This window comes from Onychostruthus taczanowskii, unplaced genomic scaffold (assembly GCF_017590055.1).
Source record: "Onychostruthus taczanowskii isolate IOZ18803 unplaced genomic scaffold, ASM1759005v1 scaffold4, whole genome shotgun sequence".
In the NCBI taxonomy this organism is placed as follows: Eukaryota; Metazoa; Chordata; class Aves; order Passeriformes; family Passeridae; genus Onychostruthus; species Onychostruthus taczanowskii.
The window spans coordinates 17,633,945-17,778,123 of NW_024501459.1; the positions used below are offsets into that span (position 1 = coordinate 17,633,945).

At 37.8% G+C, this 144,179-nt stretch overlaps 2 protein-coding genes across 3 annotated transcripts; both read left to right on the plus strand.

The window, feature by feature from the left end:
- Nucleotides 1–6,652: 6,652 nt before the first annotated feature.
- Nucleotides 6,653–17,104, plus strand: OTUD6B (OTU deubiquitinase 6B). Of its 2 annotated transcripts, none has more exons than XM_041412891.1 (7): nucleotides 6,653–6,826; nucleotides 9,315–9,469; nucleotides 10,544–10,639; nucleotides 12,035–12,347; nucleotides 13,833–13,894; nucleotides 14,496–14,602; nucleotides 15,098–17,104. In XM_041412891.1, the coding sequence occupies exons 1-7, from the start codon at nucleotides 6,736–6,738 to the stop codon at nucleotides 15,180–15,182; spliced, it is 909 nt and encodes a 302-aa protein (XP_041268825.1). In that variant the 5' UTR covers nucleotides 6,653–6,735; the 3' UTR covers nucleotides 15,183–17,104. The 2 variants fall into 2 exon arrangements, with proteins under 2 accessions (XP_041268825.1, XP_041268826.1); XM_041412892.1 differs by lacking the exon at nucleotides 6,653–6,826 and adding an exon at nucleotides 6,888–7,058.
- A 24,308-nt stretch (nucleotides 17,105–41,412) lies between these two features.
- On the plus strand, nucleotides 41,413–105,243 carry SLC26A7 (solute carrier family 26 member 7). Its single transcript, XM_041412867.1, has 18 exons — nucleotides 41,413–41,602; nucleotides 54,704–54,814; nucleotides 58,487–58,659; nucleotides 66,270–66,434; nucleotides 73,926–74,078; nucleotides 75,465–75,547; nucleotides 76,311–76,458; nucleotides 78,461–78,574; nucleotides 81,854–81,931; nucleotides 83,407–83,502; nucleotides 90,278–90,384; nucleotides 92,494–92,560; nucleotides 96,244–96,360; nucleotides 98,026–98,074; nucleotides 100,590–100,690; nucleotides 102,969–103,023; nucleotides 103,113–103,216; nucleotides 105,208–105,243. The coding sequence occupies exons 1-18, from the start codon at nucleotides 41,413–41,415 to the stop codon at nucleotides 105,241–105,243; spliced, it is 1,947 nt and encodes a 648-aa protein (XP_041268801.1).
- Nucleotides 105,244–144,179: the final 38,936 nt, after the last annotated feature.

The following is a 144,179-nucleotide window of genomic DNA, read 5'->3' on the forward strand; positions in this document are numbered from 1 at the left end:
AGTCAGTAAATGCTGCTTGCATGAAGTCTGTAACTTAGATCTGAGCTAACACATATCCATAGGAAGTATTTCAGTCTTGATTAAAGACCTGTGTGACAACAAACCTATCAGATCCTAGATAAAGTGCTTCACAGTTGGTTACCTCAGATTTCAGGTTTTTTTTTTTTTTTTTTTTTTCCTCCTTTCAACTTGCAACCATTATGTTTCATTATGACTTTATCTGTTAAACCACCCTTTCTACTCAGGAACCAGATAAGCTGAGCTTCCATGCAGGAAGGCTCAAGCTAGGTGCTGTAAGACTATCAGAGAGGAAAACCAGAATATGTGGAAGGGAAAATGCTGATGAGCTGGCAGATAAGAGACCCCTGAGGAATGAGGGATCCTGGTGCAAGCAGGCAAGGAGCAGGCAGGAACAGGGAATGCCCCTGGAGCAGGGGCAGGCACAGGCAGGGAGAGAAGGTGGAACACATGCTGCCCTGGCAGTCCCACAGAGACGTCTTGACTGCAGGTCCCCTAATGGCAGTTTCCCCAAATTCAGGCGCTTTTTCCTTTTATAAGAGGATTTCTGATCAACCAGCTGCCTTTGGTCTCCACCCCCTAGGCTATACTCACACTTGGCGATACCGGAGAGAGTCATTTTCTCGGGTCTCAGCAAATGCCTCCTGCTGCTGCTTGGTTGATCCTCTCTAGCTCAGCTGCTGCTTCCCTTTGATAGGCTCAAAGCAGACATCTCCATGACTTGTGATGTGTTTTTCTTCAAGCAGTAATTTGGTATCAGTTAGTTTATAATGCTGGCTCCTCTGTTTTCAGTATTTTCAAGGCCTTTGCTGTTATCCCACATTAAACTCCAGTTCGCAACAGCCGTCTTGGCACAAAGCTTCAGTTCCCAGGACAGGCTCTCACCACGGGCTGATAACAAGCACAGAAGGCCAGAACTGGGGCATTGATCCTGTGGGCTGCTGCTAACGATGGACGTGCTCTTCTTAATAGCTTTCATTTATTCCATTTATTTCATGGCAGCAGAGGAAACTCACCATTAGCTGGCTGTGCAGCGTGACATGCCCAGCATTTATGGTGCTGCTCTTCTCAAACATGTACTCCTTCATACTTAGTGTGCATTAAAATCTCCACTCCTGTGTCAGTTTGAGTTCAGTTATATTAAGTGTTGCTCAAATGAGGCTAGCTTTAATCAACTCAGGACTGTCCATTTGGTGACTTGAATTATTTATTTGGTTGTTGGTATTTATTCTATATTCTTTTGGGTTACTCCTCAAGATATGGGAGAAGCCTGGACTAAAACCACTGCTCACTGCAGAGACTTCACTGGATCCCTGTAGTGACTAACCTTTGACTGGGGATAGTTCAGCTGCAGGGAAGGAACCTCAGCTATCTTTTTTTTTTTCCTGAAAGATTTAAGGCTGTAGTCTCCTAAAACAGAAGAGAGCTCAGCGTGCTTGAATGAGAGACAGAGTGTGTCATATGTCTGAACATCTAATTACAGTGTGTTGTATGGTAAAACAAGGATTTTTTTTAACTTTGCTGTAATTTCTAACATTCTGAAAAAAAACCCTGGAAATTTAGAAGGTTATATGTTAAAGAAACTCTCCCATCTGACCATTCTGATGGCAATCTGGGAGTCCCACTTGCACCACTCCAAATTTTAATTCTGGGACAGAAGCCCCTTTGCAGCAAGTAAATCCAGTGACGTAACAGGTTTGATTCCCTACACAGCCCACACTCAGAGCGAAGTTCCCTTCATCAGCTTGACCCCAGGTTTCCCACAGCAGAGTCCCAGATGTCCTGTACCTTTTAAGTAATTTAATTGTGATGCAGAAACTTAGAGAGCCTCTGGGGAAGAATCCCCAATGAAAAGATCACTGGGTTTTTATACCCTCACAGTCTGTGCATCTGTGCTTCAAGCACCTCTTGATCCAATGGTGATTTTAGTCTGGGGTCTTCTCGTTGTTCACTGGGTCCTGCAAAGTCTCTGTGTGACTGACCATCCCTGCCTGGCTGGTGCTGCAGGTCCACGTGCCCTTTGTCAGGCAAAAGGTTAGTGCTCCTTCATGGCTCCTTGCTTGTGGTTCCAGCCATCCAGAGCACACTGAGCACATCACAGACCAAGCAATCTGAGCTGGGTGTATTGCTCAACAGTCCTCCTCCTAATGTACTGAAAGGAAAAAGAAAAAAATTCTCGAGGCATTTAACCACTGCCTTTACATGCAGGATTATTGCAAGTAACAAACGTAACAAAATTAAGGCTACCAAGATTACCACAGGGCAGAATACAAATTCATAGATTCTTGTGCACAAATACTCAAATGATTAAAATACAAAATCACCAAGGATTCTCAGAAGTCTTTTACTTATCAACTGATTGATCACCCACTCTTTGTCTGATGTGAGAATTGTGTATCCAGTTTTCCCTACCTAAAACTTAAACAGCAAAAACTTGAAACAGTGAAATAAGGACGGAGCAGAAAAGTACATGGCCTTCTCATTTTGGTGCTAACTTAGATTTTCTAGAGACTACCTTAATTAAAACTTCATCTTCAGGCTATATATTATACACCTGTATTTCAGATGGCATGTGCTGAATATCCTGTGTCAACAGTACAGTTTGAGGGCAAACAAAGGTTGACTTCCTTCATCTACTGGGATGCTGAAAAAGCCAGCTGTTAAATTATTTACAATAAAATAGCCATCTTTAAGTGGTATTTGCAAAAGTATAGTCAAGGGGCCTGGCACCACTGGGTGAGGGGTCACTGCATGTTGGTTAATCACCTACAAATCCCTCACAAGCACTCAGGGTCTCCATCTAACCTATTCTGGTTTACCCAGAACTCTGATAATACAGCTTTCAATATTTCTAGTATCTTCTGTTCATTCTTGAAGCTCTCAGTAATCACATCCAGTGCCATTATTGAATCCATTCCTTTTGGTGACACATGCAATTCTGCATCTAAGGCCTGTAGAAGGTCACTCCCTAACAAGCACACTGAGGAATCTTCTTCTAATACAAATCTTCCCAGCACACCCTTATGTCCTATCATTGCTAATACAGGTTTACTTAAATTTTTCCCTGCCCAGTGGTTCCATGTATGCATACTTTGTCTGTTATTGACTCTCTCAGGGCAAAGTTTAAGAGGGATAATGTGGCTCCTGTATCTACCAGAACTTCAACAATGACACCCAATCCCTACATACTATGTGTCCCTGTTGATCTGGGTGTTCTTCACAAATTGTATATTTCTAATTGTATGGCTTCCTCAAATTCAGTAGAATTGCTGGCCTCTAGTCATTGTGACAATCTAGCCTTGCATAATTACTCCCCCACTTAGTTGGAAAGGCCATTCTCTTTGCCTATGTCCTAAATTTCCACAATAGTAACATTCCATTTCCACATTCCTTTTCTGTCTCTTTCTGCTTTCTGGTTTAGGTCCACTAATTGTATTTCGTCTTCCTCTCTTCCATTTTCTCCCCTGGAGATTTCCTGTCATAGCAACAGCCACCAGATTTTCCACTTTCTCCAATTTCCCTTTTCTCCTCTACTTGCTTTGCCCTCTGTTTTTTCTTTCTCCCATCACACATGAATACTGCAACACATGAATTGTCTGCAGTTTTACTCCCTGCCACCCTGGCATATGCTCCTTAAATTACTTTTGGCTGTCTGCTGCTGCCTGACCGACAAAGACACAAATTGCAAGTGTACCATTGAAGTTTTATGAAGCCATTGCCCCATATTCTAACAGAACCTGTTGGAGGCAGCCCCAAAAATCTCTAGGATTGCTGTCCATTCTCTGTTGTTAACTCCCCGTGTGTGGAGACACGAGGCTTGACTCTATTTCAGAAGGCTGATTTATTATCTTATTATATATATTATATTAAAATACTACATTAAAACTATACTAAAAGGACAGAGAGAAAAGATGATCAGAAGGCTACAAAGAACAAGAATAGAATAGAATAACAAAATCTTGTGACTCTCAGAGTCCGATGCAGCTGCATCTGTGACTGGCTCTTAATTAGAAACAACCAACCTGCACCAATCACAGATGCACCCGTTGCATTCCACAGCAGCAGATAGTTATTGTTTACATTTCTTTCCTGAAGCCCTCAGCTCCTCAGGGAGGGGAAAAATCCTAGCAGAGGATTTTTCATAAAATATCATAGTGACAATTCTCTGTCTGCATTCCATTATTTTAGTCCAATTAACCTTTCATTCCCCATGATCATATTGCTTCAACCAGGTTTTGAACTCCTGTGTGACATGCAGGCCTGTCCTCTGTGGTACTATCATTCCAATTCGGGTCATTCATTGGCCAGGGGCTCCTGTTTCCTTCTGTCTGCAGTGCCAGTTCTGCTTTGCTATTAATTACTTTTTCCCTTTCACCTGGCCAGAGCAGTTCTTTCAAACACACCTGCATGTCCCCTGAGCTTGGCTCATGTCCATTACATATATTACAGCTGAGCACATTTCTTGCTACCTTCCCTCAGCTTTGGCATCTCACTTCCCTATAATGCCAAATCACTCGGACTCCACACTCCGGCTGTTTGGTAAACACTTGGAGTAGCCCCACAGGAGAAAAGTTAGATGGTGTTGAAGGAGCATCTAAAGGACAGGGCGGTGCCATGGCAGAAAGAGCGCCTGCATTCCTGCTTTGGAGATGAATCCCGCGATCCGGCAGGGCGGTGCTGATGCAGGCAGAACGCCAGGGTTCCTGCTTTGAGGCTCAGCCCCTGCCAGTGTCACCGTCGGTTCGGCTTCCCTCTGCTGACTTCTCCGTGCAGAGGGAGAAGCTGTTCCAAGCATAACAATAATCCATGTGATCTAGGAATCCATTTTCCAGACATTGCCGCAGGAAAGTTAATTTGTGTAGGTCAAAAAGTGCCTTGTGATGGCCATTGTTCTGCCTTTGAGCTACCACTACAGGTTACAGCCTGCTCTTCGAATAACAGCAGAGTGTTATTAAAGGTTGACATGCTGTTAACCTTTGAGTGATTTAATCGTGGTCCCACTGGGGGCCTCTGGGGAAGGACCTTCCCAAAAAACACCACTGGAGTTTTATTCCCGCACTTCTCACAGCTCTTGGTCCAGTGGTGGGTTTTGGTCTGGGGTCTCCTCATCCCGCAGAGCCTTGCGGTGACCAGCCACCCCTGGCTGGTGTTGCCTGTCCCCAAAGGGCCCTTGCCCACTCACAGCTCCTTGCCTGTGTCCCCAGCCACTTTCCCAACCAAGCCACACCAAGATATCGGCAAGGGGTGTTTTTCAAACGGTGAACACCGGTATTCTATTTTTAAATATACAGTATATTCAAGAATATGTACTAAATGTAATAATACTCATACATAGATACATATATATACACATATATGCCATGTATAAACTGATACAGAGCATGTATATGTTAGTTAAACCAATTCCAACACAGAATTGTCCCTTTTCTGGATTAGCAGAATATTTACAAGGCTACCCTAGTACTTTCCAGTGTTATAATGTTTTCCTAGCTAAAAGCCAATTGTCCTCTTTCTCTTTTCCTAGCAGATCTGTGATGTCTTTTATTCTAATAAGATGTGAATAGCAGGTAGAAGTAAAAGGAAATTATATTTTCAGATGTGGACATATGAATCTGAAAATCATTTACATTTCAACATAATTCTAAGGGGGATCTAAAAAATAAGTGGTTCTATACAGCAAAGAGATTGATATATCATGTTATGATTCTGTTTTAGACTTGTGTACTTTTTTCACACTTGACACTGTACTTCATAGAATCTCAGGATTGTCTAGGTTGGGAAAGATGGATATGATGTCCAACTGTTAACCCAGCACTGCCAAGTCCAGCACCAAATCATGTCTCTAAGAAACATATTTACTGGTTTTTAAATATCTCCAGGGTGGTATTCTTGTGAACATTCTGTTCATAAAAATGTAAAATGAGTAACAGCAGTGCCATTAAGAGTCAAGGACAGATGCAGTTCCATTACCAGTTTTTGATCAGTTTCAGTAATTTTAAGCACCATTAAAATATTTTTATAGGCTCTATTTTGTTCATATCAACTGAATGTTCCAGTGTTGGTGCCTGCACTGAACAGAAAAGCATCTCACTACGTGACAATTTGTAGTTCTCAATTTGAGGTGCTGATTTGACCCCAAAGGCGAAGTCTGGCTTTTTACTGTAACAAAGATGTTTCATTTTCTGAGTTGTAATTTCACAATGATGAGGAGACATGAGCACCGCAACTTAGAAAATCGTGAGCCTTTCTAGTGGTTTTGAGCTGCATGAGAAAAACTAGCACACTGTGTATTTTGCACAGAAATGAACAGGTTAAAGATTTTTTTTTTTTTCCCTTAATGTGACAAATTGCGTAAAACCCCTAACCGATTCCCTTCTCTGTTTAACAGGATCTACCTCTAGTTGAACTAAACCTATGGCTTTTTCCCAGTGCAGACTTGTCCACGGGAGTCCTTTACCGGGACATCACGGCAGGAGCGAGTACGCCGCAGAGATGAGCGGACAGAAACGCTCACAGCCCCTGAACAAACCAAGCACTTCCTTTCCATTCCACGTGCCGAGCCCAGGTTCCCGAGCCCAGGCGCGGACGCCGAGCCGCTCCAGCCCCTCTCGCCGCGGCTGAGGCGGCGCCGGGCGGGGCGGTGCCGACGGAAGCGCGGCGAGCTCCCGCCTCCCGCCGGGGTCGGGGGTCAGCCGCGCCCGCTGGCTGCGGGCGCCCATGGAGGGCTCGGAGGACGAGGAGCTGGGGCCCGAGGGGCCGCTGCAGCAGCTGCTGAAGAGGCAGCGCAAGGAGAAACGGGAGCTCCAGGGTGAGGGGCGCCCCGCCCGGCGCAGGGCGGGCGAGGAGAAGGCTGGGGAGCGGCGGCGGGAACACGCGGGGCCGGCTGGGCTCGGCGTCCCCTCTCCGCCTTCCCTCGCAGGAAGCCCCGCTCGGCAGCGCGAGTAGCTCGGAGGGGCGGGAGGGACGGCGGCGGCTGTGGAGAAGGAGGGAGCAGCCCTGACAGTGCCCTCGCAGGGGGACGAGGACGCGGTAGCGAAGCGGTGCGTGCGGGCAGCGGTGTGGCAGCCGGGCTGCGCTGCCGGGAGCAGCGCTGGGCGTGCGGGCGGCCTGCGGAGCTCGCCATGCCCTGGCCTGGGGAGCCGACGATGCGCGGGAGCCATCGCGTTTATGCTGGCCACTTAATGCTGGGCCATCGGCGTGATGGTCGCGGTTTGGTACTTCGGTTTCAAGGTGAAGAAGGTGTGGGTTTTTTAGATTGAAAAGCCTGCATAGGGGCTCTTCCTGCCCAGACTGTTACAGTGCAGTTGATCTGAACTGAATTTTCCTGTCCTGTCCCGCCATAATAAAGTATCTGTAGTAAAAGACCTGAATGGTCTTGGAGTGCTTCAGTGTGAACTTGTAGCACTTTGTGTCGTTTGACCTACCCTATTACAATATATTAGTATATAGAGGTCTGATAGATGGATTCTGTTGAATTTCATAGTTGTTATAACATTTTTGTTAAGCCTTTCTCATTGCTAGTATATTGATACGACCTGTTCCTTGTTTGGCTTTTTTTTTGGGTATGTAATGAAATAGGCCCATTTGCAACCTTTTATCAGAGGGTTAAAGAAGGAAGGAGTCAGGTTGCACATTGTCACTAAATCTTTAGGAACTGACTGTTTTGAGAGGCCTGTTCCTCCCTCAGATTTGGTTGAAATTGAAGAGGCGTAGGAATCAAGCATTGTCATGAATAGCTGGCGTGCATGGCACCTTCATTGGGAGTGGCTGAGGAGCAGAAGGTTTTTACACCTAGAGAAAGTGATAATGGTAGTTCTTCACTACCAAATGGTGGGAGGGGTATATACAAGGCAGAGTCCCTTTCTTCCCGGTTGGGAGAGGCAGGTTACTTATAGGTACATGTTTGCCTGCTAGTAAAATACATTCATGGTATGTGCATTGATAACTGTTTACCGGAGAACAAAACTTTTGTGAGAATTAACACTAGGTTCATCTCAGTCTCTGAAGATCTAACACCTTCTCCGGCTGATGGTACTTGTCTCCACACCTCCCTCCCCACTTTCCACTACCCATACTCTCTCCTGTGTATTTGTGTGTGCCTTTTATGTTCTGGATTCCTTTCTCCTCTATTATGTTAATTTTAATGAACAAAGGTGCTTTTCTGTCATACTGAGCTTATTCATGTGTGGGGCTGAATGCTTAACATAAATCTTTCAGTATCTGCATTCCTTCTGCCTCCCTTTGAAGAGTTTCATTATCATTGCCATCATCTTCAGCTCAATTGGGTCAGTCAAGGATGAAGGACAGGAAAATGTACAGGTGATGAATAGCAAGCAGGGTGTTAAATAATTGCTGCTGTAACTCTAAAACAGTGAATACAGAAGTGACAGAGATAGTGGGAGTGTTAATTTAGGAACACATGAGAAGAGAGGACTGTGGGGGAATGTGGTTGTAGTTTCTACTATGTAATGGATGGAGCCAGACTCATCCAAGTATAGAGAATGGATTAGAGACACAGGCTGAAGGGCAACAAGAAAAATATTCGTGGGAAGAATAAGGGAAAATATTTTCATAACAAGAATCATTAAATATTGGGAAAAAAGTTTCCCAGAAGGGTTGCAGAATTTCCATCCCTGGAGACTGCACAGTCACCTGAACTAATTTTAGGTGCATCTGAATTAGCATAACCTGATGCAGCTTTGAATTCAGCCCCACTTTGAGCAGGAGGTAGAACTTGGTAACCACTCGACACCATTTCTATCCAAACTATTTTGTGATTTTAGAAATGAAGTATTGACTTACAGCCTAGAAATACTTAGGGGCTTTAATCAAGGTAAGGTGTTTTTGTTTTGGAATGCCCATTTTGCTTTTAGAAACTTTGTCTTAAGGATGGGTAGACTCAGTTTTTAATTTTAGTCTCTGCTTGTGTGATTAAAAAATTACACATCTTTCCTGTAAGATTTGATATTTTGATGCCCACATAATCTTTCTCAAGGCAACAGGCCAAAGTCTGCTGCATTGATGAAGTTTACATGTATTTTTATCAGTAACCTGGCATAAGTTTTTTTCAGAGAAAGAAAGAAAGAAAGAAAAGAAAAGGCAGTTTGCTTCTTTTAAGAAAAAATATAGCTGTTTGGAAAATATGAGAATTTGAACCGGCAGTCTCACAGCTAAACTATTATACTGATTTGTTGATGTTTGTAATTAGTTTTTCTGTGTGACTTGCAGTCATTTTCTGCAACGATCATAGAGTATATATTAAGAAATAATGTTTTATTACACTACTTCTCCAACAGCAAAAATTCAAGGCATGAAAAATGCTGTTCCCAAGAATGATAAGAAGAGACGAAAACAGCTGGCAGATGAAGTTGCCAAACTAGAGGCAGAACTTGAACAGAAGCACAAGGAGGAATTGAAGCAGCTGAAGGAAGCTTCACCTGAGCAGAATAAGGTAGGTGCCCTAACTTCAGCTGAAGTCATACAGGTACAATTTGTGTTAGGGCTTTTTTAACTTTTAAAAATTATTAAATAATACTTCAAAGTAGTTATCCTATTCTTCACAGTATTAGTAATTCTTTTCAATTTAGGAAAGCTTTAGCTGTTACAGTAAATGGGCAGTGCTAGAAGGGGCATGTAACAGTGGGGGATTTTTGTTGTTGAGCTCTTTTGAAAGAGTGGCTTGGTTGCTTAAAGAATCACTGTAAAAGATATTTCAAAAGCAGGTTTAATATAAATTTGCAAAAGCATGACAAAATTCGATGGCAAGATTTACTCTGGTACTGAATCCATGGATGAGGCATACAAGAAAAATCATTACACAAGCTGTAACAGAAATTAAATGTAGAGTAGGGGGAAAGGTACACCACCACAAGTAGTATTTTGTGTTGCTTTTAAGGCTACATGGGTAAATCAGTTATGTTAGAGAATTATTTTTTTAAGGTGCTGTTATATTGCCACTCTGGTTATCTTATGTAGACTGTTCAAGTATTGATAACCTTCAGCAGGTGTTTGACTCATCCAGTGTGTTTTGTCTTGCAATTTTGTCAACAGTGTGACTGATATTTTTGTATAGCTCATACAGTTACTGGGTTAGGTTTGTCATTTTTCTTGAGAAGTTTCAACTCTATCTTTTTCAACTGCTGGTTATGCTTTGATATAGAGGATGGACCCTTCTGCTCTAATTTTCACAGAACTTGGTAATGGCTGTTTGGATACCTCATATGCTGGCACGGTGAGGAAAGCTTTTTCCTTTCAGCCAGTAAAGAGTGTTCACCAGTATGTTAGAGAACATACAGCTTAAATTTGAGATGCACATGACTGTTGGGACTACAGAAAAGTAACAAAATGCAAGACAGTAGTTTGAGATGTGACATGCTTTGATGGCTTCTGTGCTATACATAGATCTTTGTGGTTAAACTTCATAAAAATACCCTGGAAGAGAACTTGAAATTGTTTCAGAATATGCATATTTTTATTATTGTTTATATTAAAAAGAACATTTGACTTTTTTTTTTTTTCCTTTTAGACAGATTCTATAGCTGATGGGGTTGCAAATATAGAGCTTGAAGGAGTGGAACAGCAGATTCAGCATCATCGAATATCAAAAGCACAGAAGAGGCGGGTATGACTTCATGTTAAACATTTTGCCAATAACTGATTATCTTCAGCTAAACTTAACTGTAATAGCCAAAGGTAAACAATTTTGCTGGGGACATTACCTGGGTAATTCTGTATTGATGCTGTACCTGCTGAGTGCCTTGAAAATCTGTTAAACTGCTGCCTAGAGATATGTAAGAATTTTATAAATAATTGTACTTTTGTACCCTCAGCCATGAGCCAGGTATCAGAATAGGTCAGGAAATGGGAGCCATAAAAAAGAAATCATGTAAAGCAAATTATTTTTAAAAGACTTCCACTAAAAATATTATTAAAGAAGTAAAGTAATTGAATTAAAATACTATGTGGAAATTAAGCAACTAGTAGTACTTTACACATTTAATGAAAGAACATCAATACTGAAGAAATTGTGTAAAATATTGAGTTGTTAAACATTACCTAGTGTCCTGTTCTGCTAGGCTTAGATCTGGTTAAACATCACATGTTGTGATGGATTAACATTCTCGTTGTACCTGCATGAATATTGGGTCATGGCCAGGGGAACACTGCTTTATTGCATATTGCATCCCCTGTTACATGATCGCTACGAACATGTTAAAAGGATGTTTATAATTCATGGCACCATGTCTAGGCAAACCAGGAACTCCGGTCTAGTTTTCCCATATTCTTAGTGCCTAAACCAGTCTGGTCTTGATTTCTGGTGAATTTTAAGCATCAAAATGGAAAGATCATTCTTCGTACTGCTTCCTTTTTTATTTGCTTATTTACTTAGATTTTTGTTCCCTTGTTAACATCAGTGTGAATGTTTACGAGGCGTTCTAGGAAAGTAATTTTTTTTTTGTATTATTACATCCCTACTAATATTCTCTACATGCATTCTTATCCATCCTTTAGGTTAGGAGCAGTTTTTTATGATGTAGAGTACCTGTCCTGAGGGAGTTTCAGTTTCATGGCATGAGCTCCATTATGCAGTCATGTACTTAATTGGTAGATCTCACACTTCTTATGAAAGAGCGATATTTTCTGATGTTTAATTAGAATTCCCATACTTGAGTGTTGAAACAGTTGATCCTGAAGAAAGCACTATGATTAATAGACTTTATATGAGTGTTGTAAAGTGTTATTTTGCATGCGGATATAATTAAGATTTCTCTTGTCAGGTAATTTTGGGTGTGGTTAACTGTGGAGGCAGTTAAGATATACTGGTCTCTTAGAATTTGCTAAAGTTTGTGTTTAGGAGGTCCCCAAGATCAGTCTGAATCAGGTAGTACTGATTCAGACAAATATTTTATAGAATGTACTGAGAAAACATTGGAAGAGTTAGAAGCAATCCAGGAACTGTACAGGCTTATTCCAAATTTTAACAGTTGATGTAATTTTTCTGTGTTTTTAATCTAAGGATAAAAAAGCTGCTTTGGAGAAAGAAAGAGAAGAAAGAATAGCTGAAGCTGAGATACAAAATTTAACGGGTGCTAGACATCTTGAAAGTCAGAAACTTGCCTGCCTATTAGCAGCAAGGCACTTAGAGATTAAACAAATCCCTTCAGATGGCCATTGCATGTACAGAGCTATTGAAGATCAGCTCAAGGATCACCAAAATTCCTGGACTGTTGCAACTCTGAGGAACCAAACAGCAAAGTATATGCAAAGTCACTGTGATGACTTCTTGCCTTTTCTTACAAACCCTAATACCGGAGATATGTATAGCAGAGGTAAGACTTGCAGCATGTGAGATTTTAAAACCTATTGTAACTGTTTCTGATAAATCTCAGTCTCAGTTACAGCTTAATTGGGAGTTTTGTGGTGTTTGTAACTTTGTTACTTTATTGTGTTCTGTGGAACACAAAATGATGATCTGCTATGAAACTTGGTACACCTGAATCTCAAGTTAAATATATATTTTTAAATTAATCTAGGAAATATTATTTGCCTTTGGGAAAAAAAAACCCAACAAAACAGCACTTGCTGGTTACTAGATGATGTGAACTCATTCTGGGATGTGATTTGTTATTATAAAAAGCTTGTCTAGCAGGTTGGGATGATTTTCTTGTCAAGTTTTATATTGGTGTTTTCAATACAGGAAAGCTGTTAAAAATGGGTATGAAATCAAATCTAGTTTAAAATAGTTTGAATGGATGCATTTTCTTATTCTAGCTTATTTTTTCACTGCCAAGTGTTTTGGGACCTTTTTTTTTAAAGTATTCTAAACTAAAAAATAAAAAGAGCTTTAGCGTGAAGCAACGGTGTAGGCTGACTAACAGTGGCATTTGTGTACCTCTTATTTGAGCAATACGTGATTTATTCATTATGCCTGGAACACTACAAAAATGACTGCATAAATTTCATTAACTTATGAACTATGTTTGTTTAATAGGCATTGCTGTGGATTTCATGTGGTCACTGAGTGCTGTCTTTCCCATGCTGACAGATTTTTGTCACAGGTTAAATGTGTCCCAGGAGAATACTGAATAAAATACTGCACAGCAACAAGGAATTCTGCTTTTCTGTTATAAAGGAAATGAATGATAAGTCATTCTGAGCAGTCTTCAGAAAATCTGAAGAGTCTTCTTTCTTAAAATCTGTTTGTAAGGTTCAAAAGCTTGAGGGTTTGTAATTTACAAACTTTAAACTTGGTTTCTGTAGAACATGATCTGAAAAGATTAGCAGAGGAGCTATTGAGAATAAACACTTCATAGTTTAAAAACAAGGCAGCTAATCTGGAAATTTAAAAAAACCCTAGCCAACTGTTTACCTACATGCAGTTGCAAGATTTTTAAAACATATCTGACACCTGGCTAATGTAAGAACTAGATATGCTACTCACTGTCACATTCTTTTCTAAAGTTTCTAAACAGCCTCTGAAACTTAACATGAAGGAAACTGTATGCAATTTCATGTGTGTTGTTACCTGTTCTCTGAATAAAAAAATTAAAATATTAGCTATACATCTTCTTATACTCTTTTTTTTTATCTCTCTCTTCAGTCTGAAATTTTCTTTTCAAAACAGAATGAGTTTGGGGATTTTTTGACAACTGTTTTTCTCTGCTTTTCTTCAGTGAACATACATATTTTCCTTTACAATGTGTTTGTACTTTTCTGGCTCTAGTTTGCATAATCAGTGCTTTTCCAATCAGTGCTTTTCCTTGCTTGTTCTCAACCAAGACAAGTACTAAAAGTTGTCTTTTCTTTCCCTGCAGAGGAATTTGAGAAATACTGTGATGATATAGCAAATACAGCTGCATGGGGAGGTCAGCTGGAAGTAAGTATTGTATTGATAATTTTTATTTGTGAAATTCTGAAGTGTGTGAATATACTTCAAAAAAAAGGGCTTCTTTAGAAAGAGTACCTGAAGACATAAGGGAACATAGTCATAAATAGCTTATTAAGAACTTTTTCTTGTGGTTATAGGTTGTTTTCCCACCAGCTTTTCTGATGGTGCACCACTGTTCTGATGTATTTGACAACGTGTGATTTAGTGAATTCATTTGGTATAAATATCATTAGAAAGACTGACACTATGAGTGGGAAGGTATTGTTACGTTGTTGTCATGTAAATGAGAACTTGAGCTTCAAAAAATACTTATTTGTTTTAGTTTGTCTTATTTTTTATGAAAGAACAGTTAGCAAATTAATGAAACTAGCCCAATGTTGTATCCTCTAAACAATGATTAGTTTAAGGCAATCTGTTTTCAATTAAAGTTTTAAAAGTTAAAATAATTTCGCTTATTTTAATAAAGCTTATTTTCTGAACATATTTCTAATGTTATGCTTGAACCACCTGCTAAAATTAAATGTCTAGTCTTCCTGTCTCCTACCTCCATTGTCTTTAATCCTGTTACTAAATTGTTTTTGTCTTAAAGCTAAGGGCTTTGTCACACATTTTACAAACACCTATTGAAGTAGTGCAGATGGATTCTCCTCCCATTATTGTTGGTGAAGAATATTCAGGCAAACCAATAACACTTGTGTAAGTATGTAATTTTATCACTTAAATTTAGTGCACTTATTTCTGTAACAGAAGCCTCAGCTTTGATTCTCATCTGCTCTATTATTTTCTGTTACTCATCTGATGTTGAAACACTGCTTGAGTAATGGTTGTGCAGGTCAGAAACTGTTTGTGATTGACACACTTACTGGAGAAATTGTCATTAGACAGTGTCTGATGTATATCAGGCTCTGATTTAGAAAATGCTGCAAGGTCATTTTACCTGGTAAATAGTTACAAAAGAATAATGACATTGATACAAGATGGAGAAAACTTTTTTCCTTCTTCAGGGTATTTGTCAAACTGGAAGTCACTAGAATTAAAAATTGTCTTTATTAATACTCTTCTGTGTCATGATCCTATATATTTTTGTTACTAAAACTTAGCTTTATTTCAATTGTCTTCAGTGCTGTTACTGTTTGGCATGATGCATACTTTTTGTTAAACTGAACACTATTTCTGTAACTATTTTTTTAGGTATATGAGGCATGCCTATGGATTAGGAGAACATTACAATTCTGTGAAAGTTCTAACAGACACTGCTACAGAGAACAGCAGCTAGCATACAAAAGTTGTACATTCACATGGATAACAGTTGCATCGTGATGTGTTGGGCTCCAGGAAATTCCCAGTAAAACTGGAAAGTAAATGGCATAGATTATAAATTAAAAAAAAAAACAACAAGCAAACAAAAAACAACAACAAAATAAAAGGCCTGCAAGGTTTGAGTATAAATCAGACATGGCTGTTGATTTATAACAAAACCAAACAACAATATTTTGAACTTACTGGTATTAATTATGTTTGGAAGATCTTCTGTAAAATGGTGGCTGTGTACATCAGGTTTTTTTTCAATAGAGCTTCCTCCAAATGCTGCAGAGAAAATATCAAGTAGTAAAAATTTGTTTTGATTAATCTTCATTTCTGCTGGAGATTTAAGGTTACCTGAAGATCCCTGTTCCATTATCTCTGTCAGATCTTCACGATAATGGAAGAGTTCAGGCATTTGAAATAACTGATTGTATTTTGCTCATGGAATATTATCTACAGTGTTTCTTTAGTCCTATCAGGATCTAATTTTAACAGTGTAGTATTGATTCCCTTCTTTATTTTGGCAGAGGGCTCTTTTTGGAGTTGACAGTAGGAATTCAACTCTTGTGCATTGTTATTTATGACTGTACATTATACTGTCAGTGCAAGTTAACTGCACTGTTCATTCTCCATAGTCTTTCAGCTGTGCATTTCGGTGAATCCAAAATCTTAGAGCTCCTCAGTGTCCTCACTTGAGGTATTGAAACTCATCTGAACTTATTTCTGGATCTGCTGATCTAAGCACTTTGTCATCTGAAGTGTGATGTTTTATAATGCTTTAAACAGCTGGTTGCACACAGCTGTAGAAATAATCACCTTGGGGTTTGTCAGTAACTAAAGGTGATCTGGGAAAGAATTAACTTTATTTTAATTGCTTCTTATGGTGCACAGACTTGAAAGGTTTTAATATGGCTTGACTTTTTACATTAGAAATGTAGATTGTTGTCTGTAAATGTGACTTCAAAATTAGGAACATATTGAAACCAAAATTTGAATGCAAATGTTTTTTAACAAGAGAAGTTATTTTAATTTTCTTTTAAGCCTTTATCAATAAAAGAATTGTCTGTATTTTACTGCTGCTGAGTTGGTTTGGAGAAAAGTGGTTCATGAAGAGATAAAACAGCTTTGCCCTGGTTTGAAGATTATGACCTAACAGTATGTATCTTGTAGTCCTTCAATAAAGCTAGCCTGCAGAATGTAAGTCTGCAACTTAGAAACATGCAACTCAGAAAAATCTGTTCTTACTTAAGAGGGAGATAAGTGATCACTTTAGGGGTCAGATTATGTCTGATTGAAAGCATTTTGAGAGAGAAGAGGTAAAAAAATACCAGATAATTACAGCAGGAGTATTTGGACAAGCAGTTCTTTGGGCTGATGCCTGCCAGGAAGACAAAAGTATTAACCAGATCAGGAAATTCTACATTCTTACTTATCTGTTATAGTATAACAGATATAGCTGGTTTATATACCAAACCATCTGGCTTACTGTAAAATTTGGTTTACTACCTTGATTGTATTAAATGATGGTTTTAATTTCAAACAAAAAATAGGATACAACAGCATGGAAAAATATTTCTATTCATAATGCCATTACAAATTTCACTAAAAATAGTAAGTACTCTTCTCTGCATTGCTTAGAATTGATGTGATGTAAAATGTACATGCTGCATTTTATAGATACACAGTTCTTTGGTTTATTTGGGTTTCAGTTTTGTTTGATTAACTAAGAGAGAAAGATGCCAGAATTGGGGAATACCTGTACCAAGAGTTTGTCATGTTGAAGATGTTTACAGTTTGTATAAAGTAAAATAATTTAATATAGTGAGTGAAAGATCCTTGCTCATGCTGTATGGGACTTGCCAAAAAATAATAAATTGGTTTATTTGTGGCAAATCTTGTTGGGGTCAGTTTTATTTTGTATTCAAATAGTTCACTTATTTCCTAGTATGAATAAACTTACCCGTTTAAGTTTTAGGATCCTACTGTAATATGAATTCTAAAACAACTGACTGTATTCAGGCAGACAGAGCTTCATTCCATATGAAATTAAGTTGTTTCTGAACAAAATTTATCATTTGCGTTTTAACAGTTAAACTTGAGCTCTTCTGAAAAACTGTGTTTGAAAATACTGTTGAACTTCCCCATGCTTAAAAGGATGAAGTGAAACTGAGAAGGGGGTCTTCTCGCAATTAATCTTTTAACTTCTTTGTCAGATTACATTTTTCTCTGCAGAATAACACTGTTTACTTTGAGTGTGTTTCTGTAGCTTTCCTGGCTTTTATCTGTGATTCACTTTCTTCAGGCACTATTTCTTTTAAGGACTGTTGGGTATTTCTTGCAAGATTGAGATTAGTTGCCAACAGGAATGCCCACATGAACAGGAGGGAAGCTGACTAGTGGTCTGCAATAAATTGTGTACAATATTTAGACAGGGAAGAACATATTTGTTGTTGAAAACAGTGATTACATGTGGCTCTTAGCGCTTGTCCTTGTCCCCTTCACTTACTCTGCACCAGTCTCTGCTCTCCTGTGCAGTTGTGTGGGCTGCAGGCAGCCCCAGAAAGGGGATGGGAGATGGGTGGCAGCCAGAGGGAGTGCAGACCTGTCATATTTATTTAAACAGTAAATGAATTAATGTAATAATTTATTATTTAGATAGTAAATTAGTTCAGGGAATTTTTTTTAAAGAAAGAAATTATATAAAATGCAATGAAGGAGTGAAGTCCCTTGTGCACTTTTGTACAGTTATCATAACTTCTCGTGTTTATGTATATTAAAATATTGCACAAAGCTAAAATGTAACTTTTTTCTTTTGAGGGTGGCAGAGCAGTGGGACAGGCTCCCAGAGAGGTCGTGGAGTCTCCCTCTCTGGGACATTCAAAACCCACCTGGTTCCTGTGTAACCTCTGGGTTGGCCCTGCCTTGGCAGGGTGGTTGGACTGGATAATCTCCAGAAGTCTCTTCCAACTCTCGTGATTCTGTGTTTCTGTAAGACACAGTGAAGAGGGAATTTGTTTCACAACCACTTGCTTTGAGGCAAAATTGTCAGTAGGAACACTTTTTGCCTCCTCTTCATGCTCTGTTATTTTTAACAGGCAATTGAACAGAGGCTGTGATAGGTTCCAGGGAAAAAAAAACCAACCAAACACTGCTGTAATTTTGGGTGTATGCAGAACATATCCCCTCTGCTCCTGTGACTCCAGGAGTAAGATGTGCTGGCAGCACTGTGACTGGGTACGTCTTCTGCTTGTGGGATGGTGGCTGCCCCTTGGCTGAGTTGTGCTTGAGTGTAAAGTGAATTACAAGAGTGAGAATTCCTGGAGCTAAATGCACGGGTAGAGTCTGTGGGGTCGGGAGGGGCACTCCCTCTGGCACTTTGGGCTGTGCATTTTGCCCAGTTCCTCCCCCAGCAGCACTGATGGCCTTGCAGCTTGTGTTTTCAGTGATGGGGGAGTGAGGACAGGCAGTGTCCCTTTCGTGGGCAGTGCACACACGTGGAGCTGTGCTCGGGGCAGTCCTGCTCTGACCCTGCAGAGGTGTGCTGCATTAGGGACATCTGCAGGGGTGCAGCTGCATTCCTGCCAAAGGAGCCAGTGATGAAGGTCCTGGAGATGGCCTGAAAGCTTTGGGGAGAGTGGACATCAGAATGTCCCATCTGCATCATCTAGGTACTTTGGGCTGTCATCTGCCATGGAATTGTTGCAAGTACAACTTTCTGTTTTTAGCCCTTGAAGCGCAGCCTGCCTCCCACTGTCTTCCAGCAGATCTCCTGGGGTGTATTTATAAATGATGTATTTATTTATGCCTCTGTTTATTAATCTATAAGAAGTTAAGCAGACTTAAAAATAGGATCTGAAACACAGAAGGCATTTTCTGTACTTTCCTTGGCTCCAGTGAGAATGCTAACCCACCAAGTCCTTTGTTTTGAGCAACTAATAAAAGCAACAGATGGTTGCTTTTATTGATTGATCACTAGAGGCATATGATAGATGTACTTTTGAATACAACTAAAATCCTTAGCAATTGCCTCTATGTTAGAAACAGTTATAGCATAAAAAGAATTATTCATGCACAAAAATATTTGGTAAAATTCAGAATAAACTGATGTGGTCTCTGTGTTGAAGATTAAATACATCAAGGTGTTAATTGAAAAGCTTTATACTATTTACAAGTTAGAAAAATTGGAGTGCGTAAATAGTAAGCAGAGTGCATAATAGTAAGCAGATTAAAAAATATTCCCAGGAGCTGTATTTTCTGCAAAGGCTCCCTGAACTTCATCAGTTCTGCAAATATTTTGTCATGACATATGAAGGTGTTAGATACATTAAGAATCGGACGTGCTGTGTTTGTCCAGAAATGAAAACCTTCCAGATGTGAGTAATGTTGTTTTATTTTTTATTGCTCTTTTTTTTCCTTTCTTTTGAAGGATAGTATTATGAAAGTATTTGAGCAAGATCTCTTCTTTGAAATCATTATGTAAATCATGAAGATGCACATTGGCAACTGCATTCTGGAAGGTACATTGATATTCTTTTGAGAAAGCTAAGGATGTGGAGATTTTAAACTGATAATTCTTCCACACACATATATATATACACACATATATCCTCTAAAATCAACATATGAATAAAACTTCAACAGTATAAATATGCAATAGTTTGTCATTAAATTCTAATAAGGCTCCACTGAGTGGGGAGTGAGGGACGTCTAATGAGGAACCATTTTTCTTTTAGCTGTTTGCAGAATTCTGGAGCACAAAACAAAAAGAAACAGAAGAGGGAAACTAGTTGTGAACTGGGGATGCCTGCATGAAATGTACAAAGTTATTCAGTGTTGAGGAATATTCTGGGTGCTGGTGGCTGGGTGTGCTGCACATTGTGCCCTGGCTGGGGGGAAGTGGCTGGAGCCCCAGGCAAACAGCTGTGAGTGTCCTTTTACACTGCAGTGCTTTTCAACAGCTACACCATATTTATCAGCAGCCTCCAACATTCAGAGTTTGGTGAGCTCCTTGTGAGATTGTTCTGTATGTTCACTGGCGGCTACATTGTATCTTCTTCACTGGTTGCTGGACCTGCAGATTGCATCAACGGATTTTGAAAACTTGATTTAGATCTCTGCTATATTTATCCAGTATTAGACACACTGTGCTTAATGTTGCTGATTCCATTGTAGTGCTTGCTGTCTGCTTGATCTGCTGCTTGTGTGTGTTATCCATCTCCTTCTGAACGTTTTATCACAACTTTTGCAAACAACTGAAGAATTAGAGTCAACTTGGAGATTTTTGAGAAAAAATACAGGGGGCAAGGAGCTGGAGAATGTAATGCAAGAATGCTTTTAATCCAAGTTGAAAAACTGCTGTTCAGCAAAAAACAATGAAGATACTATTAAGGAAAATTATTCTCCTGTTCTTCCAAACCTTTACATTTTAGATTGTACATTTTAGTTGTGACAATCAAGTGAAAATTTTATTTGTTTTAGATAGAGAAGAAGGTGGATGTCGCACCTCTGATAGAATCTCCAAAACCTGAGTACGTGCTGTCACTTGTAGAAGAACCTTAGCTTTCCATGTCTTAACAAGTGATATTCCCCCTGTTGTGGAAGGACACATTACAAAAACTATGATAAGAGTCTTTTTCAAGTTAGACCATTTGGGAATTCTGTTATTTTTCATGAAACATTTTTGATGCTGTCATAATTATCCACATAATCGCTATGTCCTACCTATGCCTGGCTGAGAGCCTTCTGTGTGCGATTGTTGCCACAGACATCACTGGAAATAAAAAGAAATGTAGAATAGCTTGTGTGGATACAGACTCCTCAGAAAGGACAGGCTGGGAAGGTGAGGAGGAGAGGGATAGCTTAGTGCTCCACTGAGGGACCAGTGATGGGGTCTGTTCATAGCTCATGGGTCAGGATCAGAGAGGGGTGGCCTAAGTGGGTTTGTAGAGGGTCCCTGTTACACACCAACAAACATATTTAATATTTTTACTAAGTTTGCTTAACAAAAATATTAAATATGTTTAATAGTGTGGCATACGTTTAGTAGTGTGGGCATTTTGCACAGTTTGAGCTCCCTGCTCAACTCCAATGCCTTAATCTAAAAATAAGGCAAAGCAGACTAAATATGAAAATTTTGGCTTCGTAAGTTCATTGATAATGAAATGTCAGTAAATCCTGTGTCTGAAATTCTGTATCATTTCTCTGCAAGACTTCTTTATGCATTTGAAGAAGAGCACACAAGACAGGTTATTTGTACAACATAAGAAACCAAGTCTCAGTAGAGGATTTCTGCTAGTCTCACTTCATGCAATATATGGTACACATCACAATGATGTATGTACCATTGAAGTTTGACTGATGCACAGACTAGGCTATTATTATTTTCACAGAATGGCCTTTCCAAAACTCATTTAAAATGTTACATGAGTATTGAGATAGTCTTTATAAATTTCAAATGCGACTGCAACAGTTTGCAGTCAGAAAACATAAAAATACAGTTTTCCTTTGCCCCATCCCTGTGTTCAACACCAGGCTCAATGGAGCTCTGAGCAACCTGGTCTGGTGCAAGGTGTCCCTGCCTGTGGCAGGGGGGTTGGAACAAAGTAAACTTTAAGGTCCCTTCCAACCCAAACCATTCTATGATTCCATGATCATTTCAAGGACTGAAATCAAATACGCATTTTAATAAGGGGTGAAAAAAATCCGATCCTGTACTGCTCACTGTAAAAATAGATGAGAACTACTGACTATTACATTAGAATCTAAGTAAACAGGCCAAGAAGAGAATGGACTGGTAAAGGTATAAAGCTTAATTTTTGTGTATTAAAGCACTGTACATGTTAATTGTATAGTGTTCAGAGTAAACTCTCAGTAAATTTTAATTGAAGAGCCTTAAAAATTATAAAAGTAACTTCACTTCTAAATTTTGTACATCGTGCATCTCACAAACATTTCCTTTTGAAGTATTGAAGTGAGGGAATAGATAATCCATAACTATACTGAGTAACTGAAATTATATTTTAAATTTTGGAACTAAGATTCTGCATGTCGTTCATGTGCACATGGACATACAAAAAATACATGGACATAAAACATACGTTCTACATAGTTGGTACTTCAGTTCATTTTCTAAAGTAACGGCACAGTTAAACAAATTTCTGATGTCAGGGCTGAATGTTTCATTGGCACACAGTGCACATGACATTCTGTTCATTCAGTTAATGGCTTCAAGGATAGTTTAACCAAGTATTACTGGCACACAATGCACATGACATTATCTTTATTCAATTAATGACTTCAAGGATGGTTTAACCAAGTATTTGAAGAACTATACACCAAGATTAAAGATATGTATTGAGTAACTTTTAATCTCTTAAATATAGTCACCTGTTTTTTTAATAGCGTAAATCAAAAAGAAAGGTGTTGGATGTCGGGTGGGAATATGGGTCTCAAAGCTGGGAAAACATAGTTGAGGAAATTATTAGTGGCCTCAATAACATGTTTTAAAACTGAGCAAGTACCTTCCAACAGTTAGTTTATAAAATATCAAATTTGATCACGATTTTCTAAATGCAGTGTAAACCAAATGAGTAAATATGAAGCATGATTTTCAAAGAATATTTTAGTTTTAAAGGGATCTCTGGTAGTCTCCAGACTGACATCCAGCTCACAGCAGCACTAGTTTCAGATAGAGCAAATTATTCTGTCTTTTGTTTTATGAACATCATCTTGTATGTGGAAGAAGGGGAGGGAAGGCAACTGAGAACTCCATAGACACAGTCAGAAGAGAAACGCATGTTCTGTGTTTGCTTCAGGCTGCAGGTCCCTTGTTTCTGTGTCCATGCCAGTCAACGGGGCCACCTCAGAAATTTTTTATCTGAAGGCTTCCCCAGTTTGAGCTGTTTCTCAGTTTCTTCAGGCTGTCTCCTAGGTCATAGTGAAGGAGATAATTTGCTTGGGGTTTTCTAGTCGCATGGATTGATAGAGCCAGCTGACAAAATAGAACAGCTTTGAAGATATTTCTGCTTATTCAGCCTATTTATAATACTGGTGTGTTGTATTCAGTAGAATTAACTCACCTTATTCCTTTAGACAAGTCTCTCATTCCATCCTTTTTGTTAACTCTGCCTTTCTTATATGAGCTATCATGCTTAGTGCTTTTCAGATAAATCATTTTATTGGAAAATAGCTGAAGAGTTACAGACACTCTAATCTCCTCCTGCTAGGGACTGTTTGAAGAATTGGTTATCAGTTGTTTCTTGAGACTCCCGGAGTTCTCAGCCGTGTACCCTGGTGGTTGTGAGCACATTCTTTGGCAAAGAAATCTGCTTACCATGTTTGGGCAGATGGGGAGAAACTCACCCTTCATTTTCTGCTTGAATTTCAGTTTGTCATTTTTGGTTTGCAATTTTCCATTTCCAATGATCTTTTTTCATGATCACACCTCCCTCTCGTTTAGCAGCAGCTCCACATCTCATTAAAGCAGTTTCTATTTCTTGCACCTCTTTAATAACAGTGTTACAATACTGAAGTGGACACTACTAATGAACTTTGTCACACAGCATTAGCTATCCCTCTCAGCAGATGCCTTGAACTTTTATAATTCTCCCTGAGCCTTTCTACATCATGGAACCAGTCCCAATGAGCATGGAGTGTTTCTGACACACTTTGTTATGTGGCACCAAATACTTTGCTAGTTGGATGTAAACTACACAAGTTATTACACAGAAATTGCTCATTTCGTAGGCCTTTCACCTCTTTCGAAAAGATTTTATCTCAGAGTAGGTAATCATTTCTTTGCATGTGCAATTCTTGCTCTGACTGCCAGTAAGAGTTCCACCCATACAATGATTTTTTTCAAAATCTGGATTTCATCCATGAGTGTCTGGTCTCAGGCCAGGGAGTTAATATCAAATAGTTTGCAGCAGAAACTCTCTGTAGTAACTCATAGAGTACGTAATGAAAAGAGTGACTTGGAAATGGAATGTCCTAAATTCTTTGGCCATCTCCCTCAGCCATCCAGTTCTCAAGACACATTTGGATTTTTATTTACTTTCTGAAGTGCTGATAGCCCTAATTTTTCCCAAGATCCTCTTAAAGTTATAGAGTTTTGGGAGTAAAAGATTTGTGTGTTGGATGATGAACTTTCAACCCTATATGAAATGACGTAATGCTCTTGAAAGAGACTGAGGTGGATATGCCTCATTCCAAATGTGGGTGACTTAAAGGGTCCCATTATGGAAAAATAAATGGAGCTTCATACTCATAATTACTTTAGCTGACATGTTTAGCTGAGCAGCAATAAAACATACATCATCTTAATATATATTGTTAATCTTGCCAATGATTTATACCATGCAAGCTGAAGTTACCTCACCCAGTTAGACAGAATGAAGTCAGTGAAAAGCAGCTAAGGATAATTAAGCTAGACAAAGTGGCAAGCAGCTTTTTCACTGCTTAATATATGCTATTGTGAATTATTTAAATACCAAAAGACAGCATGAAATTCCTTTCTTTTAACCATAATTGGTTCTGCTGTGGATGTGTTCAAATGAAAAAGATATTTCAGATATTTCATAACAGTAAATAAACATGATTTTATTTAATTTGGAAAACTGTATTAGAATATGCAGATTTTAGGCTAAGATCTCCAGCCTTGACATTCTTCTGATAAAAATCATGGATGCAAAGCAACAAACAAGAGAACTTTGCAGTTTGGGGAGTCTGTCTAGATACACTTCTGCTTGGGAGAGAACATTTTTCTTTAGGTGTGTTTCTTGCAGTCTTTTCTAATCTGAGAGAAGTCAGCCTGGTGATGACAGGAACTGGGGATCTTTGTAATAAGAGAAAATAAAATTGTGTACTCCTCTACCTTTTCTCCTTTTCTGTTTAAGATGATTATTCTTTAAATAAAACATGCAGAATTTATACTTCTTGGGATATTTTCAAGCACTTTAGCATAAAAGGAGATAATTATATTTTATTGTCTAACAATACTTCCTTTTCAATTTGGCCCTCAGTGCAGTTTTTGTGGCATCATTGTGCAAAATGGCTTGTAAGGTTCATATACTTTTTAAGTGATCCATAATGAAAATCAGATGAACAATTTCATAAAAAAAAAACAAAAAACAAACAAAAAAAAAAAAAAAAAAAACCAAAAAAAAAAAAAAAACAAAAAAAAAAAAACAAAACCAAAAACAAACAAACAAAAAAAAACAAAAAAAAAACCAAAAAAAAAAAAAAAAAAAAAAGAAAAACAAGTAGTAGTTCAAAACTATGATTTAGAGAAAAAGAAAACACATATGTTTTTAAATCTTTTGTCATTGTTTTTTTATCATTTTGTAACAACTTGGAGCAATACTTGGTCCAAGATTTCAAAAAGAACATGGTTGGCTCTTTAGTCATGGTTAGGCAGTCGCTTAAGGCCACCATCACTTATGTTCTGTATGCCAGTGAACACAGGAAAAAACAAATTTCTTCAAGGCACAGGCCTGATTTAATAACCTGGTTTCTTAAACCAGCTGGTTTCTTAAAGTTTCTGGTTACTCCTAGCTTTTGTTTATGACTGAGTTCTAAAGGACATGCTCCTATGCAAGCCTAATCTTTATGATGTGTTATGAATTAAATTTCTATGCTGTCAATGGAACACAGGTGCATCTTTGTGCTTGTTATACAGGCCACCAATTTGCTGTGATAGGTAAGGCCATAGAGGTTAAAAACTTTGTCTGCAACATCATTTGTCTGATGAATTGTACAACAGGAAAGAGAATTGCATTACGCAAGGATGTGGGATAAGAAACTGAGATGGAATTGCAAATCTCTAGGAAGCGTTTGGATGCACAGTTTCCAGAGAAACAGGAAATCCTGAACCTGTTCAGCATGAACATAAATATCTATGGAAGTAAATTAATTTTAAAGTGGCCAAAGTATTTGGATTTTAAAAGTGTTACTTTTCGGGTTTTGGATGATCTTAGAGAAGAAGACTTACAGAACTATTCTTTGAATTATTGAATTGATTTGATTGGTTTCTTATACAGCTGCTTAACTAAAGGCTTTATTCTAGTTTATAATTTATAGTTTTATAAAGCATTTTAAAGACGTCAAATATGAATGCATTTTGGGTCCCAGTGTAGGCAATGGAAAGAAAGATTGAGGATGGTCAACACCTCGGAAACCCAAATCTCTTTTAAGAGCCATTTGAATGTGGAGCTATTCCCAGCCAACAGTAATATCTGGCTTTCACAACAGCTTAAATAACTTCCCAGATGGATGTTGCTTATCTTCCTATTTCCGTAGGCAGGGCTGACATTGTGAAAAAAGAGTGAGAAGCTTGAGGATCTGTTTACAGCATCTGTATAGTGCTTAACTTGTTCTTACTGGCAAGTTATCCATTTCATGGAGCTTGAGAGTCATGGAATTGTCATGGTTGGAAGGGATCTCCTGAGATCGTCCAGCATAACCCCCTGCTCAGGCAATTCAAATCTCTTGGCACGTATCCTGGTTCTGGCCCAGAGCAGCGGGAGGCAGAATGGCCAAGACCATAATGTTACTCAATACCAACTTATGTCATTACCAGGGGTGGGGGAAAGGATTCTCTCTTGTTTCCAAGATGAAGGACATTCTTTTCCAACAGGAAAAATCATGGTGTGGTGGGGAAGACTCAGGTGGCATTTGTTGTGTTTTTCTGTGTAAATAGCTTCTTTATTTATACCTTTTGTTATTAATATTGTTGTTGTTACTGTTTGTTTTCTTATCTCTTTGCTGCTTCCGGTAAATTGTTCTTATCATAACCTGTGATTTTCACCTTTTATGCTTCCAATTCCCAGCTCCATCCCTGGAGCAGAAAGAGGGAAGGGAAGGAGGGAAGGGGTGAGCAATCAAGCGGTATCTGGTTTGGGAGAGTCCTGCTGGGGGCACTGAAGTGGAGAGTACCATTCCTAAACCACAACAGTATGTTAGCTGTGGATAGGAATCACATCTGGTTTTTGAAGATGTTACACTGAGTGTTGAATAGAGACTAACATGAACAGTGTCTTGAATCCTGAAGGAGACATTTTAAAGTTTCTGAAGCAAGCTGAGGGCAGTTTGTCCAGCTCAGGTGGGCAACGTTTGTACAGGATGGAAGTGAAGGTATGTATAAGCATTTAAGAGTGCAGCATGAGGATTTTTAGGGGCTTGTGGGGATGGAAAAACTTTTGGGATAGCACTGAAGGGCTGAGTATGCAGAAAAAGGCAGAACTGATGTAACCTTATCCATACTGACTTTTGGCTCTGGTTTTTGAAGTGCAACCTCCTCCAAACTTTGCTCAGTTTGCAGTCCAAAAGATGCCGGGAGTAAGGGAAAATGAAGCAGTGTGGACACTGAAGGGTCTGATGCACTAGTTCATTTTCTGGCCCCCAGTTACTTATCAGCGTGGATGTTTTCTATGAAGTTCAGTCCTAGTTAGAATATTATTTATACTGCAGTATAAATAATAAATAAATAATAAATTAATTTCTTCTTCCTAAATTAAAAATAATTTAAGATGACTTTTTGATTTCAGAAAACTTATGTTTTCTTCAGCAACTTACTGTCCGCTCCTCGCTCAGGGTTGCATATGACATGATAGATAACAAAGGCGCTGTTCTAAAGATCTCTACATTTAAATATTAATCTTGAAGACAAAATTTGAGTGTAAATTGTGCCCTTGGAACCCTTTGTGCCCTTGAAGCCATTTAGAAAGAACCAACACTATACAGAATGTTTGGCAGAAAAAGAATTCAGCGGTATAGATTTGTGGAAAGTTATTTTGAAACATTGGTATTATACTGATGTTTCTTCAGAAAAAATGTGCAGCACCTCTCATTTTCAGAAGAAAATGAAAGCCGAACTGTGCACCTGCTAGTACAGAGACAATGCTGTGCTCCTACCCACTGTAGTCATGGATTGGATGTTGCTGCTGTGCCATAGAGCAAGCAGGGAATGCACTCACTAGATCAATCAGATTGCTCTCTTTGGTATTGTTTACAATAATTGTTAATTACTTTCCTAGGATAGTACCTCATTTGCGGTCAAAATAAAATGTACACCAGATGGAGAGAAAATGAATTCCAAAGCAGTAATCTATTCATATACATAATTATTCCTTGGAACTTTAATGGTGGTGGTTTTGGCTGTTTAAACTCCAGCAACAGATAGATCAAACAGATGACATTGCTTAAACATTATTCAGGATTTTATTAGATAAACTATAAACAATTGATAAATGATTGCTTTTTGACTGGCTTCTTTTGTGTGTTTTAATTTGGTATTGTGATTAACAATTTTTCATTTAGAGACTTTGAGTTAAAATTTCAAAGTTGCAGAAAATATTTGGATGTGCTTAAAGTCTTATTTCTAATACATTCCAACATTTTTGCTGTAAGTCCTGCCTTTCCTTAGTTTTGAAATTGGCTTTTAAAATGTGATGTATGGATGTCTTGATTTAGAAACCAATACATTCTTAAAAATGAAGATAAAATACTAGGTTTGGAATGTTTGTAGATTTTGTGTTTGTTTTTTTTTCTGGAAGAACTTTAAACTTAAAGATTCTCTTAGTCCTCATGGAAAATAGTAAGAAAGCATGAATTACTTTATCTTTAGAAATGATATATTTATATTCTGCCCATGTTTTTATTCCTGTGGGTTATTTAATTTGGAATCAAGATTATTGTTACTTTCTTTTATGCTAAGAATCTGATCATTCATGTCATTTCTCTCTCCCCTAAAATTAGAGGGTTTTGTTATTTCGCACCCTCTTGAAAGAATCATGTTGTTACGAAGACAAAACTGATTCAGGAAACATATTCCTAAGTATGTAATTAGTAAGTAATTTCAATGGAAATCTCAGTGTGCTTGAATTTAAGGATGTGCTTAGTAAGCTTCTTCAACTGATCCAAATTTACTTATTTTGAAACAATTCTAGCAATGTCTATTACTTCTATGGTAAGTAACTTTAAGAATAAGTATGTCAAAGTTCCATAAAGTAGTGCAAATTTTTTTCCCTCTGTGGATATTTTTTTGTGCTTAGAATAAAGGACTGCTGGAATGCAAACATTTCTGGAGACTTTTGGCTCTGTGGTGGAGCCTGTGGGGATTTTGGGCTTGATCTTTTTGCTTTGAACAATGAAACTGGCTGAGAGATGAACTTTTATACCACTGTACAAACTGTGAGGGGTATCTTGGCTGTGCTCTAAATATTCTGTCACCTTCCTGAATCGGAACATTTCAGTAAGAGGGTGTTCAAAGAACACTTAATTCTATTTTTGTTTTTGGTTTTTATGTAGAATAAAAATGTAAAATGACAAAATAAATTCATATCTCTGTCCCATTAAGATGTCATTAAGAAGGCTGTAGTAGGTGCCCAAATACATGGAGGTGACAAAACCGACAAAACCAGAGCTGGTCAGGGGACTTTATTTGTGCTTTGCCTTTAAGGGTCTTTAGAAATCAGCATTTTATGTGCAATCAGATTGTACTCCCAAATAAAGATCAGACTATTTTCATAACTTTCTAAAAATATAACATTAAACGTGACATAAAAGACAATTATTTAAAATATGTAAAGAGATCCCATGAAGGTTTTCATTTTGACATTCAGCTAATTTATGTAATGTATATGATGTTTTTTTGTTGGGTATGGGATAAATCAAAATCCATCTATGAAAAGGAGAAAAGCATATTACTGAAGCTTATACAATGCTATCACAGAGCAAATATTCACATGGGCACTGGCACAATGTCTTGGCTGTGGAAGAAGACATCCACACATACAGGTTAAACATTTAGAAACTTTGGGAAAGTAAATGCACATAGATAATTCTGCAGAACACTAAAAGTTATCTGCAATTTATGTAGAAAAATTGTTCTGTCCAGGTTTTATTGTTAAATGTACACATTCTAATTTATGCTGAAATATTTGTTCTGTTTTCTTTTTCAAAAGCAGTTTCATTGCAGTATGAAGTTTCACAGTGTTTCCTGTTTGATATTATATGGACATTGGTTTAAGTTGTTGACTTTTTAAATAACACAATTTACAAATACATGTAGAAATTAATAAGGCGACATCAAAGTGTTATACTGGCAGATGGAGTAAGTCCTTGGTGGCAGACAGGGGCCTCATTTATCAGCCACTGGGATCTAGCATGGCTTGAGGCAGCAGAAGGACAAAGAAGAGCTGGAAAATGCAATCATGGTGCAGCTGTCTGAAGTGTGCGCTGTCTCTGAGAGCTGCCCAAACCTTTGGGCTCCAGTGTAGGTTCTCATCACTCCTTTGTAGTTCTTTCCAGTTGTGTAAAGGATGGTTGCCGCTTCTCTTTCCCCGGCTAGATGATGACAAGGGAGGGGGGGCGGCAGGTTCCCCCTGGAGCTCCGTTGAATCCCAGTTGTCAATTGTTTCAGCGCAATATAAAACACAGGCAGCGCACACAGGTCCCAGTGAAACTTTATTTGATGGCAAACTTCTCCTTTTTTCCTCTTCTGGGCCCCGTTCAAGGGGCGAACAAAGACTTATATGTGGGGGAAGGTCAGGGGAAGGCACAACTTTCAACAAATCAGGAGAGTTGGGAGTAAAAAACCTAGGCGGGGAATAACAGTAGTGAACCAATAAACTTCCAAGGGAGGAAAAATGGTTTCAATAAATGGGTAGAGTTTGGAGAAATAGATACTAGAAACTAGCTGACGAAATAACTGGGAAAAGGTGGAGACAAAAGGAAAAACAGCACCAAGGAAAACTACTAAGTCACAAATCAAACCATAAACCTACTGATAAAACAAAAAGCACGATACAACAGATGGTCATGAGATATCTCACTGCTTTATCTTCTCATGAGCTGCTGAGTAACATTTCTTTCTTCCGTTTATAGATGGACAGAGAGTGTCTGAAATGTAAGAGAGGATCATGCACAGAGCTCCTCTGCCCATGGACACCAAAATTATAGTTGTATGTGACAAAGTTGTGTCAGTACAGACAGGTGAAATTAGTCTTGTTTCTCATTCAAAATGCATCAGTGAGCATGCCAGATTTCTCTGAAGTCTGGAAAGGCCCAAAAAGTCTCTCTGAGTTAATCAAAGTTTCTCCCTCTTATTCTGGTAACTAAGTTTCCTGTAGAAATTGTCTTGAGGTGTGTTTGAAAGCAAGTTGTTTGGTTTTTTTAATTACTGTGTCTTGGAGGAAAGATACAGTGAAATGCTACTGCAATTTGATCTTGGCAAAATTAATAATAAAGTAATTATAGATTGAAACAACAAATCTATGCTATATATGCCTTATTTTATGCACTGTTCTGCCCAATGTCTAACTTACAAATATTGCACATTTCTGAGTGAATGATTCATTTGAGGGAAGTAATTCTAAACTGGGAAAGTGTGAAACTGATCAGTGTTTAAGAAACCCCCAGTGAATAATTGCATCAGTGCATTTGAGCACATGGGGACAGGTTTTAACAGGGTGGAAGGGAAATGCTTGTATGGAATATGGGAGTCAGAACAGAGAAATCTTGCATAAGAGGAGGAAAATTATTTGTAAACCAGTGTAAGAGAAGACAAAGGCAACACAAGAGCTAAAATGTTTAAATTTTAGAAGTAGCAATGTAAAAGGAAACACGAGGGGGAAGTAAAAAAAATGGTTTGTCATTTGCAAAGATCAGGAACTAAACTAAAGCAACTGCTAAGCACCTGACTCAGCAAACTATCCAGCCATATGCTCAAGTGCATTTTTACTTAACAAAGCACTCCACAGTCAATTAAGCAATCACTGGGGTCAGGAGGAATCTTTCCATAACAGCTATGAGAATTTAGTCTCTTACATTTTATTCCTTTTTAATTTAGTAACATGTAGGTTTTGAGTTCCCATTGTTTATGGGATTAGACAAAATGAGTTTGAGACAACAAAGACTTTTATAGTTTCTATATAAAATTTTAAATGCATGTATGATGAAAAGCACTCTCTTTCTGTTTAGTTTACAAAAAATATTCGAAAAAGTTGCATCAATCGATGGGTTTCTGTTTTGGAAATATGTCTTAAAAATACAGGGTTTGAAACATGTAGCAGAGAAAACTGACATGAAATTACCTCAGTTGTCTGTACTCCCTCTCCATGACAAGGAAGAGTGGTAACTTTATAAGATTTGGAGTTATTTAGGACAAATATTGATTATTTGGGAAAGTGTAGAGTTCTGCACCATTTGTTCAGTAGCAGTGGTGCATTTCTCTTGCCCTGATGAGCATCCCTGCTCCCTCGGACAGCCCAGAATGGTCTGTGACAGCCCTCTTTGTCAGCTGTCCTCCACCCTCTAGTTGGTGCCATATTCATATTCCTAGGAAAAGCAAGACATACTGTGTTGTGTAATGTAGATAACTGCCTTAGAGACCCAGAAAAGTGCTCATGTTCAAAACCTTGAGATATTTACTGATATCTCTCTGATTTATTTATATCTAATTTACTATTATCTACTACTAAATTGTCTAAACTAAGTAACAGCTGATAACTAAGAAAGCACAAAACTACTGCCTTTTCTTCATCAATGAGGTCATTAGCAATCACATCAGAAGAGGAAAAGAATATATCCCAATTAGGCAGAACTATAAAGACAGAATGCATTGTTCAAAGTCACCTAGAAGCTGTAAATATGATTAGGACAAATTGTCCAAATCATAGAGTCAAGTACATGCAAGCATGATCATACATGGAATTACTTTTTAAAATAATCAATTGTATAAAATAGTACCTGGTTGCATAAATGAACAAGTAGCAGAATTTGGTTGGCTTTTCTTCTCAATTCTGTAATATTATGCAAATTAAAATGGACTGTGGTTTGGGATTTGGGGACTATGGAGCTGTGTAATGGGCATTTTGAATAAAATATATGGACTAATCTATAAGGCATATATCATTGAGCAATCTTTTGGTTTGTTTGTTTTGGGTTTTTTTAGTACATTTTAATGGATTCTTAAGCACCTGGCATGTGAGTCATGGTGTTCTCAGCTATCCAGCACCAGTGTACAAGTGGGTTGTTTTTGTTCCTACACTTTAGAAGAAATTACTGAAGGGGCAGCAACATTCCTGATTTCAGGGCACTTGGCAAGTATACTGGGAGATTTAGTTTGAATTATTTGTATACTTTTGAAATTTAGAATTATTATATTTTTATAATCTATGGTTGCATGTATGGGAAAGTTTAAAATACATTCTTTCAAACTGAAGTATTTTGTGTGTGTCTAGTCACTAAGTCCCAGGCAAGGATGAGAATTTTTATTGAAGTAAGCAAGATAGTTCAGTGCAGCTGTTTGTTGTGTGACTTTTCTGAGGTTACTGTCTTTTAGTAGTGAAATAATTTAGAAAATTAATGTTCTTATGTCTCTGTGTATCTTTCATACTTATTTCTGGAACTAATAAAAGCTGATGTTACAATTCAGATTATTATTAGTACAGATCTTTTTGTCTACTCTTTAATTCGGCAGCAATGGATTTCCTCTATACTCACTCATGATTATGAAGTCAGTGTGGCTAACAACAACTTTGGGGAGAAAAATCATTAAAATCTCAAGTTTGAAGAGTAACTTCTTTTTTTTTTTTATTCAGTATCCACTGTGTATTCTTCATTTGAAAGTTTCTGTTAAGTGTGCAGACTACAAGGTAGTGGTTTCAGATATTTTTTCAGGTTTTCAAGGTTCTCAGGTTTTTTCAAGGTTTTCAGATATTTTAAAATACAATGAGGTAAGAAAAGACTGCGTGGATATGTTAATGATTTTAGATTATTTATTTTCAAGATCTGTTTTAGCTTTCTCACAGGCTGCATGGAATTTGCTCAGCTGTTATCCTGGAATTCTGTCAGTTTGCTGTCTCTTGGGACAGGAAGATATTAGCTACTTAAATACTAAATTTTAATTATTACACTTCAAAGGCTTTCCTTTCTAAATGGCTGTACTTTCTGTCATACGTTGTAAAATCTATTACCACTGTGATTTATATTATGACAGCCTACAGATCTGGATTAATATGCTGATTTATAAATACACTGTTAACTTAGTTTCCTCAGTGAGGTAATTAAGTATCTGTTTCAGCTGGATGAAATTAATTTAACGAGTGAAGTATATGGACGCTCTAAAATTGCAGGTTTTTCTGATTAATGCTTTCACTGGCTGATGTGTCAGTCTAAAATACTTAACAATATCACACTTTGTGGTAAAAGAGGGTAGAAATGAGGCACTTAGAGGTTTTTGTACAGGGAGAGGAGTGTGATAAGTTATTTTACCACGTGATGCAAAAGAAGATTTCATCTGCTGAAGTGTCTGGAGGCAAGGTATTTCTGATTACTCAGATAGTGATATCCTTTCTCTTTAGATTGCCAGAATAAAAAACTTACTATTGAAGAAAGGTTATGTATTTTGAGATAATCTGTGATTTAATATTCATTCCCCTGTCATAAGATGATGTAACCCTCAGTAGAGAGGAATGCAGTGAGGGGGTTAAGCACAAGAACTGTTTGTCCCTCCTGAGCAAGGTCCTGAGCAACTTGATCTGGCTTTGAAGTTATCCATTCTTTGAGGAAGTGTTTGGATGAGATGGCCTTCAGATGTTCCACCCCTCTTAAATTATTCTATGCTTCTAAAGTTATCTGGAGATAAAGTCCTTCAGGAATGCTTGTTTCATGATACTACTTCCCAAGTCGTTCTCTCGTGAGACAATCCATAACAAGTGAGCACCTAAATGTTCTGTGGTTGATGACATTGTGTTCATTCAAGTAAACGGTAACTTGGTGGGTCGCACTTCTTGAACATAGGTACATTTTAGACCTATCTGCTGTTTGTCTAACTCGTAAGACTGTTGCACATGAATTCCAGGGAAAACAGAACCCTGTCATGGGTGGTGTTAAGGAAATGCTCCTGACCACCCAGAAGTCACTCAAACAGTCACAGTCCCACCACCCGAGCTGGGACCAAGGCCCCTTCACAGAAGGAGGCCCCAGCAACCCCATGAGTGCCCTGCACAGTGTGTGATTCCCTACACGCTCCACACTCACATACTCCAACCAGGTTTTCTAACTGGCTCAAGCCCAGGTTTCCCATATTTGTCTTAGACCTCTGTATCCTTAAAATAATTTAATCATGGTGCAACAGAAGAATAACATCTTGTGCCAAGAAGTGGAGCCTGAATAAAGGACTCCCTGAGGCTTTTATAACCTTACCTAAAATGTGCAATTGTTTGGGGTCTTCCTGTGGCTTCACCGGCTCCTGCCGTGTCTCAGTGTCAGGTCACCAGGCTGGTGCCACAGGTCCCCTGCCCTTTGGAGTTCATGGCCTCTTGCCATGGGCTACTGCCTCCAAGAGCTCAGTTTGCACCCGGAGCTGCCTGCATTAACTGTATTCTTCATCAGGAGCTCAGGTTTGGCCCTCCCAGCTGCACCTGTGCCCCAGGGTCCCACAGCCTCTGCTGGGCCAGGTCTCAGCACCATCACTTATAGATTAGGTCTCAGACATGAGAGTGGATATTCTTCAAGATGTGCTTAAAGGCTCAGTATGCGCTGCTTTGAAATGTAAGGATGCCCAGAGTGAGCAGAAGCTTTGATTCTCTGGAGGTCAAGGCTGGAACTGAAACCAGTGAAGATCTGCTTCTGTGGCGTGGTTCCATTCCACAGGCTGCTGATCACCCACCAGTCAATAAGATATGCAAGAAAAGGGGTCACTTGAATTTTTTGGTTGCCGAAGTTGAAAAGTTCTCCTTTATTTGTGTGGCTTTTAGGCTGGCTTATGCACTCAATAATCAGAAAATCTGGTTTACTGTCTCTGTTGTAACATTTGGTTAAGTGAAATAATAGGAAGAAACCAATGCCTATGATTTAAATATTTTTTCAAACTGCATTTTTGATGTTGAAACCTTAAACAGCATTTCTCTTCCACAGACAAATCTGTGTCAAGGGGAAGGGGTTACCACAAAATATTTCTGTTAAATGCCACTGTCTGTGTACAAAAATTTATGTATTTTGGCTATCAAGACGTTTTCTCTAATGTAAGAGTTCTTAAATCTGTTTCTAGTCCATTCTGTGACGCTTAACCTAGTTTAATAAGAAAAAAATAAGGTCTCTTACTAATTTGAAGGTAACCTTCAAACAGCTGCTAGAAACAACCTTAAAAGGAAATGAAAAATTACATTTTTATAGATATTTTCCATAAGAAGTGGACACTACTGTGTTACTTATTGTCATTTTAGATATGCTAAAATTGTCTAATATAACTTGCTAATAATTTATTTTTTAAAAATTTCATTAGCACGTGTATGGCAGTTTATTAGCACACAGCTGTAAGGATCTCATCAGGAACAGAGTTTAAGAGGATGGTTGCACTGTGACTTTTTTTTTTGCCTATTCTACACTCTCTTCACCATTCATTAGATGTGCTCAGAGCAGACTGATCTTGAGCATAAGGAGCTCTCATGGTTCAGTACCTCGCTAATCAATCAGGTGACCTCCTGCCTTAAATTTCTGACCAGTGAACACATTGAAAATTTAGAGTAAACCTTTTTTTGATGCTACAGATAGCTGATTTTTAATTAACTCTGTTAATAAACGATATAGTTAGTATTGTCCAGTTCAAAACCCATCATGTCACGGCACAGCGTCAGATGGGAACAGCGCTCCTGCATCCTGCAATAGCCAAAGGGAAATCCCAGGCGAAGCCACTCGATGTCAGTGTTGCTTCACCGAGTTTTTCCCAGCACAGCATCCTTAAAAGAGCTGAAAAGTCCATTTTACAGAGAAGATGTTTAAGCAGAGCTCAAGCTTTTTGAGCCATGTCTGGCTTCTGAATTGCCTCGGTGTTACTGTCCCCATAGTCTCGTAAATCATCTGTAGGATGAGGGGATGAAGATTATAGATTTATGTGTTTTGTGAAGGGTGAGAATAATATCTTTGTCAGTTTAGGCCCACATTCAAGTAATTAGTGACTGAAATCAGTGCTTTTGAAGTTAATTATTACTGAAAATGCAATGCATCCAAGTGTGGGAGATAAATTGGCAAGCTTTGGAGTTTGTGGATTTTGTCTGGCTTTGATACAGCAGAATTTCAGAGGGGGAAGTTATTTAAATATCAGTAATAAATGATTTGCATGCTTACACATATGCTTCTTCTCTGCCTAGTGTTGTGGTTTAACCCAGGTTTGTGTAATACATGTGGTTGATAACCTACTTTTTTACAAATTCTTAAAATTCAGGAATGCTGTTTAGAACAGTGTGGATTTCTGTCACTGTTTTTGTGTTGTTGCATTTGTCAGCCCTCTGTTTTAATTCTAGTAGCTCGTATTATATTCCCATGTGCTATGTTCTGCAATATATGAACTGCATAATTTGGTCTCTCTAAATTAGTCCTATCATCCTCTTTTTAAAATTTGACTTTCATTCCTATCCAGTTGTGCTTTGTCAAAATACTTTGAATTTTTCATAGGAAAAATTTGTCTAGGAATTGTAGCCATATTTGCCAAAGCTTTATGTGACCAAGATTTTTGCCTGTCTTATTTTCCTAAGTCTTTCATTTAATATCATCTAAATTCTTTAGCCATACTTATTTGACAGAAACAGAGCAGTACCAAAACTGAGTTCATAAAAATGTTTTGTCAAGATAGAGGACAAGGATGAAGAGCAATTAGTTTCTGCACAAAACAAAAAGGTGAGGAAAGCTCAATCATTATGTATTCATTGTATATTAAGATCTAAATCTTAAGATCTAATATGTTTTTGCCAGTGGCCAGCCAGAAAGATGTGTGTAGTTTTGGATTAATGATAGCACACACTTCCCTTTAGCCAGTGATGGTGAAAGGGAGAACTTCAGGAGGTAAGTTGGGTGCTCTGGATGTTCTTGAGGGGAAAAAATTATGCACAGCAGCAGGAGCACAGGTTTAGTTTATCCACACTGGTTTAATGCTGGATGTTTGCAGATATTTAGTTCCTTCCTGAGAAAACTTACAAAGAGCAAGTCACGCTGCAGAATCACAGTGGTTGAGGTTGGAAGGGAGCACAGAGGGTCATCTCTTCCAACCCCCTGCCCCAGCAGGGCCGTCCCAGGGCACACGGCACACTTCACAGTTTATATGAAGTCTAAAAGCAGATCTCATGTAAGAATCCAAAGATTTCCTACAAAATCTGCTTCCATATGAGGTGAGGTTTAGGGCTTCTCTGTCAGAGTTTGCCACTAATTTGTCCTTTTGAGGTCTAAGTTGGAGTAAAGTTTTTTTTTTTTTTTTTTTTTTTTTTTTTTTTTTTTGTTAATCCCTTGAGTCCAGAACTAGAGAATCAAACCCCCTTTCTTCACATATCCACTGTGTATGTAAACTTCCCATGTATGTAAATGTTAGAGGAGCTGATGAAAATACAGACAGTCTCCACAGAGGTTACCCCATCTATTTTTGGAACCTGTTGCAAACCAGGTTTTAAAAGCCCACCACAGCTGATCTATGATGCAATAAATATCTCCTTCTATATACTACTTGTAGTCTAATTTTTGACTTATGGTAATTATCTTTTTAGCTTTGTACATAAAAATTCTGCTAGAATTATATTTTTATGCATTTCCAGAACAACTATGTAATCACTTGAAGATAGCTTTTACTTATATGAGATTATCAAAAAAGCTAACTATGAAGCATCTAATATTACAAAAGCATATGTGAATACATTGACTTAAATGTATAAAACTGAAGGTTTCTCATGCTTATTCTTTAGTGTTCCAGAAAAAGAATTTTATTCACTTGTTTCAGAGCAAGAGAGGGTCTCACAGTCCTGATAGTTCAGGTATATCATGATACAATTCAACCTATGAAAAGCCTGCATAATATGGGAGTGTATAGACTAAAGATTTACAACAGCTGATGGGAAAAAGTTTAAACATTGTGTGTGTGATACAACGTGTTTCCACTAGGATACTGGAGTGCTCTAGGAAAGCGGAGGGGATTTTATGTTTCTTTAAGATTCAAAGGTTGTAATATTTTGTAGTGAGGCTATACTTGTGAGTATAGTATATTTTGTAGTGAGGTTAGCTTGTTATACATATCCATCAGTTATGTTAGCTTGTTATATGTACATCAGTTTTCCCTTAAAAATGTTGATTTCTCTGCAGGTTTGTAACTGAAATGTTGCTTTGTGTCATAGGTAACTAGGAGTATTTATTAATTTCAGAGTAACAATGAAGAATGTATTTCAATAGTGGTGGCATTATCAACTTCAGATTTATGGATAATGCAGTTTTTTACTTATAAAAAATAATTGTTGGGGTAAAACAAAGTTTCCACAACAGGTGTAGGATGTTTGCACTCATGCATGCACACACTTACAGAGAGATACCATCCTTTGTTGGTGGTGGGGGACAAAACTCTCCTGATGATGGAAATCCTAGGTGTCCAGATACTAATCTGGTATTGAGGAAAACTTGCCCAGTTTAACTGACTCTGCAATTAGGAGGTGGGAAAATCTCAATTACAGACTTTGTGAAACATGTCAGCATTTTGGTGCAAGAACTTTGAGGAATGGAGAGTATGTTCTTGTGTGTTTAGCAATGGTTCTTTGGTTTCCCACTGCAAGCTTTTTTGCTCCTTTCAGAATATTCAGAGCTTCTAGCAAACTATGATTAAAAAAAAAAAAAGGCTAGGCTCTTTTACACAAGTACCTATATCTGGGGATGTTTTTGCACATGCATATTTATGTGTAGAAATGTATTTTGATTTTTATTTAATGGTAAATTCTGTTATAGTTAGAGGTACCGAGCATGTCATCAAAACTAAGCAGCACCTGACTGCTGAGTAGCTCTCACTGTAGCTGTGAGGATTCCTGTCCACTTCTGACTATTGAAAGAAGGAAAAGATTTGTGTTGTGAAAACTTAACAGACATAAATGCCTCAGTTATGGAGCACTTGAACTGCACTTTCAAGTTAAAAAAAAACCCAAAGAAAACAAGAAAGAATTGATGTTCAGAGGTTTATTCTAATGAACAGAAGTAAGATTACCTGTCTTTAAAAAGTGTATGTTGTTAATGGCTGGGCAGGGCAGAGAATAAGTATGCCAGGAATAGTTATACGTAAGGGTCTGTCTTATGTTAAGAAATTCTTTCTTTCTCTTCCTTTTTTTTTTTATCTTTGCAATCCTATGGGGCACAGTTCTGGACATCAACTGAATGTCACTCCGTCGAATGGACTGATACAGAAAACTTAGAGGAAAGCTTACTGTGTCCTTGCTCCATATCAGTCAAGGCATTTAAATGCCTGAACATTTAAAGCTCTTCTATGTCCTTATCACTTTGTGTCTGAGCACTTTGTATGTACACAAGGTGCATGATATTATTGCAAGAACAAACGTTACTGGGTGAACTGTCTGTGCTGGGAGAGCCTTTGTTGAATGGACAGCCAAGAGCAGAAAGGACTAGCTTTGAACAAGAACGATTGTCACAAGAATTTTTGGCACTGCCCATGTGAAGCCGATACCTTGCAGTCCCTCGCTGCACTTGGAGCTTGTTACTCTGGAGTTTGAGGTTTCAGCCTACAGAGAGATTCTGTGTATGTTTCTGGTAGGACTTATTGCTACCTGATGTTCTGCATTTGCTACATAAATAAGCTTTTTGTGTCATTTAGAAGACAAAATGCTGATGGAGTAAGACAAGTCTTCTAGCACGAGCTTTACTGAGGTCTTAATGCCTTCCGCCTGCGGCCAGAAAAGCTCCCCCAGGAGAGACAGGCTGCTCTCCCAGGCTTGGCAGGGAGATGCCTGCTCTGCTGGGCACTTCTTGCTCAGATTAGCATAGCCCAGCCTATATCACACACACACCCAGTAATACCTCATTTTGCCACTGGAATGAGGCCAAAAGCACAAGCATTGCAGGGATATAAAGCGGGAAGTTACTGGAAAGAATCACAAACTAACGTGAGACTAGACCAAATCTTTGCAAACAGCAGAAAATGTGATCTTTGCCGTAGACAGTTCTTGCATTTAATGTAGCTGTTTATATGATTGAAGCACTTAATAAGTGTTTTCGTTGAGTATAGTTACAGAACAGCTGCAGAAATCTAAGTGCTTCTGTTCATTTTTTTTTCTTTGTAGTTTGGAACTGAAAAATCTCAGAAGAAAACTGGACACTGACAGAGATCAGGGTGACTCCTCAACTGTGCACTCTCCTGACAGAGGCACTGCTTTTGTGGGGTAGGAATGATGACAGGGGCAAAAAGGAAAAGAAGTACAGTCTGGAGGAAGATCCAGGCTGTTCGCTTTGAAGATATCAAAGCCTGGTGTATGAGAAGGCTGCCTATCTTGAAATGGGTGCCTGTCTACAACTGGAAGGAAAATTTGGCTCCTGATACTGTTTCTGGGATGATGCTAGCTATCCAACAGGTGACTCAAGGTACAGTTAACTCATTTCAAATTAATATTTTAAGTTTGTCTGGTCATATCTGATGTTGATTGAATCTAAACAAAAATTAAAGGAAAAAGATATAGTCTTAACTCATTTATAGGGCGGATGTGCAAATGTGGATAGAAATGCATTGTGATATTGTAGCTAATTTATGTAGAACTTTACTATTTATCCTTTGACAAACTTTCAAACATTTAATATGGAAGGTGAGAGAGCAGTAACTCTAATCATACAGGATATGGTTATATACAATGTTTTATCAATTCAATGACCACCTTTTTCTCTATTTCACATGGAAAACAAAATATAACTCAATGATAACTGCACTATAAAATATGCTGTTCTGGAATAAACATGTGCATGATACTATTATATGTAAAATTCCAAAACACAGCAGGAAGAGTTCGCAACTTTCTGTGCCTAAAGAGTGTTCCTGGCAGAGATATTATCCAGGGAGAGGATCTGTGGCATCCATAGCTTGTGTGCTGATTTAATGCAGTATTGCATTACCTACCACACCTCTTTTCAAGCAGCAATACAAAGTAGGGGTGGAGCTAGACTCCATTTTACAGCTAAAAAAAAAAAAAAAAAAAAAAAAAAAAAAAAAAAGAAAAAAAAAAAAAGGAAGAAAACAAAGGCAGGAAAAAGAAGAAGCTTCCCAAACCCTGCACAATGACCTGCAGAAACTTTAAGTTCCAGTCATCTTGTTTAGTAAAGTGATTGCTACAAGGAAATAAACACTTTTGTCAGTTTTTGATGTGTCTTTGATAGTGTCACCTTCTTATGACAATCTCTTATATTTGGCTCAGACAAATCACAGCTTCTTATCTCAGATGGACTTTAACTCCTTCCTTCACGTGAATGACATCTATTGTTTCCTAACAGTCTTCCATATTAAGTGTGCTTAAGTATCATTCATGTTGTTGAACACTCCTTAAATTGAATTATGCTGGAACTTGAAACAACTGATTTGTATAAGTATTTGTGCTTTTAAAGTAATTAGGAACATCTGCATTGGCATGATTTAACTTTAGGAACCTTAATACTGTAACTCTGCAAAGTATCTAATTTCCCTGGTATGTGTGTATACAACAATTGTAATTAAAATGCTGCTAATAACAGTATGTTGAAATTCATCAAAAATGCTATGTTAAACAGCATTTCTGCAGTGCTGGTAGTTTTAGCCAGGACTTTAATGTTTGACTCTTGTACCAAGAAGTTGTTTACTGTAACAGATAAATCTATGAAGACCCAGTGAAGACAGAAAATACAGGTTTTCTGGTTTATTTATGAGTACTCTAGAAACAATTTTATCTGTATTTTATGCTGTTTAAAAAGAAATACTTTGAAACTCCTGATCTGTTTTTATTTTCTCTGCTTGCTGCTTCTCAAGATTTTGGAATTATTTTAAGGGATGAAATAGGAAGATAGTTAGAGACAAAAGGATTTTATCATGTTTGTGGTGCTTTAATTTGAATGCAAATATACGCTCTTTCTCTAGTGTTGTAAGCATTCTGGTTATCAGAACTATCCTAATATTTTCACAGGAAGACTTATGGATGAAAAGAAGTTCCAGTTGTTATGTAGCACAAATCAAAAAAACCCAAATTTTGGGAGGTCTTATTGTGACTCTTTTCTTTCACTCACAAGATAAACCAACAAATTCTGTAATGCAATGCAAGGCAGAAATTCTAATAATAGTAGGAAAAAAAGGGTAATTGGTGATAATTTACTTGTTCAGCATAGTGTCAACCTCAGCAACAGGTTTCAACAAATCTGAGTATAAGGAAATAAACCTGAGTAATGGAAGTATTTGGAAAAATGTACAGTTGTATTCATATGCAACAGTTTTCTGAATGATGAAAGCTGCAAACTCCAGCGTGGAGAGCAGTCCAGTAGCTTGAGAATAATTAAGAAAAGCCTTCCAAATGAGCTGTGTTTTTCACTATTTCCTTCTGTGGGATTTTTTACTCTTCTGATATTGATCATATTCAGACTATTCAGGCTGGCAACTGCTCTGATCTGGTGTAATGTGTTTGTGTTCTCACTTGTAATCTAAATACTGGATTAAATTGATTTCTCTTTGTATTGTAAGGAAGATGAAAGTCACTGTCCTTACTGTGTCATAGTGAAAGCAACAAAACTGGTCTGGGGAAGGGGAGACTGAGGGGTGTAGCAAGATGGAAAGTAAAGGCATGGGATTATCACAATGTGCTGCTGGGCACTTGTGATGAAAGAGTCGTTGCTGAAACCAAGCAGTCATTCTGAAAATGTTCTACAGTTCTTTCATTGCCTGCTGACAATAATAAATAAATATTAATTCAGGAGGCCCAAAATTCAATGCTCTTTACCTATTGAGACAATACTTGTATTTTCTCTGTATGTATCCCCTAGTTTTAGAGTCCTTTATCTACTTGTACAGAATATGGAGAAAGAAATGTCAAAGATAATTATGTTTCTAAAAATTTTATGAAAATATCTCATACGAAAAAGACCCTACAAGTTCTAACGAAAAAAAAAAAAAAACAAAAAAAACCAAACAAACAAACAAAAAAAACCCAAACAAACCCCAAAAAACCAAAACAAACAAACAAACAAAAAAAAAACCCCAAAAAACCAAACCTTTTCAAATACACCAGTTGGCACAAACATCCAGCTGGACTTGCACAGTCTCAGACTGCGAAGTCAGCCAGCCACAAGTCAAAACCAGTAAAGGAAATCAGACTTCATCAGCTATTTAATATTAGTTCCAAGTGTAATTTAATAATGCTGACATAGAATCCTTATTCTTACTTTGATACCTAAGGTTGAAAAAATAATCTTTGAATCTAAAATGAACATCATGAAGCAGGCTTGAAGTTTGCTATATACTGTAATAGGAATACTATACTTGAAGTTTGCTATATACTGTAATAGTCTCAAAAAACTTCTCAAAACTCTGTTGTTGATAGACTAGAGCAAAATGTCTCTGAATTAACAAAATAAATCCCTAATTTTCTTGTTGGATTAGCATTCATTGCCCTCTTCCCTTTCCCTTTAAAACTTATTAATACCCCATCAACAGTCATTCTGTGAAGAGTCTTTGTTCTGTTTAATTCTGTATCCCTCATCCTTGCAAACAAATTCAATTGCTAGATCCATGCAGATGTCTCATAACTGCCTAACCTTTTTTTCCTTTCCAAATTGAAATCGTGCTAATAAAACAAAGGGTCTGCTGTGCAGGTAAGTAGTTCTCAGCAAGCTGCTTCTGTGTTCTTCACTGGTCAATGAAGACTTAATTGATCAGAGTTAATGAACACTAAGTTGTTAGAGAGCATCCAAAGGAGGGTAACGAGGATGATGAAGGGCCTTGAGGGGAAGCCAAATGAGGAGCAGCAGAGGTCACTTAGTTTGTTCAGCCTGGAAGAGACTGAGGGAAAACCTCAACACTCCTGTGAGAGGAGGTGGAAAGGCAGGCACCGATCTATTCTCTCTTGTGGCCAGTGATAGGACTTGAGGAAACTGAGTCAGGAGGGGTTTAGGTTGGATATCAGGAAAAGGTTCTTCTCCCAGAGGGTTTCTGGGCACAGGAACAGGCTCCTCAGGGAACTAGTCACAACCCCAAGCCTGACAGAGTTCAAGAAGACAATGCTCTCAGGCACACAGTGTGACTCTTGGGGTGTCCTGAGCAGGACCACGAGTTGGACTCGATGATCTTTATAGATCCCTCCCAACTTTGTTTATTCTGTGATTCTATGCTTGTGAGAGGTGGTGAATGACTGCATTTACATCACTTTTTTTCTTTTCTTTCATTCACTTATTAAGTTGTCTATCTTGACTGACAAGTTTTCTCACTTGTGCTTTTCTGATTCTCTCCTGCATCCTTTGAGGAGGAGCGAGTGTCTGGCTGGGTACTTAACTGCTGGCTGGAATCAACCCACCACAGGCGTGATTCATCTGACTAAATCTAAAAATCTAACCATCTGCTTAGTTAAGGTAGATTAATTAATTATATTAATAAGATTTCCTCTGAGTGTAACAGGGATGGGTTCAGGTGTAGACACTGATGAGGCAGACATCAAAGTTTAGGTGTCTCAACCATTATATCCATATCATTTTGGGTAATAAACAGATAAACAGTTCATGTTTAACAGTTCATGGTTAAAGGCAGGTCTTACTGTTTTCTTTTCTGTAATTCATCCACTGACCTGTCAAAATAGAATTATTTGTGGGTTTTTTGTGTGACATGGTCACCCCACACTCATGTAAGAAAAATACTTTGATCAGCCTGGGTCTGATTTTTTTCTTGGTTTCCTTACATGATAAAATTAAGATGCATTATGACACAGTCTTTCCATGCAGCTAAGTCTCATTAAACTGTCATCATGTTTTTTCTGTAGCCTTCTGAACATGTGCTACAGTCCCATCTTATCTCTTCAGAATGCATCTGCTTAGCTTGTTTTCACAGTGGTAACTTTTATTGCACCAAGCAAATTATTCATCTTTACTTTCAAGACATGTCATAGGTGATCTTTCCTACATTATTTATTCATTACCAAGCTCTTGATCCATCTACTATTAATCCACTTTGCTATCCTTCTCATGCAGTCTTTTTTTTGCTTGTTTTGCTGCTTGTTTTTCCCTGGGCAGAATTGTGCACACTGCACAGAAAGTTTGGCATATAGAAACCATGTAGCTAGTACCATGACCCATCAGTGAGCTTCCCTGACTGTCCCTGAATGCAATAGAAATAAAGCCAAGTTTGTCAGAAAAAGTTTATAAAAGAGACCCTCTGTCATGTAGATGAGTTTATTGCCAGAGGAATTATTACCCAAGTTAGTCTCCTTGAATACATATTTTATTTTTTGAATATATATTTTAGTGTATGTAACTTATTTATGTTCTCTGTACAGGTAGGGGACACAAATGTGTCTGAAGCATTTTGGTCATGAAATGCTGTGAAAATTAAGTGCTCTGCATAACAGCTGAAGTTGTTTTACTCTTTCTGGATGTAAATTCCTAATGTAGGTACCTAACTTCAGACAATGTCAGCCCTTCTCTCAGGCTTCTTCCAAGATCTCTCTTGAGGGTTTGATAATTATAAACCCCATCTTCAAGCTATTCATGACCAGACAGTCTCCTGCTTACACAAATATATGACTTAAATTCTTTTTTTTTTTTTAGCAATTTTCTGGGTGATGATAATACTTATACCCTGCACTTTTCATTTTAACAATTTAGAGCTCCTTACACTTACCAGTAATAGAAAAGTTTATGGGTAGGGAAATTAGACACAGAAAAATGCTTTTGCTTGAAACAGAGAAATTACTTTTGCAATACTACGCTGAGAGTTTATGGTGCAAAGAACTCAGGTTTCAGTAGTTTGCTACTGATATGCATGTCTAACACTGCAACTGAGTTAAACCCCTCCAAAAGAACCCGCAAACCTACAAGTGCTTTTACAGCCTTTAAAAAAAGAAATGCAAAACAAAGGCGTGGTACTTTCTACTGAAGTATTTGGTCTGAATGGAAACCTCAGTGCAAAATTAGAACTTTGACTCAGTTTCCTGAAGGATGATGACTTTTCCATGAGGGAAATGGTCAAGCACATGGATATATAACTGATATCAAACAGAGAAAATGAAACACTTCCAGGTTGAAAACTGAGATAAGTAATTGCCATCTCAGGATTCTGAAAAACAACGTAAGTGTCACTGTGGATCAGGTAACACCTACCCTAGACGATTCTATCACATTTGGAATTATATTTTGTGATTGATTGTGAGTATAGTGTTGTACCCCAGTTACAAGTCTGTACTGCAGATGAGGGACTGGACCAGATGCAACCCATAGTGTTGTATTTCTCCTTAGTAATAATAATAATAATAATAATAATAATGAAAATACATATCCATGTAGAGCAATAAAGGATACCAGAGTGATGGATTCAGCTATGCAATTCTGAAGCAAGGCTCTAGGACAGATGGTGGGTTTTACTTCAGATTTATGTATGGGTTCTAAAGACAAATCTGCTGCTGCCCTCAGTTAGACGTAGTTTTAATGGTGTGTTGGAAAATAATTAGCCTATTTAAAAAAAAAAAAAGGCTGCTGCGTGAATTGGGAGGTGCAAAGAAACCGATGACCACTGGCAGTGCTGTCTGTTGATCACTATATCACAAGTATAGTGTGTCATTTTGGTTGCCTCTGTTCAAAGAAGATGATCTCATTAGAAGAAAAGGTTAGGAGAAGGAGCAGAAAAGCAGAGATTATATTTGAGAGAAAAATGGCTCAGACAGGTTAATTAATACATGAGAAGGTTTTTTCTTTATCAGGAAAGGCATTCAAATTAAAAGAGAGTTGCAGACAGTTGAGGAATGAAAATAAAGTAACTTGAATCTGTTTAGATTTAAAATTGGAAATAGTTCTAAAAATATTGTATTTAATTATTGGGTTCAGAAGATGGATCTCTTTATCACATAATTCCATTCATGGGTGTGCTAAATGACAAAAAATTGTGCTTGGCTGTCATAAGGGGTAGCAGACCACAAGGGAAGGTCTTCACAATTTTATGCTCCCCTTCAATTTTATGCTGTCTTTGGAGCTGCTGCTCAAAAAAAAAAAAAAAAAAAAAAAAAGTGACGTTTGGAACTTCTGTATATATATGAAAAAGTTAAGACAAATGTGTGGGAGTTTCAAATGAAAACACTGTCACTCTATTTCTGATTCAGTCTTTGCTTGCTAAGTTTGTGGAATCATAAACATTTTTCTGTTTCTTTTGAAATATATATTTTTCTGTATATTATGTTGCTTGTACTCAATAGCTGCCACTGGAAGCATGAGGGTACAAGATTTGGACTTTCAAACTTACCAGATTGTAATGATGTCAGTGTTTGTAGTTTAAAAGAAAAAAAATTTTGTAGGCAGCTAGTACAGGGATATGCTTAATGTAGAATTTATATATAGTATTATATATTTGCTGCCTTTCCTGTGACCTATCATGAACAAGAAATGCTTTGGCTCAAGAGGATTTTGGTGGGCTGTTTTTTTGGAGGGTGGAGGGCCCTTGAGACATATTTCCTCTAAAAGTTAAAAATGTAGATGGCATCTGATGAAATCAGTACTGTTATTTCTGCCAGCTTCATTTCTTTTTCATTCTTCAAGCCCAATAATAACTCACTGAGTCTTGGTGTGGTTTGTATGTTTTAATTAAACTTAATTTAATCTGGAGCTGGATTTATTGCTGAACAACTAATTCCTTAACACTGGCTGGAGACCCTGACATTAAAAAAAATTAACTATACTGCCTTCCTGCATTCCAGAACTGGTGCCCAGTGTTTTGGAAGGCATGATGCCAAGAACTTATATAATTTTTTTTCTTAGCTTTTCATGGAGCAACCCCAGCTGTGTCTTCTCAAGGGTGATAGTTGCTGGGTTTATTTCAGGCTCTGATCATAAATGTAGACATAAATATACTCTAAGCTGACTAACTGGAGCTAATAATTTTATTAAGGGGTAAAGCTGCCTTGTAAATATACATCTGGCTTACAAATAACATGTGTAGATGAAATAGAATAGGCACATTTGGAAACAGAGCCAGAAAAACCTCCTACAGCCAGAAAAACCCTCTCCAATGCGTTGGAGAATCCATGATTTCTGGAAGAGTGTCCAGCTGAACTCTATTATAGTTCTCTCATGCAAAAAGTAATGATGTAAGCAGAATATGAAATTTAACATGTTAGTGAGAAAATGTGGGACAGTGTTTCACACTTTACAACTCTCCAGTGGAGCAGCACAGCACTTAGGCTGCTGTGCATGCAGTATTTTCTTTCTAATGTCTATAAAAATTCTTCCAAGTTACACATGTGCTAATGCAGACCTGTCTAACAGACTGCTAAAATGTGAATTCAGCTTCTGGATGACCTCTGACTCCCTTGGAGCCTCCTGTCCAGGTGCACTCTGGCGCGCATACTCTGCCTGCCCAGAAGAGCTGTGCGGATCCCTGTGCTTTGGGGCGCCTGAGCACCATGGACAGAGACTGAGCAACCCAGGAAGCTTTGATCCTTGAAGGAAGAAATGACGCCATACATAATCTTCCAGATAGAAAACTGCTAGTGTTCAGATCCTTGGCCACTGATTTGCCAAAATGGATGCCCTTTTCCTGGATTTCAGCAAGTCCAGCTCATCTGGATTAAGGCCTGCAATCACTCATGAGAGGTTTTTGTTTCTCCACAGCATTGATGCTTCTCAGAAGATTACTTCATAGTTACCTGCTTGCCAGAAACTCCTGAAGGCTTCATTCTCTGTTTATTCTTACTGAAATACAGAGATATTTACCTATAATCCTCTTTCAAAATCCTTCTTTGTTTCTGTTTTTGTCTTCATGTATTATGGCTGGCTAGTGGATAATAGCTCATAGCACTCATTGTGAAACAGTTAATAAAATCTTTGTGGTGTTCAGATTTTGTGTCAAATTTGTCCTAGAAGGGTCTTAATGTTTCATCTCAGATTTTCTGTCAAGACTGACAGCTTTTTTTGAGGAGCTCTATTAAAAGAAAAGAAAACACTAGAAACTTTTTCGTGTTCTGTTTTGTATGTCTGATCACTGTTCAAGCTGTCTTGAACAGTGGAATCATAAGCGGGTCATGCCATCCACTTGTTTCTTCCACCATAATCTTGCATATTTTCCTTTTGAACATTAAGATACAAATGTCAGTACGTGGAGATCTGTAAAGTGGCAGAATAGCAGTGTTTCCTCAAGTCTACCTGTGATGTGGTTGCCAGATGGTACATTGGGAGAGCTACACTTCAGAATCTGTGAAATACTGTGAATTCAGGTGCTATGGCTAACACAGCTGTTTCATTTTGAAACATCCTTCCTCTCTCACCAGGCTGAAGGAGACAGCTGCATGGGAAGGAGCTGCACTGAAGGATCCTTCAAAAAAGAGGAGGGTTGCCAAATCAGCATTGTGTGGTCTCTGAAAGATTTATGGTTAATTTTTGAGGGACTGTCCTTCCATTTTGTCTTTACATTCTTAATTTGTCTCAGGCTTTGAATGACAGAAGAACCAAAGAATGATTTTAAGCTCTTGGTACTTTGTCACTAAATAAGTGAGACAGAAGGTACAATCCACTTGTGCTGCCCCAGCAAATGTACATTGAGAGAACTGATACTGAGCTGCCCAGTTTTTGGAGGTTAATGATATTATTTCCAAAAGATCATTTTGTGTTAAGAGCTTTTACAAAGCCATTGTCAAAGTATCCTCCAGAACTAGGAGGCTTGTGTAGGAAAACTCTTATGAAATATAATATTAATATTTTCCTGTGGTGGAAAAAAGAATCTTGTTTTTTTTCTTCAATAGAAGTTGGCTATCCAGAGTTAGAGCTAGAAATTAAAGCCTGGGATATGAGTCATTGGTTGTCTGATTTGTTTGTCCAGGAAATATTGATAGGAGACTGATTAAACATGTGTTAGTTCTACATTTTAGGGCATCCTCAGAAAATACCCTTCTTACTACATAATAGAGCTTTGTGAGAAGATGGAGAAGAAATGGAGAAATTGTATTTTTCTGAAGCATTAGAGAATGCCCACATCTGCAGATAGCATTTTTGAGTGGGATAAGATGAATTAGTGTCATTTAGGGTTCCATAAACCTGGGGCCTGACCATCTTGGTATAGTCAGACTTAAGAGTAAAAGGTTACAATTACAGAAAGTTATTTGAATATACACTCTATCAGAAAAACTTAAAAAATATATTATAGCTTTTTACAGTTAATATTAAATGATACTAATGTTGATACTCTTCAAATTAATTATAAGCTTAATATTTTCCTGCTTCTTAATTTAATTTCTGGTTTGCGCCTAGTATTTCCAAAAGACACGGTAGAGTTTTCCTCAGAACAGATGTATGTACCATGAGCATATTTCCAGATGCAGAGAACTGTTAACTAGTTGACTATACTCTGGTGATTCATAGCTCTTCCTATGGAAAATATTTTTTTATTGCTGTAGTTTTGGCACTAATCTAATTAGCAGAAACTTCCAACTCAAAGTGAGACCTTTCTCCTGCGGTAGAAGATGGCCTTCTTTCTCTTTGTATCAAGTTTGTTATTTTGCAGCTACTTGCATTGACACCGAGTGTTAAACATCTCTTGCTTTTCAGCCTGATGTGCCAGAGGACTGTTAAGCACCAGGTGCTAGTCACAGGTCATGGTTTTCAGTGAAAGTGTCCCACAATGTTATCTTATGATAAGGAGGTAGTTAAAACAAACAATATTAATGTACTGTATCCAAACTTACTGTTCAATATTTGTTTGCATTTCTTTTCATGGAATTTATATTCTTATATGAAAACCTTAATGTCACTGCCGTGGGGGCTTCTCCATATTACCAGTGAAGATTATGTGAGATCCTTACTTTATGATCTATTTTCTTTAAGTATTACTCTATGGAATGAAAAAAAAGAAAATAATGTTTCCTGTCTTTTGACAGGAAAGTTCTTGAGCAAAGAGAATGCATTGCAGTGAATTTTAATATGGAAATTAATGAAATAAACTTAAATATACTACTGATTGCATCTTGAAAAGTATTTGAACCTTTAGAACATTTTATTCCTAATAAGAAAACCTGAAGTCTTCACTGATTCTATTTTATAATGCTTCTCTGTTCTTACACACTTCAGTAAGTGCTACACATGCTTCAGTAATGGGAGTAAAAACCTAACAAACAGAGCCAGGATTCAAGTCAAATGCTGGTAGTTTTAGCTCTGGCCTTATTGCCACCACCTCACCATGAAAAAGAATGACATACTGCTTCTAGAAACTTAATACAAAAGAATGTGAAAGGTCTAGGCATGAAATGGAGGAAAACAGGGGCCAAATTTAAGATCAGATTATCTGCTTGTAAACAAGTGATATTTATCAGCAGCAGGTAATCTGGATTTACAACCATAACCTGTATAACAGGCTCTTCCCAAAAACCTTCTAAAGTACATATCTGGCTCAACATTCAGTACTGAAGCTTGTGTATTTCCCTTATGCTTGTCTACACAGACAGGTCACTTCATTTCAATTATGTTGTTATAATTAAAATGAGACTGAAATTATACTGATTTTTCTGATTCGTTCAATTTTTGGAGAGTCAAATAATTAGCCTAGCATAATGTTTTGTTGCAAGGCTGGAATATGTGTTTGAGTAGTATTCAACTAGTAAATTAATTCCAATTTTTCTCTTTCTGTTTGGTTTTAATGGAAGAGCTTTCCAGTGTTACACAAGCTTTAAAAATTTCTTTCTCCTATTCTCTGTTTCCCCTCCTCCTCCATGTATAATTTTATCTGGATTGGGTCACGTAGTTCTCTCCTGTGCTGTTTTTATTCTCCTCAGGCACACCCTTCTGTGTTGCTCTTGGTTCAGAATCTTCTTTTACCTCTATTGATCATGTGAACATGGACATTGCACTACAATTTCAAAGAACTTTCTGGCTTATGATAACGCTCTGCTAACAGAAAAATGCAGAACTATCAGCAGATGCACTCTTTATAAGGCTGAAGAGCAACCAAGTCCATTTCTGTTTAAATGAAGTTTAAAACTAAACACATTTTAAAATATCTCTTCTCCAAGTCATAATTGATAGTGCTACTTTGCTGAGCACAGTGTGGATGAAAATGATCCATGTAGGATTCACGTCAGCAAAATCTTCACTGTGAGGTTTTTCTACAGACAGATGAACTGCTTCACTGAGAACTTGACACTTCTGACCTTTTTGTATTTTCTTGCCTCCCCCCCACCAAGTGCACTTTGTGACAGACTCAAATGAAAATGTAAGAAGATTTTGAATTAAAATGTTCAGAATTGTCTCTGAAAACCCATAAACAAAGACACTTTGGCACTCTCCATATTATCAAAGCTCCATAACACCAACATTTCAGGCAAAGAATGCTGTCTGGAGCAGTTAGGAAAGCTTGTTGAGAACAAAGAATCCTACAGGTTTAGTTTTCTTTGGGGGTTTCACACGTACACAGAAGGCAACTCCATTCCACAGATCTGAATCTCCTGTGTCACAGCCCACACGTGGTCATTCTCCCAGTGCACACACCTCTGCCCTAGGCTGGTGAGTACACTCAGGTGGAAGCTGGACTTCAGAAAGGCATCTTGTGTGTTACACAGGCCAGTCCTTTCTTCCAGACTGCATGATGAGGTATTCACCAAAATTTATGGAGCAACTGTGCAAGCCAAGTTCTCCTGCTGTCAGTGCCCAGAAGTAAGAGCTGTGAGATGGCTTTGGAACCTGCTGATCTGAAGCAGCTCTGGGGAGTCTCCTTCTGGTGACTTGCAAGAAGCCAGTGCAGTCTGACTTGCTGTATTAGGTATCTCAAGTTGAAAAGCAACCAAATATGCTGCTTTGCAGGAATGTTTCTATTGAAAGATGAGTTCCTGTCCAAGACTTTCTAAGAAAAGGATAGATGCTGTCCTCTATAGCTAAGCAATGAAGGTAATCAGTAAGTCTATAAAGTTAAACCTGAACCAATTCTGTTTGTTCTCCATCTCAACATGAAAGTCAAATGCTATCTGTTTCTGAACTGACAGCTTTACAGGATGAAAGAAATGTTAATGCCTAAAGGCTTATAAACCCCAGGCACCTAAAAAGTGATGAACTCTAGAATATTTTTTTGTTTAAGAAATTAGGAGAAAGCAGACTGAAGGGGATCCATCCAAACAAAAATTACAGGTTTTGAAATATTTGTAAATAACCATCCCACTGCCTGGAGACAGGCAGTCTCAAACCCACGTTTGTGAGGGTGGGGGTGAAACATTGCTGCCTCCTCCACTGAGGGCTGGCTATTAAAGGAGGCTTGGAACCATTAATGGAGACAACTTGGAAACATGGTAGGATATGTGGATTTTGATGATGAAATGAAAAACCTTCCACTGTTATTTCTGGTTCTTATTGTACAGTAGTTCACTTACGCTCCAAGTTTTAAGAAAGGAAGGTGAGTTTTTTCCTGCTCTTTATAAAATTGTAGACATTTCCTCATAAAAACAAAAAAACAACAAAGCAAACAGAACAGTTTTATCTTCATACAGTAAAGTAATTCTCTTTAATTTTCTATAGGGCTGGCCTTTGCTGTTTTGTCTTCAGTCCACCCAGTTTTTGGTTTATATGGATCTTTTTTCCCAGCCATTATTTATGCCATATTTGGAATGGGACGTCACGTTGCAACAGGTAAGTGTCTGTTTGCTGAAGTAGTTTCCAAAAATAAAGGATCGGATACTGAAATTTATTCCTGTTTTAAGGTCAATGGAAGGAAAATTACCTATGATTAAACATAAATGTTTTGTGCTTCTCTTTACAACTATTTTTTGTCAGTTTATGTACTTTAAAGAGCCTCATTAAGAATATCTTGGAGTTACTCCTGCCATTATAATTTAATATTGCACTGACACTTCCTTTGTAAATGTAATTTAGTAAGAGCTTTTTGTATTTTAACTTTGCTTTAGAAATCTGCTTCAGGCTAAGAGTTTAACACAGGGCTCTGCCAACAAGATGTATGTAAATGGAAATGAAAAACGTTCGACTGCCTCTTTAACCGTAGAAAACACACATTACTTCTCACCTGTCTAAAGCATAAATCCTGCATTTTTCAGGAAAAGAAAAACAAAATCAACCTTCTGAGCCCATTACTTGCTATTGTATTAAAGCGAGAGACTCTCCCAATAAGGACTCTTACCCTCTTGCAGAGTAGTTGGGTAGATAGGGAAAGATGCTGCCTGGCTAATCTGTTGGTAGTTATGAGTTACTTGTTTGCCCTCAGCAGAGCCTCAGCAGCTGAAAAACTGAATGGCTTTGTACTCCTAATAGGTTGATGAATGCTCTGTTTCTGAGCCCAACTAAGTCCAATTATAGAGGGCAGCTGGAAATAATACTCATTAGATTGAACCACAAATTCTTTGCTGTGCAGAAGTGGGCACTTGATGGCCCCTGAGGTTTGCAGGAAGGGTGAGATAGACGCAGTAGCAGCACACAGCATGGCTGGGTAAAGGGAAGCAGCCCCTGTGGCTGCCAGAAGATTTAAGCAGGGAGGAGGCATCCCTTTCTTGAAGAGGAGAAAATCTTCTGAAAGGACAAAAGATGGTTCTGGGTAATCGCACTCAAAATGAACTCTGCAGAGTCTGATTGCACAAGTGTATGCATGTTCTACTAAGAAGTTAACAACACATTTTGAGCACCCTTTTTGGTCAAAAATATTCAGGTACATTACAAAAAAATACAATTCTGAACAGCTATAAATTTTCTTAGAGAAAAAGGAAAGCTGAAAGTTTGCTTTCCCTATATGTACAGAGAGTATTTGAGCCTTTTGATGTCTGAAAAGGATCTGTAGATGTGTTAGTGTCCTAATGCTGTAATGTTGTAATGATTGTATTCAACTCATGTTAAAAGGGAAGCATTCCAAGAAAAGGTGGAAATTTAGAATCTGGAAAATAAATTTTATTCTTGAATACAGATAGATTAAAACTTTAACCCATACTAAAAAGCTGTTTCAAAACAAAAAAAAAAAAAAGAATTGGAAGTGTATTGCCAGAAGTTTGTTGGTATATGATTATTAGGAAGACAAGAACCCATCATGTGTAGGAAAGATAGGTAAGCATCTGGCTGCCATAAATTCTAGTAATGAAAACAGTTGATAAAATAGGTAAATATGCTGTTAAGTCTGATGTTTTATCCTTGGGAGGGAATAGTGTTCAGAGAATGCCTTGCTGAGTTCCACAGGTTCATGTGTGCAGATTTCTGCATGGTCCTTGGTGTGGAAACTCTTTCCACTCTTAATTCTATTTCAAAATTTAATCTCAATCAAAAAAAAAAAAAAAAAGGGCAACAAAAGAATTTTCTTGCACATATGGAAATTTTAAAATTAATAAATATGAGTGACATATATTGTTGATCTTTTCAGAAGGAAGGTCTCATGCACTTGTTCCCCCAGCCTCAGTTAAGGCATCGTGGTGTGTAGCTGAGTGTAGAGGAGCCATACTGCCTGCCTCAACTGCTCCATAATTCCTTGTGGACATTGGAGACAACCTCTTCCCTTACCAGAATTTTCTGTAAGATCTGTGATGCTCCCCATATGTACACAGGCTGTAAAAGTGTTCTTTTTTAGTGAAGACAGTCATGTTAGTATGAAATGGAAAATCCATCAATGGCCCTGTTCAGTTAACTTTTATCCACTTGAAATGCCTCTTTGAAAAGGCTGATCTATTTGAAGAGTTTTCTCACCTGAGCAATAAACATATACAACTTTTCTTGACTTTCGTTAACATAATTGATTTTGAGCCATCCTGAGACAGTTTTATCTGCCGTAAACAACACATATACGTCTTTGATTTAAGATAGAATTTCATGTCAGCTGTTTTCAAATTTAATTTTATGCAAACATCTTACAACTATAGAATGGCCAGGTTTGGAAGGAACCATAAAGGTCTTCTAGTTCCAGCCCCTCTGCCATGGTCAGGGACACCTTCCACTAGGTTAAGTTGCTCAGAGCCCCATCCAACCTCGCCTCGAGCACTTCCAGGGATGGGGCAAAAAAAGCTATGTATAATCAGACCCTGTTGGAGAGGAGTTAAAGTGACTTATGTAAAGGAAAATCCTACCTCACTACCATCTAGACTACTGTATGAATGTCAACAAGTGCATGGAGAAGGGATATACTTTGAATATGAGATAACAGAATAGTCAAACAGCTACTGATAAGGTTCCACACCAAAGGTTACTAAAAAAACTAAGTTGTCCTTGTGATAGAAGAAAAGTCCTTTTATTAATTATTAGCAGGTTGAAAGATATGAAGCAAAAGGCTGGACCTCATGGTCACTTTTCAGGGTGGTGGTATCCCTGGTGGGTTCCTGAGGAATTCTTGCTGTGAGCTTTACTCTGTGAAGGCCAAGGTGAGGGCAGGACTGCATACACTGGGTCCTGCAGCAGTAGAAAAAAGGCAAGTTCAGAGAGAAATTGTTTTAAAAGACTTTTAAAATATAAATTAAAGAAAACAGTACAGCAGATGCTGAACTTCTGCAACCTGCTCTCAGAGGACACGTTGGAAGAGAAATTAGAGGCAGGTTCAGACAAACTTTTGTCAAACTCACGAATGCTAGTCCACAAACAAAATCAAAAAAAGCCAGCTAAGGAAGTACTTCTCTAACACAACAGCTCTGGATGCTGGCAACAAGGGCAATGGCCCACAGAAAATGGCCAGGCTTGTGTGCTTTCCCCAGGGATCACATCTGACTGTCACAGCTGGAGGCTGAGTACTGGGCAAGATGGGCCATTGGTCTGACATAGCAAGATATTCTTATGCTCTAATAGCTCTGCATGTTTGTGTCTTTTAATGTTGAATTGTCATTCAGTTATCTTTGTGTCATTAAATGTGCTTTATCTCTGTCAGCAAATAAATGTTTTTTCATAACTTGCCTCCATTTATTAGAGTGCTACGTACTATTTAATGGACTAGGTACTATATATATAGTATGAATTAATTGCCCTAGAAATTTGAATGGTGAACACTTGGGATTCTCAGAGAAATAGCTGCTTGATCACATTCAAGGTGAGTTAAAAGCATTTCTGATAACTTGAAATCATTGTAAATTGTTGTATTTGAATATCTTTTGTAAACCTGTCTTAACAAATGTGCTAAAAAAATTACATTTAATTTGTCTGTATAAATGCTATTTTATGGGAAGAAATGTGTGTTACATAGAAAAATTACCTTAAAATTGTTCTTTATGATGACAGGAATGTATAAAATGGCACTTTTACTTATAGTGGCCATTTTAAAAAAGAGTCCATGAGTGATGAGTACAGACAGATATACAATTATTGGTGATTAATGTGTGGCTTTTTTTACAGGAACTTTTGCTTTAACTTCCTTAATATCTGCCAATGCAGTTGAGCGTCTTGTTCCTTCAGTCAGAACTAATTTCACTGCAAGCAATAATTCAGGAATTTTGGGTTTGTCAGAATTTGAAATGCAGAGGATTGGAGTTGCAGCAGCAGTTTCATTTCTAGGAGGAATCATTCAGGTTGGTAGTGATCATTTTCTGTATGCTACTGATGTACTGCCTTTGTTACAGCTATGACATTTATAATAGTTTTTATATTTCTCTGAGAAAAACTAATGAAAACATCTGCTTCAATGGTCATAAATGATGAAATTAATGCACTTTAAGAACTTGCTATTCCTTTATTGAGATGTCATAATTATCTGTATACATTCTCCCAATGTTTTATAATATGAAGCAAAACCACCTTCAGTCAGCTTTACCATAATACTCACTTGCAGTGGGTGTCCCTTTTCCTTCTTCAGAAACAAACATGAATCAGCTCCTGGTAAGCACTGACATATTTCTGAGGCTTTCTGTTGCCCTTAGCTTGAAAAGCAATACTATACAATATCCAATAATTAAAAACAGTAGGGAAAGTTTTAAATTCTCTTTAGAGTTCACACACCCATCATTAAAGTGAAATAGTAAAACAGATGTCTTCAAATGATTCTCTAAAGTTTATTTAAATGATCAGAGGTCTTTTAAATTTCTTCTTTTTTCTTATTCTGGCTAAAAGGGCAAAGTTTCTTTATCTATTGCCAGTTGCTTAGGTCTTCAGTGAAGGCTTCCCTCTTTCCTTGTAAATATTAAAATAGAAGTAATGTGCCAGCACGTGAAATTGCAACACATCCTAGGTACCTGGGCTCCTGAAACAAGCCCAGATCTCTCTTGGTGCTTTGGTTCCCTCTCCCATGCAGAGGATGGGCAAAGGGGCCCAGAATGGGATTGGCAGGAACTGGGGAGTGTTAGTCCGTAGGAAATATCAAGAAGCATTGTTATTTCTGTTGCGTTCTTATAATTATTTTATTGGTTTTTGATGAGGATTCTTTTATTGGATTATGACTTGGGGTAGGAGCATGAGGGACAGCCTACAGACAAGACAGAAAGCAGAGCTGATGCAGATTGTGCCTGGCTGTGCCTGCACATGCTGTCCCAATGTGCAGCCCAGCACTGCATCTTATGCAGGGTGCTTGCAACAGCAGAGCATGAATGGAGCTCTTCATGCACTAGTCCTGTGCCCCCAGCTTGGAAATCTCCTGCATGATTGCCAGAGAGGCCAAAATGCCTCATGTGGGAAGCTGGTGCCTGCATTCATTTGATATAACTTCAAAATCCAATGCAGAAATTATTTTGCTTGGTGGCTGCAGAATCCCGTTAGGTGTGTGAGTCCTCCAGACCTCTTACTCTTTCATCCTGAAAAGTTCTGCTGTTTCATATGTCTTCCACTGCATCAGCTGGTTTATCTCAGCCTGTGTCCTGTTTAAGCCTGACTGGAATGAGAAGAACTGGTAAATCCTGTCTGCATCTTCATAGAGTTCAGGCAGGGAACTGTGCCACGTGCATGGGCTCCTCTCCCAGGTCAATGATGTCACTTGCATTAGAATCATACTAACACAGCTGGTTCTCACCATGCTGCCACTCGTCCTTTTTGTAAGTTTAATGGTCGGAGGCCAGAGTAAAACACTTATTTGCTAAAGAAGTGCCTTGAAGCTACTAATACTGCTATAAGCAGATGAAATTCCTGATCAAGGCTGAGATTAAACTTTGCCATCTTCCCAGGTGCTGTTAAGCGTGGGAATCTATGTCTCATCAAGATTCCAGTCTCCCAACTAAGAGTTGCTGCAAACCGCAGATAAGGTGACAGGGCACATCTTGCTCTTAATGGAGAGCTAAATCAGCCACCTTCTTCTATTTATCAGATTAGATCAGAAATTAACTAATAGCCTGAAACTAATGTATGTTCTGGGACAAGAAGAATTGTATGATGCATTTTGAGGCAAGAGCTTTTCATTGGTGACATCCTGAAATACAAGCAGAAGTTGTATTTCCTGTGTAGTTGGTATCTGGCATGGTACTGCTCTGGGAAGGGAGCAGACCTGGGTTATGTTGTCTACTATAAGACTTGAATTTTTCTGAAAAACAGTCAAAATGCAGCTCTCTAATCAGCCACTAATTGCACAAAAACAACAGATGCTGTGACTAATCCCTACCTTGGGCATCCTCCAGACGAACGATGAAAAGTCAATGCCAAAACAGCTGTTTCCTTCTTGGAAAGAGTAGGTAAAGAGCTGTACACCCTGGGCCTAAAAAAAAATTTGATGCTATTTTTCCAGTAGCCTGGCTAAGTACTCCAATCAGCAAATAATGTTAAAATAAAAGGGAAAATATACAAAATAATGACTAATGGAGGGAAAGCGGGGGAAGAGGGGAGATGTTTTTGAGATGAACTGCTGTTGGCTAGTTTGTGTTTATTGCAGACCACAACTGTGCATTTGTGTGTGAGGCAAACTCTGAGCAGGCTCTGTGAATTTCAGTGCCATCTAGACATGACATAAATTAGCACTGTTTTCTGATCATAAGATAAGAACAGGTAGAGATTGTCACAATTGAAATTTGGGGCTTAGCTGCTTAAATTTTTCTCAAAGTAATAAATTTCAGAGTCCTAAACTACTTCTGAAATCTAAAGTTTGAGAAAGTGTTCATAAAAGAGAAAGGATATTTAGTTATATTAAGAGGCGTTCTGATGAAGATAAAATAGTATTAAAAGAGAAAATAAGAAAACATAAAATAAAGACTGTAATTACCAAAACCATTTAATATAATGCATTCATTATTTTATTTTAAAAAGCAGAATGGAAGGCATAATGAATATTTTTTTATGTTTGTGTAGCTGCTACTCTATAAAGATAAACAGGACATGGAAAACAAATCAAACTAATAGAAATCTTCCCTGATATCCAATACCTCAGAGGTATTCATGGGGAGAGAAAATGATGGAACATAGCAGATATCTATGGAGTAATTTTGCAATTAAAATTGGATGCTGCCTTTATAACATTAAAAAAATCCTGAAAAGAGCTTTTGGGTAAGATTTTTTTCCCCTATTAATATATGTGCAAGAATGTTTGAATAAATATGTGTCTCTAAAATAATCTCAGCATACTAAACTGAAATTCAAGATCAAAATTTGCTGAATAAATACAGGAAAGTCCCTTACAGATCAAACAGAAAAAAAAATACCCCAGGGAAAAACCTTAATTCTCTTAAGACCATGGTGTTATAGACTTCAGTTGGGCTATTTTTCTGTAACGGAGAAATAGCTGCTTCTTGCATTCCAATCTTGTAACATTTTTATTAGCAAGTTATTCATTTACTCTATTTTAAAAACTAACATGTAATTAGTGCTGATATACAGTGTTGGATATAAAAATGTTTCTGGTTTTCAGGAGAACAAATTTACACAGTCTATTATCAATTTGCTTAATAACAAAGGAACACATTTGAATAAGAAGGGTGTTTTTGTAAGGCAATATTCTTGTCCAAATCTCTATTACCCATGGGAATATCTATTACTCATGGGAAAAATGATGCTGCAGTATTCTGTTACACATAGCTCTGCATGAGGTAAAACCATGAGTCTATTATACAGTGATAATCAGGAAAAAAGTTCATTTTTCTTTTACAGTGGAAATACCTTATTGCAGGCTCATATTCTGTATTTTGAACACTACAGAAGTAGGCTGGGTGGGAGTTCTGGTTCCCACAAGTATGGTAGAGCATACTATGTGTCAGTACAGAAAGACCACAGAAAAGACTTTTTCAGGTCCTGGAATGAGGAAAGTTCACTCTGCACACCATCAGAAGGTACCAGACACTCTCAAGACACCCAGGATGAACACAGGAGCTGCAGCTCAGAAAACCAAAAAGCCAGACATCTACCAGTTAGATGTCTATTGAAACAGGCCATGGAGAGTTTTAAACTGGCAACTCAGCTGAGTTGAACTGTGTCTGGCTGTTGTCTCCAGAGGGTCCATAGGAGTCTTCACTTTTGCTGCCTTAGATTTTGAGATAACCAATATAATGTACTAAATGAGAGTCTCACAGCCTCTGCTGGTTTTCTCCAAGTGATGTCCCCATGTCTGGCCTCATCTACGCAGCCCATGCAGCCAATGATCAGGAGGGGCCCCACCACTTTGTCTGCTGTAAGAGTGGAAAACCCCTTCCAGAACAGTGGAGTTTTCAGGGATTTAAAATTCATTCTCCAAAGCTGAATCTGTGCAGCAGGCAACACGATATCAGTCTTCCAGTTTCTGGGGACAGAAAGTTTGACATTAGTGATTTCCAAAGAGCTGTTAAGTGATAAAAATTTTTACTGGCCATGAAGTTAAATTGACTACATGTTGAATGGAATTTTAATAATAACGATAATAATAGACTGAGCATGTTGTCATGGGAAGAAAGTATTGAAAGTGGACAAGAACCAAAGGTTCTGAATAATGAACATAGAGGGCTTTGCTTTTTGCAATTGCTCATTTTTCTTCTCCTGGCTAAATTCCCATTCTCTTCTACTTGTCAGAGTAAAATTATGGTGCAATAAAGACAGCTGCAAAAAAAAAAAAAAAAGGTTCCCTTTGTATTGTCTTTCTTCCATTTTGAAATTTACTTATTTTTTCCAATTTTTTTTTTGTGGGGAATCACACCTTCCCCCACTTCTGTCTAATCACTCCATTGTATACCTTTTTTCTGTTATTTTTTCTCCTTTACTGTGCATTAACTCAAGGTTGCTTTCCCTCACTTTCTCTTTTATTGCTTTTTCTTTTCTCTGAAAGGTCTTGATTTTATTTACCTTAATTTATTCAAGATAGTATACCTGATGAAACCAAAATTCAGGGGCACTGGCACTGTGCCAGGGTCAATCCATGACACATCTCAAGAAAGTTACTTCTTAATGAACCTTTTAACATGGTATTATATACTGGAAGTGCCACACAAATAAACAATAGCCAAGTGCCTTTCAAACCACATTTATACTGTGCATAGTCTTTCCCTGAAATCTGCTTTTATCCTCTAGGAACTAAGTTCTTAAAAATTAAAAATTGTGGATGCAATTCTAAAATACATGAATTTTTTTTCTTTTACAGTTTAAGAAAATCTCAGTATTATGACAAATAATAAAAAGAAAAAATATTTGCGCTTTTTTTGTTGTTGTTGTTCCAGCACTTTACTGTCACTTTTCTCTGTAGTTTGTCTGCATCAGGAACAAAAAGAAATCATAAAATGTACCAGAAAATAAAGTGGAAGACCTGCAAAAATGAGCATCACAACCAATAGCCAAAATAAAGCAAATGGTTAGACATTTCTTTAAGAATACTGGACTTTCTATAGTTTGGTCAGTGTTACTGGGTGAAAGATTTTATGACATAATGCAATGTAACGTAATTGAGTGCTGTCAGCTTAGCTAAGTTTCAAGTGGTGTTTATTCAAAATGCAGTGGCAGCCAAGCTTAAATGGCCCTTGCCCAGCATGGAGGGTTAATTGTAGAGTCAGTCTGGGCCTGTGTAAATGCTAATAATTTTATCTGTCAAGAAAACTCACATCCAACTAGATTTGAGAGGCCTGTTTTAAAATTTTTTTCCTCCTCATGATCCAAGCAGTTTCTGTCCATTGCTCATGTTGCGGGGACACTATGAGGGTCCCATACCAGTTTGTGCTGAAAGTTACACCCTCCACCCAGGATGTTTCCTGTTCTGGTAGCTTCATTTTTAGATCTTCTCCATGGAAGGTGTAGTGGTGCACATCATGTTTTTTTAACTATCATGTAAATAAAGAGTAGGATGTTCATGCTCATGGAGTACTGCCTTTGTTTCTGGAAGTGCTGAGCTGCCTTCTGCAGTAAGGAGAGGGGACAAAGTGTTGCTTGTTTAATTGAGTGGCTACAGAAATTGTCTAACTGAAACCATAGCCATGTTTTGCATGTATTTTACATAGCCTATGGTTCCATGCAATCAATAAAAACTGGGTTTGAAATGTGTTCTTTTAGTTGGTACCTGTGAAGCATCCCCTTAACACGCTGAAGATTAACCGAAAAAAAGTAAAAAAACCAAAATGTAGATCTGAGAGTGATGCTAAAATTTCTAAGCTCAGCAATCATTTTGCTGTAACTCACAAAAATACCTTTCTCTGAAATGCTAATAGTAGCTAATACTTCTCTGTGATATTATGTAGTACACAGAATTGTCTCTGTGGTTTTGATTCCATGGCTAAATAAACATCCAATTTCCTGGAAATGAAGCTATTACACAGTTAGAAATTTCACATTCAGACAATAGAAACCAATTTTAGAAAACAAACAAAAATTCCCAAGGGAAGGGAGAATTGAATTCTTATTGAACTTTGCTACTGTGAACAATGTTTTAAATATAGTAGTAGACACACTGTTAGAACAAACAGCTAAACAAAATATCTGAAATTAGTAATTATCAGTTTTAGGCCTGACTAACTAAATTACTACTCACTGAGGGTATACAGTAATTATCATTATTGGAGTCCAATCTTGAACGGCAATCAATTTTCCAATTGCTCATAGTACAGAACAATTTACATGCTATTAGTGGGAAGTAGAAGAAAAATCTCAGATTTAATCACTAAAATGGAAGAGGATATTGCTTACTAGAGATTTTGTGGTAAATTAAAAGCTACTCATTTTGATATTTTTGTTTCTTTTGTGGTACTATGCCCAAAGCTCTCTGCATACAGGTGAGTTTTATGGTAAGAACATGAATGGTGTTCAGGCATAAAGAAAAATAACATCTGAAAATAACAGTTATAGCTTCAGAAAAAAAAAAAAAAAAACAAAAACCAAAAAACAAAACCAAAACCAAAACAATCCCCCAAAAAATCAAGGGGGACGGTGACATGTTTCAAAATGATCATACTTAGTATGGTAATCACAAAATTAACTTCTCAGAAAGTATTGTAACAAACAACTCTGTGCCAAGAGCATGTAACTTTTCTGGGAGAAGAAGAGCAAATGCAAAAGACCATAGAAGTAAGAAACTGCAAAACTCATTGTGAGGGGAGATAATGTCAATGTAACTTACTCTGGGTCAGAAAAGCATGAAGTGTTATGTAAACCACAGTAGCAGCTGTAGTCATGTAACAACTTTGTCCAAGGAATTAAGAGTTCTCAAATGTCATCCTTTGGAGGGAAAGAATGTTCAAAGCCCAGGAAAAGGGAAAAAAGTTGAACACAACAATACCTACAATAGTTGTAGATCTTGCTGTAGTTTAAATTTCTGGATTAGAGGTCTCACCACAAGAGTCTCTATAGCACCTCGTAAATTTGGTATCTGTTGAAATTACTAATGTTGGGAATCCTGACAGTGAATGACATTACAGCAATCAGTAAGCTGACCAAGATATGGCTGGTTCTTGGCCCATTCAGGCTGCATAGCAGTGGAGCAGGAATAAGTCTAAGAACCAGCCTCAGTTTTTGAGTTGCTGTACTTGTTGCAGTGTTGAGTTGATGTTTTTATAGTGTTTATTGTGCTTACATATTTGAGCAGGAGAGAGTATTTAAAGTTTCTTTGAGTCTGCTTTTGTTACTAAATTAGAGTCTGGTAAACCAGTAAGTAAACTAGTGCAGGTAAACCCACAGAACTTCAGTGCGTTCCGTTTTCAGATAGATTTGTCTTCCAAAGGACTTTTGCTTTGTATCTTTAGCTCATTTATCTTATAACTTATTAAAAGGACTCTGACTCATTGTCCTATCACCAAGAAGCTCTGATCCTGCTGCCTTTTCCTTTTAGGTAGTGATGTTCATGCTGCAGTTGGGCAGTGCCACTTTCTTGTTAACAGAACCTGTCATAAGTGCCATGACAACAGGAGCTGCTACACACGTCGTGACTTCACAAGTGAAGTATCTGCTGGGAATGAAAATGCCATATATATCAGGACCACTGGCATTTTTTCATGTGAGTTCAGTGAAAGAGATGGGTTACTCCATTAGGTAAAATTTTAATATATGCACTATTTGTCTCTGTGTAAGAGTATGGAATTTGATATGCACATGTGTGAATGAACAGAAGATGAACCTTCATCTTGCTTTAACTGTTTGTAAGGCAAGATTTGGAAAACCTGATAGAGAACTAGCAGGGATGGGTACAGTAATTAATTTAAAATATGTTTCTTAGGGTATCAATAATCTCTTTTATTATCCTGAGCCATTATACACTCATACAGGGAGGGTAATCTCTCTCTGGGTCAGCATGTGGAAGGAATATAAATTTAAACATATTTTCTTCATATGCTGCTGAATGAAATCTGATCATCATTGTGGTAAAAGGAAAATGACCCATGATTTGTGCATCTCCTATGCAAAAATTACTCTAGATATATTATTTATCATTTTATGACATGATACTACTTTGCCATAAATCCAGCAAGTGGACGGCTTTAAGGTAATTTTTATAAAATGCATGTTGCATTTCATGCAGTATTGTTGCAAATGAGTGGTTAGGCTGCTTAAAGCATCACCATCAGGGGTATTGGTAAAAAGCAGGTATGAGTGTAAAATGAACTTATGAAAGTGTGACTTCAACAGAGCTCAGCAGCAAGGTTCACTCTCTTAAATTACATTAATATCAATTTAGAATGGATTACATGGAGACTGAGGATGAAAAAGGGTAAGGGTGCAAAGGGTATGGACACAAAAAATAAGGTGTGCAAAAGGGTTTAACAGAAATTCATCACTGAGTAATTTAACATTTATGAAGTGATTCAATGGGATTTTTAATAAATATAACAGTGACTTAATTACAGTTTCATGATAACAACATTGACACCATAATAAATTCACATGCACACAGAAATATGCATGTCTGTCTGTGAGAATAAAGGTGCTTATCAAAAATTCCCCTTGGCTTCAGGGGAATACTCATGGCAAACGCCTGAGTGCTTCTCACCAGGCAGGGGCTGCGCCTCAAGGAGTCTGTGTGAGGTGTGTGTATCAGCCCGGGCCTCGCCGTGATGGTCCTTCAGTATCGAAGTGTTGAGGGCTCTCGAGCTCTGAGAGGTGCCCCAGAGAGAGGGAGGTGCTGGCACAGCCCACTGTGGCCCAGAAGAGCTCAGAAGGCCTCACTTAGGACTGTCGAGTGTAGGGTCACAAGGTGATTTGCTTTAGTCATCAGCTGCTTTCCATCCTGGCCATAACCCACGCTGGCAACTGCTGGAGTTTCCAAAACATTTGGAAATTGTTTCCAAAACTTTGGCAACAATGGTGCTGTTCTACTTGGGCTCCAGCTCAGGTAGGGAATGTTCCAAGGCTGTCAGGGGATGACTGATCACCCTTTGTTACCCACCTCAGCCCCGCAGTGGATGTTGCTGTTACAGTGCTTTCCCACCTGTTCCACAGGAAAGCACCTGCTCTGGTCAGGGACACGTCCCCACCCGGCTGGTTTGGCCAAGGCCAGGAGGTGATGCACCACCACCAGAGCCATGGTTACAGACAATGGAAAGTACACATTTTTGGCTGACACCTTAAAGAGCAAAGCTGAATAATCTGATTGTACAAAGGCCACAAACATATTCTTGGTGGTAACTTATTCCAGCAAGCCCTGAGTTTCAGTGCTGTGAGCATAATCTCTTGGCACTATTAGTGTTACAACAGTGCCTCTCAAAATGATATTTTGCTCATAATAAAACTGTATTTATGTGCTGAGGTGATATCTACATTGCACGGATGGTGAGGCTTCATCTAATCAGCCAATAAATTTAAAAGCACTGACTATGTCTTTGTGCCCTACTTACGTGTCTTATTTTTTCCTATTATTTGGAAAATTTGTTCATGTGAAATCTTGATTAGAAGATGCTGCCTTTTACAATTTTTTTCATAGTATTTTATATATTTTATAGCTTTCCATTTGGATAATACATTTGTTAAGGTTTTTACAGGACCAATTCATTAATGAAAATCAGGAGCATGTAATAAACACAAGTAATTTATCCATTTAGCTTGTAGAGATATACCTAAAAGTGTCATAGCTATTTTTATGAGTGATCAGTTGGCTTACTGGAGTATTAAAAATGGTTCTTCATTTTTTTTTTCATTATTTAAAAACCTTTTCATAAATTATTCTTAATATAAAATGTGAATAATCTCTCTTTCGTGGCGTTTCCATGGAGACTATACTTACATATAGGAATATTGTCATCTTGTAGAGATGACTGGTGTTAAGTACTGCAGCCAAGGCATAATCAAAATACAGATTATGAGCAATAATAAAGAACAGCAGTGATATGAAGAAATATTTCCACCTTGGTGTACTGATGATATCATAAATGAAGTCATTCAAATGCTTTGAAAGAAATCTATTCCCTTATCCCTTGTATTTTTAATGCATTTGAAACAAGTTCTTTGCCTTTCTCTTCTCTTTTGAAACCAAACCCCTTTGAACATATTCCAAAGAAAAACTTTCCCGATTTTTTTAAGGTTCTGAATTGCTCTGTAAATTGTGTGAAAATAAATGACCAAAAAAAAAAAAAAAAAAAAAAAAAGTACTCTGTACAACTTGAAAGAATGATAAAAAAAGGGAAATTTTGCTATATAAATATTTTAAAATATTTCTGGTGTCTGTTCAGACTTATAAATTGCCTTAAGAAGGCCCAGTATCTCAGTCAAAAGCACCAGAGCTAGACTTAAACAATAATTTTCTTCTGTGGTTGTAGTTTCATGTGAAAATTATATTAATTAGATATAAGGTAGTTTGCACATGTATCTAGAGTGAAAGGCAACTTTGGCATGTCTCTGGACACGTTCTTCACTTCAAATTCTCAAAATCCAAAGGCTGGTACTTTTGCTACATTTTTTTTTCTTTGTCCACTCCAAAACACCTCCCACTCACAAAACCAATTGCTTTGCCTCAGGCAGCCTTTGGGCTGGCAAAGCAAGAATAAGAATGTTTAATAAAGTGTGATAGGAGAGTTGCAAGCACAGCAAGCCAGTGAAATGAATTCTTTATAGCATGTGAGATCATGGTTAAATATGTAGGAAGGAACTTTGCATATGGAGAACAAATCATGTACACTGGCCCTGAGCCTGTGGTGTTTCTGTGTTTATACAAAGGTTATGTAATTTAATAAATTTTGTTTTCCCTGTACATAGTTTGTCACATTTCAATTGAGCTACACAGGGCAGCATCAGCTGGTGTTTTGCAAATGGAAAAGGAAAAGTGAAGGTGAAGAAAAAAAACAGTGAGGGAATAATGCATGTGGGATCCCAATATGAGGGAAAAGTTTCATCAAGTTTTACTCAGCATCTGAAAACAGAAGAACATACTTGCATTTCCCCCATATTTGTGTACACATATATTTCTCTTTCCACATGTTTCTGAGAAAATACAACACTACAAAATGAGCTGTAATGTAAGAAACTTGCTTTGCAAAATGGGGTCTTTTGTGGTTGTGTTGCAAAATCCTTGTGTGGTTTTGCTGCAAATCTGAAAAAACCCCAAACCTTCACATCCTGCTATCAGTCCTTTCTTTTCACCCTTTTCTTCCCCAGCTACCTCTACAGTTTACTGTATTTGCCTGTATGTTTTCCCTCCAGTGTCACATATCTAAAAACATCAGAATGAAATATTTTTGAAAATTAAATTAATTTGTCCACTCTTAAAATGGGTTGTGTTAAATAATGTGTTCCTTTAATTCCTTTGTTTGCTTCAGCCTCTGTACACATTTTAGAGCTAATCTTTTGAGGTTTCACATAGACATTAAAAAAAACAACTCAGAGCATTTCATTAAGACATCCAAATACATGCCCTTTCTAGAATATAAACCATTACAATGTTCAATATCACCTCAAAACTGATGGTTTCCCATGAGAAAAGGAACATTCAGTGTCTGTATATATATGTGCAAAGCTCAAATATTTTTTGTCTTACTTAGGTCCAAATTTGCATTGATTACAAAAAAGTCCACTGATTGCTCATAATATCGTTACATAGGTTCTACTAAGAATATTTACACAAAAGTAGCAATGAAACTAAAGACTGAAGAGGCAAACAGCTCAATTACTATATTATTGCTGATTTTTAAAATATTTTAAATTATAGAATGAAAAAGATTAAAAAACTATTTTAAATTATAGAATGACAAATATTGTTTTGTACACTGCAATATCAAGCTAAATTCAGATGCATAATTTCCAAATTATTTCTGTATGTGCATAATCTAAATATGTGAAATGCTGAATTATAATTACATTTTTGATTGAAACATTTGTAAACACTTCTTTTGAATCAGGTGCCAATGCTGTTGCAAGCTTGAGCTTTATGCACTCAGATTTAGGATTTATAGTTTGAACTTGGATGAGTACAGTAACTGGTCAGAACACAATGTAAAATGTACAGTTTAAAGAGATGTCTGGTGTGTGTGTTAATTACATTCCTGTTAAGAACCATATGCTCCTGTGAAAGGTCTCACTGGTTGTACCATGAATTGAGTGGTTTTAAGCTTTCAGAAAATGGTTACCCATTAACAACTAGTCAGTGGAAGCACCTCAGTCTAATGCAGTAATTAATTTAATACTAATATATTACTGCCAGAATTGTTTTGGTGTGCTACAGACACTTTGGGGAAAGGGCTGTTTGGGCTACTGAATTCAAATGATCTACAAAGCGTTGGCAGTTCCATTATTTTTCATTTATTGTCTGATGTAGACTGCATACAGAAGAGTATGATTGAAAGAAACACCAAAGGATGTACTAGGCAATTCATATAAAGATTTTTTGCAAAGTCTGAAAAACCTATGGCAAAGGTTTACAAGATCTGGCCATGTATTTTTAAAATTAAATGGAAATGTCTTTTTTACTTAATTTGAAAGACAAAAATTCTTGAAGCCTGTGTACATTTCTTCACTAAAAATTTATTTGTTCACTCAGTCTTTTGTCTCGCTTTGTCTAGCAAAACTAGATTTGATGCCACGAACACAGATAGCTAATGCTGACACTTTAATAGCCAGCATTCATTTCAGAACAAATCCCATCTCTCTGGCTTCACCAAGTAGGAATCAACCCACTTCTTCCCTTTTCTTGCCACTGCACCTTAAACCTAGCTCAGCCTTTGGTGAGTTTGTGGGCACGGTTTTCCAGATTGCCTCCTTTTGTCTTAATTAATCACAGCTTCTGTTTGGGCACTGAGCCAAGTCTTCTGCCCACTTGAAAATGCATTCTTGGAAAATTATGGGTACAGATCTAGTCCCAAGCCACTCAAGATACACATATTTTCTGATTACAGTGGGGCAATATGTGGCTAAAAACTGTGGTTTAATTGCTATTCTTCAGATTTAAGACATATCTAGATCATATTACTTAACAACTTGACTTTAAAGTATTTTCCTGGTTTCTGAGAAATGTTTGTGCTGGGTTATATTGTGCATCCTTAATCAAAACTCCAAGGGCTACATTGGCTCTTTTTGGAAAGTTACTTTTCTGAAACCATATTTAGGTTGGGTTTTTTTCCCTTTCTAGATTATGAAAATATCCTCAGAGAGAAAAATCAGGAAGTGATTTTAATTCACTCATTCTTCAATATGAGCATCATTTCTTTAATGAGTGGCAGAATCAGAACAGTAGAAATAAATTCTATCATCATATCGACTACCTTTCTGCTAAAACAGGTTCTTTCCTAAGATAATTTTTCTAGTACTTTTCTGTGTCCAATATAAATTTATTAATTTAACCTCCAAACTGTCAAAACTTGTTGGCATTATACATGTATTTGAGAATAAGTTCTCTGTAGCAGAAAATTATTAATCTTTATTTTGATAAAACTAAAGTGTCACTTTTGATTTATTTTATTGGTCTTCTTAGTCACTGCCAGAGAAAACAGCTACTTTTTAATATTGCTATTATTATTTCAAGTTTCACTTGCTTTATTTTATTATCTGTTATGATGGGTTTTAAAAAAAAAAGTTATTTGTGATAATGTCTAAATCTACATCCTAATCTTAACTTCTTTTCTCTCCATGGTTTATATTTCAGTATGCACAATAGCTCCCAGAATTTAAATGCAGAACTCAAGGGACTGAGCCTATCTTGTTTTTTTCCCTTACAGCTTTAGTAATCATGTGCATTGTATCCATTTTTATGGCTTACTGTTCTTTCAGGCAATATTGCTTTTCTTCATGAGGCCCAAAAACAAGTTGTGATGAGATCTCATGATTTCTTTATTTATCAGGATAGATGGTCTTTAACTTTCTTCACCCCTTCTGTTTCAGCAAACTTGTAATTTTTTTTCATTACTTTCTGTTAATGTACTACTGTAATGATTTATGCCTTATTTCCTGAACCCACAAATTCAGCATAGAGCAAAAATTACAGGTCACTGTGTCATCTGTGCTGGTGCAAAGGCAGCTCCATTCTTCTGAATCTGTTACTTACAACATGGTATCCATCATCAAAGACCTCTGTTTCTCATCACCACTGGTCATTCTATTCCTGTTCTGTATTTCTATTCTGCATGTTCCTTATAATTCAGCACCATATTTCTTTTGCTCATCACAGATCCAACCACATTTTTCTAACCTGTTTTACAGCTTATTGCACCACATATTAACTGCTGAAAAACTGAGCTCCATAGCTCTTGCCTGGTGTCCTCTTTCCCTCTCAACTCTGCAGTGAGCAGAAAAAGAGCAAACAGGGCTAAGCAGACAACTTCAGTTATTTAAAAAACCAGTAACATATGTGTGCAAGCTTGGCACACATAGTGTGTGCAGCACCTGGACCCGACCAAAGCATGCTCCATGGAGCACTGTGTAAGGGGCAAGAACAACCAAAGGGGGGCTGAGGATGCCCTGCCGAAATTACTCTGGGAAAACGTTACTCTGGAAAAATGACCCACAGATTGCAGAGGATGCCCTGAAGAGGATGCTCATCTTGAAGATTCCTTTTGCATCTCTGCCCATCCAGCCACTACTGCATTTTTCTTTCTCTTTTCTTTTTCCCCTCTTCTTCTCTTTTCTCCTCTTTTCTGTCTTTTAATTATTTTTTTTCCTCAGAAATAACTTTTACTACTAGCATTGGTAGATGTTATATACTATGGCCACTACAAATAAACCTTTGCACAAGAAACTTTTCTCAACATTTTTATGTGATACTCATTTATTTCACTGAACTTAATGAGACTGAAAAAGAAAAGGAAACATATCACATTTATTGGAATTTTATAGCTTGCTTCTACCAATAGAAATTTTTAAATTAATATATACAAATATTCACTGTATTTTTGTTTTTAGCTTTCAAAAGTCCATAAGTGGTAAACTGATGATTTTCTTCCTTGTAAACTTGTCCAGTGACTCAGCTCCTGCAGCACTGATTCAGCTCTCACTCATTTTTTGTCTGAAGTTGATGGCATGTGATTCACAATATATTTTTTGATCTGTGATTGTTATCTGCTGTTCACTGTAGATTTATGCCTATGTGTTTGAGAATATCAGATCAGTTCAGTTGGAGGCATTACTTCTCTCCTTGCTGAGCATTGTGGTACTTGTCCTTGTTAAAGAACTGAATGAGAAATTTCACAGAAACATTAAAGTTGTCCTGCCCATCGATCTACTTTTGGTAAGTACAAAATTATATATCAGGCTTTTTCTTACTAAGCTTTCAGTGGCTCAATCTGCTGAAGTTTACTGTGCTGTCTATAGTTACCCACACCCACACCTGCCACTTATACAGACAGCTGATTTTCATGGCTGTAAGTTAAATGTAAAAACAGGAAACAGTTTGGCCTAATAAATAAGAAAGACATTACATACGCTCACAATTTGTATAATATTTTTCTTATGTTTACTACTTTTTACATAATCACAAGAACATAAAGCCTAGAATGTTAAAGTGTAAGCAGTTTCAAATAGAAAATAAAAAGTTACTGGCATATTGTAACTGCAAGCAAGTCTTATGCTGGGTAGTTGTGCCTTAGATGTTGCTTGTGATTTATCTACAACAAAGTTAAATAGCTATGCTATTGCTTTCTGTCATTTTACTAACATGTTTTCTTTTAACATGGTATAGACTAAATTAAAATTAGCAATTTCATTATAAACTCCTGCTTAAAGAATTAAGCTGTAGTCAAATGACCAGCACCAGATCACCTTTAGAAAGTTTCTGTTTTTCTCTAAGCCTCTAAAAGAAAATACAAAATATGAAGGACAGTTGGTTTTCAGAGTGCATTACTGCAATTACTCTTCTGTTGCTGGGAAAAAAAAAAAAAAACAAAAAAACTACAAAGGGCAAAATGCTGGAAAAGGAGGTAGTGTGGTCCTGGTCTCAGTGTTACCTTTTTTAAAATATTGAATAAAATCTAGCAGCAAACTAAGGATTGCAGACTGGAACCCTGCTCTATTTGGATTAATCTCATTTAAAATACAGGAAATGAATTTGAATCTCCTTAGAGTCAAACTTTATACTCCCTCTGCAAGATTTGTACCTGCTAGAATATGAAAACAAGAGGCAGACACATCTTCTGCTGTGTTCTGTGCTGAAGTCAACACTGCCAGCCTGGATTAGATGTGCTGAGAACATCAGCTGAATCAGATTGCTCAGGAACACCTAAATAATGAACTACTTTAAGCTGCTTAGATCAATGGCAGTGCTCTGGGGCAGGTGCTGAACAGAGGGACTTTGGACACAGATTGCAAAGGTTCCTGAGGCTTTACAGAGAGCATGAAAATCTCTTTCATTAACACAGAATGTACAAACTGCACTATAGTCTCACATCATTATTGTGTCCAAATCTTTCTTTTGATTCTCTTGCACATTTGCAAAAAAAAAAAAAAAAAAAAAAAAAACAAAAAAACAAAACAAAACAAACACATTATACTTACCTGTTTTACTGGATTGATCTAAGGATAAATGTATGAACAGCGCCGTGTGCTTAGGTATGGCAATAATAGGGACTTATGTCAGAAGCAACAAAAATGTAACATCTTTTTCTGTTTGAATCCATAGATAATTGCTACATCCATTGCTTGCTACTATGCTGACATGGAATACGTCTACGGGATAGAAGTTGTGGGAAATATTCCAAAAGGGTAATGTGGGTTCATTAGCTTGTGGCTTTTACATACTTTTATTTCAGAGAACATTCTCTGAAAAGACCAAAGTAGTTTCTGAAATAAGAAACGGTAAAAATCTATTTTGTTTTTTTCCTGTCTCCTCAAACACTCTCTCACAATTCAATCCCATGTTAACAAGTTATATGTGCATAGATATCATCACAGTAGTTTCATTGCAATCCCCATTAGATGGAATAAATGTCTGTACTGTCAGTAACCGATAGGAATAAAAAAATTTTTAAAGATTTAAATTTAACTTTACAAGAAAGCCAATTACATTAAAAAAGGAGGAAATATATAGTAGTCTTTTCTACTGAACATTACAAAACTGGTGAATGGTTGCTAATTTTATTTGTCAGTCGTGGAGTTAATTTATCAACATCTCTTTATAATTTCTCAAATGGAAATTTTCAAATTGAATACTCCATCTGAAGCTTTTTCATCTTCTACAAATTCTCTTTTGCTGTTTCCAACAGACTGAGATCTTATTATTCTAAAATATTGAAAAGTGTCACCTTACATGTAATACAAAACTTAGCTGTTCCTGCAGAGACTGTTTCTGTGGTATTCACATAAATTGCAGGTATATAGAGACTGCATATATACTTGTATATAGATACATATAGATATGTATCAAGTTTTGCAAAAATTTTATACTGTCTTTAAATAAAAATTTAAAAATTTAAAATTTTATACTGTCTTTATACTGTCTTTAAAAATACTGTCTTTATTTTTATAGGTTGCCATCACCAAAAGCACCACCCATGAGTGTCCTGCCTGAAGTAGTCACTGAAGCTTTTGGAGTGGCACTGGTTGGTTATGTAGCCTCACTAGCTCTTGCTCAGGGCTCTGCTAAAAAGTTTAAATACACTGTGGATGACAACCAGGTAAAGCTCTTTCTCTTTAGTGTCACTGAGCCATTTGGGGAAAGTATTATAGATGAATGCCCAGTAGGAAAAGTTATGTTCCATATAGCATCCTGATACCTTCTAGTGTTTACAGTAACACCCAAATTTTGTTTAAATTATCTCTGCAGAATGCCCTCATTGGTTGAACTGCTCCTTTTGGGGAAGCTCATCCTTCAGGATAACCTTGTAATGCTACATTCAATGCAGCATTTGGGTATTAATGCATTTTTCACTGCTTTAAGATGAGACAGCTTCTCCTCTAGCAGTTGAGCTCTTATAGACAAGCTACGATATTAAATCAGCCACCATTAATGAAACAAAGCAATTCTAAACCAAACCCAGGTACTTATAGCCCCAGGACTTACCTCTGATGTTATAATAAGAAATTATTTATATTTACGCAAAGTAGAAGTCTCACCTGAAATAAAGGTTTATTTGTATCTAAGAAGTTCACAGAGAGTGAGTTCAGAGAGTGCTGCCAGACTTACAGCCACAGGAGCTTTTTGTTCCAAGTTCCATTTTGCAGAGGACATGCTTAAATAAAAGTGGGCTGTCTCTACACTACTACAGTGCTTGTCATGGTGGGTGGGTAACTACAAGCCTGCTGGAAATCCATGGAGATGCTAATTCAAGCACTGTGGGAAGAAAGGCTCAATTTCAGATAACTGCCACTAGTACTGTGTGAAAATTTTGCCTCCACCTTTATGTTAAGTGGTTTGGGATAAATGACAGAGGGTTGAATGAAGAACAGTTGTTTTGCAGCTGGAGGTCTATTTGAACACCCTGTCTACTCAGGTTGGTTTTGCTACATCAGGTCCTGTCTTTACAACTCGTATGCCATTGGAAAACACAGTGAGAACACTCTTGTCTGTTGAGGTCTCTAAAATATTTCTCGGTTTGAATACATTGGGCCACGAATTTCCATTGATGCTTCAGAGCCATGTTTCTATGGAGCAGAGGGAGAATGCTTTGAGCTTAATGCAGGTCAGACTCCAGGGTGACACACTGCTTTGTTTCAAGGCACTCCATGGCAACCTGTGTGTCTTTCTGTGCCTTTGGAAGTCTTGTAGCTTACACAGGTTCGTTACTGAAGTCTTGGAAACTGTGTACGTCTGCATCAAATAATGGAGCAAAAGAGCAGAACCTCCGTGAGAGGAGGGCAGTGAGGTGGTGTGGCTGTGCTGCCTTCAGGGCTGTGTGAGGCTGCTGGGTGAGCTTTAAGGGGGTGCTGTTCTGTGCTGCGAACAAAAACTCATGAGCTGGTGTTTTCCTGGCTGGATACAGAAACATTTTCCTACACATTTTCCTCAGCAGCCTAACTTGCTCCTTAAGGTCTGTGATGCTGGGTGGCCATGGTGGAACACTTCCTTAGAAAACACTGCTCTTCTTAGGCCGCACATACAAGGTGGCTTCTCCACTTTTTCTTCTACGAATCCTTTGTTCAGACATGTCTGCATTTTGACTGTGAACAAACACCAAATACATTTGTGATGAAGGACAGCATGCTACAGCCACATAGTATAGCTACTATATTTCAGTTTCACTAAAACGTGCTCTAAAGGAAAAGAGATCAGTGGCTGTCTTTTTCCAGTGAGTCACACACCAGAAATGATCTGGACAGTTTCCAGACACCAGTACTTGGGGCTCTGGCCAGTAAAAAGAAGACATGGATCAAGATGTAAATATTTTGGTTGAACTTAATCTTCAAAACTTAGCCATAGCATTTATTATGGGAAGAAAATGTCCCTCCTGCCTTTCATGAATCTGGTTCAACAGCTCTACCATTCAAATTAGTTCTGAGACAGGAGAAGATCTATTCTGTTGGGAAACCCTTTGTCATGTACCTGTGGGATTTTTTCCCTTAAAAATGTGTCCATCATTTATCATTGCTGATATTTACATAGGGGACTCCTTTGTTGGCAAGAGGCGTTGAAATGACAGCACAGTGGGAAAAAACATCTTCTATTTAACGACTTTGCAGGAATTTTTGGCTCATGGCCTCAGCAACGTGATTCCTTCATTTTTCTTTTGCATACCAAGTGCTGCAGCGATGGGACGGACGGCACTTTTATACAGCACGGGTGCCAAAACACAGGTAAGGTGTTTCTAAAACACAGGCTGTAAAAAACACAGGCTTAGAGTGAAGTACGTTGGAGAATTAGAGCTGTGATACTATTCACTGCAATTATCTGCTGTTTTTCCCTAGCCTCCCTCTTCCTCTGTCCTAGCAATGCCACTGCTCTGTCACTTTTAACAAGATGCAAGAAATTGCATCTGATCAGTGATGTCATCCTAGGAAAGATAATGGTTCAATTTATTTTTACCTGTTTCATTCAATATGAGCTGTAGGGTCTGTGGCAGCAATGAAGTTAGGAGTTGTGTTTTCAGGCTGGAGGAAACTACATAAAAACCATTTCAGTTTATGTGAATTTGTCAGCCTTGTAACAAAAGTGCCCTCTAATGGTGCTTAATGTATTTAATGGTACAATCTAAACTGAAGCTTGAGGAAAAAAAATCACATTTCATTTATCTGATTTAATTTATCTTCTATCTGATTTCCAAAAAAAAATGAAAGTGACCTTTAGAGCTGTTTGTTAAAAAACCACAAGTAATCTCCCAGCTTCTACCTTGTGACATGGTGTGCTTGTCCTATCCCTCAGTGTACACTGAGCCCACAGAGATGACATTTAGATTTTTGAGGATGTTTGTTGCTGTTTCCTGCTGAAGAATCAAAACCCACAAGCTGTTATTAGAGTGGCTCAGGAAAGAGGGGGCTGTAATCGCTGAGAATGATAACTGTGACCCTGTCAGCCTGTCATCTGTCCAAACTGGGCTTGTGAGCATGAGAGGTGACAAACCACCTGGGGCACCCCCAGAGCACTGCCTCTTCCTCTGAAACTCAGGGCCCCCTCAGTGGCAGCCTGCCCGATCAACGTCATGTCCTTTGGAGGTCAGTGCTATTCTCCCAGGTAACAAGTGACAGGACAAGAGGAAACACCAACAGGCTGATCTAGGTTGAAGATTTAGACTAGATATCAGGGTTTTTTTTTTTTTTTTCACAGAAAGGGTTGTAAAGCACTGCCCAGAGTAACGTCAGAGTCACCATCCCGGGAAGTTTTCAAACATTGTGTGAATATGGCACTTGAGGACATGGTTTAATGAGGAACATGGTGGTGGTGCTGGGTTGATGGTTGAACTTGATGACCTTAAAGGTCTCTTTTAATCTTAACAGTTCTATGAGTCAATGATTCTAATTTCATTTTATAGGTGTTTCTCTTGCCTTGTCTTGTATAAAGGACATTAGCTGCAAGGAAAAAGTTCATGAGGTACAAGACTAAACACAATCCATAGGTAGTTTCTCCTCAACCATGCCTTGCAATTATTTCTCATGCAGATGCCACATTATTAAGGAATTATACAGGGCTTTACTCCAATAATCTACATGTTAAATAATTACTAATTAGCCTACAGAGTACTCTGAACTCACTTAATCATAATGAATAATCAAATAATAATCTTGAAAAGTATTTACATGCAAATATTTTAGCTACCACTTGGCTATTAGTTATTTCGTGTATTTTAGTTGAATTTTATATCATACAATGAGCTGTCATCCTCACAGACATTCTCTTTTGTAATTGGTTAATGTACTGATTGTACAATTTGCAGTTGGACTGCATCATGCTGTACTGGTTTTCCATGGAAGATATGAGGTAACCTGCAGACCTATAACCTTGAGGCATAAGGGGTACTTGAGCACTTTGGTTCTGGTACAGGTAGGGAAAGACCCTGGTAAAAAGTTACTCAATACACTAAATGAAAAAAACCAAAAACCAAAAAACCAACTATAATTTTATTTCAAGACAGCAAACACACAATAAAAATCTGCTTGGTTTGTCCACTGGTTTCACAGTATAGCAGTACCTGTGTCTAAAAGTTAAGAGTATGGCTATGACTTAGCACTATGAGAGCATATTATTAGGCATAACAATCTCTCCCCTGCCTTCTTGGAAAGCAACACATCAGCTTAATGCTCTCCGTTGTGGCTGTCCAGACAGAATGAGGAGATGACAAGATCATCACTTATCAATATTGGTCAGGTTATAGGCAAAAAGAATCCTTTCCTTAACTTTGAGGGAAGTCAGTTTGGCATAGTACATGGAAGAAATGCAAAGAGCCTTTCAGGGGCACAGAGCAGCCCTTTTTTCTCAAATGGCTATACCTGGATTGCAGTTTTGTCATTTGTTCCTCAGTGATATATTTTCCTGGGAGAAAAGAGAAGTGAGGAACTCTGTCATGGACTATTCTTCAAATAGAATCAACACTTTTTTTCTTGCTCTTTATGAAGGCAGAAAGAGGGAAAAGTTCCTTGTGACTTTACCAGCAGATTTTCTGTCCCTTTTTATGTAAACACTCTGTCTATCCTTCTTGATGGTATTTTTAAGTACACCATGACTTTAATTTTCTAGTGTTTTAACAACTTGTCTGGTTTTGTTTTTAACAACTTGTCTCTTAAAATGAAACCTAATTATTTTAGTAAAGAAACATATTATCAATATAAAAATAAAGTGAGCATCTGTCTACTTATCGTCAAAAACCTTCTGTGAATCTGAACTGTATATTTATAAGACCAGAAGTACGCAGTGAGCACTCACAGCGGAATAGGACAGTGCAATTTTACTGTCATTTCCATCAGATTAATACCATATATACTGTGAAGACATGTATAATTATTAGACCATATATTTTTTTGAATTTATATTACTTGCATTAGTTATAATCTTTAATATCTATTTTTAATGGCACCTACATTTTCTTAAGTAAATACACTGATATTAAAATGAAATTGTTAGTGTTTTCTCATTTAAAAATAGTTTTCTTTTAGTGTTAATCCCAACAAAAGAAGTTAGAAGTCTTCTCTTGTAAAAAAAATGATAGCATACATAATTCTTGCTTAGTGCTATGACAGATCTGTTATTTAGTACCACATAGGGTGCAAGGCTATAAATAAGTTGCAGAATGACAGTGGGTGCTGAGAAACTTCTGGGATGAGACATTGCACACACACGTTCCATTTAATACCCAAATGTGTAAGTGATGCTCTGGTCTGTGTCAGTGTGCTGGCAGCAGGGTCAAGCACAGATGTTGAGATCTCTCACTATGTTATTGCTGTAGTTGATTAAAGGTAATAATCAGAGATTAAAATTGAAATTATATGCACCTGCAATCCACAGATTCATTAATAGCTAACACCTTCAACATCTGATTCTTGACTTTGTCTACAATACTTTAAAATTAATCTTTTTCACAATTTCTTTTGTTGCTTTTGTTGTTGTTAGATTGAATGATCTGCAACTCTTGTTTACTGTTTTAGGTGGCTTGCCTTATCTCTTGTGTATTAATTCTTGGGGTGATCTACACAATTGGACCTCTGCTGTACTGGCTTCCTATGGTATGGTACTTAACCTTTGTAAAGATTATGTCAAACATTTTCTAACGATAGTTTCTTGCAGGATAAGACAGTGCAACCTTTAAAACAGCTCTATTTAATTTCAGTGGCCAAAAGAATAGTAAGGACATGATAAATCTGAAAATCATAAAGTACAGAGGTGACAGCATAAGACATATAGATTTTAAACATACATAGTTACACATATAGGCTATCACGGAAGCATATAGAAGTGAATTTCTCTTCTACTTACTTTTGGCATGTAGTTCATGAAAAATATACACCTGGGTTGCTGTGGATTTGTAAACTGAAAAAGTGTGGTAGAAATTAATGAAGATTCATTATATTTCTCCAGATATGAATATGATATACAATTTTGCTTTTCAAATAAATTTGACACAAATTATTTTAGATAGTGATATAAGCTTAATTACAAAAAGATTATAAAGTATTCTTATATCTCTGTCATGGAATATATCTATGCTAAGACTCTTTAAAGCAGTGTGGTATCTTTTCACATAAGCTATATCTAGCTTTTGGTATTACAAATTAATAGTTAATTTTAACTACAGGCATGTCAAAGCTGCTAAATACAATGCTAAAATTATCCACAATTCTGCCATGTATGTACACGAAGTTTTAACTCAACTATTTTTTAAAATTGCTTTGTGCTATTGTCTACATGGTGTCATGAAAGTTCTCACTTTTCAAACACAGATCCTTTTATAGCTTATTTTAACCATGCAAAGTAAGGACACTTGAAGAAGGGTGCACAATATGTCCTGGGTTTTTTGCCATACTTCTTCCCTACTTTCATTTGTTTTCATATGGATTATATGTACATTTTGACCAGTTTCCTGTAGGCTTCTCTGCCCATATTTTAAAAATACTTTTTGGTTTTTGCTTTCTTGATAATTTATTTCTCTTCTAATATGCTTTTTCAGCCCCGTCCATGCACTGTAAGTCCATCAGTTTGTACTCCACTCTTTTTGGCTCTAGATGATTTCTTCATCCATCTCCTCCTCCTTCCTGAGTCAAAGAACAACAACAAAATTTTTTTTTGCTTCAAAATTAATGGACCCTTGCCCTAGAGGCCTTCTCTAGGGGAAGGAAAGGAAGTGAGTGAGTTGTAATTCTTCACTGCATAGAAGTTGAGTGATGACTTGCTTTTGAGTCCTTCAGACTGTGGCAGGATGTATTTGATCTGGTGATGCATGGAAGAGTCTTGAGTAGTCCTGAGGTTTCTGTCATTTTTCTCTCAATTAGGTAGCCTGTAGATTGCCTTCACATTAAAAAAAGGGGACAGGGTGGTTGTTGCTGTTGGCAGCCGTCACAAGGACACCTGTGCTTATCCCATTTTCTAAACACCTACCAGTTCTTTTTATAATTTAATTATGATATTGACTGCTAAATTAAAGAAACAGCATTTGTTTTCACTAACAACTCTGCAAATGGCTTTTGTGTTTATGTCTTTGCAGTGTGTGTTAGCAAGCATTATTGTTGTGGGCTTGAAGGGGATGCTAATGCAGTTCCGGGACTTAAAAAAATATTGGAATGTGGATAAAATAGACTGGGTAAGTAAAACTTAATCTAAGGAGGTTTTCCTGAGACCACTTGGCAAACATCTGTTAACTAAACAGTTCTGTGGTCCTAGAAGAAATAAATGCAAGATATTATTAGTCATACCTTTTGTGCACTATCAGCTCAGAATAACAGCATCTGTAATATCAGTTGTATTAAAAAATAACAGTTTAACAAATGATAAAGAATCAAACCTGATGCTAGAGATGTACATAGAGATCAAGTTAATATGAGCAAGTATGTGTCTAATTTTTATGTATTTTCTATCTGTTTAACATGCTTTTGCTATTGTAGCATTATGGAAGAGATTTTGGTATCATTGTCCTCTGGGAAGAGGGAATGAATACACAGGTCAAACAGAACGGGAAACATTAACGATGCAGAAAGATAAATATTGAGGGGTGCTGTAGGTAAATTGCCTTAACTCTTTCAGATTTTGCAGAAATCTATTCTATCTACTGTTTGAATACAGTGAAAGATTCTGCACTATGAGAGAAGGAATACATCAGAAAAAGTAGATAGGTGAAAAGAGACATAGTATGAAAATCTAGTTTAATGCAAAATCTAAATAGTCTGAGAGAATTTGCACAGAATTCCAAGCAAATAGTAAAGATGAATCCATGTGTAAAAAGACTCCTGGATTTTTCTTCTGTGGGAGATTTTGGGTGTAATGGCCAATCAATTGAACCAAAATTTCTAAGCACTTACATAAATACATACATGCTGACGTATGCTTGCGTTAACAATTTTCAGAAATGTATTTTGGCCAAACAGTCCTTTTCTGTGGTGGGAAATACAGGTGACTGGAGTTAATATTGGACTTTGAATCCACCAGTTACTTAGTATTCTATAGCAGTAATGGTTAAGACTAGAAAAAATAAAACTTTTTTTTTTTTTTTTATTAGAGTACAAGGTTTTAGTATGGGAAACAGAGCTGAGTAAACAACATCAAGTTTGACTGTGAGATTTTTTGCACTTGGTTGCAGAAAGCTAAAGGTTCAGAAAACTTGTTTGGAGGGGTTTCTTTTGTATTAGCCAGAAGAAAAGCTCTGTCTTTCCTGAAATATTTTTTTCCTCCAGCAGTAAAATTCTGAAAATATTTTCAGAAATTTTTTTCTGAAAAAAAAAAATTTTTTGTTTTGTATTTGATCTTCAGTTTAACCCCTATTGCCAATGACAGAAATTATGGATGATGTGGACCAAGAATTATTTTGGGAACAATGGACTTAAAAACATTGGTAGTCATGGGAGACAGATATATCTTCTTCATCCGTTTATTGAGATAATAAGTAGTGACATTTTCCAGCAGGATATTCCGGAATCTCACTAGATTTGACATGTCTTCACAGATAGACTAACCTGACTGATTTTTGCTTTTCTGATTTTGGCAGAAAAGGTTGTGTGAGCAGTTAGTTATTACATCTCTGACATCTGTCATCATTTCTAAGAGAGGTTATAGAACGGGGGAGTTTGCTGGGTTCATCTTTTTGACTAAACATACTTGAGCAATGATTTATCTTCAAGTAGTTTTACCATCAGTCCTTAGCTTGACAGGATAAATCATCTTGCCTTAAATAGCATAGTTTAAAGTAAGGCTATAAACATTGATCTTGCATTGCTGCCTGCTCTGAGGAGCCCCACCAAGGCCAGTGATTTGTGTAACTACACGTGTTATTTTGGCCTGAAAGGATTCACCCCAGTGACTGACAGAACACCAGAAATGAATCATTCCATCACCCAGGTTATCCAAAGTGTTTTGAAGATAGAAACCCTAGCAAAACATTTGGAAATAATTAGCAGTTGTCCTTTCTGGAACTGATTCTTTGAAGGGTGTGTGTCATGTAGCATTGAAGTCAGGTTTGTTCTGGTTATAGGTCTGACAAATGATTGTGCATGGAAATGGAATATTATGGAGTTTGTACCTTGTTCACTTGTACACTTCTTTAAGCATCTCATTAGACACAAATGGGATGAATAATATTTATTTGTTGATTAGTTCTCTATAAACATAATCCTTTTAAATATAGAAGGTATTATATCATTCAGCGGTTGGAGCTGAGGAAATTAATTGGTTCCTTGAATCACAGGATATTCTGTGTTTCTATGAAATCTCTTCTTTCAGCCATGGGTCACTTTTTCATTCAGATTTACATCCTGCCTCTCAAATCACATTCAATCACTTTTCAGCTACCACCCCATTGTCCTTATTCCAGAGGTTTCTTTCCTACCATTTGAACGTCAAATGTCTCCTGCTTCAGTTAAGGTCTTCTGTCAGTCCCTACAACTTGGCTGGATGACTTCAACAATCTCAGATTAATAATTGCATTGCTCCACTATATATGTTGTATGCATAACTGAGAGTAATTTTTCTTGATCTTTTTTTTTTTTTCTGCTTTTTTTGAGAACACGTGGGAAGCTAATCTAGCCTTGTCTGTAAATACATCTCACTTCTCAGGTCCTCAGGTCAAAAGATGATTTCCTTGTCCTTCCTGCAAGCCTAATTTCTTATGCAGGCCAGCTTGACTAACTTGCTGTTTTTTTTCTCCAGCTTGACACTGCTGGTGATACTCTCCTAGTATTACTAAAAAGACCAGTGCAGTTCTTGTTAACTTTTGATTTTAAGGCTCAGGATCACAGATAAGCTGCTTTTTAGGACAGGCAAAAATTACTGCCTGGCAATGGACTGCTGAAGAAAATGTTGTCTTTGCTGTTAACAGTTTGACTTGAAAGTAACCAAAGATGGGGGAAAAATATTTTAGAAGGTGATGCTCTAAGTGAAAAATTATAATGGAATAAGGATCATTTTCACGAGTTAATTATATAGCTGGGATTTGAGAAGTTCAGCAATGAAATACTCTGGCATTTAAAGATAAAAAAAAAACATTTTAAAGTTACGCATATGTCTTGACCAGAAAATGATCACAGCTGAGACAAAGCCAGGTTGCATGCCTGACTTTTAAAGCAGGAAGAATGGCCAGAATTTATGGTAAAAATTACACATTCCCAACATGGTGTTGTGATGAGATGTAGTTATGGATGCATGAATTGTAATAGTATGCACATATATTAATATTAACGGATGTAAGGAATGCTACTAATTCAGCAATTAAAGTAGATTCAACAATGAGGGTCTCATTTTTGACAAGTATCCTCCAAGATCTTGCCATTGTGAATTACTGGGACACATATCCAATACCCTGTCAATCTATTTTGTCGAAATATTTAGAGGAGAGGTCCTAGAAAGGGTCCTCCTTGAAATCTGGAGCTCATTAGTGCATTTTCTTGTGGTTTTTTAGAACTTCTTCAGATACTGTCCTCAGGAGGAAGATGGCCTTTTAAATTTGTTCATCACACATGGGCCCTGATTCATGAGAGGGCTCTGAGAGGTCTCAGGGCTCTCCTATATAAACAGTTTTCTACAAAGTAGGAAACCATCTCTTCTGTGAGAATAATTTTACATCAATGACTCTATCTTATGGCATTCTGGGGAGATTGTCTATTTTTCTTCCATTAGTGCATATGCTAGTGTGAGTTACATCACCTGCGCTGTAGTTGGTATCAAAGAACTACCATACCACTTTAGTATCATTTAGGATCATTTAGGTTGGGAAAGACCTTTAAAGACCATCCAATCCAACTGTTAACCCAACACTACCAAGTCTACTCCTAAACCATGTCCCTGAGTGCATTAGGCAGTTCTTGCTCTATGGCTGTGGTGGGCATCACTTGAATGCCAAGTTTTGATGAAGGGTGTGCTGAGGATGCATGTACACATTGTCTGCAGAAGGATTTGGGAGCATGGCCACGTCACTCAGTCCTCTGAGCCAGAGCCTACTCCAGGACTCCAGCATCTTCTGCGACACAGTTTTGGAATGAGCAGGACTTTAATGGGATTCTTCTTTTGCCTATATACTGGAGGGCCTCTTTGAGCAGCTCATCACAGCCTCACATTACAGATAGCACAGAACTGGTCAGTTGAGACATAGACATGCTCATCTCTTCCTCCAATAAGAAACAGCATAATCAGGTAGGAGTTAGATGAACTGCATCCTCAATTTGATTCATTCTGATAACCAAACCCATTGATTATGGTAGGAAACTAAACAGCAGTGTTGCAGATAGTTACGTGTGAGGAGCCCTTCCCATTCAGGCAATAGCTGATCATCTCCTCCATTTGCAATGAAACAAGGCAAGCGCATAATCTGGATTCAAACTGGTACAGAGACACTTATTATCATTGGTATAAGTTATTACCATACCTTAGCATTGCATTGTCTAGTCATAGGTTCAGGAAGTATTCTGCAACTTGTTTACATCATTTTTTTCCTACCAAGTACCGATTTTAGACTGTCATCAATGGTGGATGATTAGACTCTATGAAATGCAAAGTCTAGAGAAGGCAGCTGCTACAAAGTCACTGCACCTCTCAGTGCTTCTGATATTTTCTGATACATACAGAAGTTGACATAAATCTATTTCTTCTGCTTGTTTCTTTTCTCCCTCTTTAGAGTTTTTCTTTAAAATAGTACACTACTTTGAAGGTGGATTTTGTTTTGATTTTTGATATTAACATGTGCCTATAACACATTATTGCTAAGATTTGAAGACTGATTAGATTCTATCTGTCCTGGAGCATGCAATAACCATATTGATGTAAGCTGCCAAGGAAAACGTTGATATTTTTATCACTTCTATGTTGAACTTTGCAATAACCCATGAATTAGAAGAAAAAAAAAGGTCTATCAGATCAACATAACTTCTTTCTACAAGTTTAATTAAAGAAGAACTGCTTCCAGGCCAATACAAAGCACTGAAAGGGTGGTTGATTAATGAGAGTATGATTGTTTTGGCTCAGCCTCTACAACAACGGCAGTCTCTGATTACAGTTAAGATGTAAGATACTAGGCTGCTGGAGAGGCACCTAACTAGCTTTCTCAGTAGTCAGCAGTACTTAAATATTTCTGGCTTTGATTCTTCCTATGCAGACTTTGTATTGCGGTTTTTACACTGTTTTCTTCTGAGACATAAGAATTTTGCAGGTCTGCAGCAGTGATTTAGTCAGATGTGATGAGGTTCAGGTCTGCAGCTGAGCTGGATTGCACTGGAGTGGATTTAGGTGTTGTCAAGGGTTCAGCCTTATTAAGATAGTCTAATTCTTGATCTCACTGATTTTCAGGTTTTTAGTAGTTCTGTTAGCATTTTCACATCCAGGTGAGCTTCTTTATAAATGTATATTGGATTTATAAATCTTAGCATTACTTTCTTATTCATTAATCAGACCTCAATATCTGTTGCTCATAAAGGTGGTCTTTGCAAATATATGCACAACAATTCATATAAGATGTCATGTTAAAATACAACTAGCGATTAAGGACAGTTCCAGAGAATGAACTACCTCCTTACCTAGCAGCCCTCCTGTTGAAGAAACAGAAAAGTCTTTTGCAGTAGTTAGGAATCTTGAAAATGAGGGAGGAAAAGGTTTCTTGACCAAGTCACGTAACGCTCTGTCCTCTGTGAAGCACAAGTTAGTATGGTATGAATTACACTTAATAATTCATAAAATAACAGTTCTGAAATCTGCTCAAGCAAAATCCCTGTGGTTGGGCTGAAAGTATTCTACTGTCTCTGGCTTTTCTGAGTTAAGTGAAAGCATCAGAAAAGATAATCTTAAAAATGACTGTGCCATTGTAATGTGATCTGTTATTCTGCAAACATGAACAAGCAGCACTGTAATTCTTGAAACATGCACCTGTGGGGATCAGTATATCCAGAGGAATGAAAATACTTTCCATTCTTTTTTAACACCTTTTATATAAAGATTAGGTGGCAGTCTTTGCTTAAGGCTGCCTCAACGAAAGAAAGATGTGCTTTATTATACCAATTACGTTGGTATAAGAAATCTAGTATGTGTACTTTTCTTTTAATTGTCAAATCTGCATGTCTCTTAGCTGTACACATCATTGTAGTATGGCAAGAAAAGTGATCATTTCTGGTAAGAAAATAATTAAGGAAAAATTTAAATGTGAGTTTTGTAAAGTTTTTTTTAATTTTTTTTTTAAGTGACTTTACTTTCAGATATGCTTCTGAGTATTTTTAACATTTGTATTTAAAATTAATCCAAAGTTTTAGTAATCAAATATTTAAAGATGGGGAAGTAATATGAAATCTCACCATTTCCATTGGAAGGAATTAATTCCCCAGTAATTTTTATTTGTAATAGAGTTGTTTGAGTCAACTGTACTCTGATAAATGCCACTTTAATCAGCCTTCTTGCCAATCATAATTCCCATATAATTATATGATTAGTGGAAGAAAAGCTCTCTGTATGTGACCTCATTAGGGCATCTCTTTATGTGAAAGAAAAGGAGAATTTAAAATCTATGCAATGAAGAAGGTGAGAATTTGCAATGTGAAAAAAAAAAAAATACAGGTTTTCCAAAGCAACTGAGTTTATTCTGACTTAAGCTGTTAGCAGAAGTACAAATGCTATTTTAAGTAACCCTGGAAGGAACCTCTGTGAGCACTGGGAAGAGTTGTGCCATGCTGCATGTGGTCCCCCATGGGGAGGCATTACTTTAATTGCTAATTCAGTCTTCAGTATTTGCCAGTTCAAAGATCCAAATGTTCACATCTGAGAAACTCTCTTAGTTTTAAAAATCTTTATTTCTGATTCATAAAATGCACATTGCTATAAAATTTGAAACTAATCACTTCAGGTCAACCATGGGGATTTAAAATTTTTTTTGCCCCCCCCCCCCCCCACCAAAGAGCATCTGGGTTAGTACCTATGTGTTTACAATTTGCTTTGCTGCTAACGTGGGACTGTTGTATGGCGTCGCCTGCACTATAGTAATCGTGATTTTCCGCTTTCCCAGGTAAGAAACAATTTATTGAAATGTTCCATTAGCACTTCATTATGTATTCATTCTGCATATTGCTTCACAGTCAGGATAGACATACGGTATACTAAATTTAACAACTCAGCTTCAGGGTTTTAGTTGCAGAAAATTGCAAGATAAGACAATTCAAAAGTAAAAGTCACATCTGTCCATTTACCATAGACTAAGGAATCTCTAAAACATTTTATAAAATGGCATTGTTTTGTGATTGCTCTTATTATTACACATCTGTAGGATTCATTATGTGAAGGTACCATAAAATCAACTGGAAGATTAATAATATTTTTTCCATTAGATATTTATTTGCTCCTTAAGGAAAAAGTATGTCTGGAAAGCTTTAGTAGCTAAGAGCCTTTATAACTCCTAGTTACTACGTTGCACAGGAATTGGTAGTTGACAACTGCACTGCTAATATAGATTAATGAAACATAACTGTACTACTATTCTAACGTCTAACAAAAAGTGTAAGTTCTGTGCATGACTTAGAAAAGTCAGGACAAATAAACTAGAGCCATCAGAATTTGTTTTTTGGGATTTTTTAAAATGTATTACAGTTGCTACTTTGGCTCATGAGTAAAGGGAAATATGGCTGAAGTTCATGATTGATTTGAGCTACAGAATTAATTCACAGCTCACCAGTCCTGGAAATGACTTGCTACTTGCATGCAGTTGTTTGCATGAACACTGAATCCCACTGAAATTAAGCAGAATATAGACAGCTTGATTAAATGCTTGTTAAAGTTAATGATGTTACACATCTGTGCACAGCTTTATTCTCATAGAATAAGTTAAAGAACCAGCATGGAAATAGTTCAAAATGTCAAAGCTGTTAAAAATTATGGGAGATTGCTTCTGCTTGAATCAATTTTTGTGATAGCACTGTGCTATTCAGCAAACTAAAATTCTGGTAAATTCTGTAATAAGGTAAAAGGCAAGTTTTCATATTTTTGTCATGAGCCTGGATGTTGGAGGCTCTCCAACAACAGAAAGGGATGGATATCTAATACAAAAGAGCCCGATCTAGAGGAGACCTCAGTCTGAAGCTGCACTTATTAATGTAAATAAGACTCTTCCCAGTGATCTCTGTGTTCTTCAGTGAAGAAGCACATGACTGTCCATACCATCTAAAGGCATTGAACAAGGTAGCAGCCTTACAGCTGGCACGGCACAGATGGGGTTAACAAGATAAGGTGTAGTGAGCCGTGCAGTCATGAGCAGAAGTGTTAGCAGAAGCGAAGCAAGGAAAACACCATAGATTATTTATTGTAAAGTTTCTGTTCAGATGTCAGAGTACTGGATGTGGTACATGCTATGTATCAGACTGTATTAAAACCAGCAGCAGCTACAGCTTCATTTATGCAAAGATGAAAGAACAGCTGATGTTTGTAAGGCTCATTTATCTGGCCCCAATACCTGCAAATGCTCCTTGTATATTGGTGCATCTGTCTCAGAGGATAGATAGTTCCATAGTCTTCTGCAGTTAAATGTGCTCCTGTAAATGACATGTTAAATTAGAAGATCCTAACACTGAGCTCCCTTTCCAAGGCAATTATCTCTTTTCTCTCTGTAGAGAGCATAGGAATACTGGTGCTTTCCAGTAAGTCTCTCATTTTGATAGCTAGAGTGCAATGTTCTGCTTCATCATGAAAAGATATGTCAATTTCAATGACAAATAAAATATCTTTGTTTTTCATGACCCACAGCTGTTCTACATATTTATTTTCCCTTTCCTTACAGTATGATTTTGCAGGTAAAAAATAATCAAACTTAACTTTTGAAGATATAGATTATATATGAGCTACGTTGACTTGAAAGTAGCTCTGGCCAGTAAGTGAAAATTAAAATTAAGATATTCTTCACAAGAGAATTTAATTATTAGTATTTTCAAAGTAATCTCACAATTTTAAAATGAGTTTTTTTTCTCTTTAAGAGAATGATTATCAGAAAAGATAAGGTCTGTAATCACAAAAATGTAGATTGCATTGTTAGACCTTTAAACTGTAGCTTGGGGTGTGTGTCTTTTTGTTTCTGCTCAAGACTACTAATGATTAAATGTACAGATTTTTCTCTATATACTGATTACAGAGCAAAGACACTGAATTTGAAAAATATGAAAGAAGTGGAATATAAATACAAAGCAGAAGATAATTGTGTAAGTTAATTTATTTTTTAACTTTTTGTTTGTTTGTGTGTTTCACTAATTCAGATTTGTTTGTTTTCTCTAGTTAGTTACCAGATGGTAATTGGGGAGTCAAGGGAATGCTTTTATGATATGACCACTTGAAATCTAATGCCAGGATAATATAATAATATTAGAGATGGCCATCAGGAACTGGAATATTTTCATGGTTCTGCTTCTTGTCTGCAAAGTGAAGTTAGGCAAGTCCTCTTAGATTTATCTATCTTAGTTTATTTGTCATTTTTAGTTATGAATTCCTCTTTCTCAACTTTCCTAATTCCTAAATTTAAGGAAATATCTTGTCAGGAATGGCAAGGGCAATCTGAGCAGACAATAGCAGTGTCTGTACTATTATCACTGTTCCTGAAAGTCCTTCGGTATTTTTATCATCCTCAATCTCTTTTCTGAAACAATTTCTCTCACCAACCCCTTGTGACCAGATTGTCCCAGAGGACACCACAAGGCTGGGCAAAGAGGGGCTGCACCACAAAATTGTCACAGACTGCTTCACTAATTTCATCACCCTGTACACATGAAAAATGGATGGAAGAATCTCTCTCAAAGACTGGGCCTTTTAAATTTGGCTTCTTACAAACTTCAACCAACCAGTCAGATTCTTTTGGTTATTTTCATTGCAATTATCACCGAAGTTGCTTTTTGCTCAGGTCTGTGGTAAGAAGAGAAGGGTAATGACCCACAGAGGTGAGGTGAACTCCCTCCTCCAAGAAGAAATGGTAGGTCAGCAGCCAAGACACAAGTAGAACCATGTGTCCTTTCAGCACAGAGCCCCATCACCAGGACATCCTGCCTTCTCCACTGTGGCAGTTTCTCCTGTGTCCTTTTTCCTTTCTTAGTGCTAATGAAGGGTCTTACGTATCAGTAAACCACATGCTCAGCAGTTAGTGCTTCACCATTAAGCAGATCTTCTTTAAAGAATTTATTATTTCTGGCAAATGTCTTCAATCAGAGCTATCTTGGGCTAAAAATCCAAACTTTTAAGGGCTCAAGGGCATTCACTGTTTTGGCACACTGAGAAATGTTGGAATGTGAAAGGTACATAAGAATGGGGAGGACTCTGAAATGTGAATTAAAAACGCTGCTGTTGAGGCTGGACCAGCTATCAATTATTATATCACTTTTCATTCCAATAAAAATGTTGGAGTAACTCTGTCAGAGATGGGTAACCAAAATTTGATTTGCCTGCTGTTTTTCATATTGGTTCATGAAGCACTTTGTACAAATGCCTATACATTTTTTTTTTTAACCTTACTGATCCCCTGCTTTTTTTCCTCCTAATTCACTAAGATTAATGCCAGTAACCTAATAACAAACTAGTGTCTGCAGACAGTGGGGAAAATAACATTATGTTAGAGAAGCAAATTGCTCAAGAGCTATTACACAAAACAAAGAAGGAAAATATGCCTTTAATTGAATTTGGAGTCACTGGGTTGCAGCAGGCATTTAGGGTAATTTTTAATGTATGAATGTTAGGCTGATCCAAGTTTCCCTGGTAAGTAACAGATTAGACATAAACAACAAGACTTTTAAACATGAAAATATGCAAGCTTAATGATCTACCCTGCCATTAAGATCTGTGGATTTATAGGGGTTATTTCAACAATAAGAGAAAAGATACTTTAATGTGGAAAAAATCAAAGGGTATTTAGAAGCTTATGTGAAACACATTTCATCCCAGGATTTCACTGGCACTGACCTCGTACCGAGCAGAGCCAGTGCTGTGCAGAGTGCACAGGGCAATTGCCCTGGGCCTTCCGAGTGGTGGCAGGAACAGACACCTGAGATAAATTTCCTGCTTTCTTAGCAAGAACACAAGAAAGAGGAAGTTCATTTTTCTCTGAACAGTTCTTGTTAGCAAAGAGTCAAACCAGAGTCAGGAGTAACTGGCTGGTCAAATTTAGGCACAGTTGACCTTGTCCATTCTGGCCAAAAATTATACCCAAGTCTGCCATCTGTTTGATCTAGCCTTATGGTTTGAGCCTTTCAAGTTTTGGACCTTGTACTTATGGAAGCTTGATCATCACAGGATTTGATCTTTGCACATCAGTCTTCCTTTTTTTCTTATCTTTTATCTTCTACTTTGCCATGGCACTGAAGTGCCCACTTGTCTCCACAGCAAGCTGTGCACAGCACATAATTTTGGTGGGAATCTGTGGGATGTCAGAGCATTTCTCCATTCAAGCATATACCATCCTTTGTTTTGCCCTTATTTTTGAGCTCTATTCCATACAAACTGAGACATTTTAACTGCCAGTTGAGTTTTGCCACGTGTCTGACTGTGGTATTTACTGCAATCACATCCATAGGTAAATTGCACAAAGTCCCTACACATAGTCCTGGGGTTCTTTGCCTCAGTTCAGGATGTTTGAAATGTTTCCTTTATTTCATGGTCACTGTGGTGGTGTCTGAGAGATCATCTCATTCCCAGAAGTCTGAACAGCAGTCTACAATAAGGAGATAGTTTTTGTGGTTTGTGGCTCCATTTCTGTTTTGCTTGAAAGTCTGTTGGGAAAACTGCATATCTTCATTGCAATCCCAAACAATTTTTAACTACCTAAAAAATGGTCTGTGTTAGCTCCACTTACTTGTGTTTGACTGTGACCTTGTTACATGACTTTTGTTCAGAAGAAAAATAGTATTTTTTGGCCTACATTCCCTTGCAAATTCTTGATTTTTGCTTCCACTGTCATACCACCTGTGGAAGATTGGGAGTTCAGTAGAAGCAACTTCTACAGAAGTTTCCCTACAAAACCAGTCTTTAAGTATGTCTTGCTGCTGTCCAATATAATTATATATAAATATTAATTTTCTTGCTGGCTTTTGAAGATGTTTTATATGTACACCTTGAGAGTGAGAGAAATAGCACTTGTTTCATGCAAAATATCTCCCACTTATACCTGGGGGTTTCTGAACATTATCTGGTGTCCTTCCAAAATTGTTCTGCTGTGTAACATTTATGTTTTGAGCTACACAGTTACACTGAAGGTGCTGGTAAGCTGGCTGTAGCTTATTTAGTGAAGTGCAGACAGGTTCAAGGGCAACAGAGAGTTCTCGTGTAGATTGTTGTGTTGGTTGGAGAAATGTGCTGGTAAAGCTTTAAGTGTGCCACTCAAGGTTGATCTGGATCCACTAAGTATTTTCATGGAGAACTATCTCTGTACTAAGGTCATCTTCAGGTGACCAAGATGAATATTGCCAGCTTTCCCCAAACCACCTGCAGTGTTTGTCCTAAATCCTTGTGCACTTTTTTTCAAGATGCGTTTGTCTAATAAAATATATTCCCTGTCTGCAAATGTTACCTTGCCTATGCTTGGGGATCACACCAACTGAAATATAAAGTACTATTTTATAATTATTAGCTAATAGTTCTTAGTATTATGCCTCATAATGTGTATGCTTTTTTCATGCTAAATAATATTATAGATAATTTTGATTATATATTACTTGTGTTTCCATTGTTACTTCAGTTACATGTGAAGGCTGATCAATAGAATTATCTTTTAAATCATTTTCACAATCAAAAGCTCCTCCTAGGTTAACTTACAGGTATTTTAAAATTTTTTTAAAGAAATGAGTCTGAAGTTTGTTCTCCAAATCCAAGATGAACTTTTCAGCATTATGTTTATTTCATTCCCCAGGAATCACTAAAACAGGTAAAAATAATTTCAGTCAACAGCCCGTTAGTCTTTTTGAATGCCAGAAAATTTCACACTGACCTGTTAAAGATAATCCAGAAGGATGGCATGAGCAGCCAGGTATGTGATATTGTAAACAAGGTGGGATGTGCTTTACACTTCAGTAATCACCATGACTAGCTTGAAGATTGTGTTTGTTTTCCTCGAATTTCTTAGAGAATTCAGATACTGAAACAGGTATAATAAAGTTACATTAGAAATTATTCATTTAGAATAAGATCTCTTCTATTTCTGCATGTGATCCTGTAAGAGACATTAAAGCGCTGATCCAAACCCCAAAAATTTCTAGAAGAACTTACATAATCTCAGCTGATATAAAGCTAGAATTTTAGAAAAACAATGAACTATAAATATGCTTGAATAAAATGTGATTTTTTTTTTCCTGGAGATAAGTCCTTGAGAGATGGACACTTCATTTCTAACTATAAATAATTTTGAGAGAATTAGAAAGAAAGTGGCTACTTTTTCCCTCAATGGTGTTGCTTCTTTTTCCTCTTTTGCACTGATTGTATTAGAAAAATGAACAGTATACAAATTAGGTATATCACATTTTTGGAGAATATCCCTGTAAGTATAGTATTTTCCAAGTTCATCTGCACCTAACTACTGCAACTTCCTGCAACACTTCCTAAAAGGGAAAAGTTAAATTATAATTTTTCTACCAGTGCCATGAAGACATTCCAATATGATACAATGTTTACTGTAGACAATTTCATCCAGTTTGTCAAACTGGGCTGAGAAAATCCCAGCTGTGTCTTGGATGGGTTGTTAAGACAGCAACACGTGTCTACCACCTCTGCTGCCCCTTGACAAAGAGTTGTGCTACCCATTTGTGCTTGGATGGGTGGAAATTTAGCTCAGAAAATGGGATGCTTTTTTCCCTTGGTTTTGCTAGGCTGACTGATTTGGATTAGTATGATAAAAAGACTCCAAACAGAGAGAAATTACTTAGGATTTGCATGGAATTAATTTGAGTCAATTTAATAAGTTAATTTGTACGTTACTTATAAAGGAGATTTTATCCTTTGTCCCTTCTGTAAGGCACTCAGCAGTACAGCTGCCTGAAACACTGTGCTTTTTTTAAAGATTTTTTTTTTGTTGTTGAGTAAATGTCTTTCTGTAGCACATAATGGGTGTGAAAAAAATCCAGTTTCACTTTTGTTTCTGTGCTCTGTTTCTGGTTTTAACTCAAGTTTCTACTGAGAGCTTGCATATTGAAATAACTATTATAAAAATTATCCAGATAAATGTAATTCCTTAATAAATTTACACATCAAAAATGTTCTTACTAAAATACTAGCACAGCACATGAGATTGCAGCAAGGAGAATATTAATCAAAAGTTAATCTTATAAAATCACTGCCAAGAATTTTTCTTGTCAAGAACATTTTTCCCATCTTTTGACCACTTCTTAACCACCCCCTGCTTCCCCAAAAGCATTGTGACCAAAATATGCTTTCTAGTGAATCCAAACTTGACAGAAGTTGAGCCAGCTAAAAAGAAATACAAGTATCAGTTTGAGGATGTATCTCAGTATTCTTCTAAAGTTATACCAGAAAACATTATATATCCAACAGGCTGTTGCATAAGACATGATTTTGGAGAGAATGAGTTAACTTTGGTACTGAGAAACAGAATTTTTATGTATTGCATTGATTTTCTCTTGTTACTGTGCAATGGACTAGTTTTCCTTGGTATGTTAATAATTTGCTGCTTTTATTTCAGTGTGAGCAGAACACATTGCTCTGTTCATTTTCCAATGGAAGTTGCCATGGTGAGTTTATTATCTACAAAAGGTGTTAAAACCAAGATGGATATAAGTGTGCAAAATAGTTCTACATTTTTCTATATATTTCTAGGTGCACACAAGTTTTGTGGAAATAAATATTTTCACTTAGACCAAACATTCAATGAAGCATGAATGCTAAACAGTCTAAAATTATGCTAACCTTGGCCTATTATGTCCTGTAATTCATTCTGGTTTTGACAGATTTTTTAAGATTTCAAAAGCAGGGAGCCCCTTGAAAAAAGCCTTTTTCGTAGGAGTGGAAGGTTCTAGTGCAAGTCACACAAGGGTTGGAACTAGATGATTTAAGGTCCCTTCCAACCCAAACCATCCTGAGTCTGTGTCCCTGCTTATTGCATTAGAATGAGTGTGTGTGTAAAGAGACAGGTACGTAGTGGGGGAAACACTTCCCGTACTGTTGCCTGGACTAATCTTCAGACCAGGCTGAAGAGATTGTTTTGCTAAGCTCTGGTTTTGGGGTTTTTTTTTGCAACCAGAGTTGAATATTAGTATGCAAAAGTAAAAGTAATATTAGAACCATGTTAAATCTGTGGGATCTTTAAAGCCACATAGGAGAAAATGTCAGAAAATGTCAACTGAATTGTTAGTGACACAATAACAACCAATATTATACAGTATATCAATACAATATATAATAAAAACCCTTAGAGGTTTTCTTTCAATTAAGGATTAAGCTGGAAACTCCACTCTTTCCACATTTTGTAGCACTTAAATCAAACCAGAGCACATACATTCCCATGGGAGAGCTGCAGCAACCTTCTGCAGCGGATACTTTATACAGATGACTTCATTGGACAGAATTAAAACAGTGTTTATTTAAAACACTTACAAGCATTAAGGCCACTGTAGAAAATCTGATTTGGAGGTTGTTGTCTGAATGTTTGCATTTGTTAACTAGACTCAGGACATTTTTATGGTACTACAGTGTTTAGTTAACTTGGGGGTGACAGAGTGCTTTGCTGTAGTATAGCAACCTATGAAAATGGTTATTGAAGATTATATTGTATTTTATTGTCTATATTGTAAAATATTATGTTTAAAAATATCTTACCAGTACATATTTCAGTCAACTTGAAGATGAACTGGTTTCTCATATTACAAAAGTGACAGAAAGCACAAGACCTCTTTTCCAAATGCCTAAGTCTGCCTTGAGGACTTAAACACTGTTGTTACTTATATTAACCAGTCTATGGTGATTCTTCATGGGGTCTTTTCAACAACAAACAGACAAAAAAAAAAAAATCCCTTTAAAGAAGAAAGCAAAATACTGAGCTTGAATTTTCAAGGATGTGAGCATGAGGACACAATCCTTAAGCCTTATGGGAGCTGTCCAGGAAAACATGGAAGTTAAAGTTTTTGTCAGAATCTTTCCTTTCTCCCTTTGGGGAATACTGTCTGTATCAGCAGCAAATGAAATGGCTGTTCTGGCTCATGCCACTGATCCAAAGAGGGTGCAGGCCTTTACCTATCCCCCCATTTAGAGGCCAGGCAGCCTCTACTGCAATTCAGGATGCAGCAGGGAATTATTACACTGAGCCTGGGAGATCACATGAACCCGTTCTGGGTTTCTATCACAGTAATTTTCAGGAGGCTCCCTCTAAAATCCTATATTTTTGTTTGTATGTATCTATTCATGTATGTTGCACAGCACAGAGACAGTAAATGTCTGGAGGTGCAAGTCCAAAAGTCTTTGTTCTCAGACTACTGTCGGAATTACCACCATTATCAATTTGCATTATGGGGGAATTCCAAGTCCCCTCAACAGTTTAAAATCTTTACCTCTGCTCTGCCAAAGCCATTTAGTTTAACTCATCTTTACAATCAGAATTCCTCTCCATTTTTTTTTCAGTTGTGTGCATTATGATAACAAACATTTGTTCACAGAACAATGCAAATTCACAATGTATGATGTGCATTATTTTCTAGTTTTCCCTTTATGAAAGCCAGGAATCATTTATCTGTGTGCTAGTTCAGGATGCATTTAGAACAGAGTATGTTTTAATTAAACACAAGATGGCCTGAGGTTGAAGAATGAGTATAAAACTTTCCAAATCTTACCAACACAATTTTCTTCTCCAGTATCATTATGTAATTGTGTATTAGAAAATAACCCAAGCAAAACCAGCATAGTAAAACCTTAGGAAAATTAAATACTCCACTTTACATCTATTTCTTCCTTATGGGTGAATATTAAGTTAAGCCATAGGCAGGTGTTTTGGGACTATGGAAATCAGTATCATATCAGAACTTAAAAGAAAGCTCCATTAATATATTCTGTCTGTCATCACTTCTTTCCATTGCCCTGAAGGTTCCTCATTTGTTCTTCTAAAATATGGCACTTGCTTTCCTGATAGCCCAGCACATAAAGATGAAAATTATATTGTGATAGTTTGGGCTTATTTTATTGGGCTATCATCATTCTTATATCCATTTCTTGAGTATTGTCCTTTTAATTAAAGGTTTTAATTTATCAAATGTGTAGGTGAGTTGGTGCAGCCATGTCACAGTGAGAGATGTGTTTTGATATTAGACTGCAGTGGACTGAATTTCTTTGACTACACTGGAGTCTCCGTGCTTCTTCAGGTATTCATGACACTAGAAACATTCTGTATATGTTATAATTATACATATGAGTTATTGGGGCCAACAACTAGTCACTCTACCTATGTCACTGGATAAATCTTTCACCCATAGAAAAGACAAACACAGATTTGGTATTAAACTGCACCATGTTTATATATAAAATTAAATAAAAATATTTCTAAATATTATGGGTAACAGTGCAAATGTATGTATCTATATGTAATGAAGAGGAGTTTTGTAACTTTCCCTTTTTTTTTTTTTTCTTTTTTTTTTTTAAGTTGGTTTAGGTCATATTTGACCCTGCCATGTCAGTTGTAGAGACAAGTAAATTTACCACTTTAAAATTTCAGCTTTAATTCTGTGATTTTATCTGTATATGCTACTGTCTGCTAAGCCAGAAGTCAAAACATGATCTCCATCCTTTCTCCTGTGGGCAGCATATGTTGCAGATTGGGTTCAGGCAGTGCAGGAGTTCCAAGATGCTCCCAGAAGACTAAACCCAGCAGTCACTGGTTACTGTGGTGAATGGAACTAAGTCCAGATGGTGGCTGGCCACAACTGGTGTTCCCTTGGGGCCAGTCCTGTTTAATATCTTTGGTGATGATTTGGACAAGGGGATCGAGTGCACTCTCAGTCAGTTTGCAGATGAGACCAAGCTGGGGGGGAGTGTTGATCTGCTGGCGGGCAGGAAGGCTCTGCAGAGGGGTCTGGGCAGGCTGGATCATGGACCAAGGCCAGCTGCGTGAGGTTCAACAAGACAAAGTGCTGGGTCCTGCACCCAGGTCACAACAACCCCACGTTGATCTTAAAGGTCCTTTCCAACCTAAACAATTGTATGAGTCTATGGTTCCACATAACAAGCAGTTCTATATAGTGGATAAAAAATTATGTTCAGAAGAATTTCTTACACTTCCATCAGATCTGGAGTTTAAAAGTTGTGTAGTGAGTACAGAGTTAAGAGGGTATGGAAGACTTGGTTTGCATAATTTTTCTGAGTATGATGAAGGACTAGATTTGAACTTGGGTCTTGGCTCAGACCTCTTGTTGCCTACCAATTTTCCCAATTTACTGCAGTGATTGCACAGTGAAGTAAGTGCTGCCTTAAAATATTTTAAATTAAAACTACACATATAAGCAGGGATATAATGAAAAAGAAAACTGGAAAAATAAGGTTAGTGGGAGTGACTATTAGTGATCGCTATAGAGCATTCAATATTGTATTAGTCAAAAAACTTGTGAAATTGATTTTCAAAGGGTCTTAGAGACCTCCAAATTATAAATTATGTCACAGAAGTCTTTTGACAAATTTGTGAGAGGTAAGTCTGGCATGGGCTGTGAAGGGCACAGGTTGGTAGTGCAGCCTCTGGACAAACGGTTGGTCCAAAACCAAGTTACCCCTCCTCCTACCAAGAGGACCACACTCAACATGTCCTTGTTACACTCCTTCCCAAAATATCATCACTGATGTCAGAGATGGAGTATTTTGGAGCTGAGTAAGATTTTTGCTTTATGTTAAAAATAGAATATTCTGATGTGGTTCCCACTGAATCTCCTCTCTCAGAATTCTTCTACTTCACATGGATTATTTAAACATTTTTTGAAGCAGTAACTGCTTTGGATATTTCCCATTTGGCAGAAAAATGTTTTTTTTCGCTGGGTCTTGGCTCAGACCTCTTGTTGTGTTTGTTTGTTTGTTTGTTTGTTGGGGTTTTTTTTTTTTTTTTTTTTTTGTTTTTTTGGTTTTTTTTTTTTTTTTTTTGTTTTGTTTTGTTCTGGCTTTGTTTTCTATCTTACTAATATTTTGCCTCTGGGGAGTTGAATACTTTCAAAGAAAGAATAAAGAACAACTTACTGCTGAATGCAGCATGATAATTATGGTGCTTTTTTGATATAAGTCTCAAAGTTTCTTAGGTCTGAGTCCTGTCTGTGTGGACTGGTAGTAAGCATATGGTAACAACATGGGAAAACACGCTGAAGAAAGAGAAATGGAAATAATACCCCTAAAAATACAGTCAGAAATTGCAAAATTATTAATCAAATTCAGTTTTAATTCTCAGCAGAGCTGCAGAGTACTGTGAAGAGGTGGTAAGAAATCAATGTGGCTTGGTGATGTTTGCATTATAGAAGGGCTCGCTCTGGTGGCTGCTGGCAGTACAGCTGCTGCATCAGCACTCCGGGCTCTGCCTACCTTGAACATGGGCTTTTTGTGAACTTTTTTCTCTGTTGGTATTTTAAACTGCTTTAAAAAAAAAAATAAATTTCTTGTTTTCAAACATAGATTTATGTGGACTGTAAAAACAGATACATCGACGTGTTGCTAGCACACTGCAAAGGCAAGTATCAGTTTACAGTAAAAGTTTTAACATGATGGTTTATATATCTTCACTACCTTCTCAGTGCTCATGTGTTTGTTTTATTGCAGGTTCCTTGATAAAAGCAATGCAGTACGGTGGAAATCTTGACTCTGAAAATCCTGTATTTTTTGAATCTATTTCTTCAGCTATTGATGCCATTCAGATTCACAGGGTAAGACTGACAAGTAGGAGTAGGTGAAGCCTGGAAGGCTTCTTGGATGCTCACAGCATTTTGTTAAAGTCTGGGAAAGTCTTATTCACCCAGTGAACCCGTTATGTAGAAATCTTTTATCTGTCTGTAATCTACAACTAGTCCTCAGCCTGAATAATGCAGTTTTCCATTTTTTGCTGCTTGCACTCTCTTCCCATCACCACATCTCCTTTTGCAACAACATCTCGATCTTCTATGATAGATTCAGAGGTGCTATGTTGTGGTGTTTTAATCTGGACTCATTCTCCACTGGAAAGATTTATGTCATCTAGAGACACCCAACACAGCCTCTCAGTGAGACACATTAACTCACAGACAATTCTGCATTACTGAAACTACACTCCTGTTTCTCAGCCTGGGATGCTCGAAGCTGCTTCACGAATCACAGCACTGGTTTGTCTGAAATGGTTCTGGATCCCCAGCCAGTTTGGTTTGAGTTAGAAATCTTGTCTCTGCCCTGCACTGTAGCACACTGTGTTGGCTCACTGGTGGAAAGAGGGGAATTGCACGAGGTAGAAGACAGCAAGAGGGAAAAGGGAGGCTTGAGCATCTATTTAGTTGCTCAATGATTCTTGTATTCCTTTTTAAAAAGATTGTAAACCTGGACTTGCCTCCTGAACTATGTGATCCTTTTCCACTGTCATGGCAGTACAAGTGAGTGTCCATTAAAAGCAGTGTCCTTTCCCATGGTTTTATTTATGATTGAAACATAGCTAGAGCTTGGCTCAGAGCCTTCTCCAAGAGACATTAAAATCATCATGGTCTGCGGTTTGGTCGTTTGGCTTTTTTTCTTCACTTTGTATTTAACTAATTAAATCAGACTTGCCTATGGACAAAACCACTTTCCATTGATTTATCCAGATTAAGGTGAGTTGGCACAGTTGGTCTAGTGAATTGACCAGAAAAACATGTTCTCTTCAGCATTTTTCAACATTTTTCATTATGTTGTCCTACAAAAAATAATTTGTTGAAACGGTAACTGCAGGGCAAAAATAATGGGGTTGGCTATTGTATATTTTGTCTGGGTCTGATTAGATGAATTAGAATGATGGTTGTGTTATAAAATGTCTGCATTTTATACTGACATTATTAGCTTGCCTAACATTCTTGTAAGATAGTTTTGTACTAGCATTCCCATTTTATGGAAGTGGGACATGGATAGACCAGGACAAATGCTCCTAATGAAAATGGGGAGTTAAAACTCAAAGCCAACTTTTTAAGGAACTGATTGCTTGTTTCTATCAAGCTGTCAGGCAAGTCAAACTCTGCGAAGTGGCCTAGCAGTTTAGTCTGAAAGGCTTGCATGCAACCTCAAATTTTACATGTAATTATGAACATATATATACTGCTGATGCTTCTTCAGAATAGTCACAGTCTGTGCTTCAGGGATGTTAATGTATTCATTATGTTGAACACCTGAAGATAAGGTGGACAGGACTGAAAAAGCAGGGTGACTGCAATAGCAGCAGCACACTGCAGCTACCAGTCTATGTACTCTTCCTGTGCCTTTTTAAGGTGCTGAGGTCAGTAGGACTCTTGAGTGTTAACATGGCAGAATAGGAGAGAAAAAAATACCAGGAAGCAGTTGGAGACTAACAGAAAGTGATTTGTCCCAATTCACATTTCAGCTTCCCCATATAGCAGGAAATAGTCTTCCAGTGTCAGAAAGGTAGAGGTAAGAGGGCTTTGTGGTCCATTTTCATCTCTGCTGCTGATCAGAAATGCAAAGATATTCTTATCCACGTGCTCCAACGAAAATGTTGTGTTGTTCTCATTTTTATGTTTATAAATTGATAAGATACTTGCCTATTACTTAATGCAGTTAATATTAATCATACATAACTTTTTGAAATATTAGTGGCATTTTCAAGCTAGCACTCCTTCATAACCTAATTTTACATTATATTCTAGGAAAACATTATAATACTTTTTTTCTGTTTCTCTCATTTTAGAATTACAGCAGATTCAGTGAACAGAGTGAAGTGTGATGCCCACCCATTGAGCACAGCAAGTTTCATCTGCTCATATTCAAAATGAACTACATCATGGCTTCTCCTTCTTTCTCCAGTGGATCTCATAGATGATCTTTTGTATACCATATATATTTAGTACATTCAGAAATGACAGATCTACCTTTCAGAGAGAAAATCTTTCAGCTGTGATACTCGGAGAATTTTTATGCAATTGTTCTATAGTGGTTTTATAAAATATTTTTATATACATTTAGATACAAATTATTAGAAAGCAGACATGAGGTACTGTGTTTACCAGTTAGGTGTATTCTTTTAGGTATCTTCTATTGTAACATTAGTTGTAATATGCATCTGTAGGTTTTGTGTATGGAATAGAGACATGAATTCTTAAGAGTATGTTATAATTAATACAGTATCTGCAGCAAGGCATATAGGAATGCATACATTTTCTAATGGCTTTACTTACTCTTTCCTCTGTTCAAGACAGCCATTTGCAGTACCAGCATCATATCACAGCTATCATATGCTTCCACTTTTTGGTACTTGGTTTTGTATGCTTTTTAATGCCTGCCCAGATCAGTGGGATAACTTGCAAGTATGTGCAGAAAAGGCAGATACATGTTGACTAAGAACCCTGGATCGCCTCCTCCCTCTCTATTTGTTGTCTTGTGCTATTATGGTTTGCTACCTTTTCAAAGCCACAGGTGTTCTTTAGCACAGTCTGAAGAGGAAAAACTGGGTTTTTTCCCCCAAAACTTATTTTTTCCAGCACATTTTTTTCCCATCTGCATTTCCAGTTTGAGCTGTGATTTGTTTGGTGTTGAAATCTTCAGCTGAGGCAGCTGAAAGGTGACAATAGTGACACATAAGGTGTGTGCCACACTTCAGCCACAAGCCTGATGCAATGTACAGTATACTGTGTGTGAGCACACAGAGTGGGTGGAGGAACTCACAGGTTGAGTATTTGGTTGGTATTTATGGGTTGTCAGCAATTGTATTTGATCATACTATCACACAGCTATCATGTTATTTGGCAACATTTAAGGCCTTCCAGTACCTGAAGGGAGCCTACAAGAACCATGGAGAGAGACTATTTGCAAGAGCATGTAGTGATAGGACAGGGGGAATGGCTTCAAACTGGAAGACAGATTTAGACTAGACAGAAGAAAAATTCTTCACTGTGACAATGCTGAGGCACTGGAACAGATTGCCCAGAAAAGTTATGGATGCCCTGACTCTGAAAGTGTCCAAGGTGAGGTTGGATGGAGCTTTTAGCAACTTGTTCTAGAGGAAGGTGCCCCTGTGCATGGCAGGGTGATGGAACCAGATGATCTTTAAGGGCTTTTCAAACCTAGGCCATCCTATGATTCTATGTATGATTTTTCTCTTGCCTTTGTTCCCTTATGTGAAGGCCAGCAGTAAAATGTGAGTTGTGCAAAAAGGAATAAACAAATGAGAAAGATAAGGAAGTAGGGGTTTTTGGTTTTTTTAACCAAATTAAAAAATCTATGGAAGCTAAAGGTAAATGAATATGGCACAGCCATAACATCCATCTTAGATTACAGAGAGGAGGGAAGTACAAGGAGGCTTTGTGCAGCTGACACATATAGGCAAAATCCAGTTCTAAGCATTCTGTTTTCAGCAGCAGTTACATCTGTATGCTTATCTGGACCCTCCTTGCTCTCTCTGCCCAAAGCTGCTGCCTGCAGGAGATGAGGTGGTACATGGAGTGACTTCTGCACCTCTATAGAGTTAAGATATTGATATGCTTTTCCTCAAGTTTTGGTGACTCCACACTAGTAGATGATAATGGGAGAGAACTGTGGGGGTTTTTTCTCTTTCAATTATGAGTGACTCTTGTAGTTATTCCCTGCTTTGTCCCACAAAGGACTAGAAATGTTCTGTACAAATCCTTTTGAGACTGCTTTGGTAATTACTATGCAAAAAGCTGATAAGTAACTGTGAGAAACTCATTATATGCAGGAGAAATAAATTCTGTACATTGTCCCAAGCACATTAATTTCAGATGCTGTAGTTGATTGCAAATGGCTCATTACATCACTGGACTCAGTAACAGGCTATAACATTTGATTAATAATTTCCTGAAACAGTTTTAGTAATTTATTAACACTTTAGAAACTATTTACAATGTACTTTAATCGTAGAAGCATCAATTTTATGTCACAGTTGAATGGAGATTTCTACTTAACTGCAAACTGAATAAATGGTATCTTTTTTTACTAGAGTCAGCATTTGTTCTTTGTCAGTTAAATGTTTTTTCTGAAAATTTATAGATCAGTTGATTAATGAAATCGTTAAAAATAGGGTCTTTAGCAAAGATAACATCACTTTTCAGGAGACTTTAACTTTTATTCTGAATGATCTTGTAAATGGAACAACACAGATACTTTCAAAATTCCTTGTAGTATTAGCCTTTTAAGAAACCTTCTGCATTAAATAATCTATTTTGTAGTGCTTATCAAAATAGCTTCTAATTTTTACTGCTTTCAATAGAAATAATTTTTGATCAGTTAAATGGCTGGTTTAGCAATGAACATTCATCTTCCATTAGCTCCAACCTTCCAACACTGGGCTTTGGGATAATATTTCTGTAATCTATTTTGCTATATATAATTAGTCTACATAACTTTCAGTTTCTGAGAGTATGCATTGTTAATTATATTCCCTGTCTAGCAAGTAGCATCACTTAGGATAGTTGTTTCTCAGCAGAACAGTGTTTAAGGGGCATGTGAAGATAGCTGCCCTTTCAATTTCTTCTAAAATACCTGTACTGAGTTTAAGCTCCATCAAACCAGAACTGCTCTATACAACTATGGGCAGTGAGGGAGGGAAAGTAACTTTTTTATCATTGACTTGGAAGAGCAAATTACAAACCACTGATGCAGTTTCCATTTCTCCACCACCCACTCTTCTGAGCTACTGATGTTTACTGAAACATGTGACTGCACCTTGTCTGTCTTCAGATGGCCTGGAGGCCACTGCCATCAGACCTCGTGGACTGCCAGCTCATGGTTGGTCTGCTCGTGGGATGGGAGTTGCTTCGTGTCCTCCCCGAGTTGCTCTCTGCAAATGCCTAGTGATGGTGTGTTTGTGCCACTGACAGAGTCAACTGCCAAACAACTGCTTAATTCTTTGGTGAAGATTTAAGGAAACACCCTAAACCTTCTGGATTAAGCTTTGGAGGCAATTGCCACTATCAATTTCTACCCTTCTCTCAATGTTTTTTTATACAGACTGTCCCACTGGCTTTCCTCTGGCTCTCAGAATTATTATGTAAATATATGGAAGCTGAACCCAAAACATCACAATTAGCTTCACTGGAAAGGAACAGAATTAAATAGAATAAAGTAACATTTGAAAGAAACCAACAGGGATCATCTAGTCCAACTGCCATTATTATAAAAGAATATCAAAATTAGAATAAACCATACTTACTCTCCTGACCCAGAAGGGGGAAGGGAACCAAACTCATCCTGTAGCAAAGAGCCTGCACAAAGTCTGTGTGTCTTATGGCTGTGCAGGCCCGGCCACACTATCCCAAAGGATTTGGGAATTACAGTAAGGGGTTTAGTTATTTGTGCCCTGCTGCTGCAGACATTCATCTTTGTACCTTCAGCCTTGTTTACTTGAACATCCCTAGGGGCTTTTAAGAATAATGCAAAGTTTCATCAAGTGTGGTTACATCTGTGAGCTTACGAAGTGTTAGCAGTAAGAGCAAACTGTGGAGTTCCTCTGTTCTCAGTGATTTCTAAAGGTGCAAGAGAGAGACTGCACCTGCCAGCAGAGGCTTGAGGAAGTCTCTCATTTACAAACAGGTTTCAAGTAATGAAACTAATGAGTTTACCGCTCTTAGTAAGCAATTCTGAAAATCTAATCATTCACCCTGTTTCTTGTATGCATACTTAGAAGCTCAGGCTTTATATTGCAAAATTCAGTATGTATGAGTCACCCAGCTTTTGCAAATCAGCGCTTCAATTTTGCACTTTTGGTGTATTCTGCACTTCATAGGAGAACTTAAATACAAGGGTTTTTTTTTTGCAGAGATGGTCCAAAGTTATCAGAGATTACATATTTACTTGAAGTGTTTATGAATTTTTAGTTATCTTTAGGAACTTTTTCTACATTTTATATAGTATATCATGTGAGTAAAGAGTTTTTCTGAACATTTAAGATTTGCTAACCAGAGTATATTAAAATGGTGATCTGATCATATGCTCTTACAGAATTTGTTTCATACATTCCAAAACAAAGCAAGCAATGAGGAAAAAAAGAGAGAGCAAACTGATGTTAAAGAATGAGTATAATGGCAATGAAAAATTAGGCATAAAATATGTAATAAGGAAAAGACTGTTAACATTATATTTATGCAAATTAAAGGTTTCTAATTCTTGTCATATGTCTTTCATTTTAAAGGTTATTTGCCCTGATTCTGTGATTCAAGTATCACAAGGTCTGGCTGCAGCTGCTTTGACATAATTTATTTGACAGCTCTGTGTGTCATAAATATATAATGTAACAAGGAAAGGTATCTTCACTGTTGAATGAAAACATTAATGTGTCAATACTGTGTATGAATACTGTCTGACATTTACTAGTTTCAAAAATAAAATACACAGTATGCTTTGAAAATATGGTATTCCCATTTTTGGAAGATACTTTCTTTGTCTACAGGAACTCATAAATAAATGAAGGAGAGCAGTTACAGAGTGCATGCTAAATGGTGCCTTCATCATTTAGACAGATTTTATTAAAGATCATATAATCTGTATGTTTCCATATGCTTTATAATGCATTTAAATATTTTTTCTTTTTCCGATTCCATGTTCAAGAATAAATTTATACCGAAATAAACTGGAATACGAGACAGTTTGCATGTAGAAGGAGGAAAATGCATTTTTTCATTATTGAAATTATTTTTTTTTTACGTTCTGTACTAGCCACTTTGTTAGGAGATATGCTGCCTACTCCAACCTCAAAATGTATTAAATCTTAACAATGAAAAAAGAGAATTTGCCTTACATTCAGAAGTTTTATTTCCTCACAGCTCTTAAAGGAGTATGGCATATAATACATTTTTACCTCTATAAGAAATACAGAAATCTTGGTCCAATTTCTCCAGTATTGCCTCTTTGCATGCACAGTCATTTGAATATGTCTTTTTTTAATTGTCATTTGCATCTACAGATGGTGCACCTCATATCCAACTGGCACATACTGACGGCATAGCTTACATACAGTCTGTGGCTTATCCCAGTAGAGAGGAAATGATGGGCAAACCTTCCCACCACCTCCCAATAACTGTAATGACATTAATGAAAAATGGATTGACATATCTTTAAAACTTTGGCTTTGAACATAGCAGCTTAATTTTTCAAGCCTGGTAATTTATGAAAGCACGTGCTTCTACCAAAATGAATGCAACTGCTACATTTTTTTTTCTTTTACAGTGGTATGAAAAAGTATAAACAATTTACAGTGCCATAAACTCCTAGATGCTAGACAGCTAAATATTCTTAATGCTAATGACATAGGCTATTTTCTAGAGCTAGGCTATTTTCTAGAGCTATCCTTTCCACTCACACAATAGTAAGTAAAAATCCAAGTTATCTTTCTTTAGAATGAGATAACAGAAAATATCATAATTTTTATTTCCAGAATAAGCATGTTGAAGCCCAAGATCACTCTCACCAAGAACTTGAAAGGTAACTTGAAGTGCAACTCCTTCCCTACTGGGAACCCTCTGGCTCCACAGCAGTGCTGGAGAGCACGACACACAAAAGCAGAGAAATATCTGCTTTTTCTCATGTGTTTTCCAATAAAGAGGTCTTTTGTATTGGATAAATTCAGGTGGTTAATATCTAAGAAGAACCAAGAGAGTGGCTCATGTTGTTCTGACTGACTCAATGATGAGAAGTGTTCTCACTCCCATTGTGCTTTGATTATGATATTGTTGCAGTTTAAAAACACAGCAAAATTGTTGGAATTCTTGAAAACTCTACAATGCTGAATTAAGCTGTACCCTGTACATTCACTTATATCCCACAAAATGTATCCCACTAATTTGGGCACACTGCTTTATATTCCATTTGAGAGGCAAAATTATCTGCTCCCTTAATTGTTACTTGTAACTAATAGTTGTAAGATTCTGGCAAAGGTGCTTTTTGCACATTTGCTCTTATTTGTAGGGTTAGATAGTATAGTAAAAAATATGTGCTACTCATTGGGTCTGGAAATAAAGTCTCTCTGAGTTCACACTAACAGTACTGGAATTGTGAGTTGACACTACAGAGTGTGTAGTTTATACTTCAGTATAAATTTTCAAAAACTCTCAGCATTTTGCTTCAAGTTCCTTTTCCTCTTCTCTCTCTGCGACTGTTTTTACATCTCAGGAATTTCATTATTTTCTGGTTTAGCTTGGTTCCTATAGCCAAATTCTTAATTCAGAATACCTCCAAAAAGGAAAATATGTTCTGAAAGAACAAGAGCAATCATAACTTATCTGTTACAAAAAACCAAAAAAACCAAACAAACAAAACCCAAATGAACAAAAAAAAAAAAAAACAAAAACAAAACAAAACAAAAAAAACTAAAACAAAACAAAAAAACCCCCACTTTTTTGGTTCTGGAGTGCTTCCAGATTTGAAGCATGTTTTGGAATATTACATTTGCAGTCTGCAATTTGTGATCATTTTGATCTTATTTTTAGTAATAAAGTTGTGTTTAAATCTGCTGATCACAGCTCAGGTTTGGTGCTGGCCTGACTCCACAGTTGTCCCAATTTCAGAAGTCTCCAATATATCCTATCTTCAGTTCCCAATTCCATGAAACAGAGACAGTGTTGTAGGTGACCCATGATGCTCTGCAGACCTGGGGACTGCTCGCTTTGCTGCTTCCTTCTGCCTCTCTCCTAGCAGGAGACAACCTCCTCTACAGACTGCAGGGCACTAGTGGCTGCACACATAATCAAAATACAAGTGAAATGCTGCAGATGCAGAGCTGGAGACCAGGGCTAAGATGCCGGTGGGCTGTGAGACTGTCATGCATGGGACTGGGAGGAGAAGGGTGCTGGGGTGTTATGTTATTGCAAAAGTTCCATACCTTCTCGGTGAGTTCTTATGGGCAGCTCCTCACAGTATTAACTCCTTCCTCCTCCCAACACAGCTAACAAACTCCATCTAACTTCTCAACCAGCCAACCTACTCTTCTACAATACCATCCTAATTGGATCTAGCTGTGGCCTATTAAGGACAGGCCTGTTCCTAATTCTTGGTAATTCGTGCAGCTGTAACTCCTTAGAGGTGAAATTACCTTCATTACTATCTCCATTCTCCTACATTCCATCTGTCCACACTGGGGTGGACAGCAGGATATGGGAAGAGGCTATACAGAAGAAAAAGAATCAAGTGAACCAGATTGTGATACTGTGTATGAATGAAAAAGCTGAAGACAAAGGTGCAGCAGGGATGTCAGGCTGCATGGAGGTGCTGGATGAAAGGGAGGCAGACCACAAAAATTTGAACAAACTCCTATGGGCAGGCCCTTCATCACTACACAAGGTCATTTTCTTCCAAATTTTGCTTCATACAAGGATAATTTCCTCACAAGTGCGATTGATCTTGTTAATGTGATTTTAGCAGCATTTCAATTACTTTATACCAGTAAGAGTTTGGGGGTTTTTTTCCGAGTCAGACATCTTTTTCAGAAAAAAATGCAGCATTTATAGGTGTTTCATTCATATAAGTATGAAGTACACATATTATGAAGCTCACATCTGCCTCTTTTCAGCCTCACAGACTACACCTTTTCAGAGACAGGTGGTCCATAAGGACTAACAGGTGTACCCCAAGTATTGCCACCTCCATGTTATGGGCAGCCCTTGCAAACACTGTGCTCAAAGCACTTCAATCATTTCTCCATCATTTTCACCATTCAGATACTTCACCAGGATCCACCTGGGGTACTGGCAGCTGCATTCATGTCATGCATCAAAGAGAATTTAGCACAGGACTAGAAGTGTGCAACAAAAAGAAAGTTAAATAGGAAACATTTTCAGTTGGAAGACTAATTCCAAGGTAGGATAACAGTTTTAGAATAACCAGTCCATTAGGGCTAATCAACATTTTGCTATGGGCAATGTTGGTAGAGTTTCATGGGGCACGCTGTACCCTGTGCCTTAGTGAGTGCCTCCACTCTGTTTGTGCAGGAAAGGCCAAACCAGGCAGTGCAGTAGAGTCTTCAGTATGTACCCTCAGTACTCATGAGAGCTGCACTGAGATGCACAGCCCTGGAGATGTGCAGACACTACACAGAGGACCACTGTGACCCACCGAGCACTTGGCAACCAAGCATTAGCATAGGCAGAGACACTATTGCACCTTCTATCAGGAGAGTGACATCTGTGTGGCTTTGGACAGCTGCTGAATCTGTCTTTATCAACATGGTCCTCAGCTTAGAATGGCATCATCCTGCCTGCCTGGGCTGTGCACACCAAGGCATGGTCTGAGAGCCTGAACCAAGTGTTTTCAGATCGCCAAAATCTACTGTGCCCAAGTCTGGACTTACCTCAGGAAGGTACCACAACTCTTCCAGGATTTCTTCTTCCTGTGGACATTATCTGGCTACATAGAAAAGAGGGCAACAAGATTCACTGGTGACAAGGCCAAAGACAGCAGAGGGCATGAGCTGGCAGTCTAAGTTCCTGGGGTCTGGTCTTCATAATGGTGGTTTAACATTAAATACATATAGTCCTAGGAAGAGGGAATGGTGCCCAGAAGTTCCTCACTCCTATGACTTCCCCAGCCACAGAAATACAGTGTCTCCTTTTGCCAGGCAGCCCAGTCAAGGCTTAAGCTCTTTTGGCATAGTTTTGTTGTAAGGTACCCTCACCCACCAGTAGGAAGGTTTTTACCCTGAAGGTAAAAAGGTAGATGTGAATTTTGCCAGCCTGAGAAGGAAGTTGTTTCTGGATTTTTCAACTCATATGGCAAAACCTCGGCTATTGTATTGAAGGGCTAGCTCTGGAAAGAGGACTAGCAATACGTTAGCTGTCTGCTGTCAACACAATGGACACACTGGAAAAATCAATCACAAGTCTCACTGCTTGGTCTGGTCAGCTGTGGACAACTCTCGTGCCACCAGAGCCACAAGTCTGGACACCAGGTAGAAGCAAATGAAGTGCTCTAATACCTATAGTCATGAGCAACTGCCTAAACCTTTTATTAGGTGTTGGAGGTATTTCCTCTGCCCACACAGTTGTCAAAAAGGACCAAAAGAAAAAAAAAGGTGATGTTTAACTCTGCGGTATGTAAAGCGTTTCTGCATCAGTGATTTCTCCCTCATGGAACACAGCAGGTAAGTCTTGGTGACAGTCAAGCTTAAGCTTTTTTTTTTTTTTCCCCCCTTCCATTTCCTGGCATTTGCAAATATAAGATGGGTCCTTAATGTTATATTAACATAGATTTTTATGTGTCAATTAACAGATAAATTCATTATGAAAACTCATTTAGGAAAGGGCTGACACCAGACAAAGCCTTGAGGCAGCTGTGGCATGCTGGGGTGAAACATCTGCTCCATCAAATTGCACTCAGATGCTCCCACTTCTCGGCTGTTCACCCCTGCTCCACAGCATCTCAAGCAGCCACTTACCTCCTCGGGACATACAAGTTTGGACACAGACTCACACAAAGGCCAAATGTCTCCATCAATTCTTCCAGGCATAAACAGCTAAAGAAAGTTGTCAAGATATGCAACCCTTTGACATCATGAAAGAAAAAAAATCTGAACAAGCTATATGCCATGTTCCTTTTTCATGTGAGATTTGCTTTTGCTGACTTATTTACTCAGTATTGAATTTGACAACCATCTCATATATTGGATCTACTTCTGAAACCCACCTATTTTCTATGTTATGGACCTCATTTGCTATTTTAGCTAATGCAAAAATGCCTTCCATTACTAGCTGTGTTGCTTCTCATGACATAATAGAAATTGACTCAGAAAGTAGCATATGCTGTTATCACCCATAATAGATCAGCCACATCTCAAGGACTGGAAGCCAAAATTACCATTTGGCATGTCTGTAAATTCAAATATAACGTCTGTCCCAAGTTGGAAATTAATGGAATTTTATCATTTTATAGATATATATCAAAGCTTTCACTACTGCCATAAGAGATTTTTCATTTAGTATTTGTCTTAAAGAAATTCTCAGTGGGTGTTTAATGTTGTTGAAGAGCTCATCAGGCTCCAATTTGTAAAACACATCTCCTTCTGCCTCTCTGCAGATTGTTTCCTCCACTTTGAGGTTCAGTGCTTCCAGAAACACAGAGCTAGGAGAAGCTCCTGAGAAGCTGCTTCTCTGTCTCCCTGTCCCAAGGCAGGATCCACTAAACCATTTCCAACAGTTCTCAACAAAATAGAAGGCAATAGTAAAATATTTTACACTTATACACATCCCTTCATATATGTGCAGTGTATGTCAAAAATTCTTCCCTGTTGGTTGGTACTATTTACCTTTAGTTTTTAAAGGGCCAGTAACACAGAAAAAAGCAACTACTGAGGATGGACCTTATCTGAACACTTTCAGAACAGAAAGCTCCCTAACATCAGTCAGATTTCCATGCACACACATGGCAGGATCACACCTTTCATGAGTAGCCCAATTTTTACCTGTAGCTGGGGTGTATTTTCAACCAGCACACAAGCTGTGGTGGGGACTTTTCACCAATTGTACACCAATTGACTTTTTTTTCATCTTCTGCCACTTGTGTTTTTGATGAGGATTTCTTTTCGACAGCTATGGTTTCTAAAAGGGACAAATTATGCGTCCAGTTCTGCAAACCTGCCTGCAATGAACGCCTTTAGAAATCAGTGGAGCTTTCACATGGCAGATGGCTCCCTAGGATTGAGCTCTACATAATTTTGTGATATTTTAGCTGGGGATATTTTAGTGGCTTTTTCCCTATGCATGACAGCATGATTTGCTAACTGCTAGAAAATATCATCAGACCCTTTCTCATTCCACAGTGAAACCTTTGGATTTGTTTTGAATGAGCAAAAATGTTTTCCTTCCCTGTTGCACAGGACACTCCTATCCGATGAAAAATACTTCCAGACAAAAACAGTGACAGTAGAAGGGTAGAAAGGTAAACCAGCCATGTTGTGATTCAAAATAGATGTAAAGCTAAAAGAAGGGGGAAGGGGTTTTGCTAAAAACCTTTAAACAAATGTTCTATTATTGAAAATGCCTCCATCCCCTAAAATCCTTCTGGAAGACTTTCTAATTATTTCATTTATGGTGTCAATTGATTTCTCTAACAAAGCAATAAATGCAATATAATAAATTCACCAAGTTCACCTTTTTTGCATTTGTTCAAAAAGGATGAATTCAACGATCAGTGCATGTCAGTCCACACCTAGACTACCTCCTACAAAAACACAGCAAAAGCAAAAAAGAAGTTGCTTCAAACCTCTCTCTATTTTGCCAACATTTGTCCCAGTCCCAGAACAAATTAATTCACTATCCCTGGCCAGGCCTCTATCTGCACACAGAGATTGCAGCGGATTATTTTACACTAGTTTTGCCAATGGACTCTGCAGGGAACATTTTTCTTCCAGCTGGTCACAGAACTGGTTAGGGGTAACAAGACATTTCTAACCAGTTACTATAGTACTTAAAATGGACTTGTCTGTCCAACTGATGTTTAAATTCAAAAGATTTGTTAGTGTGTGAAGTAAAGGTCACCCAGCTCCCTGGGCAGTCCGTAAAATGAAACAGGAGCCCTGTTTAGAAAGTCTTCATTTCCCACTGTGTCATTCCCCTGGAAGATATACATAGACTTACCATCTCTGGCTAGTAAGACTGATTCTACTGTCAATTTTTTTGCATTTTTTAAAAATCAAAGCATCTATGTCTCTATTCTGAAGCAAAGCAGATATTCTGAACACACCTCACTTCATCATAGAATTTGTAGTCTGCAATATCATTTACAGCACACACAGATACACAATGCCTTTTGTATTCTTCTCCATTCTGATCTTGTGATTAATTATTCCTTTCCAATGTTTCCACTTGTTTTCATAAGACATTCCTTCTTTTTGACCCTTCAATATGATGGCTACTCAACAAAACTAAAATTAATGTGGCTTCCTTGTTTCCTTCTTTATATAACAGTGCAATCAATAATATCATCTGACTTCTGGAGACAGGACCTGTTAGTCAACCTTCCTTGCTGCTCTTGGCTGAAGAGTTGCTGGGCACTGCAGCATGTAAGACATTGTAAATTACAGAAAAATAGTTGCTATCTTCAAAAATATGGTATACACCAGTCATTTTAACAGCAGGATATTTTGATTCATTGTTTGCATTCACTGTTCACATAATAAACACTTCAGGACTTGAGTCTGGGCTATTGAAGAGGGGGTTTTGTTCAAAATAATTCTTAACCACTGTACCAATGGTATTCTGAACCAGACACTTGATCAGAAAGGTCTGGAGCCTTGTGAGACTATTCAGACTCCCACCTGAGATCTCATGCAAATTTCACGTGATGTTCTACCTGAGCATGGAAATACAAATGGTTTGCTTTGGTTGTTGGGAATCGTGAATATGTTTTGCAGCTGGTAACCAACAAAACCAGGGAGGAAGAGTGCTCATTATTGCACAAGAGATAACAAGTCAGTACATGAAGAGTTAATAAGACCACCCTTAGAAAATTAGGGAAATGGGACCTTAAGGAAGCACTCTAAGGCATAACATGCAAAGCCATTTTGCTAATCAAAGAGGCATTGCAAACTTGGCTAACATTTGCTTTAATGAAAGACTTTCATTTTGTCCAGCTCCTCCACAGAGTTCAAAACTACGTAGCAGAACTCTAAACTGTCTAGTATTTTGTGTTGAAGGTCTGAACCTCTTTGTCAACAGAGAAATCAATGGATTATGCATTCCCATTTTTCAAACTCCGCTCAGCCAGTTCAAGGCGAGCTCTTGCTTACAGTCACAGACTTGTAGGTCTATGTTAGTTCATGAGGATGAAACAGGAATTAATTTTGCTATAGGATTACTACATCCAGTTTAGCATTCTTTGTACAAACTTACTGAATCAGACCAGGAACTTCCTTTATACATTCACTTCTAAACATTCCCATTTCCTCAATATACAAGCACTCCTCTCTATTTTGAAGGAACGTGTTTCTTGTCATCTAAGTAGAAATCTAGAATATTGTTCATACACATGAACAATATTCTAGAAACAGGCAGTCTCTTGGTCTCCTTTTATAGTCTGAAAGATAAATTATATATTGGATTATAACTTTAAAACTGATATATCAATTTGAGTTTTTCTCTGCTAGGATCCTTAAAAAGTTCAGTTAGTCTAACTTACATCAGAATTCAATCACAAAGGAAAAAATAAGGAATATTTACTATAAGAGTAAACATAACAAAAAACATTACAATAATGTTTTTTGAAATTGTCATAATTTTTATTACAATCTTTTTTTCGTGGAGTCACATCTGGAATAAAGGCAATAGTGTCTTCTTCAACCTGAGATTTGAGGGGAAGAAGGTCCTACCATGGCAAAACAGGCAGAGCATCCCTGAGATCAGTTTAACTGCCATCAAAAAACATCATCAAAAAAGAGCTGAATTTACGGATTGAACCCTTAAAAAGAGTTATGTGCTGAGATATTCCCTGCCTTGTCTCATAGTTCAATTCTGATAGCACCCAACTGCACCACAAACCAGAGCTCATTAAAGAGAGGGTAAGTGTGTAAGAACAAATTAATTCTTATATTTTATTCTGGAAAAAAACCCTTTATTTTCATTATTTGAGAAGTGATTGAGCAGGGGAAATAAACTGTTTTGATTTAAAAAGCCCTTTGTTCCACCAGTTATACTGATTTGGTGCCTGAAACATGAAAATGAGGTGCTTTTTGTCCACTGGTAACAGAAAAAAGATGTAATTTTTATTTTAATTTTTGCCTTATTAATTAAAAATATGAAAAATTTAAAATTATTTTAGAAAAATTTCATGTTAATTGCAAAATAGTTTTTCACTGGGGAAAATATCTTGATAGAATGTTGCCAATTTAGCCTGATGTAAATGAGAATTAAATCCTTCCATGTTGCTAGAGACTAACAATGATGCAAACGAAATTATAATCTACCAGAGAAAAGCAAGTTTAATTTATGGGAGATAAGAGCCTCAGTGGCTGTTCAGCTGAAAACCTTAACATCCTTCCAAAGGCTTCGTCTGAGTTGCAACCAATGTTTTAGCTGCAAGATACAGATTTTAATGTACAGATTTTAATTTTACAGATTTTAATTACAAAATACAGATTTTAATTCAAAGGATGGAACTATCTTGACCAAAACTTCTGTGGTGTTGTGTTTCCAAGCTGTCATCCACTCCAGGAAATGCTAACACAGGCAGACTGTGAATGGCTGTCACTCTTTTAATACTTTGATGCTGTTCTATTAACTTACACTGAGATGAGGTATGGGTTTGGGTTTTTTTCATTATACATTAACAATAAACAGCAACTCAATTAATCCATGTATTTCATGGATTGTCAATACTGAAAAAAAGGTGAGTTTTGGTCAGTTTTTTTGGTCAGTTTTGCACATAATTCTTACTAACACTTGAACAACAGACATGTAAAGTTTCTCTACTTTGATAGCAATTTTGAAGAATGGACAGCTGTGCTTGAACTCTACTACCAGGAATGAAGGCAAAATAAAAGTACTCTTAATCTACGAACAGAAACAATGCTCTATTTACACAACATGCTTGTAACAATAATACTGATTACATACACAAGGCTATCATTATTGATTCCAATAATTTGTTGGTATTTAGGGAGATTTCTGCTGAAAACTCTTTGCACTCGTGTTTGAGAATGTTTTAAAAAGCTGAACTAAAACGGAATAATTAACTCTATGGGTATTTCACTGCCTAACCAGACTTGTGACTTGCTGTCTGAGAGAAACAGAAAACAATTTTATGAAACAGCTTCCTGATAAAATTGCAATTTCATTATTCTCAAATCACTGATTTTGAGCAAATGTACCATGACAAAAGTAAAAACAAAAATTGATTTATTCTTTAATAGTTTCATTTACTATCTTATTCAAATACATTGAATACTGTGCTATATGTAAAAGAGAATTTAATACAGCTTAACGTCCAAACAAAATATCTAGAATTGTAACTGGTATCTCAAGAATTTTTACAATTTGAAATAGAGTGATTTTTATTTTGCTAGACTGATATTATTGAGATTAGACTACAACAACACTAGACAGACTGCCAAAATAGATTGCTCCAACCAGCACATACTAAAGATTTTTTGATTTTTTTTTTTATTTAATGAGAAATACCAGAATTTAATCTCTCCCCTTAATTCAATTCAAAGGAGAAAAAACCAGAAATTATTACTCAAAATTTCAATGGCACTATGCAATAACAGAAATTAAAAACAATGAGAGTAGATGCTGGGAAATCTTTGTCTATGAGGCTGCATGAAGACTGATATTTTTTATTATATTAACAAATCTCTATATGTGAATATGCTAAATAAAACCAAGGATTTTGGCCTGACAGTTAAAATATTTGGGGGTTTATTTTTGAGGGTTCAGGTTTACATTGTCTTAACTGGTAGAGTACATTTATCACTTTTATGGAGGCACATAATTTATACCTACTCCTCACTTGACCTGAGCCACTAAAGCAAATGGATTACCATCAGTTCAAGTCAGTTTATACAAAGACCCTTTTCACTGACAATGCATTGCTCCAGCACAATAACTTAACAAAAGCCCCACATAAAAGACTTCGTAGTGTATTTTTAGGACACTTTGTATAATTTTGATCTACTTCAGTATACTTTGCATACCTTCTTTGTGTTGATATTATTTGAGTTTTGAGTACAATGGACTTTGTATAAAACTATAGAGGAATGAAATAGGGAATTAAAGAAAAAAAAGAAGAATCCCTTCAGTGCTTTCATTTGTGGTCAGCCACCACTGTACCCCCTCTCATTTCTTTTGAGATTTGTAGCCAAGCCGAAATCTATGGCCATCTGTTTTTAATCTCTATTCAGGATGATAGTCTGTGGATCAATGAACTCTAGCCACAGTCTATAGAGAAACTGCAAATCTTTTGGGGATAATTTCCAGAGGATAATAATATTCACAAGAGACTTATTTTGCCTTCCTTATCTCCAACTACAGTTTTTCATAAAAGAATGGTATCATAGCCTCCTGTTCCAACAATTGCTTCTATCATGATGCATTATTGCCAGAGAGCTAAACAATTGAAGTCATAAATCTTTGAGCTCTTTAGCTCTGCTACCACTGCCCAAAGGAGATTTTGTGAGACACAAGTGAGCTGAAGAGTCAAGTGACTAAATGCAGGAGGGTGAAATGGGACAGAAAAGCACTCCTAATATATTGTCCAGATTTTCTTGCAAGAAAACATAGCATGAAATAAAGTTCCTTCACAAGTCTGAAATTAAGCACGGTGCACTTGCTTCAGTTAATGCCCACCAGACACCAACCATACTGACAGAAACGAGTAACTCTACTAACTGTACATTACATTGAGAAACACATATGAGCAGAAAATAACAACTACTAGTTCCTGTCCCGGTGACCATTGACGTGGCATCTGCTGAGGATAAAATGCATAAATGCATATGCTAAGAAGGGTTAATCCCACTGGCTCTCACACAGTTCAGTGCTGAGCACTCCCCTACACTCACACTTCTGTGCATGACCTGCAGCCATCCTGCCAGAGCCAGAAAACACATGGCTTTGTAAACCCCTGACAGGATCTCCACTGCTGCTGCTTCTCCCTTCCTCATACTGAGGAAAAAGTGGAGAGAGCATCTGGGACTCATGGAGGTTCAGACTCCCCAGTCCCAAACTGAATTAACTAAAGGACTGGTGGACAGCACAATACCCTTCTCAGAGCTGGCTGAAATCACCGACTCCAAAGGGTCATTACCACATAAGCAGGTCCATTCCCTGCAGAGGGGCATGAGGGCATGATAAATCAGCCTACCAAACTGCCCCAAAGAAAAAAATAAATAAGCAGCAGTCCTTAACCCTTAGCTGTTCCAAACGTGCTTTGTTATTTCTTCCAGACATCTGTCCAAAATGAAATTGGCATAAACTCAGGACAGTTTTTCTCATCTGAGATTCAGGCCTCTTATCTGAATTGCATCACTGCACTTAAAAATCACATCCTTGCTGATGTGAATATCCATCTTTTCAAATTATTGTTCTGTATGTCATGTAAGTTGCAGCATTCTTATCTCTCTTGAGAAAAAAACTAAGCTATTTTTTTCAGCTTCTTGTAACATTTTTTAGGATGTTGAGATTCTACATTTTAAATATGAACAGCTGAATTCTCCCCTCAGATACATAAATGCAATTCCCACTGAAATCAATTAAAGCTGTCTTGAAATCTCACAGAGTACCCTTAACTTTATATCCATTTATATCTTGAAAGTAATTGGACATATATCATGTGAATTGTCTAATGGAAAGATGAATCACCCCCAGCTCACTATCTGGAAGGAGAGTTTAGATACTTGATACACAGCTTTTCACTTTCTGTAAATTTTCAGAACCACAGCTTCTCTCTACACCTCCATTTGTATAAAATATTTCAATTTCATGGTGCTAATCCTCTTTTTTTTTGTGAGCTTTATCTCAATTTCCTGCCAAGAAAGGAAGAAGTATGGGGAAAAAAATTAGTCCTTAACTGAGTCTACTCTCATATAAAATATTTCTACTCTACAATATTATGGGGAACATTTTAAAACAAAACAGACTTTATAAGAAAACTGCAAGGCTATGGTATTAGCCTGAGAAGTATTTACAAGGAAAATGACTACAGTGATGGAAATTCCAGTTGTTCCAGACTAGTTCTTACCCCATCCAAGTCAATAGATTTTTTACCACTGATTTTTGTGCTGGACAGTTTCACTCTGCTCAAAGGCTGGGACTTATCTCTTGCCAGCGGATTCTTCAGAGCATGTGAGAAAAAATATGAATTAGAATTTTCATGAAAATATTATATCAAGAGTTCATAGTACCACTGATAAGCATGTTGTTTATTCTAGAATGACTTCTTAATTCCAAACCATCTCTAGTTTCCATTAAAAGTAATTATAGCATTATGCAAAGTACTCCATATTAATTGCAAGATATTTTTTCTGAAGCAATTTCTGAGATACTAGCTTCACTGTTGAAATACAAGCATTTTCTTTGTTTTAACAGCTTTAATTGTGATTTAAATAAAGTTAGGCTAGGGTGGAAAATCCACTTTTAAAGACACATCTGGCTGGTACAGATATAGGTACAGGTCAGAAGCTATCAGAAGCCTCGTTAGGTAGCCTGTGTGAAGCATCATTCTTGGGGCTAGGAGTGTGAGGATAACTGGGAGGCAGCATCTGGAGCCAAGGACCAGGGGAAGCAGCTTTTCTGTCTTCCTTCTGTTTCTACCAAAGAACTAGCTAGCTTTAGCTTTACATATGAAATTCTAGTACACATGAAATTCCTGATGATACTTTTAATAGAAGAGCCATAAACTTTTAATCAAGAGGTAATCTGAAAGAAACAGCATATTTTCATCGAGTAATAGTCTCTTGCTGGTGGCAGACAAGGCGTTTACAGAAATGAGATCTATCTTCAAAGCAGAAGATATCGATCATACACTATTACAATCACAGCACTGTTTCTTGTACCGGGTGATGGACGGTGAAGCAATGATCTTGACTGATGGACGTCAGTACACAAGAGAAACAGTGGTTTAATGCACTTTTTCAACAGCAGACCTCTGAACAGTTCAAGTTATAATTGCCCCTTCTGGGGGCCAGAAAACTAGGACAATTTTGAAATGAGAAAATAATGGGTAATTTGCCCATAGAACAAATTTGCCATCTGAAATACCATGATTAGTCTATTTTTCAATGGACTTATAAGTACTCAATTACAGTAACTTTAAATTATTTCAATTTTTTTTTTCTGGAAATAAAACTACTTCACTAATAAAGTATAATAGAGAATAAAGAATACTTTTTTTTTGCATTGAGCCTGAGAGTTTCACCCAAGATCCGTGAAGTGTTTCTATGAACACAGAGTACTCCTGCTGCAATCACCTGCTTATGTATTTTTGGGTGTTGTCTTCATTTGCCCACAAATTACCTACTGGGACTTCTGGTTCCCCTCTCATGAGGTTATAGGAATCTCAATTATCTCTTAAGATCAGTGATTAATTTTTTGTGTATCTTAAAGAGGTGGAGGATCTCCTTTCTAATCTCTTCTTCAGGTATAGCTCTGCCTTATCCTATTTGGTCATCCATTTGCTCTTTAAAAACATCCACAGATCATTCATCCTTTCTCAACATATAAAGAAAGTTTGTGAAAATACAATTTTTTTCAAGAGAGGTGAGAAAACCCAGGTTTCTTTTATGTTGGCCATTTTGTGCTGAAAGCTGTAGGTAGGATATCTTACTCTATAAAAATGGTAAGAACTCTAGTTACGACTTCCTTACCTCTTTTAATTTTTTTTCCATTTCATTTTATGTCTTGCTCCTGAGAACTTGTTACATCTGACAAATCATAGTATCTGCTCTAAATATTGTGGTTTATTAGCTTTCCAAAGTTCTGGGTCTTTCTGCCCTAATGATGATGCAATAATATTGGGTAACAGTGATTAAGCATTTTTATCTCTATTCTACTTCTTTAATTACTGGGGATTTAGAAGCTGTGGGAAAAAAAAAAAAAAAAAGTTCCTGTTAGATATTATGGTGAGTTGGGAGCCCTACAGAACACATGAATTGTGTTTTCACAAGTTTACTTGGTTGTCTTCAAGTCCTTTGTACTATCAAAGAAAAACAGTCACAGAAATGAAGAAAGCATTTTTAAGTTTGGAAAAAAATATTTTCCAAAATAGGGTGCATGACAGGTCTGGCACTGTCAGCCAAATGTAGACTTGTGCTGTGGATACCTAATGAAACAGTGCTGCTAAACTCAATGCTTATATTCCCTTAAGAAGTGATGAAAAAAGGATAAGGGGCTTTGAAGACTGCCAGAGGCAGGTCTTTTCTGGCAAGCTCAGGCATCTAAATGACTCCTCCTCTCTGAGGGTCTGAAGGGGAATCTGGGGTTTTGATCACCGATCATACTTGATGTAAGACAGACAATGCAGCCTGTGTTCCCATCTCTGGTGACCCCCTTGCCCGAATACTGCATCTCTCTTGCTCCTGCTGGAAGGAGGGCAGGACAAGGGCAAGGACTTTTGCCTTTCACTGGGTATTTTCTTGGCTCACATCTTGCTCTCTGGTTCTACTTTGGTCTCAACCCCAGCTGGCATGGCCGCCTGTTGTTGGTAGCTTTGCTTCCGTGGGGTATATGGATGGATCGACGTTTGGGCATGAAATGAGGAGCTGGGATACAGATGAGAATGAAAATGGAACTTGACTTCTATTTTTACACCTTGCCGCCTTGCTCGCTAGGATTGGCCATGGTGTTTCGGGGCCCCGTGGAGCGGCTGGAGCGAGCTCTCCCATTGCCGGGCTGTCCCTCAGCAGCGGCATGGGCGCTGCTCCTGCTCGGGGGCTCGGGCAGGCGCCCAGCCCCGAAATGCCGCGGTCACCAGCCGTGTCCGTCTCCTCCCACGGGCACGGCTCCGTGCGAGGGTGCCTACACGGCCCTCTCGGCTCCCCGGCCCGGCCGCGGCCCCGGCGGGCCTGGGCGGGGCACGGAGCCCGAGCGGGGCACGGGCCCTTCCCGGCGCCGCTGGGAACCGCCCCCGGCCCCGCGCTGCGGGCCCGCTCCGCCCTTCGTTTGAAAATAAAACCCGTCGTCAAAACCATTCGCGTGAGTCACCTATTAAACCACTTAATTCCCAAATCCATGCCATGGGTGATTTAGAAAGGACAATTAAAAAATTATTATTATTATTATTATTATTATTATTATTATTATTATTGTGAGCTTTATCAGCCGGGAATGCTGCCTGCCATCCGCTGCACTAAAAAAAGCTTCGACACACAAATTGCAATGGTGTTTTATAGGTGCCTGCTTGGCTTCCCTTCCTCTGCCCCAGACTGTCAGAAGATGTTTTCTGGAATATAATTTTTTTTCATTTTAATTTTTTATAATTTTTTATTTTAGTTCATTTCATTTTATTTTATTTTGCTCTGACTGTAGATTTAGGGCTGGATTGAAAATAATCAGAAAGAGAATGGCAACGAGAAAATCACCTAGTGTGAGATCAGCACTGACTTGCTGTGAGCTTAACCACCCTTCTCCTGGGCAAAGTAAAGATCAGCAGGGATTGGGAATGAGCCAGCTCCATCACAACTCTGTTATTATGCCAGCAACCCTAGAACATAACCCTCCTCAGGACTGGGACCAAGGGGTCAGTCTCACCTTGCCTGTCAAAGCCAAAGAGTATAAGACTTGCAATTAAAGTGGACACAATTCTGCTTTTATATCTATTAATTCTGGAGTAATAAAGCTAAAAGTAGAGTGATGAAAACAAGAGTCACAGCAGGATTAACAAATTAATTTTTTGTTCTCATGTTGTCTTCCTGGCTGCTCAAAAACAAGCTAATATCATGCTAATGTTCCTTTTAATAGACACTGCTTGAAACTCGCCTGTTCACACCCTGCAGTATCTGAACAAGAACCTGGCCCAGATCGGATGTTCTGCGTCTCCATCTGTGCTGGTGGGTCAAACTGCTCTGTGAAAAGAGCTCTCCAATAGCTCCTGTATTCAGCTAAACTAGTGAGAATCTGAAGTGCCAGGGATTTGGATTCAATTCAGCTTTCCTTTTGATTCAAAAAAATCTAGACAACTCACAACTGAAAACCTTCCTGTCTTTCCCATGTTGAAAAGGAGGGTGAGCTGGAGTAGTAGGTAGGAAGGCCTTTGCTCTCTCTGCTGGAGCAGAGTGGGACATGGTGCTAGAGCAGCAGGAGTGGAAGATGTCTCTCATGCCTGCAGTGAAACTTAGCAGACTGAAGTTGCCCCAAAAGAGGGGATCTAGTCCACAACAGAGGTCCCTGACTGTGCTGTGTCCAGTGCGTGAGCCTTTGTGAAAGTACTTTCTCTCTTGTTCTTCACCCCAGACAATTCATGATGCTCCTGGGATAGCATTAATGGGGTTGTGTTTCCTTGCATTTTCCACAACTGCCTGTTTTTCTACTTGTCTCCCCTTTTCCGTTTCCTGTTGGCACTGCATCCTCAACTCCTAACCTCTTACACACATGCACTGGATTTCTTCACTTGCTGGAGGAGGTGCTGCACAATGAGATCCATGTAGTGAGAGTTCAGTTGCTACATGTTGGAGCACGGCATATGCTAGCCAGTTTTCTCACCCACACCCCTCTCCGTGGGATTTCTCAGCACATTTGCTTCCCAGCTCCTGCACTCAACATGTGCTGCAATGTGTAGTGGAATATCTGGGTCTGAGGCCCTGCAGTGTACAGGAGGACTCTTCCTGACTTGTATTAATAGTGCTGCCAGTGAAATCTCTGGCACTTTAATTGCTTTGGAGCTCCAGTGCTGAAATGTCTTGCTTTCTGCTTACCCATATGACTCTCCTTTCAGCTTTTTGTCTTCACATGAAAGAGAGGGCAAAAAAAAATCTTTTGATGTTTTTTGAGAATATTGCAAGATATACTCATGAAAACACCATTTCATTTGCTCAGGCTCTTGTTCATACAGACTTTCATGACTTCCAGGATTGACTATTTTAATTTGTTCCTGGTGGTGTTCCAGATTGTTTGCTAAACTGGCTGCAGATGGTTTTGAATGTTGCTGCTGCCAGAATTGTTACTAGGACTTGATCTGCAGATCATATTTCTCTAGTCTCACGTTCCCTCTACCCTGGTGCCTGTTAAGCAGCATATGGCTTTAAAATTCTTTGCTGACTTGTAAAGCTTGCACTGGCCCTGATTCTTTTTACCTTCCTGGCCTTATAACGCTTTAGACTTTGGCTTGGGCTCATGGCTTATCTGATGTAATGGCCAATGACAGTTCAGAGCCAGCATCCAAAAACCAGGGTCGAGTATTGCTTTGGGTTTTGCTCCTTGTCATACTTTTCTTTCAGTGAAATGAAGGAAGTGAGTAGATTTTCTGGTTCTGTTGCCTAATATTCTAATGATTATTCCAAGCTTTACACTAAGCTTTTCTACATAGATTTACACACAGATGCAGACACACACAAAGTCAACATATAATCAGTATGCTCCTCCTTTAAAATTTAAAAGTGCAAAAGAAAAAAGCTTGATTCCCAGCTGATGTACAAGAGAACTGGTCTAATTAATTCTGGAGAACCACTTCCAGATGACCCTAGGTGAAGAGGGATAGGTCCTTGTATGTACATGGCATGAAAAAATTTGGGAACATCATCTTCTCTTATTTGCCTGCCCTTCAAATACTTTGATTACTGACAGCTAAGGAGTGTCACTCTTAGCTGTCTATCTACTTTGTGTTGCCTCAGCTGGAAAGGAAGTATGCAAGAACACTGCCTTGCACGGGTATATTTAATCACACAATGTTTGGTTCTCCCCCTAACTAGTGAGACCCTGCTGCTAGATTTGATCCCCACCAGATGCAGAACAAAGGATAATTAGAAGGGTACTGGGTTCTTTTAATCTGTCACTGAATGTGCTCATAGAATTTTTATTAATGGTGGTACAGCCCAAATGCACAATGGGTGAAATTGTGTATTTACTGAAATCCATGGGAATTTTCTTGGTGGCTTTATTAGAGCCCAGGCTTTAAGGAACAAGGTGTGGAAGCAAAGCTGGCTTGTATTGCAAGGTCAGTAAGTGCATGTAGAATTCTTATTGTCAGTAACTTAAGTGAGGATTGCAGTGGGGGGTCACTGAGGTGCAATCAGGGGTTGCCGTAGGTTTAGATCCCCTTGAGGAAGCCACTCTGCAAGCCCTAACACTGGTATTTATTCTTCAAGGGTTAATTCAGGAAGAGTTCCTGTCCTCTTGCTATCTTTGAGCCCATTTGGACACTGAGATGTTTGTCTCCATGTGGAAAGAACTTACAGTGCTCCCTTCTGCTCCCACCTCAATCTGCAAGACCACACCAGGACCACGCCAGTGTATCCCAATCCTTTACCTTCACTGACTGCAGTGCAGTTATTTCTGAGAAGATATGTACAAGTTTCTTTGTCCTGACTAGTTCTGAGTTCATAGATTTCTTTTTCTTCTTAGTTTTCTCATGGTGAGGTCCTATATATTTTGTACTTACTCTTTTTCATTCTTTCAACAAAGCAGAAAGTAGAACACAGGTTCTACTTTCCCTGTGGATAACCATTCCACACTCTTTTGCTTCTTTCACTGTCGCCCTGATTTTGTAAGACTTTGTTAAGCCTTCTGATGTTTACATTCTTTCAACAAACTTTCTCACACACAGTTCTGTAAATAACCTATGTTTTGCATTCTTTCATGGAGGTGGAGAGAATTGATGGACCCTTGGTCTGTCCAGTGGCATTGGAGAGGTGGCACTGTCACCCTCCAATCCACTGTCACCTTTGGAAAACTATAAATGTTGGAGTCAGAAAATAAAGTTGCTTCTTTTTTGTTCCCCTCGAGCGCAGCAGTGTCTGCGTCATCATTTCGTGCCTTATCACAACATTTCACTTCTTTCAGAATTGATCATAGCTGCAGATTAAAAAAATTTCTAGAAATGAAAATTTAAAAAGGGGTTGGAAGGGGGAATTTGACTAGGGAAAAAAAAGTGGGAAAAAGAGGGAAAAAATGGGAAAAAATAGGAGAATTTGAAAACTTATGTCCATCACCATTTAATCTGTATGTATTCTGTGTGTTTTGCTTTTGTGTTGTTCTGTCAAAAAAAAAACCAACAAAAAACTGGGGTGAGGAAAGGGAAGAAAGTATGGACATATCAGCACTTCTTCATAAAAATCCTTTTCTCAAGAGGGTTGTGTATTTAAAGAAAAAGTCAAAGTTCAGATTACTTTTTGGATCATAGAATATATTGAATTTATTCCTGTGCGATAAATTCATCAAGGGAGAATTGTAGTACTCTATAAAAAGTTAAGAGTGTCCTAGTAAGGTTAGAAAGTATTGGAAAAGAGCTGCAGCTGTAAGGTGGGGAACACAAGAAAAAGGACATGGAAATTCATTAAAGTTCATGACAATTTGCTGCCATGATATTGAGGCCAGATGACTTATGAAGTCCCCAGGTATACAACCAGGTCAGTGATAAGTAGAAATCAGGAGTTACTTTTCTCCTCTGTGTGCATCTTAAGCCTAGCGTGGGAACATGACTCGCGGGACTGCAGTCAGCTTTTTAAGCAAGATGTTGAGCAATTAAAAAACAATAGTTCTGGAAAATAAGGAAAAAGAGTAAACAAAATTGTCTGAGGGCTAGAGAAGTTACTTTCCCTTCACAGACTGGAAGCCCAGTGTGTTTATTCAAGTGAAAAGGTGGATGTTGAAGTAATCTCTAATCAAACAGATATGGCCACAGCAAGAGTTATGGCTGGAAGCTCTGGCCATATGAAAATGAAGTCAGAAGAAAACATGAAACAGGCCCTGAGCAGCAGTGGCAAGAAACTACTGCAACACAATACCAAAACCCCCCCAGTGATACTGCTGAACAAATCTAAATGCTTTTTTGTAAGACTTTAGTTCACACAAGTTTTACTTTAGTCACACATATTACTGAGTTCAGTGACTGCATGGACACTGGGTAAAATGCTGTGCTTTGAGATGTTCAGGAGAGCAGACTGAGAGAGATGTTGGATCATCCTTCCCTTAAACTTTAGCAAACTCTGAGGTGACTATCTGGGTCAGACTAGGTTTGTGTTACATCTTGCTTCACCCAGAAAGGTAGAACAACAACCCCAAGACATTACTTGTCTTTGTATTTTAAGGGGGAAAACAATGGATATCAATATTTTTACAGAACTAGTTAAAATGAATTCAGCAGATGCTTTCAATTCCTTTGACTGAAGTTAAATTTCTTAACAACTTCAAATAAAATTGTTTCATTTTGATTTATTGACTTGAACATTCTGAGTTCAGGACTCAGAGGGACTTTGATTCCTCACAGGAACTGTAGTTCAAATGCAACATCCCCATTTTTACTCGGTGGTTTGGGGTCCCCAGTTCAATTGGACCTGGTCTGGTGTTTCAGCTTCAGAATGTCTCCGATGTAACTCAGACAAGGAAGCTTTTGCAGACAAGAACTGGAGCATGTATTATCCGAACTAAACTGCCATGAGACATTTCTTTGACTTGAGGTATGACTTTGACTTGACCATGAGGTAAGGTCTAACTGATATGGTCTGAAGTGTTTTAACCAGCCAAGTGTTTTTCTTGGAGTCAGTGTTGCCCAGTGAAGATTCAAAAACTTCAAGGAATATTATTGTTTCCTTGCAGTAAAGTTCAGTTTTGCAGAAAATGCATTTTATATGAGAAAGCATTTGTGGAAATTTCCTGACTAGTTTTATTTAAGAACTAGAGAACTACCTCTTAATTGAAAGGGGGATAGTGCCAAATATTAACACCCCCAGGGACAGCAAAACTGATTAAATATGTGTCTCGTGTTCTGTTTTTAATCCAAAGGAAACTGCTTCGATGGCATACATGTTATTTTAAGTTTTTTTCATTTTCCTGAAAAAGTGTCTAAGTGAAACAGCATGTTCTTTATGCTGGGGTCCCATTCCCTCGGGTTACTCTCATCGTGCTCACAGCACATAAGTGCTGCTCTTTCCTCTGAGCCAGCAGCGTGAGGGCTAGAAACAACAGTAAGGAAAACACTGCAGTGGTCCTTGTGTGTGCCTGACTAACTGCTGGGTCTTGAGCTGCAGGGATTGCAAACCTGACCTTTCTCAAAATTCTACATTGATGTGCCCCTTCCTGAAGTTACAACTCCTATGAACGGCCCCACTTGATGATTAAAATGGGTGGTAGAACACTAAAAATGGCAGAGTTTAAATCTCTTTTCAAAATCATAGATTCACAGGTTGCCTGAAATTGGCAGGTCCTCTGGAGATCATCTGGTTCACTTCACCCCATTCAAGCAGGGCCACCCAGAGCCAGTTGCCCAGGCCTGTGTCTAGATAGCTTTTGAGTCTCGAAAGAGGGAGACTTCACGGCCTCTCTGGGCCCAGGCCTGTGTCTAGATAGCTTTTGAAAGTCTCGAAAGAGGGAGACTTCACAGCCTCTCTGTGCAACCTGTGTGAGTTGGTCATCCTGACAGTAAAAAAGTGTTTCCTGTCATTCAGAGGGAACCTCCTATGCTTCACTTGTGCCTTTTCCTCTGATCCTGTCACTGGGCACTGCTCAAAAGATCCTATAGCCATTGATAAGGTTCCCCTTAAGTGTTCTCTTCTGGGTGATCAGTCCCAGCTCTCTCAGCCTTTCCTCATAGGATAGATGCTCCAGATGCTTAAACATCTTCATGGCCCTTTGTTGCGCTCTCTCCAGTATGTCCATGTCTCTGTCATACTGAGGAATCTAGAACTGGGCACAGCACTCCAGGTGTGGCTTCACCACTGCCAAGTAGAGAGGCTGGATTACCTCCCTCGAGCTGTTGGTAAGGGTTTGCCAAATGCAGCCCAGGCTACCATGTGTAATTTTAGTGAGGAGGGCACATTATTGCTTCATGTTCATCTTGGTGTTCACTGGGACCCCAGGTCCCTTTCACAGCACTCATTTCTAGCAGGGTTGCTCCCAGAATAGTGCATGGAGTTGTTCCTTCCCAGGTGCAGCACTTTGAACCTGTCCTTGCTGAACTTTGTGAGGACTTCCTTATAAAACTACGTGTTACCTGATTATAATCTTTGCTATTCAGACACAAATTACATTAAAATAGAGTGGATAATTTAAATGAAATTATTCTAATCTTTTATCAACAGTTACTGTTATGTATTCACCAGCAGCACTGTAGAGTCATTAAAGTATCCTACCTACTGCCATACCAGATCCACCTTCTCCAGAAAGTATCTGTGTTGTTGATCTATATGCTTTAGCAATTACGAAAATTTAATGAGGTGGAGTTATTGAGTTCTTTAACTCTGAAATAACATTGCCAAAGCTTCCAAATCTCTGCTGCCAAGAGAAGAAGGAAAACATCTTGATTTTTATCCCTTGACTTACTACCATTGCTGCACATGCTGAGAGCACAATGTACCATCTCTGAGAAAAAAAACACATCTCTGAAGTACAGACCTTTAACTTACAGACAGTGATCAGAGGGTCTATTGCAATACGGCCAGGTGACTTAAGGAGATACGGATCACAGTCAAGGTTGCCTTGGTAGCTCTAGCTTTTCAATGATTTTAAGTCTGTAGGATGAGTTCTAGCAATGTCACTGTAATGTCATCTGTTTTAGTGCTTATTAAGCTGCATCAAACTGCATGATTTTTCTTGAGAAACATTGCATATTTATAGGTCTGTGCATATACAGTTTTTTAAAATTAAATTTGTAACATGAGCAGCTGATATAAATCTAGGTGCAGTGCCACACACTTTATGGTACTTACTTCCTGGAAAGGCTGATGAATAATTGTGATTCTGGCAAATACATTTGCTTAGGTGACTCTAAGGCTGAAAAATGTCTTTATAATCTGGTGTTAAATACCATTTAAGTATAAGAAGTCTCATCCAAAAGTCATGTGCAAATGTAAGCAAAGGTTAAATCAAATCTGCACGTCTTTTACAGGACAGAAATCCAGAGCTGAGGTAATATTAAACCACAATCCAATTCTGTACAGAGCATCCTGAGAAAAAGCAGAAATTCTGAGAAAAACTCATCCATCCGTAACAAGCAGGTTCTTCTCATCAGTGAACACAAAACCAGAGGAAGAGAAAACACCAACAAAGCATTACTTTATTTTGACCACTAATTTGTGGATGGCTAACTGGAGATGACTGTGTAACAGCAAGCAACAAATGCTTAAAGTTTATATCAAGTAATCCAGTGAAATGGTCAAAGACAAGCCAAATCATTTACAGGAGGCTTTCAGTGTGGCAGAGGGTTTCAGAGAGGCTTTCCCAGTACGCAGCTAAGCTCTGCTGGAGATGTTGCATTTAACTAATTCTTCATGATTGATCCTGGGCTCTGGATGCAGAAGTAGAACCATGTCTTGCCTGTGTAAAAGCATTAAGTTTTTGGCTGCTGCTGTCTCTCAGATGGTTTGGAACATGGAGTTGGAAACCCCTTTTGGGAACACCAAATACAACCTCTAGAAAATAAATGCATTAAATATTTCCTTTCATATAGGCACCTTTAAAATATTATATAGAGCTATTAATTTTTGAAGTCACAATAAGTCAATATTGGGAAAGGTGGGAAACCTTTTGGATATCAGTGTTACAAAAAGATAAACCTAAGAGTTCAGTGTGTACAGGTAGGAGTCAATCTCTGATCTGCAATGCCAAAGGAATGCCTAAGGGAGGAAGCAGAAGAATTGTGGTGATTGGCACTTGTTTACAGATCTGCTCCTGGATTAGATTAGGACTGCTGTATTTGTGACAAGGGTTTCCTGGCCAGAAGTATGTGTGCATGAACCACCCAGGTGGCCTACATATGAACTGGAAGTGCATCCCAACCTCAGCATGTCTGATGTGCTCTGCATGTGCTGTGCAGCTGTGCACAGTCAGTCAGTCAGATGGATCCAGTGCACACTGCATTTACACTGTCATCTGCACAGCCCATAAACTACTGGGGGAATCAGACAAATGACACATGTACACAGTGTAGGATTTCTGGTTGCTTTTGGATTTCCTACATCCTAAGATTCATTATGGAGGTAAAAAGGGGACATGCCTGGGACAGTCCAGACACATGGTTCTTTCTTACGTATGATATACCCAAAAGGTGATTTTTTAGAAGTTGTGAAATACCTGTTGTGCATTTATGGACTGGGACACGGTATTGCATGAGCAAAACCAATGCTTTTTAACCCAATGAAAGAAAGCAAGTGTTTAATATGTGACTCGTGGGCCAAGCTGAGAATGAAATCATATCAAAGCAAAAATGCACCACTCAAGCAATGCAACATAGCTCCCAGATGCATAAACCTTTGGAGTAAAATAAAACCACATGATCCCCATTCATAAAAGCAGCCTTTGGTGGCATTTGCTCTGCCTTTGGCTTGCAAACATTCAAGTGTGAAAGCTTTTGTTCATGAGGATATCTGCAGGGATGTGAATACTCCTACACATGCACTGCTGATATTAAAAAGTGTATAGGTATACAAACCCCTGTGTAAATAGGCATCTCCTATAGTGATTCTCTTGAAAGCTTCTCTTCATTTTAGGAGTCAGGAAGCAGGTGCTGTATGTTTTGGATGAGCAAAGGCAGACTTGGAAGAACAGAGCAGATAAGCAGTTCATGTAAACTGCTGTTATACAGAAGTATTTGAAGAAATGCATGAAAATCAACTTTGTACTTTGGTAAAGCAGTGTCTGGGAAAGGGAATATAAAGGAGATGATGCATTGCTTATAGTGATAGGTGTGCACAGTTTTCAGCTGTTTGTAAGGTAACATTTTGTTGTTCACAAGGAGAGAGACTTGAAAGATTTACAGAAAGGAAATTCACAATAAAAATGCAGTGAGTATTTTTGCCAATGGCAGAACCTCTTGCAGCATGTTTCTTTCCCTTGTCATTTCAATTCAGACCTAAATGTTATTCACTGACACACAAACTAACAATGACATTTTAAAGCTTGCACAGTGCACATGCATCCAGCTCCCCTAGGAAAAGTCAGGCAAACACCTGATGCCTGCTGGGAATTTCGCTGTGGGTGCCAGACAGCTGCTGCCCATCAGTGTTTCCAGGTGTGCTTATTCGGTTGGGAGGTCGCTCCAGCTGCAAACACAATCATAGCAGGGACTCGGGCAGGCTGGAGAGACAGAGGACATGCTCAGATTTTGCTGCTTGGGCTGCCTTGGTTTTGCCCTGATTTAGAGCACCTGGCTTGTTTCAGGATGCAGATGTTTGCTCTGTTGCCCAAGAACCAGCACTTCATTCCCTTTATAATGAGCACTGTGACCTGGGGGAGTTGTTAAATCTCTGGTTCAAAAGAGTCTAGTTTTTCTCTCTTTTTGTTTCTCAGCTGACAGTCTAAAGTTCACAAACAGATTAGTGGAAGGAATATATAGAAATTAAAAACTTAATTTTCAAACTCCTCTGAGTCAAATCTAATTGACAATTTGAATTATAGCCTGTGCTGTTCTTTGTTTCATTTTTCTTTGGGGAAATCCTTGCTTATAGTTTTGCTTTGTCCTTTACTATAATTTTACAAGCCTATATTTAAAAATTATTCTGAAGCAACTTCTAGAGGCTGAAGCAATTTCAGGACTACTGCAGTGCTGGTGTGAGACCATGCAATATTCAAAATTGAAAAGATTATACCTTACTCAGGAGACTAGGTACCTTTTTTCAGACCACCAATTTAATTAAAAAACACAGGCTCTATATTAGCAGCAAGCTTACGGATCACCATATGCCAGTCAAACATAATGAAATACATGCAAATGTTAGATGGTGTATTCTTTTGTCTCTGAAATTAGCTATTTCAGTGAACAATTTCTCTGCTGTATGTGGGGATTTACTTTTTTTTTTCTTTATATTTAAAAATAGTGCCTGAGTACATACCTTTTGAATGATAAGAAAGGTAAGAAATAATCTATTGTCAACAATGCTTTCTTTACAGCTTAAGGCTTGGAATTCTTGTCTTCCATCATGAATGTCTGCATGGTGCACAACATCGACATCACATTGAGGTGTCCTCTTTCCTGTAAACACATTTCTGCCTTTGGAGGTTGTTTGCATTGAAGGGGAAAAAAGTCATGAAATTGAAGCCCTGGAGAAAATCACTTATGTTCAAGAAACACATTTCAGCCTTTCTGTCTGAACAGGTTTGTTTTCAATTCCAACTTCATTCTTCATCACTGTCACCCATCCGCTCGGCCATTTGTGTTTGAGGAGTCGGGACAGGAGAACATTTGCTCTTTGTATTGCTGCCACAGTCAAGAGCTGAACCAGAACCTGCAGAGCTGTAAAGTAACAGCTCCACTGACTGCCTCTGAGAATCTTAATAAAAGCAAAGTAGTTTTAAGTAAGGGACAACCTCACAACTGACAAATGTGCAAATAGAGCAAAATATATTGGGAAGAAAATCTGGAGTGTGAACCTGATGTGAAGACAACTGCAGAAACAATCTTTCTGATTAAACATCTGATAAAAAAATAGAGTCTTAAGACAAGTTCTTCAGGACGTCACCAGTATATGACACTAAATTTATGCCAAAGGGAAGGAGTTATTAAGTTCTTTTACCGAAAATTGTTATGTTACTATTGCAAGGCCTTTGTAAGTTCTCTTAGTATAATTTTCAGTACATTATCTGAAAATAGTATCTGTCTAAAGATACTATTTCTGTCAATACAGAATTATGAGAAGTTCCATAATGACTGAAATAATGTAGTGTAAAAAGGTCTCATGAGGAAATTACTTTTTAAATTAATATATCAGACTTTTTTGTGAATATGACCATGCTTTGCTTAGTTATTACATTTGCTGGTGCTCTCAGCTTACCCTGGAGACATGCCATGATATTCTGAATGAAGTCTATTCCTTCAAATACATTCTGGTAACAGTGATAATCAAAGTATTTCCAAAGACCAAAAGGTGCTTGTGAAAGAAAGGCTTAAATCCTAGATCTGATGAGACTTTGTTTTTCAAAAGTCACTTTTCATACCTATTTTTGTCTTTCTACGTTATTTTCTCTAATTATTGTTATGATTTAAAATAACTCTATTTTGATTAGCATGAAGCTAAAATGTCACATTTATTAAATGTCTTCAATTACTTGATGCCTGTAGTCCCACATATAAAGAAAGATTATTTCACTAGAAAAGTGCTATTCCCCCCCCCCCCCCTTTTTTTTTTTTTGGTAGCTAAAATTCAGATTCTATTCTTGCTAAATCACATAGAAGAAGAGAAAATACATCCAAGAAAGGGTAGTGATAAAATACATGTTTTTGCTATAGTTGAGCCACAGGATGTCACTGTTCCTCTTTCACAAGAAACAAACTTCAGCTGTGAAAGTAGACCAGATTCTTCTTAAAATTACAGAAATGCACAAAAATGACATAAAAAGCACAGAAATTAAGTCAGACATTTCTTTTTGTATGTGTGAGTCAATCTAGGCAATGTGTTGCCTATGTAGAATAACAATTTAATATTCAATTCAGTCTCATCATGTACCAAGATTGATATATTTTTGGTACATCCCTCCAGACAGAACTGACACATATCAATATGTCCCATATTGCATAAAGAGTCAGGCAGAGCTGAATAGAGTTCAGGCGAAAGTTAATGTAAGACATTAAAACTTCTTGTAGCCTTCCCTAGTTAGCACTGAATTTCTAAAATTTAGCACCCTTTGCAACCACAAAGCTGAATCTTGACAAACACATGCTGCTTCTAGAGGTTTAATATGATCCCTTGATAAGATCCTTGGTTGCCTTCATATATAGAGTTCCCCATCCTAGGTGTCCCAGGAGGAAGTGGAAATTAGCTCAGAGAGGCTTTAAGATGTCAGTGTGCTTCAGGCAGTGTTTTTCGTCTGAGGGCATTGCAGAATAAAGTCCTTTTCACATGGTCGTTCTGATGCCTTTCTTCACACACTTCCATGTGTCTGTCTAAATATACTATTTCTATCAGTAGAGGATAATCAGAAGTCACATAATGACCAAAATAATGTAGTATAAAAGCTCTCATGAGGAAATTACCTTTTAAATCAATATATCAGGTCTATTTTATCCTAGTCTTTTCTCATTGCAGTACCTGGGGCAACTCCCTCACTCACTTCAAATCTCCGCTGAAAATACCTTGTTCAAAACTCCAGTAATATTGATCTGCCAGTTCACACAAGCCCAAATCCAGTTTTTTAAATTGCCATTGGCTATTAATTCCACTTTCAGACTTCTTGCATTTTCTTAGGGAGTTATCTTGTTCTTTCTGAATTATTTCTCTATCCTGAGCACACTGCACACAATACATGATGAAGGAATCGGATTAGTGGCAGAGGTTTTAAAAAATATTGTGTGTGGAAGGTGACTGCTCCCTGTTTTTTGTGGAATGGCTTGTGTGAAATGGAGACATTCTGGCATATTTTACTCACCTTTCTGTTTTCTATACTCTTCTTCTCACAGCTTTGGTAAAATGGACTCATCTATTTTCATTCCTTTTGTGGGATGGCATGTAAAATATATGGAAAATGTGTAGGAAGACTTTTCACAATCACCAGTTTCATCCCTGCAGCCCACTGAGATCTTGAGCTGAATCACACCCCATCTTCTACATGTCTGAAATAATTTCCATACTGTTCTTTAAAATGGCAGCCAGGAGTCAGTGAGAGGCGGATGCAGAGACATGAAACAGAAGAGAGTGCAGTACCTGCAGAAATCTTTTTTCTGAAATCAATGTCTAGATCATCTGGTATCTCTGTCTAAAATCTAGATTTTCCTATCACTGAGGAACTCCTAAAATACTTATGCTTTTAGTGTTCTTTATAAACAATGAGGGTGCTTTGCATGAATCTGTCTTTGTAGATACTCTTCCAAAAATACAGAGGAGGTAGCAGTTTGGGGTGAGGGATTGTGTGGTGGTTAGCAAGACATATGGTGTGCAGCATAAGTACCTTACTGGATACAACTCAAGGCAGTAGCAAAATTCCCACCCACACCACCAGATCCAAACCTGGCCCATAAACACTTTCTTTATTTGAAAAACCATAGTATAAATGACTTTCTGTTTTATAAACGGACTCTTTAATTTCCCCTAAATAAGGGTTATTATGAATGCCACTGAGCTCTCCTATGCCAATGGCATCTCATTGCCATAGGAGCTAATACACTTGAAATGTGGGGAAAATGTATGAAGTTTAAGAAGGGTTTGTAGGACCTAAGCTTAATACGTGGTGACAAGCATATCCCAGAAATATTTAAATATTTTGGGGAATATTTAGCTGAATAGCACAGAGGTAACCATAGGCTGAATAGCAGGGTTACAGTATTTAATCTGCTGATGCATGTTGGCTGGACGACACATTTGTTCCTTGAGCTTCCTGTTTCCACAAACAGGAGGAGAAAAATTGCCTCCAAATACTAAATCTGTGCTCCCTTGCGTCAGCCCATGCTACCCTTGCAGAGTAACTGGGTGTCTGACAGAAGTGAGGCAGATACATCTTCAGTAGCTTCAGGAGGGCTAAAATATAAGTAGCAGCACAGAAGATACAGAAGCACAGATATCAGCACAGGCTACCAGATAAACCCTCCTCTTGTGTGACAATGTTCAACTTGGGGTCTCCACTGCAGTGTTCCTGGGGCTGCTGAAACGTGGCATCTTCACTGCAGTCATACTCTGTGGTGCAGTAATAAGTTGTTCTGTGACATCACTTTCATTGGAGCTTTTCTCCCTATATACTGCTGGCAGAATATGCAAACAAACACACCAACAGTCCTAATTCACAACAGGCACAGTTATGGCATCAATATTTTTTGCCTTTTCCAGACCATTTGTCAAATTCTACTTTGCTTTAAATGAAAGCAGAATTTTTTCCAGAAGAAAAGATAAAGGAGATCCCATTAGGCTGAAGACGTAACACTGTAGGGAGAGTGAGGGTGTTACAAAACTCTTCAGTGTCTTTTTTTTCAACTGTATTGATTTTTTAAAAAATTTCTATTTCATTTTAAATGAATAAAAATAATTTGTAGGCCTTAGGACCCTCAGGGGTACTGAAGCCTGCAGCAAATTTAAGCATACTTACCACTTCAAAGTCAACTGGGCTTTCTCTTATATCAGACTAGTTAGTGTTGCAGGGGGGAAAATTCCAGGGTATTTTTCACTGGAGATAAGCCTGGAGGAAAAGTGCTTCACTTCCAGCAGAAATAAGGTGTCTTTGAAATGTTACCTTTTTTTATATAGGGCTGTTCCCTTTAATACCTCCTCAATCCTCTGTTGTCCAGACAGTTACAGCTTCAGTCAATGTGACCTGCACCATTCAAAATCTCTCCAAATCTGAGCAAATGGAGACTCTCAGGGCTTTCAGATCCAGCGAGTTTTGGTTTTGGTGATCTTAGGGATGTGTGGAAAGCTGTTCTTGTTTGAAGGGACAATTGCTACAGATTTGTTTGATATGTTATGACTGGACAAGAAGATCCCATTAGAGATGTGTGCCCAGCTGTGCAATGTGTCAGATGATAATATATATGAGGTCTTAGTAAGAGAGTATCCAAAGCACATGCTTAGGGCTTTCAGTGTTGTTGGGGAAGCAAATTAGGAGCTTGGATGGAAAATCCTAAATTTGACTCATAGTCTAGCCAAGAGTGATGGGTGAAAGGAAACAGATTTCTTGGGGTTTTAAGTGGTAGAAACTGGAGGGCCAAACCCCATTTGTTGAAACTGGAGCGTTGGTACTGACCCATGGAGGCCACAGGTGCTTGATTGCTGTCTCCTTGGAGAGTTTTGCCAGAACATAAGGGACAGAAATTTGCTTGGTGCTGATGGCATCTTGGCAATTCCCAGTGTCAGGCACTTAATATCGTCAATACCTCAGGTACCTCCACGATAAAGCAGTAAGTGAGGGGAGTAGACATAGCTGCCAAGTCCCTTCTTGACTCTACCTATACGTGAAAATTTCATAAATAATTTTTCCCAGCTCCTTTTTCTCCAGTATCAAGAATATGTTGAATCAGTTACTGATAGAAAGAAAGAAAAGAAAAAGGAAGAAACGAAGATAGAAAGGAAAGAAGAAAGAAAGAAAGAAAGAAAGAAAGAAAGAAAGAAAGAAAGAAAGAAAGAAAGAAAGAAAGAAAAAGAAAGAAGGACCCTGCTTCCTGTATAAATCTTTCTAATCACCTGAAAGGTGGCATTTCTATTGTGCTGAATGAGGCCAGCTCTCAACTGGGTACAAATAGCAAGATAACAAAATAAACACCTTGGTTCACTTCAAAACCCATGATGAAGCCACATCAACAGTTTTGCATAATTCTCTCCCCTCAGAAGTATACAGGCTACATTTTTTAAGACCAGAACTTCACATGCTTCTTAAAATAAACAGGGTGCAAAAGAGAAGGGAATATCATTGGCTGGATACTAATGTCCTTCTTGCTTAACCCAGCAGGTCTCATGGTTTTTTGCATCTTTCAGCTTACTCTGACCCAAGTCCAGCACTCAGTGATATTGTGGTCATTTATTTTGTGAACTACATCTCTATAGGCTTGTAAAACAAGGACTGGATAATGCTTATTCATAGATTTACTATATTTATTTTTCCAGTACAAATGTACAAGAAAATACATCTAAGTATTTCAGACTTCTTTGTCATAAAACTGAAATAAAATCAATCTAAACCACAACTAATTTCAACCATCAGCAAAACGTATTTTTCATTCACCCTTTCAAGGCCTTTCCTGCAACAATTCCCAAGTCTTGAAGGCAAGCACTGTACTGGGAAGATCATTAATACATTTTTTTTGGCCAAGTGGAGGAAGCAAGTTCAAAGAAGAAGGCTTCCCACAGAGAACAAACTATCCCATGAAAGTCTGAGCTACTGGAGTCAGATTTTCTACTAAGCTATGTCTTATTGTTTGGTATCTAAGAAGGTGCTATTTTGATTAACATTTTGGGGAAAATTGTTTCTTGCTTGTTGGGTTTTTTCCCCCCTTCCCCACGCTCCCCACCCCCCCCGCTCCCCACGCCAGTGATAGAACCATGAAGTCTCTGTCCAGAATAGATTCTTTGGTTGGTTTTACATGGCTGTCTCATAGAGGCTCTCTCCTTAACTTCTCATATTTTTTAAAGATGTTAATTATCTTTGAATCCCTGCATCTGTGTCAAATTTGATTGAATCAATCCAGAACGATCAAACCTTTTGTGTCTGTGTGGGAAGCTGGATTTGCAAAACACCTGGAGACTCTATTTTTAGGAAACCAGATTCTTTAATAATCTCCCTTTTTAAGTGATAAGAGATGACCATTCTTTGCTAACTGTGGCTAAAGCAGTCTCCCACAAGTGTGGGATCCCTCCTCTACACAAGCATGGTATGACCATGACATAGCTTGATGAGCTATCCAGAGAGATCCTACTTGCAAGTGGGATCATTTTACACAGGAAGCCAGATTTGCTGTCACTCACATTACTCTTTGCCCAGTTGTGGCACCAAAGCTGACTTCAAAGGTAGCTCTGTCAGCGATCCCATCACCAGTGATTCCCTGGACTGAATGGTTTCCATTCCTGTGGGGCAAACTGCTAAGTGACTCAGACTGTGCAAGATCCTTCCTTGTCACCTACATGTTGCCTTTGCTCCTCACTCATCTCAAGACCGTCTTTGTAAAAAAACCTACTGAGTTTCCAAACAACCAAGCAGTTTTCTCTTCCCAGTCTTCCCTGCCAAAATATCTGTTTTAGAAATCTAAGAGCAAGGTTGCCCTAGGGACATCTGGCTTCCCTTGTGGTGCAGCACCACCTCATGACTGATGGCTAGAATTTGACAACACTGTGGAAGATCCAGCAGTTTATTCCTTTTTGTGGGAAGCAGAAAAAAATTATAAAGTGGCAAATGAGCAAATAGAAAGGAGGAGGTAAACTCCAGGAGGATATCCTCAGGGCTGAGCATTGCAATTCTCTGCATTTTAAACCACATCTAGCCCAGAGTGACTTGTTTTCCACTGAGTGGAAATTGCTGAACAAAACATGTTATAATGAATGTGGGAGTTTCACTGAAGTGAGAGGCATGTTGCACACTGTTTTGTCTACTGAGTAATGCCACAGTCTAAGGGACAGGCATCACATCAAACAGAGGAGAGCAAGAAAAGTGGCAATCCCCACTCACCCCAGCTGTGCTC

Coding starts and splice junctions, on each gene's coding strand:
- OTUD6B (XM_041412891.1), top strand. CDS start 6,736: ATGGAGGGCTCGGAGGACGAGGAGCTGGGGCCCGAGGGGCCGCTGCAG. Junction 6,827..9,314: donor GGAGAAACGGGAGCTCCAGG/GTGAGGGGCGCC, acceptor CTTCTCCAACAG/CAAAAATTCAAGGCATGAAA. Junction 9,470..10,543: donor CTTCACCTGAGCAGAATAAG/GTAGGTGCCCTA, acceptor TTTTCCTTTTAG/ACAGATTCTATAGCTGATGG.
- SLC26A7 (XM_041412867.1), top strand. CDS start 41,413: ATGACAGGGGCAAAAAGGAAAAGAAGTACAGTCTGGAGGAAGATCCAG. Junction 76,459..78,460: donor ACACTGTGGATGACAACCAG/GTAAAGCTCTTT, acceptor ACGACTTTGCAG/GAATTTTTGGCTCATGGCCT. Junction 78,575..81,853: donor GCACGGGTGCCAAAACACAG/GTAAGGTGTTTC, acceptor TTACTGTTTTAG/GTGGCTTGCCTTATCTCTTG.